At 44.7% G+C, this 144,179-nt stretch overlaps 1 protein-coding gene across 1 annotated transcript; it reads left to right on the top strand.

Annotated features, from left to right (window-relative positions):
- The first annotated feature begins 39,550 nt into the window (after window positions 1-39,550).
- Window positions 39,551-132,257, top strand: LOC126092545 (tubulin beta chain-like). The gene is made up of 9 exons (XM_049908203.1): window positions 39,551-39,707; window positions 103,274-103,382; window positions 111,114-111,366; window positions 115,606-115,732; window positions 122,977-123,176; window positions 124,886-125,138; window positions 127,120-127,269; window positions 130,129-130,281; window positions 131,918-132,257. The coding sequence occupies exons 1-9, from the start codon at window positions 39,651-39,653 to the stop codon at window positions 132,032-132,034; spliced, it is 1,419 nt and encodes a 472-aa protein (XP_049764160.1). The 5' UTR covers window positions 39,551-39,650; the 3' UTR covers window positions 132,035-132,257.
- The last annotated feature ends 11,922 nt before the right edge of the window (window positions 132,258-144,179 follow it).

Here is a 144,179-nt window from a genome sequence, read left to right as displayed (position 1 = left end):
CTCTTATAACTGCCATCTGGTTTCTGTACAAATTGTAAATAGCCTTTCGCTCCCGGTATTTTACCCCTGCCACCTTTAGAATTTGAAAGAGAGTATTCCAGTCAACATTGTCAAAAGCTTTCTCTAAGTCTACAAATGCTAGAAATGTAGGTTTGCCTTTCCTTAATCTATTTTCTAAGATAAGTCATAGGGTCAGTATTGCCTCTCATGTTCCAACATTTTTGCGGAATCCAAACTGATCTTCGCCGAGGTCGGCTTCTACCAGTTTTTCCATTCGTCTGTAAAGAATTCGCGTTAGTATTTTGCAGCCGTGACTTATTAAACTGATAGTTCGATAATTTTCACATCTGTCAACACCTGCTTTCTTTGGAATTGGAATTATTATATTCTTCTTGAAGTCTGAGGGAATTTCGCCTGTCTCATACATCTTGATCACCAGATGGTAGAGTTTTGTCAGGACTGGCTCTCCCAAGGCCGTCAGTAGTTCCAATGGAATGTTGTCTACTCCGGGGGCCTTGTTTCGACTCAGGTCTTTCAGTGCTCTGTCAAACTCTTCACGCAGTATCGTATCTCCCATTTCATCTTCTTCTACATCCTCTTCCATTTCCATAATATTGTCCTCAAGTACATCGCCCTTGTATAGACCCTCTATATACTCCTTCCATCTTTCTGCTTTCCCTTCTTTGCTTAGATCTGGGTTTCCATCTGAGCTCTTGATATTCATGCAAGTGGCTCTATTTTCTCCAAAGGTCTCTTTAATTTTCCTGTAGGCAGTATCTATCTTACCCCTAGTGAGATAAGCCTCTACATCCTTACATTTGTCCTCTAATCATCCCTGCTTAGCCATTTTGCACTTCCTGTCGATCTCATTTTTGAGACGTTTGTATTCCTTTTTGCCTGCTTCATTTACTGCGTTTTTATATTTTCTCCTTTCATCAATTAAATTCAATATTTCTTCTGTTACCCAAGGATTTCTACTAGCCCTCGTCTTTTTACCTACTTGATCCTCTGCTGCCTTCACTACTACATCCCTCAGAGCTACCCATTCTTCTTCTACTGTATTTCTTTCCCCCATTCCTGTCAATTGTTCCCTTATGCTCTCCCTGAAACTCTGTACAACCTCTGGTTCTTTCAGTTTATCCAGTTCCCATCTCCTTAAATTCACACCTTTTTTGCAGTTTCTTCAGTTTTAATCTACAGTTCATAGCCAATACATTGTGGTCAGAGTCCACACCTACCCCTGCAAATGTCTTACAATTTAAAACCTGGTTCCTAAATCTCTGTCTTACCATTATATAATCTATCTGATACCTTCTAGTGTCTCCAGGATTCTTCCATGTATACAACCTTCTTTTATGATTCTTGAACCAAGTGTTAGCTATGATTAAGTTATGCTCTGTGCAAAATTCTACCAGACGACTTCCTTTTTCATTTCTCTCCCCCAATCCATATTCATCCACTATGTTTCCTTCTCTCCCTTTTCCTGCACTCGAATTCCAGTCGCCCATGACTATTAAATTTTCCTCTCCCTTCACTACATGAATAATTTCTTTTATCTCATCATACATTTCATCAATTTCTTCATCATCCTCAGAGCTGGTTGGTATATAAACTTGTACTACTGTAGTAGGCATGGGCTTCGTGTCTATCTTGGCCACAATAATGCGATCACTGTGCTGTTGGTAGTAGCTTACATGCACTGCTATTTTTTTATTCATTATTAGACCTACTCCTGCATTACCCCTATTTGATTTTGTATTTATAACCCTGTATTCACCTGACCAGAAGTCTTGTTCCTCCTGCCAGCGAACTTCACTAATTCCCACTATATCTATTTTCAACCTATCCATTTCCCTTTTTAAATTTTCTAACCTACCTGCCCGATTAAGTGATCTGACATTCCACGCTCCGATCCGTGGAATGCCAGTTTTCTTTCTCCTGATAACGACGTCCTCTTGAGCAGTCCCCGCCCGGAGATCCGAATGGGGGACTATTTTGCCTCCGGAATATTTTACCCAAGAGGATGCCATCATCATTTAACCATACAGTAAAGCTGCATGCCCTCGGGAAAAATTACGGCTGTAGTTTCCCCTTGCTTTCAGCCGTTCGCAGTACCAGCACAGCAAGGCCGTTTTGGTTAGTGTTGCAAGGCCATATCAGTCAATCATCCAGACTGTTGCCCCTGCAACTACTGAAAAGGCTGCTGCCCCTCTTCAGGAACCACACGTTTGTCTGGCCTCTCAACAGATACCCCTCCGTTGTGGTTGCACCTACAGTACGGCCAGTATCGCTGAGGCACGCAATCCTTCCCACATACAATCAACCAATGAGCCACGCCTTTGCTCGTGACCACGACGCTATATGCTGCACTGTGGCAGCATTTAGGCCACATTCCGCAACATTGCAGTTTGCATCAGGCCTTTTAGCTACAAGTTTTACAACCTGTTTGCTGTTTCTGAAGTAAAGCGTTTTCAGGTGCATATGAACTTTTAAAGGTATACGACCGGTTTCGTGATCTCAAATCACAGCTTCAGAAGTACATCTACAAGATAGGAATATTTACAATCGACATTATGATTAAAAAAAATAAAAACAAATACCTATCCAAGTAATCTGTGCCCCATGACAACCAATATGAAATATGTCAGTAAAACATTTAAGTCCTGAAACGCAACAAGCAGGGCGTCATAGTTCAAACTAACCACTTGAAAAACTAACATGGTAAAAGCACGTTTATCTACAATGAAAAGAGCAAAATAAGAAAACAAGAAAAGGTGAAAAGCCCCACCTACCAACACTGATAACCCATGGTTAAGAACAATTACTTCACACGAGAATGCGACGGACAGCAAACCTCCACCCGCCTCGCCGTGCAGGGCTACACTGTTAGTCAAGGTGCTCATGTGTGTCACGGAGGACACTAGCGCCATCATAGACATAGCGGAGAAAGCTATAAACATTTTCGGGCGTATCTAAATATCGTATGAATGGCTGAGGCCCCCGTTGCACAGCTCAACTTGATAAAGTATAAAATACTTTAGCTTAGAAATGGTTAAAACCAAATGGACCAGACGCAAGCCCAGCATCATTAACCAAGTAGTCGAACAATGATGACACTGTGTCATTGAAAGGCAATCAGAGTTCGACAGAATGTTGTAATGTCTTAATTCCACCTAATTGTTAAGGGTGTGTCGCAGGTATGCGGAGTGTAAAGCTGTTCCCTCACCACACCCTTTACCGAGCGGGGTGGCGCAGTGGTTAGACACTGGACTCGCATTCGGGAGGGCGACGGTTCAATCCCGCGTCCGGCCATCCTGATTTAGGTTTTCCGTGATTTCCCTAAATCACTCCAGGCAAATGCTGGGATGGTTCCTCTGACAGGGCACGGCCGACTTCCTTCCCAATCCCTCCCTAATCCGATGAGACCGATGACCACGCTGTCTGGTCTCCTTCCCCAAACCAACCAACCAACCACACCCTTAACAATGAGGTGGAGTTAAGACATACAATATCCTGTCGAACTTTGATTGCCTTTCAAACACACAGTGTCGCAGTTGTTCGACTACTTGGCTACTGATCCTGGTCTCGTTATACGCTCTGTATTTCGGGATTGTGTCATCCCTGTTCTTTGGTACAGTCACTTACCCACTTAACGTGAGACTAAAATTTCTTAGGATTTTTTTGTTAGTGGTTAGATCTGTTTCAGTTATCATAGAGTGAGCTCCAAATCAAAAACGTAGCTGCAAAATGCATTTCAGCGTTTGTTATGAAGAAGGAAGTTAATGTTTAACATCCCGCCGATAATCAGGTCGATAGAGATGGACAGAAAGCTCGCAATGGATAAGATGCGGAAGGAATTTTGGCGTGTCTTTTTCAGAATAACCACCCCGAAAATCTGGCTAGATTTGTTCGATAAGAGATACGAGTCATCGATCTTTCAAATGTGCGTCTATTTAGTATCATATGAATTACGAATCTATGTTTAGCAAAACCAACCAAAGAAGACTGACAAACGATGTTCTTTCCGAAAGTACGTTGCGGCAGTTTTTAAAAGAAAAATAGTACACCAGGTGGCACAAACAAACACCATATGAAACCAAACTAGTTTCTCATCAAATGAATTCGCAATTGCGAGCAAGGACAACAGCTGTGGATTGGAATGACGACAATGAAAATCTGTGCCGGACCGGGACTCCATTCCGATTTCCCGCTTATCACTTTTTTCCATTTTCTTCGGTACTGTTCGTTGCGTTTGGTCAGGACGGACGTCACATGGCATCCGTTCAAGTTGATGGTTGATTCCTTTATTTATTTATTCTCTGCAGATAGCAAGCCGCCTCTGACCGAACACGCTGAGCTACCGCGCCGGCTACCATTTGGCTATACGTGCACCACTCACGGCCGGACACAAACTTGCATATGTCGTCAACCATGCGTCTACGACCCGTTCTCGTACATTCATCATGTATTTCTGTACAGTTCAGGCGCTGTACTTGACAGTCGCTTGCACGGTATCGGCAGATAAATACGATATTGCAGTGCTTGTGTTATTCTGATTACGAGGCAAAGTGCCTTTGGAGATGCATGCATGGGGTTTTGCGATTTTGTACAGCCACGATCATGTGGTGTCGAATTCCTACAACTGCCGGTTGATGTTTATCTTTCTTACTCGAGGTATAACATGGTCTTTTACAAAAACGAAGATTCGAAATCGATTCGAATGAGAAACTCTGTGTAACTTTTCTTACATACAGAATGCAGATGGTTTCATCGCTCTCTAATTTATGTGATTGCACTGAAATGCTAATCATTTGCATATCGAAGCAGTGGTCCAATTCATGCCAATGAGAGGTTTTCCTCCTTTTTTTGCATGTGGCCTTCATAGTGTTGTAGATGTAGATAGGCATTAGAAAAAAACTGAGAAGGTGCGTGTAGTGTTCCATAAAAACTTAATTACATATACAGACAGTTCATCCATACCGGGAATCGAGAATTGCCACCACTTTTGCCTTTTATCGACATTGATACTGGCAAGATATCGGTCCTAGGGAAATGAAGATTTTTGAGAATGTTTTAATTTCAACTATATAAATCTGACGTAAAGTCATGCAGGAGGCAGGCGACCATTATTATAATATTCTACAGTTCTCCATTCAGGCTGACAGGGTCACAATGGTGAACGTCAAACGTCAGGCAGGAAATGACTTTGTTGCTTAATTTATCCATCGACATACACTGAAGATCCAAAGAATCTGGTACACCTGCCTAACATCGTGTAGGTCCCCGGTGAGCACACAAAAGTGCCACAACACGACGTGGCATGGACTCGACAAATGTCTGAGGGAAATGGCACCATTAATCCTGCAGAGCTGAACAGTACGTTGCAAGCCATCCCAGATATGCTCAAATATGTTCATGTTTGGGGAGTTTGGTGACCAGCGGAATTGTTTAAACTCAGACGAGTATTCTTGGAACCACTCTGTAGCAATCCTGGACGTGCGGGATGTCGCATTGTCCTGCTGGAACTGCACAAGTCGGTTGGAATGTAGTAATCAGGCAGGATGCTTACGTACGTGTCACCTGTCAGAGCCGTATCTAGATGTATTAGGGGTCCCATATCACTCCAACTGCACACGACCCACATCATTATAAAGCCTCCACCAGCTTTAACAGTCCGCTGCTGACATTCAGGGTCGATGAATTCATGAGGCTGTCTCCGTACCCGTACACGTCCATCCGCTCGATATAATTTGAAAGCAGACTTGTCCGACCAGTCAACATGTTTCCAGTCATCAATAGTCCAATGTCGGCGTTGACGGGCCCAGGCGAAGCGTAAAGTTTTATGTCGTGCAGTCATAAAGGATACACGAGTGGGCCTTCGGCTCCCAAAGCACATATCGATGATGTTTCGTTGAATGGTTCGCACACTGACACTTGTTGATGGCCGAGCACTGAAATATGCAGCAATTTACGCAAGGGTTGCACTTCTGTCGCGTTCAACGATTCTCTTCAGTCGCCTTTGGTCCCATTCTTGCAGGATCTTTTTCCGGCCCCAGTGATGTCGGAGATTTGATGTTTTGCCGGATTCCTGAAATTCACGGTATATTCACGAAATGTGGGTGTGGGAAAATCCTTACGTCATCGCTACCTCGTAGATGCTGTGTTCCATCGCTCGTGCGCCGACTGTAACACTACGTTCAAACTCACATGATTCTTGATAACCTGCTATTGTAGCAGAAGTTCTCGATCTAACAACTGTGCCAGACACTTGTTGTCTTATGTAGGCGTTGCCGACAGCAGCGACGTATTCTGCCTGTTTATATATCTCTCTGTATTTGAATACGCAATTGTCGCTTTGGTGTATTTGTAGGAGCGATAACTGCACGTAAATATGGCGTTTCAAGCTGCATGTCAAACAAATATTCCGAAACGCGTCATATCAAGAATAAAGTCATGTTTGACTTATAGGATTGCGACTCAGTAAGCCTGAATGCAGAACTACCGATAAAGCAATTTCGACGTCGGATAACAACATCATCATCATTTAAGACTGATTATGCCATTCAGCGTTCAGTCTGGAGCATAGCCCCCCTTATACAGTTCCCCTATGATCCCCTATTCAGTGCCAACAATGGTGCCTCTTCTGATGTTAAACCTATTACTTCAAAATCATTCTTAATCGAATCCAGGTACCTTCTCCTCGATCTGCCACGACTCCTCCTACCCTCTACTGCTGAATCCATGAGTCTCTTGGGTAACCTTGCTTCTCCCATGCGCGTAACATGACCCCACCATCTAAGCCTGTTCGCCCTGACTGCTACATCTATAGAGTTCATTCCCAGTTTTTCTTTGATTTCCTCATTGTGGGCACCCTCCTGCCATTGTTCCCATCTACTAGTACCTGCAATCATCCTAGCTACTTTCATATCCGTAACCTCAACCTTGTTGATAAGGTAACCTGAATCCACCCAGCTTTCGCTCCCATACAACAAATGAAAAAAATATATTTTTTCGTGCGATGCAATTAAAAATTAACAATTTTCCGATTATTTACTTTACTTTTAATGTGAAACATTGTTTCTTGCCAATTTTTATAATTATAGATTAACGGGAAGTGTTGTATGAGTTTTGGTGAGTGAGTTTGCGAGCTTTAAAATAGGTGACATAAATGGCCGTATCTGTTGATTGTACTGACATAGAAGCTTCAATGCTTTACACCGCCAAGGGATCATGGTCCTCAGCATGTGACATTGGTCTGCAGTTCGTGGTCTAGTGGCTAGCGTTGCTGCCTCTGGATCACGGGGTCCCAGGTTCGATTCCCGGCTGGGTTGGGGATTTTCTCTGCCTAGGGACTGGGTGTTTGTGTTGTCCTCATTATTTCATCATCACCATCATCATTCGTGACAGTGGTTAGTGTACAAAAATTGGGCTGCGTAAAAAATTGCGACTTCGTATGGGATCTGATGACCCAGCAGTTGAGCACCCCACAAACCATGTGACATTGGTGGTTCCTACGGGACCAAACTGCTGAGGTCATCGGTCCCTAGGCTTACACTACTTAATCTAACTTAAACTAACTTGCGCTAAGGACAGCACACTCACCCATGCCCGAGGGACGACTTGAACCTCCGACGGGAGAAGCCGCGAGAACCGTGGCAAAGTGCCTGAGTGCTACACCGCGCGGCTGATTTGACATTAATTTCAACTTGACTCACCCACCTGTTCTTGAGAAAAAGGGTTTTGGACAGTCGCATTGACAGACAGACGGACAACATAGTAATCCAGTAAGGGTTCCGTTTTCACAGACTGGTGCACGGAGCTCTAAAAATAATATCTTCTGGGGGAAGTATTTGTAAGTTCTAAGCCATGTCGCCTAGTTCGAAGGCGACTGGCGAAAAATGAGCGTAGTGTTTTTGAGGGGAAGCACCGTGACCGGTGCAGACATCAGACATCCTTTCCATTATTCGTAACTGAAGGCGAACGCCGTCGGCTGCTACGGCTCTGGCGGCACTTTTGCCTATAAACTGGTTCACCGACTAATGGGCCGTTCCGGCCGGTAGCCGACTGCGCTAATGTCTATTTATATGCTGCTGCGAGCGATCGGCGTGAAAGCGCACCTCCTATCCAGCGCACTTGCAATAATATTCCCGCGTTACGCTTGGCGACGCAACTTTCCTACCAAACGTAGTGAAACTGGTGTCAGCTCTAATGCTGCACTGACGGCCCTAAGCGACAGAGTGCAGTGAAAGTTGTGATAAGTTGGGCACTGCTTTCTCTCGCAAAAAAGCAGTTGAATTCAATCTTGTGCCGTTATTTTAAGAGTGTGACGTCTAGGCCAGTTCTGACACGATTTTAAAATCCTACACGTCCTCTTTATCAGGACCGGCCATGGTGTGCCAGACCGCACACTAGCCCCATGCCGGCCGGAGTGACCGAGCGGATCTAGGCGCTACAGTCTGGAACCGCGCGACAGCTACGGTCGCAGGTTCGAATCCTGCCTCGGGCATGGATGTGTGTGATGTCCTTAGGTTAGTTAGGTTTAAGTAGTTCTAAGTTCTAGGGGACTGATGACCTCAGACGTTAAGTCCCATAGTGCTCAGAGCCATTTGAACCATGGAGCACGTAAAGAAATTGGTGGTACAAATCGTAAAATTTCTGGAGTCGCACGCATTATACACTGTGTGTTGCAACAGTTTTCGATGCAAGTGAACGAAAAGTATGGAGACCTTATATACGACTGCAAAATACGGTGGTTAAGTTAAGGGGCATGCGCGGAACGATTTTTCAGTTTAAAGCCCGCTATTGTTGAATTTAAGAAGAAAAAAGTAGAGCAGTAACAAAATTCTAACATCCAGAATGGATTGCAGAAGTCGCATTTTAAGTGGACATGGCTGCCCACTGTCAACAGTCAGACACTGCAAGGTGAAAACAACTTGATGACGATGCTTTTGCAAAGAAAATCGCATTGCAGACTGGATAAATTCCGATGAACACAGTCCGGGTCCTTTACCTCATTGACTGTAAAGAAAACGCGAAGCTTGAAGAATTCACTGTGGCATTAAATGAATTAAAAGAACAGTTTCCTATACGTTATGAGCACACTGCCAATCAGTATGTGAAATTAATGTCAGAAAAGCTAACAAAAATAAAATTTACATGCATCCTATGTAAATGACAAGCTTCTAAGTTATATTAGCATAATCAACAATATAACACAGGAATTAGTTTCTTTAAAAAAAAAAGTTCGCTGAGAGAATAGAAGAAGTAGACCATGGGGCTGTTCTTTAGTTTATGGTACAACTGTGAGGATTATCGCTACGAATTTTCTCTTTCTTGTTGTAGCTTATAAGAAGCAATTGCTTTAGTCCCTCTGCTGTTTCTAATCTAGATAAATGATTTAGGGTGTAATTTGAGCCCTCATCTTAGATGTTTACAGATGATGCTCTCATCTATCGTCTAGTAAACTCAAAAAAAATGGTTTAAATGGCTCTGAGCACTATGGGACTTAACATCTGTGGTCATCAGTCCCCTAGAACTTAGAACTATTGAAACCTAACTAACCTAAGGACAGCACATACATCCATGCCCGAGGCAGGATTCGAACCTACGACCGTAGCGGTCACGCGGTTCCAGACTGAAGCGCCTAGAACCGCACGGCCACAACGGCCGGCCAGTAAAGTCATCCGAAAATCCAAATCAATTATAAAGTGGCATAGATAAAATAGTTGTATTGTGGGAAAAGTGGCAGTTGAATCTAAATAATGGCAAGTGTGAGGTCATCCATACGAGTACCGGTACTAAAAGGAATCCACTCAATTTCGGTTACACGATAAATCGCACAAATATAAGGGCTGTCAATTCAAGTAAATGCTTAGGAATGGAACTATGATTACGAACAGCTAAAATAGAAACGATCACCTGTATAATGTTGTGGGGGGGGGGGGGGGGGAGAAACACTGCTTGTTACTGGCAGAAAACTAGAAGATTCAAGAAATCTACCGCTAAAGAGACTGTCTACACTACGCTTGTCGCTTGTCCGTCCTCCTCTAGAGCACTGCTGTGCGATATGGGATCCTTACCAGATAGGACTGGCGGAGGAAATCGAAAAAGTTCAAAGAAGAGAGCTAGTTTTTTACTATCGGGAAATAGAGGAAGAGTGACACGGTTATGATAGAAAGTTTGGGGTGGATATCATGAAAACAAATGCACATTTCATTGCGGCTAGATATTTTTCACAGAGTTTTAATCTCAAAATTCCTCCTTCGAATGCGAAAATATTTTTTGGCGCCAATCTACATAGGGAGAAATGATCATCGTTATAAAATAAGAGAAATCGGAGCTCGTACGGAGAGATTTAAGGAGTAGCGCTCTTTGAAAGCATGAAAAATAGGTGATTTTCGTGATTTACATAAGTAAAATAAAAAATTAATCCAGAATGAGATTTCCACTCTGCTGCGGAGTGTGCGCTGATATGAAACTTCCTGGCAGATTAAAACTGTGCGCCCGACCGAGACTCGAACTCGGGACCTTTGCCTTTCACGGGCAAGTGCTCTACCATCTGAGCTACCGAAGCACGACTCACGCGCGGTCCTCACATCTTTTACTTCTGCCAGTGCCTCGTCTCCTACCTTCCAAACTTTACAGAAGCTCTCCTGCGAACCTGATATCTAAATCTAGATCTGTACTCCGCAAGTCACTGTGGTATGTGGCAGATGGTACATCGTGTACCAATAACATTTGTCCTCCCTCCAGTATCTGTTTTAATCACTGATGGTACCCGAGACGAAAGATTCGGCACACTTCTGTATCGACACGAGCGGTACAGGAGTGCTAGTTCTGCAAGGTCGCAGGAGAGCTTCTGTAAAGTTTGGAAGGTAGGAGACGAGGCACTGGCAGAAGTAAAAGCTGTGAGGACCGGGCGTGAGTCGTGCTTCGGTAGCTCAATGTCAGCCGGCACGGTAGCTCAGCGGGTTCGGTCAGAGGGTTAGCAGCCCTCTGTAACAAAAAACTGAGTTAATCGATCAACAACGAACTTAAACGGATGTCTTACGACGTCCGCCCCGAGCAGATTAAGCGAACAAAACGAGATTTAAAAAAAAAAAAAAAAAAAAAAAGATGGTAGAGCACTTGCCCGCGAAAGGCAAAGGTCCCGAGTTCGAGTCTCGGTCGGGCACACAGTTTTAATCTGCCAGGAAGTTTTTAAAAAATTAATGTTAAATTTGGTGATATAGCTTTATTTCTTATACTTTTATCTTTAAGACATCATTTTGTGTCCACATCGGAGGCCCCTGAAATAGTTGTGTCATGTGGAAGGGCCCATTGCTGCCGGATCGCTTGTCATCGGCGGGAATTCCCGAAGCCCTTCTGTTGAACCTGTAACGAAATAGGATATGAAATCACCTTTCAGCCATCTAATTTCCAAACTTATTTTATTTGGCTACTAGTTTCGTCGAATTACGGACGACTTCTTCAGGCCCTGTGTACAGACAGCAATGGTATCAGTGTGAAATAGATAACTAAAAATGGGGGTGGTGCAAGTTACATACAGTGGTAATATGTAAAAACATAACAATACCAAGCAGTACAGGACGTTACATAAAGTAATTTCATGTAACTTCCTGTACGTAAATAAACTTTATGTAACTTCCTGTCCTGCTTGGTATTGTTATTTTATTACATATAACCACTGTTTAAAGTCGCGAGCTCTATATCTTCTTATCTCGTGTTTTCTACTGGAAATCTCGTGCTTGTACTCTTGTTAACTTTACTGTTACAGAGATTGCCTAAACTTTATTTTTTTTATTGGTCCTGTGCGCAACAAATAACTTACTTGGTCTTTCTGCTGCCACTGCTTGATCTGCTGCGTTCCATTATTTAAAAAAAAAACTTAAAAAACCTATTATTCATGCTGAGTGCAATGCATGTTCTGTATGGCGTCTCCTGCTGTTGCTGCTGCTGCTGCTTACTACAATTACATATAATTCAAGAGGAAGGGTTTGGTCAAATCTAAACTCGATAAATGATAACCCAAAAACTACATTCTGAAAGCGATTCTTTCTCATTCAATTAACTAAACGCTAGAAGTTCTTTGAACAATCGCTTCGTATGTAAATCTGCCTCCAGTGGCATTACAAATTAATCAAACTCTTGAGACAGACTGAAATACTTCTCAATTAAATACATAGTGAAACGATTCCCTGACAATTACAAAAGAAATCAGTGAGAAAAATCAGTACTTAATCTATTCGCCTAACAATGGTTTCCCTTAAGAATTCAACTCCTATCATTATCAAAATTACCGTCTGCTGCTACGCACATACACAAACCCTTATCTTTAAATTAATAAGCGCGCTGCAAATTACAAAAAATATCAACTCAATACCAAATCCTGTGTCGCTGCTGGCGGACACGACCCCTCGCCCAACACACGTGCGCACCACAGCAGGCGGGCTCCTACATTGGCTTCAAAACTGCCACAAGTTAATCCACGCGCTGCGAAGCGCGACAACAATATCTTAGATTCCAGAGCTTGTGTATGCGCGCTGTGATGATGATGATGTTTGGTTTGTGGGGCGCTCAACTGCGTGGTTATCAGCGCCCGTACAATTACGCAATCTTTGCTCAGTCCAATTTCGCCACTTTCCTGGATGATGATGAAATGATGAGGACAACACAAACACCCAGTCATCTCGAGGCAGGTGAAAATCCCTGACCCCGCCGGGAATCGAACCCGGGACCCCGTGCTCGGGAAGCGAGAACGCTACCGCGAGACCACGAGCGGCGGACTATGCGCGCTGTAGCCAACCTTTAAATCCTAAGAGAGTATTGCCAACTTTCACTGTATATAAGACTTGCGCCACATCCCTTTTGTTGTAATCTATTTCATACTAGTACCACTGTTGTCTGTTCGCAGGGCCTGAAGATGGCGTAGTAAATCGCCGAAATTGGTAGCCAAGAAAAAGTAAGTTTGGAAATTAGACAGCTGTAAGGTGTATGATTTGACATCCTGTCGCGAACAGCTGAGACCCGCAACCATCTATGTCAACATACGTAGGATAACAAAAAAATATTAAGTTCTAGCAAAATGGTGACGTACCCAAACAAATGTCAGTTTCTTCGCCCACGGAATGGAGACAAAAGCGTGCACCGAACAACACACTTTTGAGAACATCGCAAAACGACCGCTTGCGCGGATAGAGAACGAAATTAAGAATGTCGCAATCCAATTCCGATCAAAATAGCATGTACCGTTCTCGGGTTATGTTCCACCCCCTAGCCCTAATTTGAAACATGAAGTTTAAAGAAAAGCACCTTTAAAGTTTTGGATTACATTTTTTGTAGTTACGTTACACATACCCCTGGTCAAAGACTCTGGACCATTCAGCTATCCTTCCAGACCCAAAAGGAGGTCCTCCTCCATTTCCTTCGTGGCCATGGTGGTCCTGCGGCCGTTTGTGGCAGCTTCTGTCATCCGCTGCTCTGCTCACTCGATACGCTCTTGTGCAGAAGCTGTAACAGGCTGGTCCGATCTCAAGTTCGAGCTCGTGATTAATTTCCATAATGACTGCGATGGCGTCGTTGAAATTACATGTTGTCAATTTTTTCCTTGCTGTGACTGGTTTACGGATACACATTTCCACAAATCGGCTTTTAACTCAATAACTGTGTTCCCGGTGAAGTTAGGATGACCACTACAATGAAGTAGGCATCCCAGACAAGAATTTTATCTAAAAATAATAATAGAGTTTTGGAAATTATCAAAGAGGACTACTGAGCCGTGGTAAAAAAATTTGCTGTTTTGAAGAGCGCGCCACAGCGCGTACTGTGAAGCAGTCGCCCTCCGTTTCTGGCGGTGGCGCCACTGTGGTAATCGCAGCTTTGGTGTCTCCCTCTGGTGGGAAAACGGAAAGGTTGCCTATTCACGTGCATTTAAGTGAAGAGCAGCGCATATGCTGCTGCCAGCCCGCCTCGATGGGGAATTGAAATCCAATAAAGAAAAAAAAAAACTCTTTTAGTGGAGAGTCGGTCAATCGAGGTGAGTCTAGTCAGTTGGTCAGCCGGCTCAGTGTCAGACAGTCAGTGTCTGTCTGTCGTCCGGAGTGCTAGTATGTGTTAGGCCGCCAAGCTCCTCGAGTTTCCTCAGGCAATGGGCATTGGCGGTTCGATTGGTCGATTGGTTGGTCGCGCACTGAGACACGAGATGACTTGTCCGCCTTGAGCGTCGGCGCATGTGAGGTCCCCACGTGAGTCCAGTGGGCAGCGCCGTATAGAAAGGGGTAGTGGCTTCGCGGTTCACAAGAGAGCTACAGGAGCGGAACCACGACATCGGGCTGGCCGGGGCGAGCTGCGACGCCGTGAGACGGGAGATCGGCGCGCCTTCCTGCGTCCGTTGAAGCGGCTTTCAGCAGACGGTTCGGGAGAGCGTGGGGGGGTGCTGCGCCAGGTCTTCGCCAGCAATCGCAGTTTTTTAGAAGTTAAGTGACTGGAGATATGTTGTTTCTTTTATTTGTTAAATTCTTCTTGTTTTCTTGGTGAGGTCACCAGCCGCTTTGTTTTGAGGTCGTCCCACCATTCTTCTCCGTTTGCCTACCCGCGGGAAGGTGGTAATTGTGAATTGGGTGGCCCGTTTTTCCAAGGTGGAATTGGGGAGGTTTAGAGCAATCTGCGGTTCGGGTTGTTTAGTAAACCCCTCCCCCCCCCCCTTGTCAATCTGCCATAGCGCTTCAGTCTGGAACCGCGTGACCGCTACGGTCGCAGGTTCGAATCCTGCCTCGGGCATGGATGTGTGTGATGTCCTTAGGTTAGTTAGGTTGAATTAGTTCTAAGTTCTAGGCGACTGATGACCTTAGAAGTTAAGTCGCATAGTGCTCAGAGCCATTTGAACCAATCTGCCATACGGTAATAGCTGCCTCTGTCATGTTTGTAGGATTCGGTGTTAACGAATTTATAGAATTAAGTGAAGGGCCGAATTCTTGAAATATGTTTTTATCTTGCCTATCATCTTGTGAGGCGGTATATGTGTAATGTAGAGCCTGTTGTACACTTTAAGTCTGACTTTCATGGGTTTTATTTAAATAGTCATTTTTATAAAGTTGACACCCTTCCACCGCAAGAGACCTTTTAAAAACAACTTGCACTTTTGGTGGAAAATAAGTTCTTGGTGTGAGTGTTTGTACCATTTCTGTCCCTCTTACGGGGTGCATAGTTAATGTGTTTGTGCGAGTTGTAAAAAGAAAAAAAATTAAGTTTAAAGTAATCTGGTGTGTTGCAGATTTGCACCAGTGTAGTTTTGCAGAGGTCGTTGTGAGCGGTCGTGACTACGGCTGTCTTGAAGGGGAGCGGAAGCTTCTCAGCCCGAAGGCTCCTACTGTAACAAAAAAAAATTTTTTTTTTATTCTACCTCTCAATAATTGTAACTTGATATTTTGAGGGTGCTTTTCTGCTTATAAATTTTTAATCTATTTTTGACTTTTATATATAAAATTTCCATTGGTTGAAATTTAATTTGTTTCCATCAGTTACTCCTTGGCAACTACTTCCACGCTCACATAGTGTATTAATGTTCTTGATGAATCGCCAGTAAATAAAGTAAATTCTTTAAGAAAAGATTTTGAAAGTATATTTTCACGGTTCAACTACCCCCTTAAGATCTCGTTATTCGCAAGCGTCGGACGGTAGAAAAATAGAGTGGAAACGGTTCGATGAACCCCCTGTCAGGTCCGTATGTGTGAATTGTAGAGAAGTCATGTAGGTGTAGAACAGTTACGAACACCAATGGTAAAGAAACAGACCTGAAATTCTGAAGTAGCACCTTCTCCTCTTTTTATCCGTTTCCACTCGAACCCACACGATCGTGCGGGTTCGGTTTTTATTATTTTACGACAAACTGAATCTCTTGCCTTGCTTCCAACCGACCTGCTACTGTCGTGCAGATTGTGCACTACGCGTTTCTCGTGTTCGTGTTGCCAGTCGGCGCCAACAGATTGCAGCACATGTTGTTTAAGTTGATCGAGAAGTGAGCATTATGCCGGCGCCTGGTTAGTAGCTCATAATTAAGTTAAATTAGTTTCGGCGATTTGCTGGATCTGGTTATTTGTAATAGTGGGTACAACGTTGTGATATTGATAATTATTAGTAACTTCATATCTTTGCACAGTAATTGTCCGTTAAATTTGTACTAGCACGATTGTGCGGGTTAGGTGTTGACTGTGTAACTTCATCCTCGAGTGGGTGTTGTTGATTGTGTTATTGGCCTCCCTATATTACTGCTTTTCATACAGTTTTGAATGGGAAAGTTTTTATGCACATTCCCGTTATTTTATGCAGGTTTAACAGGCAAGCAAATCCGTACTCTATTTGAGGATTCGGATCTGAGCGGCATTTCGTCAGATGAAGACGACGAGTTTGTTCCTTCTCCTTCAAATATTCAGCAGGCAGACTACTCGTCTGATAATGATTTGAGTGCCGAAGAGGTTCCTGAAGAGCGCAGTTCACACAGTGTCACAGAAGGTGTCACACGACTGCTTTTTCGGAGATCAGATTTTGTTCAGAAGTTTCATCCTCCAAACATTAATTACAGCGCTGTTGGGGTCAGTGACAAAGAGGTGCGATCTGAGTTACGTATTTCGTGCATCATTCCTATTTTCTTACTAAAATATTTTCTTTTTAATTCTAGAGTCCTTCACCAATTGCAACTCCTTCTGAATATTTCTGTGAATATTTCAGTGAAAAGTTTTTTGAAGAGGCAACGAAATATACAAACATGAATAGTGTTGCAAAAACAAAGAAATCACTAGCGACTACAGCTCATGAACTGAAGGTGTGTTTTGGGATAAATTTAATGATAGGGTGCATAAGGTATCCTAGGCTACCCATGTACTGGAAGAAATCTATTTCTTTATCAGCTATTAGTGACACTATGTCTAGAGACCGGTTCCTTGCACTCAGGAATAATGTGCACTTTGTTGATACTATAAAACAACCTGAAGAGGCTAAAACTAATAGACTGTGGAAAATTCAGCCAGTGATACACAGTAATAAGAAGTCAGTTTGCCTCGTACCTTTAACTACTACGGTATTGATGAGCAAATGGTCCCTTTTACTGGGCGTTGCAAACTGGAGCAATATGTTACAGGAAAACCAAGGCCTGCAGGTCTTAAAAACTTTATCATGATCTCAGCATCAGGTATAGTGTTGGACTTTGAAATTTATCAGGGGGCTACTACACCTCTGGGTGATAAGTCATTAGGATTAGGTCCTTCTGTTATTTTACGACTAACACAGACTGTCCCACAAGGAAGTTTTGTTTATTTTGATAGGTACTTTACCACAATTCCTCTCGTAGCAAAGCGCAAGGAGAAAGGAATTGAGGCTACTGGCACAATAATGGTAAACAGAATTAAGAATGTTAATTTGAAAGAGGGAAGAATGAAATGAGGAGAGTGTCATTCATATGTTAGAGCAGATGAAGCTGTAGTAATTACTGAGCGGCAGGACAGTCAGAGGGTCGTGACAGCATCCACTTGTGCTGGCATTGAGCCATAATGTAAAGTTCAAAGGTGGTGTAAGTAGGAGGGTCACTATCTTGATGTAGATTGCCCTTTTGTAATTCAGCAGTACAATGCCAATATGGGTGGCGTAGACATTCATGACCAGCAGGTTGAGTGTTACCGAACGTGGTTCAGAACCAGAAAATGGACACTCAAGTGCTAGCTGCATTTCACAGACCTTTCAGTGGTGAGCTGCTGGTTTCTCTACAGAGAGCACCGTCGTGAAAACCAGACTGCTAAAAAGAACGTTATGGATATGTTGAAATTTAGAATGTCTCTAGCTCAGGCTCTTCTGTCATGTCCAGACAGAAAGAGGAGAGCTGAAGAGTTTGAAACACCGTTAGATGATACGTTAAGTACCTACACAAAGGCAAAAGTTTACAAACCCCGTCCGAAACCACGTTTGGGCAAGCGATATGGTGGGTATGATCACTGGCCGACAGTGGATGATATTTTATCACATCGAACATGTCAGTATGAGCGCTGCAGTTCCAGAGCAAAGACAAAGTGCATAAAATGCAATCAGTACTTATGTCTTGGAAAAGGAAAGGATTGTTTCAAATTATTTCACGAAAAGTGAAGCTGTCTGAAGCACGACTTTGTGTTACAAAATAAACAAAATTTTATCATTAATTTTTTTGCCACAAAATATGATTTGCACCTGTTACATTTTTTATAATAACTAAAAATAGAAGTAATGAAAGAATAATTTTTTATTCGTAACTGTTCCTCAGGTAACTTATAATATCAAACAAATATCAGGAAGTCAGAGAATAATTTTGGTGAAATAAAACCTGACCCTCACGATTGTGCTAATTGTTTTCCTGCTACATTTTTATGGAAGAGTTTTTTATTGTTTTCCCAGTGTCTACTATGCCCAATTATACAGAGAATTCAACTTTATTCACCATTTTCAAAAAAAAGTTGTTCGGGGTGGAAACGGTTGTAAAGAGGTTTCCCTACTGCATACTTTAATCGTAAGTTACCAGATCATCTAGTGGCTGGTTGTGGTTGCCCCTGGTGCAACTATAGCGCGTTAACTCGCTCGTTCATTACCGAATGTACTTCGAATCGAGATTGTGAGCACACAGCATCAAAATGTTTTGCGTTCTCCATTCCAAAAGGTGCAATTCAGGTAAACTGCCATGTATGTTTTGCTTCGAGTGTGCGACACTGCACCTTCTACAGTTTAGAGCATTCGATGGTTCTGCCAGCAGTTTGAGAACATTCTTTGTGTAAAAGATAAACTGTAGATCGTTCCTTACGCTATTTCAAGGCGTATAGCGCACTCAATAGAATTCGGAACGTACTATACGGCCATGAGTTATTCAATCGTCATGTGTCTGTTTAATGTCTTTGGGGGAGGGGGGGGGCGACATTCATGTGTTTAACCATACAGGATTCATCGCATACAAGCCCTTCGTGAATGCATTATACGACAATGTGTGAGGTTTCGTGAATTCATTTCGGCCGTGGAGATGTAAATAACAATTTCCATTCACCAATGATTTTCAGAAATGTGGCCGTGCTCCACTTAAGTGGAAAAGTGGACCGCCACAACGTAAGAATACGGGGAACATGCAGCCAAAGACCAAAGAAGAACACGGGAGACTCTTTGCAAAGTTTCATGTGTTGTACACCATTGTCAGAGAAGCGATTTGTGGCCCGTCGTTTTTTTGCACAAAAGACCTTCACAGGACTCAAGTATGTGAATATGTTCTGGCGTTGTATAAGATTATGCAGAACATTCAATTTTTCAACACGGCGGAGCACCACCACACCGACGCCCGGAAAAGCATTTTTAGGGATTTACATCTCAGTCGGCAGAAACGGAACCCCTACAGCATCGTTTTCTTGTCCGTCTATCTATGTGCCTGTCCGACAGTTCAGAACTCTTTTCCTTAGAAAGGGCAGACGTATCAAATTTATATCACATACGAGGTCTGTTCAAAAAAATCCAGAACTTTGTCCACAAAATTCTTATACGCTTACCCTTTACTTATTGCGCATGGTCTCCTTCGAAATACTCTCCTCCACAATTGATACACAGCTTCCAACGCCGTTTCCAATTCCGGAAGCAGTCTTGATATGCCTCTTGCGATGCGCAGACTGCGAATTTTCTGTTATCTCGTGTATCGTTGCGAATGTTCGTCCTTTCAACGAGGTTTTCAGCTCTGAAAATGAAAAAAAAGAATGTCCGCAGGGCCCAGGTCAGGAGAGTACGGAGGATGAGTCAGCACAGTGATTTCTTTTTTTTACAATATTCACGTAGCAATAGAGATGAATGTGCTGGTGCGTTATCGTAATGCAAGAGCCATGACTTAATTGTCTCGCCACATTTGACGCCCTTTCCTTCTCACATTTTCTTTTTTTTTTTTTTTTTTGTCGCAGGCTTCGAAATACGTCTCAACAGTACCATCGATTAACAGTTTGCCCCTGTGGCACGAATTCATGGAGACTTAATCGTTCGAAGTCAAGGAAAGCTAACAGCATGACTTCCACATTTTTTTTTCTGAGATCCTTTCCCGACCCATTGTGAAGATTGAACTTTGGTGTCAACATCATAACTGTAGACTCACTTCTCATCTCCAGTTACGATTCTCTTAAGGAACATGTCGTTCTCATTTGCGAGATGCGAAAGCTCTTGACAGACTTCGAGACCAAGGTCCTTCTGGTCTTGACTCACGAACCATGGGACGAATTTGGCGGAAACACAATGCACTCGAAAATGCTGTGTCAGGACTTCATAACATTATCCAACTGAATACAATCTTCTGCAATCTCTCGGAGAGTCAGTCTTCGATTGGCACGCACAATTTCGTTGACGTTTCTGACTTGAGCGTCGTCGGTAGACGTCAAAGGGCGTCCTGAACGAAGGTCACCTTTAACTTGCGTCCGGACATTTTTAAACCGTGTGAACTATTCGTAACACAGAGTACGGCTTAACCACTCATCACCGTAGGTTTTCTGCATCATTTGGCGTGTCTGTTTAAAGGTGTTCTTGAGTTTCACGCAAAACTTAATGCAGACATACTGTTCCTCTAACTCTGCCATCTCGAAATTCCCAAACTGTACAACATACCGTTCTGCTCAATACAGCACTAAACAATAACTAACAGACATATAATAATGAAAGTTTCGGCAGTTACACATGAAACGTAGGTGTGTCCAGGGATGCCACCGCATTCCGCTCCAACACACCACTGGCGCGAAATTACAAGTGTTCCGGAATTTTTTGAACAGACGTCGTACAAAGGTCCACGGTGCCTTGTTGGTGTAAAACATGAAAGCTTCTACGTCAACGCAATCAGAAGATACAGCCACTTATTTCGTATTCTGATACTCTCAAACTTACTCATCGAAATGTATAGCGTACTTTCCGCTGACTTGAAATTTGACGAGAAGCAAAATTTCACGGTACAAATCAAGAGAAAAAATCTTAAAATTATAAATTTTCTAATTTTATATCACAAAAAACATTTTTTGGTCATTTGTTATCCGAGTCGAAACTAAAAATTGAAACATTCTCGAAAGTCTTGGAATTCCACGGACCGATATCTTGCCAGTATCGATAACAGACAAAAATCTTCGAAATTATCGATTTCCGGGCTGGTCGATCTGTATATGTCTGTGTTTTTACGGAACACTCAGAGCACGAGCCCTATTCGCTCCTGGCCAGTTCTGTTTAACAATGAGCTATGCCAACGATGCAGCGGTCGTAAGCTATTGTATAATATCGTGAAATCTCCCCCTGCGGGTCCGGGATTAGAATAGGCCCGAGGTATTCCTGCCTGTCGTAAGAGGCGACTAAAAGGAGTCCATCCCCCTCACGGGAGTTGTTAGCGCCTGCGTCCGGAGACGGACGGTTCCTCGACCTATTATTGTGGTCTTTTTGGTTTTTCACTTCTCGTTTCTTCCTTCCTTTTGTTGGTTCCTTTCTTTGCTCTTCTCCACATCACTGTCTTCCTTACTCTTTCCCTTGACTTCTCCTTGCCTTCTCATTGCCTTCTTCTCCTTGCCTTCTCATTGCCTTCTTCTCCTTGCCTTCTCATTGCCTTCTTCTCCTTGCCTTCTCTGGTCTCCGCCTCGGCGTTTGAGACACTCTGTCCTCTTTCTCCCTCTCTCTTCTTTTTCCTCTTCTTCCTTCCTCCCTGTGCGTGCCTGAAGGCCGACCCACGCGTTCGCACGCGTAGCCGGTGACGGGGTAACGCGTAAGTCCCCGCCCTGGGTAGACATGTAAGGCACGTGCGTACCCCCTGGTAAAGGCCAGGCCCGGGGAGGGGTGAATGCCTGAGCTGATACCTTCTGACCATGCCGATTGGTCCCTCCGTCTGTTTCTCGGGAGGTGTGACCTGAGGTGTAAACATTCACCTAAGGCGGGAGTGCCCTCTGAGAGGGTCCCCACAAGGAAGGAGCGCGCCATCGGAGACGCTGGCAATCATGGGGGATTCCTCCGCAATGAATTCTACTCCATCTCTCTCGACTTCGACCCAAAAACGGAAACGTGACCAGCCAACAGTGACAAAAGTACTACCGCCTGCCCCACAGTTCCTCGTAGTTTCTCGATCTGAGGACGGAAAGGATTTTTCCTCTGTCAACCCTTTCGTTATTCAGAAGGGCGTAGATGCCATAGCCGGATCTGTCAAATCTTGTACCAAGTTGCGTAACGGTACCTTATTACTAGAAACTGAGAGTGCCTTTCAGGCACAAAAACTGCTTCGGGCCACACTCCTGTACACGTTCCCTGTCCGGGTGGAGGCCCACCGAACTTTGAATTCGTCTCGTGGTGTAGTCTATACTAGCTCCCTCGACGGATTGACTGACGAGGAGCTTCAATCTTTCCTCGCTGAGCAGGGCGTGACGGCTGTCCATAGGGTCATGAAAAAGGTCAACAATGACCTTGTACCGACCCGGACACTTTTCTTGACCTTCGATAGTGTTAAGCTGCCATCGCGCATCAAGGCGGGCTACGAGGTTATTTCTGTTCGCCCCTATGTCCCGACACCTACGCGCTGCTACCAGTGTCAGCGTTTCAATCACACTCGACAGTCTTGTTCCAATGCGGCTAAATGTGTCACTTGTGGCAGGGATGCCCATGAGGGTGACTGTCCACCTCCGTCTCCTCGTTGTGTGAACTGTCAGGGTGACCATGCCGCATCCTCCCGCGACTGTCCTGTCTATAAGGAAGAACGCTGTATCCAAGAAATTTGGGTCAAAGAGAAAGTGTCCACCTCGGCTGCTCGCAAGCTGTTGGCTAGTAGGAAGCCCACGCTGCTCCCAGCGGGGAAATACAGTACTGTCCTCGCCTCTCCTCGGACTACCCGGGAGGTAGCAGCCCAGACATGCGATCTGACCTTCAGCACCACGGTCGTCCGTTGGGCCAGTGCTAAGATCGCGCGGTCGACGTCTCCTCTTCCTCTCATCACCCCACAGACACCAGCCCCTTCCTCAGCTTCTGCTAAGACGAAGACCCCGAAGTCAGATGCACGGGCCTTCAAGAAGGAACCATCCCGTGCAGACTTCCTCCGTACCTCGACCTCCCAGCCTTCGACCGCTACTTCCACCAAACGTCCTTCCAAAAAGGCGCATAGGAAGCACAGTTCTCCTTCTCCGCCACGGCGCATTTCTTCTCCTGCGCCACCCAGCGGTTGCCGCCCCAGGCCGTCATCCGTTTCGCCTGGCCGCACCGCTGGTAGCCGTACATCTGGCCATTCACCGGCGGAGGAAGCTCCCCCTCCCGGCCATCCTCCCGAGATGGCCGATGACCCTATAGACCCAATGGACGATGACTGTCCGCCTACTGATAGCGGCGGCAGTGCTCGCTCGAAGCCAGGCCCTAAGCGGCCTTCGAGGTGACCCCTTCTATCATCTTCCTTTTCTTACGATGGCACTTATTCACTGGAATATTCGCAGCATTCGCTCCAACCGAGAGGACTTGAAGTTGCTGCTCCGCTTGCACCGTCCGCTCGTCGTAGCCCTCCAGGAAACGAAGCTACGCCCATGCGATCAAATTGCCTTGGCACACTACACCTCTGTGCGTTTTGACCTACCCCCTGTGGTAGGTATCCCAGCTCATGGAGGGGTTATGTTGCTGGTCCGGGATGATATTTACTACGATCCCATCACGTTGCACACCGGCCTGCAGGCAGTTGCCATCCGCATTACTCTCCCCACTTTTACGTTTTCCTTTTGTACCGTTTACACTCCATCGTCATCTGCCGTTACCAGGGCAGACATGATGCAACTTATTGCTCAGCTACCTGCACCATTTTTGTTAACTGGAGACTTCAATGCCCACCATTCCCTTTGGGGCTCTCCAGCATCCTGCCCGAGGGGCTCCTTGTTAGCAGACCTTTTCAACCAGCTCAATCTTGTCTGCCTCAATACTGGCGCCCCTACTTTTCTTTCGGACACATCTCACACCTATTCCCATTTAGACCTCTCTATATGCACTCCCCAACTTGCACGCCGGTTTGAGTGGTATGCACTTCCCGTGTGTTATCCATCTCCTGCAGCATACCCCCTCTCCGTGCTTCTCTAATTGGACCATCTCCAAGGCAGACTGGGGGCTCTTCTCTTCCAGGGCGACCTTTCAGGATCAAACCTTCACAAGCTGCGATCGTCAGGTCGCACACCTCACGGAAGTCATTCTCGCTGCTGCTGAATATTCCATCCCTCACCCTCCTTCTTCTCCACGTCGCGTACCGGTCCCCTGGTGGGGACGCTTTACGTGCTCGTCGCCGTGCTTTACGCACATTTAAACGCCACCCTACAGTGGCGAATTGTATCAATTATAAACGATTACGTGCTCAGTGTCGTCGTATTATCAAAGAAAGCAAGAAAGCCAGCTGGGCTGCTTTCACAAGCACCTTCAACAGTTTTACTCCTGCTTCTGTTGTCTGGGGTAGCCTGCGCCGGCTATCTGGCACTAAGGTCCACTCACCAGTTTCTGGCTTGAAGGTCGCGAATGACGTCCTTGTGGCCCCTGAGGCTGTCTCCAATGCCTTCGGCCGCTTTTTCGCAGAGGTTTCGAGCTCCGCTCATTACCACCCTGCCTTCCTCCCCCGCAAACAGGTAGAGGAGGCTAGGCCACCTAACTTCCGCTCCTCGAATTGTGAAAGTTATAATGCCCCATTCACCATGCGGGAACTCGAAAACGCACTTGGCCGATCACGGTCCTCCGCTCCAGGGCCAGATTCTATTCATATTCAGATGCTGAAGAACCTTTCTCCTGCGGGTAAAGGTTTTCTTCTTCGTACATACAATAGCATCTGGATTGAGGGACATGTTCCCGCATGCTGGCGCGAGTCTATTGTTGTCCCGATTCCTAAGCCGGGGAAGGACAAGCACTTGCCTTCCAGTTATCGACCTATCTCGCTTACCAGCTGTGTCTGTAAAGTGATGGAGCGAATGGTTAACTCTCGATTGGTTTGGCTGCTCGAGTCTCGACGCCTACTTACCAATGTACAATGTGGATTTCGTAGGCGCCGCTCTGCTGTTGACCATCTGGTTACCTTGTCGACCTTCATTATGAATAACTTCTTGCAGAAGCGCCCGACCGCGGCTGTGTTCTTTGATTTGGAGAAGGCTTACGACACCTGTTGGAGGGCGGGCATTCTCCGCACCATGCATACATGGGGCCTTCGCGGTCGCCTCCCTCTTTTTATTCGTTCCTTTTTAATGGATCGACAGTTCAGGGTACGTGTGGGTTCTGTCCTGTCCGACACCTTTCGCCAGGAGAATGGGGTGCCACAGGGCTCAGTTTTGAGCGTCGCTCTCTTCGCCATCGCGATCAATCCAATAATGGATTGCCTCCCAGCTGATGTATCAGGCTCCCTTTTCGTGGACGATTTTACCATCTATTGCAGCGCGCAGTGTACACATGTCCTGGAGCGCTGTCTTCAGCGTTCTCTTGACCGTCTTTACTCCTGGAGTGTCGCCAATGGCTTCCGTTTTTCTGCCGAGAAGACGGTCTGTATTAACTTCTGGCGCTACAAAGAGTTTCTCCCACCGTCCTTACGACTCGGTCCCGTTGCTCTCCCAATCGTGGAGACAACCAAATTTTTAGGCCTTACATTTGACAGGAAACTTAGCTGGTCTCCACATGTCATATTTGGCCGCCCGTTGTACCCGTTCTTTAAATGTCCTCCGTGTTCTCAGTGGTATGTCGTGGGGAGCGGATCGAACCGTCCTACTTCGTCTATATCGGTCGATCGTCCGCTCCAAGCTGGATTATGGGAGCTTCGTATACTCCTCTGCACGGCCATCCATCTTACGCCGCCTCAACTCCATACAACATCGGGGTTTACGACTTGCGATCGGAGCATTTTATACCAGTCCCGTAGAGAGTCTTCATGCTCACGCTGGCGAATTGCCACTCACCTACCGGCGCGATATACTGCTTTGTCGGTATGCCTGTCGGCTACTGTCAATGCCCGACCATCCGTCTTATCGTTCCTTTTTTGACGACTCTCTTGACCGTCAATACGGGTTGTATGTCTCTGCCCTGCTACCCCCTGGAGTTCGCTTTCGTTGCCTCCTTCAACACCTTAATTTTTCACTCCCTGCAACCTTTCGAGTGGGCGAGAGCCGCACGCCACCTTGGCTCCAGGCTCAGGTCCGCGTACACCTTGACCTCAGCTCGCTCCCAAAAGAGGTCACCCCCGGTTCGGTCTACCACTCCCGTTTTTTGGAACTTCGTTCGAAGTTCATCAACATGACTTTCATTTATACAGATGGCTCTAAGACCAATGACGGGGTCGGGTGTTCCTTTATTGTCGGGGTACACAGTTTCAAATACCGGCTCCATGGCCATTGTTCGGTCTTCACAGCTGAGCTCTTTGCCCTCTACCAGGCTGTTCTTTACATCTGCCGCCACCGACATTCTGCTTATGTCATCTGCTCAGATTCCCTGAGCGCCATCCAGAGCCTCAGTGATCCGTACCCGGTTCACCCTTTCGTACACCGGATCCAACGCTCTCTTCAGCAGCTGGTGGACGTCGGTTCTCCGGTTAGCTTTATGTGGGTTCCTGGCCATGTCGGTATCCCTGGGAACGAAGCTGCAGATGCCGCGGCCAAGGCTGCGGTCCTCCAGCCTCGGACAGCTTCTTGTTGTGTCCCTTCGTCCGATTTTAGCAGGGTCATTTGTCGGCGCATTTTATCGCTGTGGCATGCCGATTGGGTTGCACTTACCGACAACAAGCTTCGGGCCTTAAAACCTCTTCCCGTGGCTTGGACGTCCTCCTCACGCCCTTCTCGGCGGGAGGAGGTCGTTTTAGCCCGGATAAGAATTGGACACTGCCGGTTCAGCCATCGCCATCTGCTGACGGCTGCGCCGGCGCCGTTCTGCCCATGTGGGCACTTGCTGACGGTTCGACACATTTTAATGTCCTGTCCAGATCTTAACAAACTGCGCCTCGATCTTAACCTGCCAAATACTTTCGATGCCATTTTAGCGGATGACCCACGAGCAGCTGCTCGTGTTCTTCGTTTTATCAATTTGACAAACCTCGCTAAGGACATTTGATGATGCTGTTTTTTAATCCTATGCCTGTCAGTCTGTCTTTTATCGTGTTTTCCCTTTTAGTTGTTGTTGTCCACTTGTGCCTCGCGGTGCATTCTTAGAGTAGTCAGGGCGCTAATGACCATTGAAGTTGTGCGCCCTAAAACCACAAAAAAAAACAAAAAAAAAATATCGTGAAATCGGCTGAGTCTTCTTGAAATTGTAGGTCACCCAAATCCCCACAAGTTCAGGACTTGCCTTACAATCTCTCATCCATCTCACTCCTACCCATTTAAACGTTTCCTGGATCTCCTCTTCTCCAAAATTTTACAAATCCCTTGCAATCTTCGGGGGACACGTACGACACTACGCATTTCGTATCCTACGGCTTTGCCCAACTACCATCCTATACCATCTAGCAGTCGTGACTTTTTCTCTTACTGAAGCGCCTTCCAACTCCAAAACGTCAGTCGGAAAATCAGTACCCAATATACTACCCTATTACCGCAAATGAAAGTATACTGCTCCGCCATTAAGCAGCACTATACCTTCTACACACCTATACGTCTTATCCGTTTTCTCCCATCGACACGCCAACCGTCTCCCACCCCAAAACTACGCAATCTGTCGTGAAGTACACCCTCCAAACTACTAATACTCAACAATGCCGCCTCTTGCCACTATTCCAGCGCATTTCCTCGTTTCTTGCCACCATTCGAGCCCATTTCCTCGTTTTTTGCCACCACAGTTCCGCTCCCGTTCGCAAATAACTATTAGATACATCTTAAGGATTCTTTAAGGTCCTATTACAGCAGCTTGTCGTCTCCATCGGAAGCTTTTAACAATTGCAGAAAGAAGAAGCAGAAGTGAAAAATGGTTCAAATGGCTCTGAGCACTATGGGACTTAACATCTGAGGTCATCAGTCCCCTAGAACTTAGAAATACTTAAACCTAACTAACCAAAGGACATCACACACATCCATGCCCGAGGCAGGATTCGAACCTGCGACCGTAGCGGTCACGCGGTTCCAGACTGAAGGGCCTAGAACCGCTCGGACACGCTGGCCGGCAGAGGTTAGAATACATCGAGCAAAAATTGAGGGCGTAGTTTGCAATTGCTACTCTGAGATGAAAAGGTTGGCAGTGGCGAGCCGCATCAAACTAGTCAGAAGACTGTTGTTGTTGTGGTCTTCAGTCCTGAGACTGGTTTGATGCAGCTCTCCATGCTACTCTATCCTGTGCAAGCTTCTTCATCTCCCAGTACCTACTGCATCCTACATCCTTCAGAATCTGCTTAGTGTATTCATCTCTTGGTCTCCCCCTACGATTTTTACCCTCCACGCTGCCCTCCAATACTAAATTGGTGATCCCTTGATGCCTCAGAACATGTCCTACCAACCGATCCCTTCTTCTGGTCAAGTTGTGCCACAAACTTCTCTTCTCCCCAATCCTATTCCATACTTCCTCATTAGTTACGTGATCTACCCATCTAATCTTCAGCATTCTTCTGTAGCACCACATTTCGAAAGCTTCTATTCTCTTCTTGTCCAAACTATTTATCGTCCATGTTTCGCTTCCATACATGGCTACACTCCATACAAATACTTTCAGAAATGACTTCCTGATACTTAAATCTATACTCGATGTTAACAAATTTCTCTTCTTCACAAACGCTTCCCTTGCCATTGCCAGTCTACATTTAATATCCTCTCTACTTCGACCATCATCAGTTATTTTGCTCCCCAAATAGCAAAACTCCTTTACTACTTTAAGTGTCTCATTTCCTAATCTAATACCCTCAACATCACCCGACTTAATTCGACTACATTCCATTATCCTCGTTTTGCTTTTGTTGATGTTCATCTTATATCCTCCTTTCAAGACACTGTCCATTCCGTTCAACTGCTCTTCCAAGTCCTTTGCTGTCTCTGACAGAATTACAATGTCATCGGCGAACCTCAAGGTTTTTATGTCTTCTCCATGGATTTTAATACCTACTCCGAATTTTTCTTTTGTTTCCTTTACTGCTTGCTCAATATACAGATTGAATAACATCGGGGAGAGGCTACAACCCTGTCTTACTCCCTTCCCAACCACTGCTTCCCTTTCATGTCCCTCGACTCTTATAACTGCCATCTGGTTTCTGTACAAATTGTATATAGCCTTTCGCTCCCTGTATTTTACCCCTGCCACCTTTAGAATTTTAAAGAGTATTCCAGTCAACATTGTCAAAAGCTTTCTCTAAGTCTACAAATGCTAGAAACGTAGGTTTGCCTTACCTTAATCTTTCTTCTAAGATAAGTCGTAAGGTCAGTATTGCCTCACGTGTTCCAGTATTTCTGCGGAATCCAAACTGATCTTCCCCGATGTCGGCTTCTACTAGTTTTTCCATTCGTCTGTAAAGAATTCGTGTTAGTATTTTGCAGCTGTGACTTATTAAACTGATTGTTCGGTAATTTTCACATCTGTCAGCACCGGCTTTCTTTGGGATTGGAATTATTATATTCTTCTTGAAGTCTGAGGGTATTTCGCCTGTTTCATACATCTTGCTCACCAGATGGTAGAGTTCTGTCAGGACTGGCTCTCCCAAGGCCGTCAGTAGTTCCAATGGAATGTTCTCTACTCCAGGGGCCTTGTTTCGACTCAGGTCTTTCAGTGCTCTGTCAAACTCTTCACGCAGTATCGTATCTCCCATTTCATCTTCATCTACATCCTCTTCCATTTTCATAATATTGTCCTCAAGTACATCGCCCTTGTATAGACCCTCTATATACTCCTTCCACCTTTCTGCCTTCCCTTCTTTGCTTAGAACTGGGTTTCCATCTGAGCTCTTGATGTTCATACAAGTGGTTCTCTTATCTCCAAAGGTCTCTTTAATTTTCCTGTTGGCAGTATCTATCTTACCCCTATTGAGATAAGCCTCTACATCCTTACATTTGTCCTCTAGCCATCCCTGCTTAGCCATTTTGCACTTCCTGTCGATCTCATCTTTGAGACGTTTGTAATCCTTTTTGCCTGCTTCATTTACTGCATTTTTATATTTTCTCCTTTCATCAATTAAATTCAATATTTCTTCTATTACCCAACGATTTCTACTAGCCCTCGTCTTTTTACCTACTTGATCCTCTGCTGCCTTCACTACTTCATCCCTCAAAGCTACCCATTCTTCTTCTACTGTATTTCTTTCCCCCATTCCTGTCAATTGTTCCCTTATGCTCTTCCTGAAACTCTGTACAACCTCTGGTTCTTTCAGTTTATCCAGGTCCCATCTCCTTAAATTCCCACCTTTTTGCAGTTTCTTCAGTTTTAATCTACAGGTCATAACCAATAGATTGTGGTCAGAGTCCACATCTGCCCCTGGAAATGTCTTACAATTTAAGACCTGGTTCCTAAATCTCTGTCTTACCATTATATAATCTATCTGATACCTTTTAGTATCTCCAGGGTTCTTCCATGTATACAACCTTCTATCATGATTCTTAAACCAAGTGTTAGCTATGATTAAGTTGTGCTCTGTGCAAAATTCTACCAGGCGGCTTCCTCTTTCATTTCTTAGCCCCAATCCATATTCACCTACTACGTTTCCTTCTCTCCCTTTTCCTACACTCGAATTCCAGTCACCCATGACTATTAAATTTTCGTCTCCCTTCACTATCTGAATAATTCCTTTTATTTCATCATACATTTCTTCAATTTCTTCGTCATCTGCAGAGCTAGTTGGCATATAAACTTGTACTACTGTAGTAGGTGTGGGCTGCGTATCTATCTTGGCCACAATAATGCGTTCACTATGCTGTTTGTAGTAGCTTACCCGCATTCCTATTTTCCTATTCATTATTAAACCTACTCCTGCATTACCCCTATTTGACTTTGTGTTTATAACCCTGTAGTCACCTGACCAGAAGTCTTGTTCCTCCTGCCACCGAACTTCACTAATTCCCACTATATCTAACTTTAACCTATCCATTTCCCTTTTTAAATTTTCTAACCTGCCGGCCCGATTAAGTGTTCCGACATTCCACGCTCCGATCCGTAGAACGCCAGTTCTCTTTCTCCTGATAACGACGTCCTCTTGAGTAGTCCCCGCCCGGAGATCCGAATGGGTGACTATTTTACCTCCGGAATATTTTACCCAAGAGGACGCCATCATCATTTAATCATACAGTAAAACTGCATGCCCTCGGGAAAAATTACGGCCGTAGTTTCCCCGTGCTTTCAGCCGTTCGCAGTACCAGCACAGCAAGGCCGTTTTGGTTATTGTTACAAGGCCAGATCAGTCTATCATCCAGACTGTTGCCCTTGCAACTACTGAAAAGGCTGCTGCCCCTCTTCAGGAACCACACGTTTGTCTGGCCTCTCAACAGATACCCCTCCGTTGTGGTTGTACCTACGGTACGGCTATCTGTATCGCTGAGGCACGCAAGCCTCCCCACCAACGGCATGGTCCGTGGTTCATGGGGGGGCAGAAGACTGATGATTCGAAAAAATATATATTTTTTCGTGATCAGATTCTGATGAACTAAAGCCTGTACGGCGCCCCAAAAAATGTTCGAGTTAGGAGCGAAAATCTCGTGAAAGTTCGTCTAAGCAGCTTCGGAGACTAGCGGGTTCAGAGATAAACAGACAGATACGGCGGTTTTACAAACTATATTATTATATAGATGTTCAATAATGCTCCAAATATAGTTTATGCCGGTGCCGGTGTCCAGCCCGCCCACATGAAGTAGAACCGTAAAAAACAATAAGGGAAAAAAGCGCAGCAAGGTTCATCTGCACAATTTTTGAGAATGCTTACTTTTGAAATGTAATATTGTACTCCCTCAGGCAGGAAAGACAGCTCTACTTGGTATTACTACAAGGTGTGGTGGTGGTTGTTGGGATGTTTAAGGGGGACTAAACAGCGAAGGTCATCAGTCCCCCCTACAAGGTGTACCAGCTCATCCATCGTGCCTATAATAAGTGCGTTTTCAGATGCCGAGGAAACGTGCAACTTGTGTCGCTGTCCTGATTCATCCCGAGCAGCGATGGTGTGTTGACTCACCGCCTTGACACACAGCTTATCTCTCTGTCAAGTGTCGTCTGAGCCACAGTGGATATACACCGCATCGTGTTCCACAGAAATCACACGTAGCAGTCGAATCAGGCTTTCCACGGTTCCTTATGCCCTTACACTTCATTGAAGGGCGGGATAGCTTTACAACAGCCACAGCTGACGTCTTCTACGCCTTTATGTTATCTACGCTGATAACAGGGTCTTGAAAGCACATCTACAGAATTTCGTGTGAATAAAAGCTGCTTCCTTGAAGGCTTACCATCTGTGGTATTAGTAGGAGCAGTAATGGGAGGAGACGAGGGGGGGTGGAGGGGGAGGGTGGTTCTAGTAACCTTAGTCATTCGTGGATCACTTTTACAAGGACACTGGACATGTCTGGGTATTAAAATTTAAAAATAGCTAAATAAAAATGTAATTCGTATGTACAGTCATCCACATACAGGTTTATTTTGCCAAGGACGGCACAGGAAGTCTGTTGTGGCTTCGTAACTTCATCGGAAAAAAATAGTCATTCCAGTGCGCCACACTGATGAATCATTAAGCCCTTACACGTAACGCAACGATTGAGACACGTGCTCAACCGTGCGCGTATTTCCTCTACGAGAGCGTAAGGCAGTAGCGATCAGAGACATTTATGTTTTAATTGGACACTGCACGTAAACATGTGTAAATGTAAGGACGTTACAGAGTAGGAGAAAGGGGCGATCATCTTTGGCTGTACCCATGACCATGTGGTGAGTGACGTTGCTGGATTTATTGGTGGTTCGCGGCGGAGTGTTCAACGACTCTACAAGCAGTGGTGTAACAGATGTGCTCACGAAACACGACGTCGTAATTGTGGTCGGAGAAGGTCCTGACTGAAATGGACCGGAGACGCATTTCACAGCTTGTAAATCAAAATCCTTTGGAAACTTGGCAGGATTACTGCAGGCATAGAACGGAGATCCATCCCAAATTGTTAGCGAGAGAACATTGCGACGGAAATTGCATGCAATGAACGTTCGTAGTCAGTCGCCTCGGAAGAGTCCATTTCCGACACAGGCACACAGAACACGACAACAGCGAAGTTCATCGGGCTGGAAGAATATTTGGCTGGTTTTCTCAACATTGTATTGTATGGAACTGGGGACCTAGAAGCGACGGAGGGGCTTCGTTCCCGCCATAGCTCTCAGTGGTTCACAACCCCACAACAGGCTACAGCGGACCAGTCACCCCACCGCCACCCCACACCGAACCCAGGGTTGCTGCGGTTCGACCCTCAGTGGAACACCAGACGAATGTAACCCCAATGATTGCGTGGTAGATTAATTATGGTGTACGCTTACATGGAGAAAGTATTTGCGCAGCTATCTCCGACATAGTGTAACTGAGGTGGAATGAGGGGAACCAGCCCGCATTCGCCGAGGCAGATGGAAAACGGCCTTAAAAACCATCCACCGATTGGCCGGCACACCAGACCTCGACACTAATCCGCCGAGTGGTTTCCTGCCGGGGACCGGTACGTCTTCCCGCCAGGAACGCAGTACGTTAGACCGCACGGCTAACCGGGTGGGCTTTTCTCAACATTCTCCCACCCTATTACATTTCGACTGGCCTGCAAAATCACCTTCATAGAAAATTTTTGGGTCGTATTGGAATAGCGGGAAAACACCTACACCTGCACATGCATCCGTGCAGTTTGGTGCAAATGCGCGATCAAATCCTCAGCGAATTGCTTAACTTGGATGCGACGTACCTGCACAACCTTGTGAACTCATTCAAATCCAGGCGGTTATCAAGTCCATGAGCTGCATTACGCGGTCTTAAATGATCCTTGTGATGATTTCTTTAGCTAGGGGTGACTAATTTTTTGACCAGTAGGAACGGAGCGATGTGGAGCAGTCGTTAGCACGCTGGACTCGCATTCGGAGACTCGATTCAAATCCGCGTCTGGCCATTAAGATATAGATTTTCCCCTAAATCGCCCAAGACATATTGCCGGGATGGTTTCTTCGAAAGAGCACGGCCGATTTCCTCCCTCGTCCTCGAAACATTCCGAGCGTGTGCCCCGTCTCTACTGACTTCGATGTAGATGGAACGTTAAACCCTAATCTTCCTTCCTGATTCACCCAAAGGGCCGACACATTTCCATTGATCGACGCGCAAATCCCGATGGTCACGTGCCCACTGCAACCGTAACTGACGACGTTGTTGGGTCAACACGCAAACACGCTCCAGGTTCAACAATGTACGATAAACGCTGTGCTCCGAAACATATGCGTGTGCATTGTACTCTTCCGGCAGAGATGCTACAGATCACCATCTCTCCTACAAGCCTCTGAACCGCACGTTCTGTGAAGAATCGTGGACGTCCAACCATTTATCGCCTAGTGATAGCTTCATTGTCCTCCTACCTCTTTCCGTAGATGCTCATCACATCAGCACGTGAACATTCGACCAGCTTCGCCGTTTTCGAGATACTCGTTCACGGGCTCTGCGTAATAATGATCTTCCCTTCGTCGAAGTCTTTTATCTCAATGGATTTCCCCATTTGCAGTCCATATCTTCTCTAGGGTGATTCCCCGTCCGTGTCTGCTCCGCTTACATACTTTCGTTACCGCGTCACGTACCCGCAGCGTCGCCAGGCGGCATCCAGTGTCGTAATGTTTTGGCTCATCAGTCTATTTTCACATTAAGCTGCTCTGTGAGTTGCAGTACAGCCGCGTGTTTGATATATTTATTTCAGCGTCAGCGGAGAAACACATCTGAATCTCTCATCACTCGCAACACCTTTAATTAGAGAGCACTATGCTGTGAAGAGGGAAGCTATAACAAATGCAATCCCAGCAGACGCCAGACTTATCGTCGACCTCCGAAATGTTAAACTAATACTTTGGCTATATCGATCTTAAAACAGACTCCCGACCTCATTAAACGACAGATGGTGTTGTGATATAATTCTATTGAATTATCCGCACTTTTCACAGATCAATGAACGACTAAGAATACTATGTGTGTAATTAATCCATAGTTTCAGAAGAAAGGCCCTTTGTTAATCGTACTCTACACGTTCCAGTCAATGTGAGCACCCCCTATGTTCAACGTCAACATGTTCGGTGAAACTTGCCAATGCAGCGCTAAATTACGGATATTGCAGTACAGGTAAGGGCGTTTCTCCACCAGCTGGTTTTAGTGGCGTCACACAGGACATGACTTGAAGCCGTATACTGGCATGACAGATGATCTGCTACCTCGTACAATTAGCTTTAAATTTTGTAGCAGCTTGCTTCGCAGCCCAGCAGTTCTAGTTGGACACAGGGGCTACGTCACTCACGGAAACCATATGGAGCTGCCAGCAGCAGCAGTCATTAGTTTGCGTGTCCACTCCCCTAGCTGTCACTCACAGATGGCAGCACTAGTAGTGGAGGGGAGGCGCAGCAAAACAGTGCAGTAGTCGTCATAAAGTGGAAACGGAGCAATCTGTCCAAAGGGTATCTTTGGGTTTCGACCCAAGGGTGGATGCATTTCCAAAATGGATGAGTCTGCAAACTGTTCGCGTGCAGCTCTGGTTAAAGCATACCATGCATGGCAAAAGAGCTCTATCCAAAACCGGCGCCAAGGCAACAGTGGTGTACCATGGGCCATAGATGACAGGCGTGAACGGCGGATATGGAGATGTGTACAGCCAAGTAGAAGTGCAACTTTGAATGACTGACCGCCAAAATGAACCAAGGGTTTCCAACAACGCGCGTTCAGCGATCGTTGATGCGTATGGCCCTCCACAGCAGATGGCTGGTTCATGCGCCCATGCTGTCTGCTGTTCATCACCGACGAAGTCTCGAATTTCGAGGCCAGTAAAGTGACTGGACGTACACTATGTGGCGACAGCTGGGCTTTTCAGACTACTCACGTTTTACGCTCCATCGGAGAGATGACCATTGGATCGTTGGAAGGGTTAAGGCCGGACCTAGGAGTGTTATGGTCTGGGCAATATTTTCGTAGCATTCCATGAGTATTCTCGTCATTCTGGAAGGCACAGTGGATCAAACCAATTATGCATCTATCCTTGGAGATCATGTCCAGCCACAGATGCAAATTATTTTTCCTCTCCACCGTGGCATCTACCAGTAGGAAAATGCAACGTGTCACAGCTCGCATTGGTTCGAAGAGCGCCAGTGAGCCGTGGTAAAAAAATTGCTGCTTTTGAAGAGAGCGCCACAGCGCGTTGTGTGAAGCAGTCGCCCTCCGTTTCTGGCGGTGGCGGCGCTGTGGTAATAGCACCTTTGGTGTATCCCTCTGGTGGGGAAACAGAAAGGTTGCCTGTTCACGTGCATTTAAGGGGCGCTATGAGCTCTGTAGAGGTGAGTCAGTCGAGGCGAGTCTAGTCAGTCGGTCAGCCGGCTCAGTGTAGGGCAGTCAGTGTCTGTCTGTCGTCGGAGTGCGACTATGTCTGTCGTTTGGATCAAACTTTAAGCCAGAAAATGAGTCTTGCCACTCCGCCAGTAACAGAACTCAGCTAGTGGTCGCCCGGTCGGGGCTGAGTTCCTGCATCTGAATCAGCGCGTTAGGTCGCCAGTCTGCTCGAGTTGCTCGGGCAACGGTCATTGGCGGTTGGATTGGTCGGTTGGTTGGTCGCGCACTGAGACACGAGATGACTTGTCCGCCTTGAGCGTCGGCGCATGTGAGGTCTCCACGTGAGTCCAGTGGGCAGCGCCGTATAGAAAGGGGTAGTGGCTTCGCGGTTAACACGAGAGCTACAGGAGCGAAACCACGACATCGGGCTGGACGTGGCGAGCTGCAACGCCGTGCGACGGGAGATCGGCGCGCCTTCCTGCGTCCGCTGAAGCGGCTGGCAGCGGACGGTTCGGGAGAGCGTTGGAGGTGCTGCGCCAGGTCTTCGCCAGCAGTCGCAGTTTATTAGAAGTGACTGGAGATATGTTGTTTCTTTTATTTGTTAAATTCTTCTTGTTTTCTTGGTGTGGTCACCAGCCGCTTTGTTTTGGGGTCGTCCCACCATTCTTTTCCGTTTGCCCACCCGCGGGAAGGTGGTTATTGTGAATTGGGTGGTCCGTTTTTTCCCTTCTGGAATTAGGAAGGTTTAGAGAAAGCTACGGTTCGGGTTGTTCGGTAACCCCCCTGTCAATATGCCATACGTTATTAGCTGCCTCTGTTATATTTGTCGAATTCGGTGTTAACGAATTTATAGAATTAAAGTAAGGGCCGAATTCCTGAAATATGTGTTTATCTTATATATCATCTTGCGAGGCGGTATATGTGTAATGTAGAGCATGTTGTACACTTTATGAAAGTCTGAATTTCATGGGTTTTATTTAAACAGTCATTTTTATAAAGTTGCCACCCTTCCACCGTAAGAGCCTTTTAAAAACAAATTGCACTTTTGGTGGAAAATAATTTCTTGGTGTGAGTGTTTGTACCATTTCCATCCCTCTTACAGGGTGCATAGTTAATGTGTTTGTGTGAATTGTTAAATATTTTAGTTTAAAGTAATCTGGTGTGTTGCAGATTTGCACCAGTGTAGTTCTTCAGAGGTCGTTGTGAGCGGTCGTGACTACTGCCGTGTTGAAAGGGAGCGGAAACTTCTCAGTCCGAAGGCTCCTACTGTAACAAAAATCTTTTTTTCATTGAAATAAAACCCATGAAATTCAGGCCTACATAAAGTGTACAACATGCTCTACATTACACGTATACCGCCTCGCAAGATGATAGGCAAGATAAAAACATATTTCAGGAATTCAGCCTTTACCTTAATTCTATGCCGGCCGGAGTGGCCGTGCGGTTCTAGGCGCTACAGTCTGGAACCGCGTGACCGCTATGGTCGCAGGTTCGAATCCTGCCTCGCGCATAGATGTGTGTGTTGTCCTTAGATTAGTTAATTTTAAGTAGTTCTAAGTTCTAGGGGACTTATGACCTCAGCAGTTGAGCCCCATAGTGCTCAGAGCCATTTGAACCATTTTGAACCTTAATTCTATAAATTCGTTAACACCGAATCCGACAAACACGACAGAGGAAGCTATTAACGTATGGCAGACCGACAGACAGGCAGACAGACCGACACTAACTGCCTTTCAGATGCGGACGAGAGACAAACGAGCAAGCTGCGGACGAGAGACTGACCAACAACACAAGTAGAACTTAACAAGTAACTGAAACATATCACTAATCACTCAGCTTCTAATAACTGCGTTTTCTGTCGAAGACCTGGCGCAGCACCCCCAGAACGCTTTCCCGAACCGTCCGCTGCCAGCCGCGTCAACGGACGCAGGAAGACGCTCCGATCTGCCGTCTCACGGCGGTGCAGCGCGCCCCCGCCAGCCCGATGTTGTTCTCGTGTCGGCCGCGAAGCCACTACCCCTTGCTGTACGGCGCGGACACTGGACTCACGTGGGGACCTCACATGCGCCGACGCTCCAGGCGGACAAGTCATCTTGTGTCTCAGTGTGCGACCAACCAACCGACCAATCCAACCGCCAATGACCGTTGCCCGAGCAACTCGAGCAGACTGGCGGCCTAACGCGCAGACACTCAGCCCCGACCGGGCGACCACTAGCTGAGTTCTGTTACTGGCGGAGTGGCAAAACTCTCATTTTCTGGCTTTAAGGTTTGATCCAAACGACAGACATACTAGCACTCAGACGACAGACAGACACTAACTGCCGTACAAATGCAAACGAGAGCCAGACCAGCAACTGGTGACGCGAGACTGACCTAGCCTGACCCCGACTGACAGACGGCCCTGGCTGACCAACTGCCTCCGACTGACTGACTGACTCACCACTACAGAGCTCATAGCACCCCTTAAATGCACGTGAACAGGCAACCTTTCCCCTTTTCCACCAGAGTGTGACATCAAAGCTACGACTACCACAGCGGCGCCACCGTCAGAAACGGAGGGCGACTGGGCGGCTGCTTCACACAACGCGCTGCGGCGCGCTCTTCAAAACAACAAATTTTACTACGGCTCAGTGACCGTCTTGTCTCACAGTGGGATAAATGTATTAAGAGTTATGGCGATTACTTTTGAACAAATAAACAGTTTACTTACTTTTTCCATCTGTCTCGTTTTCATTTGGCTGCCCTGTATATGAAGCCATGGACCAGCAAGATAAGAATATATCTATGAAAGTTGAATGTTAGAATCTGATTGGGATTCTCCTCTGCCAAAACAAGGAAACGGGTAAGTCTCATTAAGTCACTTGTTCTTTCAGGGGTGATCACAGTGGCGAGCTGCTGTCGGCGGAGCTAAAAATATTCGGAACAGGATCCACAATGACGCGCAGGCCCTTCGGCAGCAGCCGCAGCAGGAAGTAGGTGGAAGAGCGGTGAGATGGTTTGAGTGCGTGCGCATCACAGTCGCCAGCCTACCCCAAGCAGTAGCCGAGCCGGAGGGCGTGGCGCGCAGGTTGCGGCCACCCGCCGCTAGAGGCGCCGCTGCCGACCTGCCCTCAGCTGCTTCGGCGGCGCGTCTGCTACTGTCAGTTGGTCTCCGGCAGTCGCCCGCAGAGGACTTGGATCTTGAACAGCGTCTCGTCTGCGCAACTGAATCATCATGCGGGAGATCGTGCACTTGCAAGCTGGCCAGTGCGGTAACCAGGTTGGAAGCAAGGTAAGCCGGCTGACAAATTGCTCGCTTCGCGATACGTACTGAGATTGTAGTATTTCCTCGATTCCTCACTAAATATTGGTTCGTGGACACTTGGTTTGAAGGGTTTAGCGGGGGAGTTATCGTTAAAGCGTAACCCAGTCAGCGCTTGCGGCATCTCAATGACGCTCTCCATGCGTCAAACAAACCTGTGACCGCCCGTGTTGCACTTCAGGTCACTGAACTCCCAGTTCGTGCCCATACTATTTGCCATAGTAGACTACTAGACGACAGTGCATGCTTTAGCAGAAGAGCTGCTCTCTATTGCACAGGGAACGGACATTGCTGCATTTGTTCATTCTGCGCTCGAGATAATTCATCTCTTGATGGATGTAAATTTTGATGCTACCATATTAAGACGGTATTATTTTTTCGATGATTACAGTGTACAAATAATGTTACAAGTTGCACTTTGGCCCTGAGGTTCTAAGACAGCTTATTTGCGATCGACCTGTGTAATTTAATGAAATAAACTATGCCTGCAGTCTTCACATTTCGTGGATTAAGCTAACGGCGAAACGCTGCATACCTTGTGTTGTAAAGATGCTAATAGTTTTTACAAATGAAAAGTTTGCAAGACAGTAAAGAGAAACCTAAGAGTATTCCCCGGTGATGAAACCGAGTGAGGTGGCGCAGTGGTTAGCACACTAGACTCCCATTCGGGAGGACGACGATTGAAACCCGCGTCCGGCTATCCTGAGTTAGGTTTTCTGTAATTTCACTAAATGGCTTCAGGTAAATTCCGGAATGGTTCCTTTGAGAAAGGCACGGCAGACTTCCTTCCCCATCCCTCCCTGATCCGATGGGACCGATGACGTCTTTGTTTGGTCCCCTTCCGCACATCAACCAACCAACCGGTGTTGATTTGACAGACTGCTGTGTTATGTCGGGTTATGTGAGAAGGTGAGTCAATTCTATGTTAGGCATTCAACATTTTCAAACTACAAAATAAATAGTATGCTATCGGGCAATTATTATAACGTGTGCAGTTATCTTGCTGAAGATACAGTATTCGAACTATTAGATACTACACTTAAGGTAAAATTTACAGAATTACAAGTTTGCGCTAACAGAGCAATCGTGCAATGTCATGATTTTGTGGGATTTGGCGCAGTGTTTCCTTGTATTTGGATGGAGGGATTGGGATAGGCGATATAGGATTATAAATGGTTTCCTGGCCTGCCTTACCTTGCTTAGGCTGTGATAGGATGATGTGGAAGGACAACTGTGCGTTTAGATCGGCTTAATGAACCGTAAAATGAAATGTAAATCTAACCCTTGAATATTAATTAAAAGTACTGGATTACAATTTGAGTAATTTGATGCCAAATATTAGCTTTATATCGACCAAATAGACTTCTCCTGAAGTTGAAAACTAAAGAGCGCAGATCGTAAGGAAATCTGTATTAGCTGTATTTAACAGAACGGATTACCGACTTAGTATGCTGTGACCAACCATCTGAAGATATTCAAATGGTTCAAATGGCTCTGAGCACTATGGGACTTAACATCTTAGGTCATCAGTCCTCTAGAACTTAGAACTACTTAAACCTAACTAACCTAAGGACATCACACAACAGCCAGCCATCACGAGGCAGAGAGAATCCCTGACCCCGCCGGGAATCGAACCCGGGCGTGGGAAGTGAGAACGCTACCGCACGACCACGAGATGCGGGCGAAGATATTCATCAAACCAAACCACGAAAAAATAACTTCAAAATATTCGGGCGGTGAACTGCCATGAATTCTATTCAAATCTTGCGATTTTAATGCAAAAATCCAGTTAATTTAATAAATAAAAACTTGAAAAAAGCATTTCTCTTGTAATATCTGTGCAAGGAATGTTGGTGAACGACTGCAGAACCAAGAACAATGTTTGCTGAACACACTTTTAAGTCTTTCGAATATGCGCAGTATACAGTAAAATTAACTTCACAAGCGGAAATTAACGTGTACATACAGAGTATCTTGACTGGTATTCAAATTCCGTACCATGTCGAACGGGAAAAAGTGATCCAGTGTAACTGGCACCTGGGAAACCTTTTCTCAGGCCGATGAAACTTCGGTTATTGGGCGTCCTACAATGCATGAAAATGTTGATGTGAATGAAACAGAAGTAACCTTTCGGTTATTCTCTTTAGTAAGTTCTAGAATCTCTACAAGGTTTTCAGACATTATAAGTAAATCTGTGGTACTAGACAGATACCTTGAGTCTGCATGATAATTATCCCTATCCGTGAGAGCAGTTTCTCGTTCGGAATAAGTTGCGCTTCTCAAGACCTTGGAAGATGGCTCCGCTGCCGATGTTACGGGTGGGTACCTTGTCTTTGTTCTGGTGCAAAGTGCACAATTTTTCATATCGAGTTTCTAACTCTATATTCGTCCACGCAGATGTACTTCTTCGCTGTAGTGTTTCACAAAGAACTGTACATGAAGTACACATTTCTGACAATGATGTTTGTAAGTCGGAAGACGATGGCTACAAGCATGACGCATTACATGTTTCATGTGATTGGTTTTTATGCATAGTGTCAAACACTTGTTAGATATTTCATATAAACTGACGTGTACAAAGTAAGAATTGCCGATGCTCATGGGTCATGTGATGCTGTTAGATTTTATTAGTACACAGCCTCGACACTGAGAAACGCCATGGCATTGTGAAACCTGTCTGTACAGCAAGCTTGGGAGAGTAGAAGTTGTAGCGGAGAATGTGGTACAGATTTTCTCTTGGCAAAGGCAAAGCAGTATGATGTTCGTAAGGATACTGTTATTTGTGCAAATGATACTCTGAAAGACTTATTTCCGTCCACATATTCGCTTTTTCTTGCGGGATATCTCCGGGAAAAAGTCAGGTCTTTCTCCCCTCTCTAAGCTTTCGGTTTTTTGCCGATTCCATGAAAATCGGCAATAGCTTCGTTGCCTGTGGTGGCTGAAGTGTGCAGATACCGCGGGCATGCTGAAAAGTAACATGAAAACTCTTGAAGCTTTTTAAATAAGACAAACGTCATTAACATTCAAAATCTTTTATTTTCTTATATCTGCAGGCCTCCGCCGCTACAGGGCTCCGAATTGTAGCGTGTAACATGGCGGTGTGTGAGGACAGCGTGCGAGTTTCTAACTCGATATTCGTCCACGCAGATGAAGCACTTTTCTCCTTCAGCGTGACACCGCCAGAGCATATACGAGCGCTAGACATCTGCTGCAATGCGACGCCTTGGGTTCAATGTCATCGGTCATCCTCCGTACAGCCCGGCTTGGCCCCATCCGAGTTTCATCTGTTTCCAAATCTTAAAGAACGCCTTAAAGGGTTTCACTTCCAGATAGTGTTGTGTGCAGAGGTGAGGTTGTTGCTCCGTCTAAAAAGTGAAACATTTTGCAGATACAGTATCAAAAAGCAGGTTTCTCTTAGAGAGAAATGTGTTCGTCGCTAGGATGACTGTTGAGAAATAAGTATGTAGACATGAAGAATAAAGATGGAGAATGTTCATAACATTTGTTTCATGTAAGAAGCTTTAAGAATTTTCACTTTAAAGTTCGGAGGCACTTCGTTTCAGCACGGCATCGTGTATAAAATGGTCCACTTACTACTTTCCTTTAATTTTCGCTATTTCTCTGCTCCACTTCAGATTGTCAAAATCACACGAAGCGGAGCGATTACGTGATAGTAGTAGTTTATCTCAAGTGTGACCGAACAAAAGTAACTGGTTGTTGTTGCATTTACGACCGACTTTGTTAATACGTCGAGGCTTTAATTAATTCAGTCGTGATCAGACTAGGTTGATGATACTTATGTGCAACGCAGCGTTGAGCTGTGTGGAGGCGGTACGGTCTTCCTCAGGGCCAAGGGCAGGAGATTCAGCTGCTTTGTGTACAGGCGGGCCCGATAAGCAGAGAGCAGCTGACGTAACCACGAGTCAACATTTGGTGCCGAGTGCCTGGACCCTCATACTACAATTCATTGTTTCTTTCACTAGAAAGACTCTATAGCAAATCGTGTTCTGTAGACTTCCACCCCATCTGTCACCTGAAGGACGTAAGTCTTTGCCTGAGACACACACCTTGCTCATGTGAAAGGCTTTTTGGGCTTTCCCAATAATGGATTGCACTTTTCAGGATGCTTCCAGACTATGACATTTGAATGATTTGAGAAAGTCAGCCAATCAGTTGCAGGTATAAACGTTCATTAACAACCCTTGGCCATGGTTTCAAGAATTGTAAAATTGTGTTCTTCAGGAGAATATGGACCTATTGAGGGAATTTTATGCACCATCGTAAAGAATTATCAAGGTGTGAAGGATGTACAAAACCACTGGATAGACCGAGCGAGGTGGTGGTTCGTAAGTTGCAGCTGGACTCTCATTCGGGAGGACGACGGTTCAATCCCGCGTCCGGCCATCCTGATTTAGGTTTTCCGCGATTTCTTTAAATCGCTCCAGGCAAATCCCGGGATGGTTCCTTTGAAAGGGCACGGCCGACTTCCTTCCCCGTCTTTCTCTAATCCGATGAGACCGATGACCTCGCTGTCTAGTCTCCTCCCTCAAAACAACCCAGACTGGATAAAAGTGTAATAAACATAAATTACTTAGACGTAAAATGTCACATAGACGACGACAAATTAGAGAAAAGCTGCTCATGTTAAGAGACGTGGTCCATGTGATCATCAGTAAAACCAAATAAAATCCATTATAAACATTCCCATTAAAGCTGGCTAAGCGTAAGTCTTCACATTAAAGTGTGTGCGCGAAATAGGAAACATCGGTAGATGGCGTTCCTGCTCGAAAACATACGTTCAAAGCAAACAGATAAATTGTAGATTATCAATGCCATGTTATATCGGAAAGGAACAGAAAAATTTTAGGTAGAAAAATGGGGGAAGGTGAGATATAGGAACAAGGGGAATCGTTAAAAATGAATTCACTGTAGAAAGGTGGATAAATAGAAGAGAGAAAATATTTAATAAGAAAAATAGAAATCAGACGAGAACTATTGACAAGTGGAGGCCACCAACGGACTATAACTACGGTAACAGGTCAGAAGTACCGGCTTAAAACCTTAAAGAAACTGTAGATTAGCATGATGCAGCTGGTCATTTAACATCTTACCATGGCAATTGAGTGTGTCTAAAAATATCCAGTTCTTTACATGTTTCATTTCCGCTCTTTAACCTCCTTACGCAAAATTACAGTTTCTCCTAGATCTTTTACAAAATTTAACACGTATAAAATTTCATCAGTATTTCCATATACTTCGGAAGGAGATAATTTTCAACTGTGGAAACCCTGATCAAGGGTTGTTAATAAACCTTTACATCTGCATCTGGTTCGCTGATTTTCTCAAATCATCTATTTATAATCACCGTTGCTGAACAGTACTATGTTCAGAATTTTATGACATTTGTAATATATTCTGTGCTTCGACTGGTAATTGTAAAATATAACGAAGTTCACAACGTTTGGATTCAGAGAGAAAAAAGTAAAACGCTGGTATAAAGTTTTTCGTCCTAACAGTGAAATATTGTATTAATGCCCCCACAAAATTTGCTGTCGCATCTACTTCTACTTGAAAGTTTATGTAAATCACAATATTAGCTGGGTTTGAAAAAGTGTTACTTACATTAAATGGAATACTTTAGACGATATCATACAGAAAAGCCAACTAAAAGTTCTCTGCTATGTGCTGACACAGCATTTAAATACATGGAGCTGTTGGGTCGCTTGCGAAATTAAGATGAGCAGCCGACTCACTTCGGTTTCTCTTCCCGTTCGTTAATGATGTGTTTATGCTAGACGGAATTCAAACACATGCTCGTGTAACGCAGCTACTAACCAAAATTGGAGCATTTGCAAACTGCAGTTGAAGTGATCCACATACACCTTAATATTTTGGTTCTATCTTTTTGACAGGCTGAATTGTTAAGTTTGAGCAGCTGTGGAAAGATATTTCGTTCGGGAAAAATATTAGGTGCAAGGCGTGGTGTCCACAAAACACGATTCATTTCCCTTGCAAATTTCTTCAATTTGAGATTGCCGTTTTTTTTTTCAGTAGTATTCTACGAATTATGATTGGCAACATCAGTGCCGGCCGTAGTGGCAGAGCGGTTCTAGGCGCTGCAGTCTGGAACCGCGCGACCGCTACGGTCGCAGGTTCGAATCCTGCCTCGGGCATGGATGTGTTGATGTCCTTAGGTTAGTTAGGTTTAAGTAGTTCTAAGTTCTATGGGACTGATGACCTCAGAAGTTAAGTCCCATAGTGCTCAGAGCCATATGAATCACCTGAAATATCAGTTCGAGAGTTTAATAGCGACCGCCGGATAGCTCAGCGATACAGTCTCCACGAAAGGTTTCAAAATAGCCATTTCAAAGTATGCGGTCTGAATGCCATGGATCGTTGTTACTGCTTTCCTGGCTCACTTCAGACGTCTGCTAACGGTGCTGTTGCTGTTTGCTACAGGGGAAATTCTAGGCCGTTAAGCCGTTTACAGAAAGATTGGAGGGCAGTGTTGCTTTCACACTCTGCGCGCAGACACTGTAGGATTTGTGTGAAGTTTGTGAGCAAGTACCTGGATTTTCTGCGCGTTGTTAAAAGTTCGTCAGGTTACAATGACGCTTTACATTCAGTAAAGGAAAACAACTCTTTCCGAAGGCGAAACTTCGCATCAGTAATATCACTAATTACTGTGCTGACCGTTCTTCCCGTTGCGTTCAGGTAGATACAGCAGCGGAATCAGCGGCTTAATATTGCCACAGTTTTTCAGTTCACATGCTCACCGCATTCGTCATTCTTGGTATCAGTTCCACATTTTCCTGCTTTTGTGAAACATGAAAGATATGATCTTGATACGCTGAATTACTTCACCTTCCCGTTTCCAGTAATTCGAAAGTAGATAAGAAAATAGATAAAAGTAGGGGAAACCAGTATGAGGAAGTCTGTAGTACATCAGTGCGCTAGGTTAATGTGCAGAAAAATATTCAGTGATAACCAGAATTGTGATTAGCGGTCTGTTGACACACATGGCGCAAACAGCTGCAGTTATTTGTTCGTTAGATTAAGCAAGCAGCTGGTAGGCTGCACACTACCAACGGCGCCAGATGTACAACTGTAATGACGATGAACTGGCCATGGCTCTCTGAAACAGGGCATCAGATATGCACGACAGGTTTGATTCGTGACAAGTATGATCGCCATACACAACTTGCATTTTATTATTGGTCTCTTCAGACCACTTGAGAAAGTTTGTCTCGTGGAATGGACTACATTGCAATGGCTATGAAGTCTTCTTGGGGAATCTTTGGGTAAAAAGTTCTTCGGAAACTTGGCGCATAAAATGTGGATAAAACTCAAATGTTTCAACGATAATCTCTATCGCCGTCTGGGGGTTTCCTCTAAAGCACGAAATTAAATTCGAAAAGGTGCTGTTAAGTGCAGACAACATCAGTCATGAATGGCTGCAGGTCGCTGGCAACTATACCGCGGTAATCGAGAGTGCGTGGTCTCCTCTGTGACAGCAAGTGCCCATAACATAAATAAACTACCTGCATTTGCTCTGTTGGATTCAACCGTGGCAGGTGATGAGCTGTCGGACTACGAGAATTATAGGATTCATCAATATTCAATTGCTCAATATTCAGGGATACAACAGAAACCACCATTGGAAGGCGAAAACTTCATATGGACATACGCCAAACTCTGAATGGCTTGGCCGGCCGGGGAGGCCGAGCGGTTCTAGGCGCTACAGTTTGGAACCGTACTTCCGCTACCATCGCAGGTTCGAATCTTGCCTCGGGCAAGGATGTGTGTGATGTCTTCAGATTAGTTAGGTTTAAGTAGTTCTAAATTCTAGGGGACTGATGACCTCAGAAGGTAAGTTTCATAGTGCTCAGAGCCATTTGAACCGAATGACTTGGAACACATTTAATATACATTGTTAATTTTCGTTTCCTCCACGTATTACCAGGTTTGCACATGAGAGAAGAGGTTGAAGCCAACTAGTTGGGTTGGGCCAGAATAAAACGTCAGAGGTTGGCTGAGTAAGACACATACATGCATGCCACTAGCCCAATAATATATACACATGTGTTCTATTACGAAATCATATCGGAATATTACTGATAGATAAATATCTAAACAATTTTATTCAAAACTTTGCATAATTAACTTTTCTATAAAAACATTTTTCTTCGTGGCATATTCCTATATTTTCTGAGTAACAAATCGTACGATTAATCGTTTTTAACTTTACTGTTTTTGTGCTGATCTCACCTAACATCCTACAACGCCAACACCCAGCAGTGACTTACCTATTTCGATGCAGTCTAATAACGCTCTTTAGTCTTGCTCTGAACTCGTTTTCCCACGACAACAAACCTAAAAGTTACTTCCGTGGTCTGTGTATCAGGCGAGAGACAGTCGAGGATATTGTCAATGTCCACAGACGCACAATATTTCCAGGCACCGCAGTATACGTGGTGTAATGTGTATAAGCGTAGATATTTCTATCGACGACTGAGGACTGTGTACTGAAAAACATTGCGTGGGTATTTGCCTTTTGCAGACTAATAATTACAGCTATTACAAGTCTACATTTTTAGGTTAGTGAGTACCTCCTAGTATGTGGCATGAATTAGCTATTAATGCTTACTTTTACCTTTGCAGGAGGTTAGGTGTTGAAATGTGGACGCAGGAATATTAGTCTACACTGACAGTCGTTCTCCTCTTAATAGTCCAATTACGAACGTGTGGAAACATCGGATCGCAAAGCCGAGCGAGGCGGCGATGTGGTTAGCACACTGGACTTGTATTCGGGAGGACGATGGTTCAAACCCGTGTGCGGCCATCCTCATTTAGATTTTCCGTGATTTCACTAAAACTCTTCAGACAAATGCCGGGCTGGGACCGATGACTTCGCTGTTTGGTCCCCCTCCCTCAAATCAACCAATCAGGCCGTAAAGTTTGTGACGTGTCGGTGGGAAGACTGTTCGGCGCAGGTAGAAAATATCAAACACACTGTCTGAACGACTTAAGCTACGACATGTAAAAATGTAGCTGCAAACATATTCCTCAAAGAAGACGGGGCCCGATGCCATACCTCGCGGCATTCCATTAACATCTCTAAGAACGGGGATATTTCCTGGCTTCCCAGATTCCCAGCCTTTCAGCGTGTGATTCCTTCATCTATGGTTATTTGAAATCTCATACCCTCCAGTGTGACCCACCTCACACTATCCAGGAACCGAAGGACCAAATTAGGAAGAAAATTAATCGAATCCCAGTTTCAGTCCTGCAAGATGTGATATCTTAACTTCCATAAAAGAGCTGAAGTGTATGTGAAAGGAGCTGGCGGTCACCTACGTGATTCCAGTTTAAAGAGAGTCAGAGTAATCCAGTAAATTACAGACCCACATCATTAACGTCGATATGAATCAGAATTTTGGAACAAATATTGTGTTCGAACATCACGAATTACCTCGAAGACAAAAAGTCTATTGACACACAGCCAACACGGGTTTAGAAAACATCGTTCTTGTGCAACACAACTAACTCTTTACTTATACGAAGTGTTGGTTGGTATCGACAAGAGATTCAAATTGATTCCATATTCTTAGATTTCCAGAAGGCTTTTGACACCGTACCTCACAAGCAGCTTGCAGTCAAGTTTGCTGCTTACGGAATATCGCCTCAGTTACGCGACTGGATTCGTGATTTCCTGCCAGAGTTTACAGTTTGTAGTAACTGACGGAACAATCATCGAATAAAATGGACAGGGTTTCTGTCGTTCCTCAAGGTAGCGCTGTAGACCTACAGTTGTTCGGTACCTACGTAAGTGGCTTAGGAGACAATCTGAGGAGCCATCAATGTTATTTGAAGATGATGCTGTCGTTTATCGTCTGGTAAAGTCATTAGAAGATCAAAAACGACTGCAAAAAAATTTAGGCAAGATATCTGTATTGCGCAAAAATGGGCAATTGAATCTAAATAATGAAAAGTGAGATCATCCACACGAGTGCCAAAAAATATAAATTAAACTTCGGTTACTCGATAATTCTATAAAGTCTGAGAGCCGCAAGTTCAGTTAAGTACCTAGGAATTACAATTTCGAGCAGTTTAAGTTTGAAAGAACACATAGGAAACGTTGTGGGGAAGACGAAGCAAAGAGTGCGATTTTTGACGGAACACTTAGAAGATGCAACACACCTACTAAAGAGACTGCCTTCTCTACGCTTATGTCATCTTTTTGGGGTACTGCTGCACGGTGCGGGATTCTTACCAGATAAGATTAACGGAGTACATCGAGAAAGTTCAAAGAAGGGCAACACATTTTGCATTATCGAGAAATAGGGGAAAGTCGTGGACATGATACTGGATTTGGGGTGGACATCATTAAAGAAAAGGCGTTGCTCGTTGCGGCGGGATCTTCTCACGAAATTTTAGTCGCCAACTTTCTCCTCCGAATGCGAAAATATCTCGTTGACGCCGGCCTACTTAGGGAGAATGATCATCATAACATACAGGAAATCAGAGCTCGCGCGGAAAGTATAGGTGTTCGCTTTTTCCCGCGCTCTGTTCGAGAGTGGAATAACAGAATCACTGTGAAGGTGGTTCAATAAAACCTGTGCCAGGCACCTAAGCGTGATTCGTAGAATACCCGTGTAGATGTAGATTTTAAATTGCAAGCGTTGTGAACCCATGCTGTATATCTTACATGTCTCTGCGAAAAAAATTCTATCGCTGGTGGAGATTTCCAACTCGCCACTTTCATTGCCGCACCTATTGTTACCCGAAAAACTAAGTTTCGACACAGATGTAACTTCGGTGCATTTAAATAAAACTATTTTGCTTAAAAGCTCGAGGCGACCTGACATCCCACATCATGGAACGCAGGCGCGCTAGATATCCGAGAAATGTGAGTATAGCGCGGACTGAAATTATATATATATATATATATATATATATATATATATATACCAAATGTCAGAAAGAAAGCGTGTAAACCGTCTGATGATGAATCGCAACGATTCGAAACCGGTAACGGTTTCCTTTGAATAAAGAAACTCAAAGTAAATTTTTGGCTGGTTGCTGTCATTACACCATCAACATTTGTCTTCAAAAACAGCCACGGTCTCCAACATGTCATCATATGACAAAATTGCATATATATTTCTGTTCCTTGAAGTTCTCAGTTATGTCCTCCTCCTCTTCCACCACCACCGTAAGCACTTGATGGCCTCCACTTGTAACTAAAGTGCCACGCAGTGTAAATGAATTGAGACAAAAGTGGTGCAATGAACTCTGTGGGAGTTGGGGAGCGGGCTATCGATTCGGCGGCCAGACGGTGTCTGGCAAGTTTGCAGGGAGACAGAATGGTGCAGCAGTCTGGACCCGCCAGCGGAGGTCAGGCAGATAAAAAAGTCTGTTAGGCAGCAGGTCAGCACGTCCCGCCACCGCAGAACCCGTTCCGCAGTACCCTAGGCGGAGCAGAGCTGACTGGTCTGGGTTCGTGTTGCAGGCGGGGGAAGCTGCGAGTACAGTACTGCTCACTGGAACAGGAGCACACGGAGTAGTCCGCCGAATTACAGGCCCATATCGCTAAAGTCGATTTGTAGTAGGATTCTGGAACATAAGCTGTGTTCGCACATTATGAATTACCTTGAAGAAACGATTTATTGACAAAGAGCCAACACGGATTCAGAAAGTATCGTTCTCGCGAAACACAGGCAGCTTTTTATTCTCACGACGTAATGAGTGCTATCGGCAGGAGATAAAAAACAGTCAATATTTTTAGATTTACGGAAGTATTTTGACAACGTTCCTCTCAAGCGACTTCTAATGAAATTGCGTTCCTGCGATGTGTAGTCTCACTTGCGCTATTGGATTCGTGATTTCCTGTCAGAAAGGCTGCAGTTCCTAGTAATTGACAAAGTTACGAGCAAATCAAATTATATCTGCCGCTTCCCGAGTATTGTAGAATACCTGGTGTTCCTGATATACATAAACAGATTTGGGAGGTAATCTGAACAGCCCTCTTACTAGGAACCCCTCGAGTGCGAGGTCGCAAAACGCCAATGGTTTTAACGGTATCCGTCACCCTACACGTTGTCTGCGATGCAACCACAGTATTGACTGCTAGCGGCAGCAACGGGCGGGATGGAGATATCCAATGATGAGTACACAATGAGGCTAAGGAGGCTAGTTGAATTCTTAGTAGACAAGTATCTCAAAACAGTGCTACAATGCTATTGGTGTTTATAGAAAGCAGAGCAAACCTTGCATTATATCTAAAACAGCTCGCGAAGTTGACCATTCGTAGGAAAGGAATCTAAGTAATTTCGCAGTGAGAATGAAGTGGCAGATCAAATATTAGCGTTTCTGTGGAAGATGAGCCAGTGGAATGTGTGGTGTCCTATACGCTCGACTGTGCGGACAACGTGCTTAACAAGTGATAATGAAACAGGTGTCGAGCCATGCAGTTCCTCAGACAGGAAGCCACATTCTCATGGTCAGGCAGCCGTGGTAATTGCTGTCCTGTTTCGATCTGTTCTACATGTTTCTTGCGTCCCTGTGTGGTTTTGTTCTCCCATTTTGTCCATTTTTGTGTTCGTTGCCCTTCTGTCGTTCTTGTGGTTATCTCCTTTCTTCCAGCTGTTTTTTGTATGTCTCGATTATTTTACTCCCACTTGTGTGGAATTATTTTAATCGGAACGAGGGACAGATGACCTAGCCGTTTGGTCTTTCCCCTCTTTTAAACCAACCAGGAAGCCACAAATTCTGTTTCCAGTGAAACGTAATAAAGAACAATCGTTCAAGAAGCGGGTACCGTACATAATTACGTACATCGAAGATCATCGGCAACATAGTAAAAAAAAAGTTACAGATTCCCAATAAGTCCGCAGCAATATAATCGTGTATTGCATAGGAAGAACTACGGATATTAAAGAGCTGACAAGACCCACTTGGTACAAAAACTGGTGTTCGCGCGTTCCAAGGATGCTCGATGCAATTCACAGTATGTGCATTTTAATGACCTACTTCGTTATGCACACCAAATTGCGCGCGAAATAGATTAGTTGGTTCAAATGGCTCTGAGCACTATGGGACTTAACTGCTGAGGTCATCAATCCCCTAGAACTTAGAACTACTTAAACCTAACTAGCCTAAGGACATCACACACATCCATGACCGAGGCAGGATTTGAACCTGCGACCGTAACGGTCGCGCGGTTCCAGACTGTAGCGCCTAGAACCGCTCGGCCACCCCAGCCGGCAATAGATTAGTGATTTCAGGGGAAGCAGTGGATGGTTGCATAACTTCAAACAGCGTTACAGAGTTGGAAGACATAACAAAATTTCTAAAGAAGCGTCAAACTTAAGTAGATTGTTTTAAAAAGTAATTCAAAAAAGGTTACAAAATGAATCTTTTTGCTACGCGGCAATACACGTCCAATTACACCAGAAATAACCCCAGATTGTTGAAGAGGTTCAGCTACTGAGAAATCTTAGTCTGAACTCCCATGGATTCTTTCACAAAGGGCACCCTCTAGCAGGAGAATAAAGTGCACACGCAACACTTGGTTTCCAAGCAGAGCAACGCAGTGAGGCGTTCTTTCACAGCTACGATTTCTATCTATTTGGCCTTTTCTAAAACTTTATTATGTCGCTTTCGTGGCTGTTTATTCAGTAAAAATTTTGCTATTGCTGTTGAACTAACTCTCCGATGAGCTAGACCTGAAACTTCCAACATAGCGCAGAACTTGATGATAATGCAAAATTAGTCCACTTTCGTGTCGGTTGTGTGGCGTAGGGTACTTCGTGTACGACTGCTATTTCCCCTTTTTTTCTGTTTCACTTGCGAATGTTTGTGGTAAGAACGGTTGCTGGTAAGTACCCGTGCAAGGTCGAATCTCTAGAATTTTTGTCTTCACTGTCGTTTCGCGGGATTATCGTAGGTGGAAGCAACGTATTGGTTGAGTGACATGAAGAGAAACAGAAGTAACCTGAAATTTACAACATGTCTGTTGTAATCTTATCAAAATGTTGGAAATCAATTGAAAAATATCACATACACACACACGAGACTAAGAATCAGAAAATAATTATTTGAGTAAAATTTCTCATATAAAGTTTTGAAACGGACTAAAAAGTATAAAATTTCTGCTAGTCCATGCAGATTACTAACCCCCTTACAGACAGTCCTCAAAATTTGTGCTTCTAAATTTGAAATAGCCATGGAAATACTTCGAGAACTTGGAACGAAAAACGTGGAACACACTCAGTACATAATTGATGTATAAATAGTTCACCACTTTACTATTGTCTAACTCATGTGCCCCACGTTACCCGTTTAAAATTGCTATTAATTCACAAGAAAAAATTTTCAGGATTATCTGTACAGGGTTAGGAATCTGTATGGGGCTGAGATAAATTATTTTAAACTTTTTAGACTGCTTTACAAGGTTATATTAAAGTTATATATATATATATATATACCGACAGCTACTCTTCCCCTCAGAAATTCTTGTTGCCATGTGCTGGGAGACTTGTGAATGCCTATTTACCCTCCAGAAGTTTGGGAACATAATCGCTAAAATGTGCAACATAAACTTATGCAGTCACTCGTGCTGCATCTGAAACATCTGTTTGACTGTGTCATTGCTTCATACGCCCAGTTAGGATGGTCAGAAAAATTGATGACCAAGCACTGTGTCTATTTTGTTGGGTCCTCAGTGTACATGCACTCCAGTACCTCATACCGCATACCTAGGATCGTAGCTGTGCCTGTGCACAAAACAAAACCATTAGCAAACTCCCCAGTTGTTGCTACCCGTCTCTAGAAAAGCTATCCTACACTGGACACACAATTTAATGTCCTGCGTTTAAGAAGAGCTGAAACAGTTCTGTCTCTCAACGTTTTCTCAGAAATTCTGTATTTAGCTGGTTCTCTCTGTATGGCACAAAAGCAAATGGTTCCATCTTTTAATAAGTGTTTTCTCTTTTCTATTCTGTCACACACTTTCTCCCCTCATTAATAGTATTGTACGGTGTATCCTTCCTCCCCACTACATTATTAACATTTCTGCTAGTTACTTGAATTCGTTTAGCTGCCAGCAATTTATCTTCGTTTTACTTTTCACAAACATAAATTAGTTGCTTTCTGTCAACATTTCCACTGTTCGTTATTTCTGAGTGTCAGAATTCATATTCTATATAAGCCATCTTGTAACAAGTTTATCAGTACAAAGTAAAACACACAGAATTCTTGTTTAAAGAGATGTGCTGATGAACCTAACATTAACAGTATCTGTTACATTTATAAAATCTGTATTACATGTGGAGGTGTGTGTGTGTGTGTGTGTGTGTGTGTGTGTGTGTGTGTGTGTGTGTGTGTGTCAGATATACTCCCAAACATCTGTATCAAATGGCTCTGAGCACTATGGGACTCAACATCTGAGGTCATCAGTCCCCTAGAACTTAGAACTACTTAAACCTAACTAACCTAAGGACATCACACGCATCCATGTCCGAGGCAGGATTCGAACCTCTGTATCAATTGCAAATAAAATTGACTCGAAAACAGCAGGCTTCAAGAATATCACAAATGTGGAATTTATAGCCTCCTGGCTCCAATAGGAGTGGAAATATGGGCAAAAATGTGTTTTTCCAGGTCCTACACTACAGGCCTGTTGTGTGGCAACAGTATTGGCCATGTATCAGAGGCAAGAAAAGTTTTCTCGTCCTTGACATGTAGGCTGCCCTGCATAACAGGTGTCTCTTGAGAGTAGTATTGGTATATGGAACTGTGCTGCAGAGGCGGCATGTGCTGATGATCATGGCTGCAGACAGGTTGAGATGGATAGAGGAGGAGACTGGCAGAATGAATGGGAGAAGGAATTGGACAGAGAGAGAGAGGGGGGAGGAGAGGGAGATCCATGAGGCAGGTGGAAGGTGTTGAGGGGTGGTGAATGCGTAGAAAAGGAAGAAGGGAGGTGGAAAGAGAGGGGAGAAGAATATGGTCAGAGGGAGGGGGAAGACATGGTGAGAGAGGAGGGTGGAAGAAATGGATAGAAAGAGGGAGGATTTCTATGTATTTTCATTTGAAGCACCTCAGGGCTTTGCCCGTCTGACTTCTAGTGTGGCTAATGAGTGATTTAGGTTGGCTTTTATTGATTTGTCGAGGTGATTGTATGTATGACTGTATGTCCGTATCTGTTATTCCCTAAATTGTCTGGTTATTGTTGATATTGGCCTTTTACTCGAAGCGTTGGGGTACTCTGTGCCTAGCTGATGAATTAGTTGGTGGGTTGAAGACCTTTCATAGAAAGTTGCCGACTTTCTTTCAATGTGTGTGAGGATGGATGTTTCATCTAATAATTCTTTGATATGTGTATTGGGCGTATATCTATCGGCTTCTGCTATGGTACGGAGGATGCGGTTTTGGAGATTTGAAGTTTGTGCAGATGGGTGTGTAACCTCCCCCTCACTTATCGACCTTAATGACTGTGAAAAATTAAACCGCGCGTACCTAATGGAAATTTGGGAAAAGCAATCGTCACCGAAGTTAATCTGTCGGTAAAGAGGGAGGAAAGGGTTACATCTAAATGAAAGGAAAAATGCTGATGAAACTGATGGAAATTAATTTTGAAAAGGGGTAAAGTTAATAAAGGAAGTAAATTTGCGGCCGTTACGTTAACAATCAACTAGCGGTAATTAGATATTTGAGATTTGGGGGAAATTACGGTCGCCAGTCCTAAGGACAATTAGTATAGTAACTGAAAAAGAAAGGTTATTACACATATAATTAGCACTAGAAGCGTGGCAACTGAAGGTTGACACGTTTAGTGTGAAAACTGAAAGTTTGTCAGAAGTAATAAATTTCGCTACACTCTGACATAATTTAGCAAAAGAATTAATAAAACCGGAAAATTGAAAGTTAATTTAGTGACTGAAGTTAATAGTGAGCTTTCTTTCTGAAGCACATCGAAATTCAGTAAAATACAGTTAGTCTTGGACTACCTCAACAATCGTTTCAAAAGCTACTTGAATCTACGCAATTTAGAATCAAGGATTTAACTTTGAACTTGAATTAAATGATTCTCAACAATTAACAATAGTAAAATTTAGTACGTACCAAGCTGAGCTGCAGTCACAGGTAAGCTAAAACACGGTAACAAAACTCGCACTCTTAATTTGTGCTTGTGTAATCTGAATATTGTAGCCAGCTATGAATACCTTAACTGAACTTTGAATTTAAAGCGGTGAAATAAAATGATGCTGGCGTTTGAATTTCAACGACACTCTGGTTCATTCCGGAAAAGGAAGGGACCCTGCTTGGTAATGCAACTGGGACAATGAGCAACAAAGGTTCATGCTAAGTTGCTGTAATTTTGCGAGGCAAATGGAACAATTTTAAAAGCTGAGGTCTGCCATACAGTTCTAAAACTTTACGTGCTTCCAGTCTTCCTTGTTGGTTGATTGAAGGTTGGAAGCCGTCGATCGAGGAGGTGGCGACAGTCACTCATTGTCGGCCGTCGCTGTTGCAGAAGCTGGATGTTGGCGCGCCTTCTTCTCGACACGGTCACCAGACGAAACGGGCTCTTGATGTGCGCCAGCTAATGTTTCCCGTCCGCGACACCATGTCAGAAACTATCATCGCAAGTCGAGAGCAATTACATGCTGCCAAACCCCGAAAGCGCGGCAACTCGCGGGAGCTTCACACGACACACCTGATCTACTCGCTACTCCAGCCAGACTCCCTCTCTGTCCGCGCTCCACGCGACAGAGTTAACACTACCAAAGATCCTACACACTTTGATTCTTCACACGACCTATCGATGTAATCGTTCGATAGCAGTTTTCCCTAAACAAGACCCAGCGTAAAAATACAAATAATATTTACGAAACAAACCAATTATACATCGACATAAATGCAGTAAAACAATTACAATATACGAAGACACAGAAATGTTATATATTCAGGTAACAAAAATAAGGAAAACAAATTTATGGTACAATAGATGGAAGTAGGAGGATATGCATTTCCGGCGTTACAGGTGTCTGCCGTCATTGACCAAACTTATGAACCGTATAATATTGTGGGGGGAGGATAACAGCTCGCGGGCGAAACTGCGGGGAAAAGGCTAGTAAATAGTCAGCTGAGAAAGGCAATACAGCCATGATTTAATAACGAACGTGAATATCTTCAACGTCTCGACATCGCGATTAGTGCGTCCCCTTCGTTAGCGCCTCGAATTAGGCGATAAAAGGGGTTTTAGCTACAGCTGTAGGATGCAGGAGAAAGCGGTAATGACTGTTCTGAGAGCGATCGCAGCGGCGATCAGATTTGCATATCACGACGCTGCAGCCAAATCTCGTCCGGTCCGTCCTGCTTACTTTTTCTTTCCTTTTATGTCGAAGTTTCTCTGTGAGCAGTGCTCCAGAACCAGCGAAATTATTCAGACTGAACGCTGCGATATCGCTCCGTCGCTGCGCCTCTAGTTGGCCACGTTCTGAGCTGCCTCGTCAGTCAGGTTTATCTTGCCGTGACTTCAGGACTGTACGATAGATTCATTCATACCGTTTCCTCTATCGCGGCCAAATACACCATTAAAGCAATGGAGAATTTTTCTGTTTCCTTTTGTGCTTTTAATTTGCAGCAGGGGACCACGACTGTTACAGCTTTTCGATTCCGCGACTGAAGAAATCAAGTTGTTTTGAGGCGAAGAACTCGAGCCATCCTCGGAACACATTTTCATACGGAAAGGAAGTTCCTTGAAAATTGTTAGATACTGAGTGGAAAAGGCTGCAAGATCAGATGAACAAGGTGGGTGCGGAATGACTTCCCAACCCAACTCTTGTACAGTGCTTTTGTCAAAGTGGCACATTGCGTTACCGTGGAGTAGCATCACATCACGCAGTCTTCCGGGTCGTTGTTCTAGGTTTGCGTCTGCGATGTCTCAGTTGTTGACAACAAATGTCAGCAGTGATGGCTGTACTTCGGAGAAGCAGTTCATTGTGCACCGCACCATCACTGTTCACCAGATGCATGACATTTTTAGTGGATGTTCGCAGATCCTTGTACAGGTAGCGGCTGCTTCGTTTTGGCTCAATCACACCTTTCTTTCCCTTATGTTAGCATAAAAACACCATTTCTCGTCATCAATCACGTTACAGGTAAATTGATAAGGATCAAACAGAAAGGCACAGTGTGATTTTGTTTACAGCATGCTGTGCCCAAATACCGAATTTTTCAGCTTCCCCATTGTATGCAAATGTCCCACGAAGGTGAAATGACAATCACTGTTGCCTGTTATCGGGAACACCGACGTGGATCATTGTGGATTAAAACTCCGAAACTCTTCCTGAACGTGGGGAGTCACTAATGTCAAAAAGCTTGTCCTTAAAACGAGAAAACCATATTTTTGCCTTGATCTGTCCAATGGTGTTACCTCCAGACACGACGCAAGCGTTTCTGGCTGGCTCTGCTGCTTTCTTCCCTCTACTGAACTCAAACAGAAGTGAACCGTGAATTTACTTTCAAAATCTTTTCTTAAAGAATTTACTTGATTTGCTAGCGATTCACCAAGAACATTAACACACTATGTGAGCGTGGAAGTAGTTGCCAAGGAGTAACTGAGGGAAGCAAATTAAATTTCTACCAATGGAAATTTTATTCATAAAAGCCTTCTCAAAAACAGATTTAAAATTTATAAGCAGAAAGCACCCTCGAAATATCAAGTTACAATTATTCAGAGGCAGAATATATATATAATTTTTTTTTTACAGTAGGAGCCTTCGGGCTGAGAAGCTTGCCACTCCCTTTCAACACGGCCGTAGTCACGACCGCTCACAACGACCTCTCAAAAACTACACTGGTGCAAATCTGCAACACACCAGATTACTTAAAACTAAAAATTTTAACAACTCACACAAACACATTAACTATGCACCCCGTAAGAGGGATGGAAATGTTGCACACACTCGCACTCAGAATTTATTTTCCACCAAAAGTGCAATTCGTTTTTACTGGGCTCTTGCGGTGGAATGGTGGCAACTTTATAAAAATTACTTTAAATAAAACCCATTAAATTCAGACTTACATAAAGTGTAAAACATGCTCTACATTACACATATACCGCCTCGCAAGATGATAGTCAAGATAAAAACATATTTCAGGAATTCGGCCTTCATCTTAATTCTATAAATTCGTTAACTCCGAATCCGACAAACATGACAGAGGCAGCGATTAACGTATGGCAGACCGACAGACACACTGACTGCCCGACACTGAGCCGGCTGACCAACTGACTAGACTCAGACTCACAAACTGACCCCTGCCGAGCTGATAGCGCCCCTTAAACGCACGTGAACCGGCAACTTTCTCCCTTTCTCACCAGAGGGAGACACCAAAGCAGCGATTGCCACTACGGCGCCACCGCCAGAAACGGAGGGCGACTTCTTCACACTAAGCGCTGCGGCGAGCTCTTCAAAACAGCAAATTTTTTACCACGGCTCAAGAATATGTCGGAAATGTTCCAAAGTCTCGACTTCGCACTTCATTTTCTAGCGTCCACACCTCCGCTCACTGTCTCCAAAGGGCAACATAATATGTAAACTCAGAAAGTAACGGCGAACTACGAATAAGAAATGACAATCGATAAATAAACCAGTAGTAACCGAAATACCAACATACAGAACAAAATCCTATGAACCGTAGCACCAATCTAATACGTATGTATATGAAGAAATGAACTTCAGGTTCGTCATCAATCTTTGTTTAATCGAGCTGATACAAACAAATTTAGATCATTTACAGTCGATTGGCATAGACATACGACGTAGTGCGATGAAACTTTATCTCATTCGATGAATGATGAAAAGGTACACGTAAGAAGGTGGTAACCGGGGTCAAAGTTACCTCTCTTTTTATCGCTGTAGGCGATACCGTGTTGAGTGCACCTGGAGCAGAAGCTTGTGAAAAACTGTATCGTGGAAGATCTCTTTGTAGTGTAGCCTCCCGGAAACAGTGCCCAACCGCATTCTGCGAAGCGGCGACGATTGAATTGCAGTCGCTGAGTTGCGCAAGTTCCCTCGCTATCGAGTTTCTCGCGAACCAAGAGAATTAGCACTCGGCTGCTTTGCGGCTTTTGCACAGAGGGGGGGATGTCGAGCAGAAGTGGTAAGTTCAAGTGTTCCGTTATCTCGTATCTCACGGACGAAGCAGTTAAGCTGATGTAACTATCGAACTGACATTTAGCACTGACAGTCATAACATTAACGAGCTTTTCGTTCCGCGTTTAACGTTGGTCACGCTGCAGAATACAGCAGGGAATTCATTACCTGCAGAAGTGATTATTCCGTTAAGAGATACTTGTCGCACTACTTCAGTTTCCCCCATCAGTGTTCAGAAAGGCTGTAACAAGTCCGCCGGGGCGGCATCTGTAATTGGCTGGCACCGAGCGGTTGAGATCATTCCCCTGTGTCAGCACGGATGGCTTTATTACAGCGAGTTATTGCGCCACTCCTTCTTTCTACGGTTTTTCTTGAGGCGATGAAAGCGGAGAATTTCGTTTGTGGAGGGGCTGAACAAACTTCAACGTTCAGCAATATGGTTACATTAAATAAGACTGAATACAAGATTAAGAATTACCAGGAGTGATAGTGAATATTCAGCGTCCAGCCACATTGTGACTACCGCCTATGTGCAATAACGACTAACAGACAGCAGGTGGCAGCACTAGCAGTGGAGGGTACATAGAGCGTGTCAGGCGGACGCGGAAAACGGTGCAGCCGTTTTAGTAATGCGTTTATCTGATATTCTAGAGGTCACAATCATTGCCCCCCCCCCTCCCGCCCTTCCCACAGCTGGCTCGCCACGTTGTGGCGGGTTCGTGCTTGCAATCACGGGGCCCCAGCCTTTGCAGCACTTTTCCCCTTCCGTGCTGCATGTCTGTCCTATTCTTTTTCCCCTCCCTTGGGGAACATGTCTGGGGTATTATTCGGAATGTTCTGCTTTCTGTCGCTGACATGCAAACAGTCTCAACTTTGTTTTGGGTTACCTTTTCCTTTTTGTGTCCCTTCTCCTCTCGTTCCTCCGCTTCGGCCTTTGAGGATCCTCTTTTTCTTCTTCCTCCCTTTGCGCTCCTGAAGGCCGTCCCATGCATCTGACACGTAACAGGTGATTGGGTAACGCGTAATTCCTAGCCCTGGGTCAACAGGTAGGATTCGCACGTACCCCCTGGTACAGGCCAGACCCAGGGAGGGGTGACTGCCTGAGCTGTAACCTTCCCAAATTGCCGATTCGTCCCACCGTCAGGTGTTCGAGAGATGTGACCAGAGGTGTGAACAATCACCTGTCAGGTGTGCCCTCCTATGAAGTGGGCCCCCCGTTGGAAGGAGCGCACCATCGGAGACGCTGGCAATCATGGGGATTTCCTCATGACGAGTCAGTCATCCTCTCCATCGACGTCTACGGAACGTAAATGTAATGAGGCTACTGATTCGAAGAACCTTTCCGCTGCACGGCGGTTGTCTCTCATACTCGCGACGGCCAGTCCTTCGCCACGGTCAGTCCGTTTATTATCCAGAAAAGTGTTGATGCAATTGCTGCACTTTGCTTTTGGAGACGGCTTCTGATTCTCAAACACAAAAGCTACTTGCTGCCTATGTTCTCCACGGCTACTCTGTTCCTGTCGACGCACGTAGAATGAATTCTTCGCGTGGTATAATTTACACCTGGCTGCTTGACGGTCTGAAGCTGCAATAAAATCTTACCTCTCTGATCAGGGTGTCATTGCTGTCCATTATGTAATGAAAAAGGTCTATTCCTCCTTGGTGCCCACCCGCACTCTTTTCCTCACGATAGGGTGGTGCTGCTGTCCAAGATCAAAGTAAGCTATGAAACTATCACACTCCGGCCGTATATTCCGAATCCGATGCGCTGCTACCAGTGTCATTGTTTCAACCACACTCGAACATGTTGTCGACACCCAGCCAAGTGGATAACCAGTGACAGGAATACACACGACGGCGGATGTCCACCTCTTCCTCTTAGCTGCATCAACTGCAATAGCGGCCATGCCGCCTCCTCTCGGGATTGTCCCGTATGTCTAGACGAGCGGGCTGCTCAAGAGATTCGGGTAAAGGAAAAACTGCCCTACCCAGTAGCTCTAAAGTTACTGGCTAGTCGCAAACCATGTGTTCTCCCGTCTGGCACCTATAGTTCTGTTCTTGTTCCCTCGCTCCATGAAGGACATGGCCATGCAGACATGCGACCTCAAATTCGGCTCGGAGTTTGCGAAATCGCCCAATGTAGCATTGCCGTCACCCCCCCCCCCCCCCCCCCGTCGCGCACTGCAACAGTCACTCTCGCCTCAAGGGGCGAAGCCACCCAATACACAACCAGCAGGCAGGAAAGGACAGAGTAGTACTCCTGTGAGGACTTCCTACGTCCTTCCAGCCAAACACCCAAGTCTTCCTCTAACCAGAAGGGCTCCAAGAAGTCCGCTAAAGACAAACTGTCTTCTTCGCCATCTCGAAGATCCTGCTCGACGATGTCGCTACGTGGTGCCTTAGCCCAGCCGGCCTATATCTCGCCGGTGCGCACCACCAGCTGTTTTTCACCTTTAGACTCCACAGACCGACCGCACGAGCACGCCGATGCTCCTGTGGACCCCATGGAGCAGGATCCTCCTGCTTGTGTGCCCTGTAGTAGCGACTATACACCGGCTGTCACTCGGTGACCGCAGAGTTGACACCCCTACTTCCCTTCCTCTTCATGACTGTCCTCCAGTGGACCGTTCTTGCCCTTTGGTTCCAGAAACAGGATTCACAGCTGCTTTTTAGCATCGCAGCATCCCCTTGTACTCTGTCATCAGGAAACGAAATCGCAGTCACGACCGCTTTGAGCTTTCACGTTACTGATTAGTTTTGACCTTCACCTTGAGGTTGGCATTCCATGTCATTGGGGCCATGATGCTCGTACGGGATGATCTTCTTAGTCAACCCATCTGCCTGACTACCTGTCTTCAAGCTGTTGCAGTTCGCCTTTTCCTCCCCTGCCTGACTTTTTTCCTCTGTACCATTTATGTCCGTCTGTCTTTCGCTGTCACCAGGGCAGACATCCTTCCGCTTCCATTTATTGTGCAGCTAGCCCCCCCCCCCCCCTCTCCCCGCCGTTTTTGCTACCCAGTGACTTTAATGCGCATCATCCCCTTTGGGGTTCTCCCGGGACCTGTCAGAGGTTGGCTGACCTTCTTAACCAATTTAACCTCTTCTGCCTTAACACTATAGCACCCACTTCCCTTTCCGACTCATCGCACACCTATTCCCATTTGGACCTATCATTTTGCACTGCCCAACTTCCCCATCGTCTTAAGTGGTCTATTCTTTCTGACACCTACTTGAGTGACAATTTCCCGTGTGATCTGTCTGCTGATTCCTACCCCATCCACATGCACACCCAAATCGTAACTAAGGCTGACTGGCAGATTTACTCCTCTGTGGCGACCTTCGAGGAACAAGATTACCCCAGGTGGACTATCTCACTAACGTTATCTTTACTGCTGCAGGACGTTCAATTCATCGCACTTCTTCTTTACCACGTCGTCCCTTGGTGGACTGAGGCATGCTGTGACGCAATTCATGCACGGACACGCGCTCTCCGCGCTTTTAACCGCCATCCTATGCTGGAAAACTGCATTCATTATAAACAGATGTGTGCAAATTTCGTAGAGTTCTTCGGGATAGCAAAAGAGCTACCTGGATTTCATTCACTAGTTCTTTTAAAAGTTCCACACCTGTCGTGTGGACCAACCTCCGATGGCTCTCTGGAACCAAGATCCATTCCCCAATTTCCGGCCTGACAGTAGCAGATGTAGTCGTCGTGGACTCTATTGCTATCTCCAACATCTTGGGCCGCCATTTTGAGGAAGTTTCGAGCTCTTCCCACTATCACCCCGCCTTCCTCCATCGGAAACGAGCGGAGTAGTCTCGGGCGATATCCTTCTGTTCTCCGAATAGTGCTACAATGACGCCATTACTATGATGGAGCTAGATCATGCTCTCAGTTCATCCAGATTCTCCGCCCCAGGGCCAGACGCCATCCACATTCAGCTGTTGCAGCACCTCTCTTGCAAGCAAGCACTTCCTGCTTAACACGTACAACCACATCTGGGCTGAGGGCACATTTCCTGGACGCTGGCGTGAAGCCACTGTCATACCCATACCTTAGCCCGGTAAGGCTTAGGTATGGGTATGCGTTTGCAAGGTGGTGGAACGCATGTTTCATGCCTGGCGGGTGCGGTGGCTCGAGTCTCGCCATTTACTAACCAATGCACAGTGTGGATTTCGAGCTCGGCGTTCTGCAGTTGACCCTCTCGTTACTTTGTCCACACATGTCACGAATGGTTTTCTGCGGAAATCCCAGACTGTCGCCGTATTTTTCGATTTGGAGGAGGCCTAAGACACCTGCTTGAGAACTGGTATTCTCCATACATACGTGGGGGTTTCCGAGGGAGCCTGCCCTGTTTTCTTCGGGCATTTTTATAAGACAGAGTTTCCAAGGTGCATGTGGGTTTGTCGATAATTTTGCCATCTATTGTAGTTATCCACGGACCTGTTTCACTGAGTGGCATCTCGAGCTCTCTTGATAGTCTTAACTCCTGGAGCCTTCGCTTTTCCCCTGACAAAACAGTTTGTATGAATTTCTGGCGGTGCAAATGGTTTCTTCCACCATCTCTCCATCTTGGGCCCGTTGCCCTTCCGTTCGTTGACACTACGAACTTCTTGGGACTTCTGCTAGATACAAAACACTCTTCGTCCTCCCATGTATATTACCTGGCAGCCCACTGTACGCGGTCCCTCAATGTACTACGTGTCCTCAATGGTACTTCCTGGGGTGCCGATCGGACCACCCTCCTCCGTTTGTACCGGTTCCTTGTCCGTTCGAAACTAGACTATAGGTGCTTTGTTTACGCATCTGCACGTCCATCCCTCTTACGCCATCTCAACACTATCCACCATCATGACATCTGATTGGCCAGAGGCCTTTTACACTAGCCCGGTTGAGAGTCTGTATGCTGAAACTGCCGAACTACCACTATCCCACCACCGTGACTTTCTCCTCAGCAGGTATGTATGCCCTTTGCCGGCCATGTGTGGCCAGCCGTCCTATGCCTCCTTTGATGATTCCTTTGTCAGTATGGGGCTCAGACCCCTTCTGTTACCTCCTGGAGTCCGCTTTCGCCACTTGCTACAGATGCTTAATTTCATGCTACCTGTAACCTTCCCAGTGGGTGTGAACTCTTCACCACCTTGGCTTCATGAAGCGGCGCATGTTAACCTTGGCCTTCATTCGCTTCCTAAGGACACTAATCCAGCCTCGGTCTATCGCCTTCAGTTTCACTACCTTCTACATCTACATCCATACTCCGCAAGCCACCTGACGGTGTGTGGCGGACCTTCGCATGGAACTTCGCGATAGTAGCTTTCTATACACTGGTGGCTCTCGGACTGACCGTGAGGTGAGGTGTGCCTTCGTCATTGGCACCCGTATCTTTCGATATCGGCTTCCGGCACAATCCTCAGTACTTACACCCGAGCTTTTCGCCTTGTATCAGGCCACGGAGTACACCCGGTGACACAGCCTTCCCAATAGTGTCCTCTGCTCATTCAGCGTCCTCCAAAGTCTCTGTGCACTGCTCATCCCTTGGTGCAGCGGGTCCAGGAAAACTGTCACTTGCTCACTCTTGGTGGAGCCAATGTCATGTTTCTGTGGGTCCCTGGTAATGTCGATCAGCCAGGAAACGAGGCTGCTCACGCTGTTCCCTCCGACGGTCTTTGCGTTGCCGTCTGTCAGCAGATGGTCTCCCTTTGGCAAAGCCAATGGTCCTCCCTTCACAGGAATAAGCTCCGGCTTATGAAGCCTCTCTCGGCGACTTGGACGACCTCCTCTCGACCCTCTCGCCGGGAGGAGATCATTTTAACTCAGCTGCGTATTTGGCACTGCCTTTTTTTAGCCATTGACGTTTGCTCAGTGGCGCTACCCCGCAAACTTGTATGCACTGCGCCCAAATTTTGTCCACCACAATTTACATTCCAGCTTGAGTTTGCCGTCCGATTTATCAGCTGTTTTAGCGAATGACGAGCGGGCTGTCGTACGCGTTTTCCTTCTTATCCACCGAAGCAATACGGCGAAGGCCATTAATTTTTAGTTTTGGACCTCCATTTTTGTATGGTGTCTTTAGCCCTTTTTCCACGCGCCTATTTTCAGCTCTCTCCTGTTCTGTCCATTGGGACTGACATATAGTCGTTTCCCTCCTATCCGTGTTCGTATCCTATAGCTTTGACTTGGGCTTGATCCCAGTTGTTCCTTGCGCCCTAAATCAATATCAATCAATCATCGGCTTTTAGGCCAAGGGTGGAAGCCTTTCCAAAACAGGGGCCATCCATGACAAGCGTGAACGACGGCTGCAGAGATGTGAACCGGCGAATAGATGTGCAACTGTCCAGCAGCTGAACGCACATACGAACCAAGGGGCTGCCAACAGTGTTTCCGTTCAGTGAACGTCTTTCCCTATTGGTCTCCGCAGCGGACGCCTGTTTCATGCAACAATGCTGACTATTGAGTAGCGATAGGGGCCTTTTCAGATGATCCAGGTTTTATGGTTGGTTGGTTGCTTTAAAAAAAAATGACTCTCAGCACTATGGGACTCATCTTCTCAGGTCATTAGTCCCCTAGAACTTAGAATTAGTTCAACCTAACTAACCTAAGGACATCACACACATCCATGCCCGAGGCAGGATTCGAACCTGCGACCGTAGCGGTCTCGCGGTTCGAGACTGCAGCGCCTAGAACCGCGCGGCCACTTCGGCCGGCGGTTGCTTTAAAAAGGGGGGGGGGGGGGGAGGACCAAACTGCTTGGTCACCGGTCCCTATTCACGTTTTATACTCAATCGGAAACACGGCCATTGGCGTCTACGGAGTGAAACGTCTGAAACCAAATACCATGCAATGAGCAGGGAGCGTTACAATGATGGGAATGTTTTCCTGGAATTCCCGGTAACGATAGTTTCAGTATTCCTCCCAACAAATTTTCCATACGGCTAATCTCATTAAATAATTCCTCCAGGGATACTAGGATGACTGTTTAATGTGAGAACATAGATTAAGGGGTCACGGATTATAATTTATTCAAACACTCTGTAAACACACTTTCGATAAAATTTACCATTTCAATCTACTTGCCGTAATTTATTACCGATCACTTTCACACTGAAACTTAAGCAACGCCTGATCGCGGCACAGACACGCTATCAGAGCATTAAAATGATTATCGAGCATTGCCGACGAATGCACTATCTATGTTCGGATCATTCCCTCCTGGCACAGAGCCGAACTAACTCGAACCACAACAATAATTGGTTTCCAGCGTATTGTCAACAATCAAAGAAAAACACGCTCAATGAAGAACTTCATCGATCACTATATGTATATCTAAAGTATTAGCATACGGAAAATACTGCCACATGCGGGCACTGTACCCTCACACCGATGTGATCTCGTCTTTCTGGAAGGCAAGGTGGATCAACACAAGTATGCATCTACCCTAGTGGACCATGCCCACCCCTACATGCAGTTCGTTTATCCTCACCATGATGGTGTCTACCAGCAGGAGAACAGAAAGTGTCACAAAGCTCACAGGAAAGGAGACAGAACCATGGCCGGCCGATGTGGCCGAGCGGTTCTAGGCGCTTGTCTGGAACCGCGCGACCGTTACGGTCGCAGGTTCGAATCCTGCCTCGGGCATGGATGTGTGTGATGTCCTTAGGTTAGTTAGGTTTAAGTAGTTCTAAGTTCTAGGGGACTGATGACCTCAGTAGTTAAGTCCCACAGTGCACAGAGCCATTTGAACAGAACCATGAAGTTACTTCACATGATCCATGACGGCGCGTGGCTCAAAGAGAATAATTTAACCGTACTCCCCTGGCCAACACTCTCCGTTTTTTAACCTAATCGAGAATCTGTGGTTGCACCTCGATCGGGCTGTTCGCGTCTTTGATCGCTAACCGAGAAACCTGGCGTATCTGCCCACGGCACTGGAGGCGGCATGGCGCCACATCCCTGTCGGTACCTTCCAGAACATCACTGACATTCTTTCTGCATGTGTCGCAGCGGTCCGCACTGCAGATGGTTCTTAATCAGGCCGTTGATAGGTGGTCACGTCAACGTGACTAGACAGTGTGTAAAACAGGATACTTATCTTGTTTGTGTGAGTATCCGCCAACTTTTGTGGGTCCACCGATTAAACAGGTAAGAAGCTAGTCAGGTTCAGGCTTGCAAGCTGACGGCATCTGCAGCCAGAAACTACAAACGACATAAATTTTGAGGTCCAAGTAGGCTGTAATCTGTTGGCCACATTAATACATGTGAAATGAAGCATGAAGCTTAAAACATGATTTTTGAAAATCACCTGAAAGTGAAATTGGCCAATGTTATGTATAATAAAGAGTACATCTTACTTGGAGCATGTTTTTAATCTCAAAACACGTTGAGGCTGTGGAATCCCATAATAATAAAATTAAAAAAAATACGATTGAATAACGGTAGACGTAAAGGGGAAGACTGTCTACCAAGAAAAATCACTGTCTTCCCGAAAAATAGGTGGAAAAGACTCATTTGAGGTTCGCACAACCACACTTTACAGACCTGTATTCAGTCGTAGTGTTAAGTGAAATATTGATAGTAAGTGCACGCTTAGATTTTATATTGAATAAACTATGAGAATTTATTACTTCCATAGTTACTAAAAGTGATGACAATATTTCTTGGTTGTTGTGCTGAAACGATGTACCAACAAGCAATATTATAAACAAATTTTTCGTCTTTCTTCGACGTCAGCTGTCCATGGATCATGTGAAGTAACATCCACATGGTTTCGTCTTCTTTCCTGATTTTTCTTCTTCACACTATTTCTTCATTCGTTCACTGCGTTATTATTTCAAGGGCCATACAGTGATGCACGTTGACCTTTTCCTGAAAATCCTTCAACTTCCTAATCCTTTGTTTGGAAACTTTGGTTTATCTAAAATTTCTGCTTTCGTGACACTAAATTCTGCTGAGTTCTTTTTCTCTTACCTGAACCAACAAATCGGCATTTTCGAATTTTTGGCAAAATGTTCATCTTTGTTGAGGACTAAAGAGTCTCTGAAGGCATCCGATTATATGGCAATGTATAGTGTAGGATTTATCATAATATTAAAGCATTTCATATACTTTTCAGTGCTATTCTTAAAATCGAAGTCGCCTGTGTCATTTGGATGACAGCAAGCAGTAATTGCAGGGAGAGGGGGGGGGGGAGAGAGAGAGCGCAACAAAATTGACACCCCTGTCTCCCCCGACCCCACAGATCTTGAAGCCTGCATCCACCCCTAGGTATATCTGCGTACTAAAAATAGCAGAATAAAATGGACTATGTTTACGCATCCTCCTTTCTGAAAGGTCTAATTCAATAAATTATTAAAAAAAAAAGAAAGGCCTGATAGACATTGCCAGAATAGTGGATAATGTAGAGGCTTTACACAGGACGAATAGTGGTACACCGTGTCTCGACGAAGTAATGTCATGACTGTAAAGGCATAGTAACTTTATAAGTCAGGTATGATCCGTAACAGCTGCATCGATTTATTCATCGCGTCAAGGCTTTCAACGGATGGGAATATTATGGGGTTCCCGCTAGAGGAGCTGACAAACTACATCGAAACATGAACGAGCGATAGAAAAATTAATGGCGGTCTGAACAGTCAATAAAGTACAGTTACAGCTGCCGGACTGGATACCGGCCGCGCTTAAGCGCAACGTACTAAATAAATTTCTGAAGTGCATTTCGCATGCTTACCTGAGTGGTTACGTGTTTGTCTACCAAGCAGCGGACCCGGGTTCGATTCCCGGCCGTGTTGATTTTCTCACCTAGTGGACTGGGTGCTGCGCTGCCCTCAGCATCATTTAATCATTGAAGCGCACATCGCCGAATGTGGCGTCACTTGAAATTATACTTGCAACCGGGTGCCGAATTTCCCCGGACGGATCCTCCAGGCCATCAATGCTGTCGTGTCCCGAGAGGGAGTGAGACTGACACGAACTGGATTCAGGGGACTTACCTCAATCGATCTTCTCGAAGAGTAAAAGTAGGCGCGGGCAGCTTCTGCAACTCAGACAGCTAGACGGAGCAAGCTAATGCTAAGGTGCGGGATACGGAACTCTGTGATGAGTGATCACTGCTGCAGGGTAGAATTCATAAGAGCCCTTATAGTATGATGACTGACAATCCCTACTGGCACTATCTTGCACTACTTTCAGTTGAATCTCTTACTCTGGAATCTATCTCCCTGGTTGTTGCGGAGCCGAGGCTAGCGAGTCGTACTAAGTTCCCACTTCTGCCGTAGAACGACACGGAGCTTGCGTCGTTATACTGAGCAGATCTCGACTGCCTATAGGGTCCTCTTAATCCCATATTTATACTACCTTCGTGCGTCGCGGGAAGCTTCCAGAGTGTCCTGTACCTTCTCCCTGGAGGCTGACCACGTACTTGGTATATTTCCATCATCATGTGATGTGAGAAAGCTACTTTGATCCCTGTTACACATTCGGCTATAGCGTCCAGCTAGTCACGTAACGTTATTTGTCGCCTGGCGCCACTTCGTTGCCGCTGGCCCTATCATCGACAAATACTGCCGCAATGCTTCCGTTCCGGAGTGTACGCCTAGCTGCCTCTCCCGCTGAATAAGTCCTAATACATTTAATTTGTACTCGTCGCTGATAGAGATTGGCAACAGTGCCACACGATCATTTCATTTTTTTAATGAAGTGCGGACCAGCATAGACTTGCCAAGACTTGCCAATACTTGCTGTGATAACACGCGAGCCAAGTTAGCCCTACCTAGTTATGTTTGGTTCAGACGAAATGGGCCGATTGGAAAGGAGAAGACGGGCTACAAATATGTACGTAATAATACACGGCCATTTCCCGAGATCGCATACAGATAAGCTGTTAAACACTCTGTCAGCAGTATAAAATTCATACAGATGAGCAAAGCTACCTGACAAGTTCTCGAGTTAATTTTGTCGAGGTTACTAACCTTTTCTGAAAGTTCTACTGAAAGTAGAACATTACAATAAATTTCAGACAATATCCAGTGCTATGAGAGCCCTGTATAACTACTGTGGGAAACTCATAATGGAGTAACACGTCAGGCATTCAGCTCAAGGTAGTTGCTAGTTAACATAAGTGATACTGCGATGCGTGCACTCCTATCGCTTCGACAGAGCTGAATATTGTATCTGCAGTGCAACAAGCTAACCATGGTCGTCTGCGTATCGGAAATTAGTGAATGGCAATAAGTGGTGGCGTAACTCTACTGCTGCTTGATACAATTCCGCAACACGTACTGTGGTTACCTTTCAATTAAAAGGTATAAACAAAGCTGCGTTGGTATCAATAATGGACATCTTGTTTACATTGGCATGTTGACACAGGACTGCTTAGCCTGAAAAGTTTGTAAGGGTGTGGTAGGGTAGGCTGTGCTGAGAAAGAATTATAAAATTCGGCACGTCATTTTCATCGGCCACAAAATCGAGACAAAAGCGTGTACTGAAGATGTCGCGAAACGGCTACGTGCACTGGTAGGGAATTCAGTGTAAAATGCCTTTAGCAAGTTCCAATCAAAATCGTATGCACCGTTCTTACGTATCCCGACAGTTTGAAAAGTACGGTTTCGTGAAAAACGCGTTTAAAGTTTTGGGTTACATTTTTGTGGTTATGTTAAACATACCTCCAGTCAGCGATCCCTGGACCATACAGCAGTCCTTCAAATTCCAGTAAGAGATCAGTCTCCATCTTCTTTGTGGCCAAGGCGATCTTGCAGGTCCTTGTGGCAGTTTAATCTGCTCTCTGCTCGATCGATACACTTTTCGTCCGCTTTTCTGCAGACGTCGTAACACGCTGATCTGGTCTAAACTTCGAACACTTTCACAATTTCCATAATGTTTGCCAGGTTGTCGTTGAAATTACATGGTGCCACATTGGCCACGATGTCGGCTTTTGAATCCCGCTGTGAGTGGTTTTCGGAAACACTTTTTCACAAATCACCTGGTTACTCGATAACGGAGTTCCTGGCGAACTTGGGATGATCACTGGATAAAGTACACATCTCAGAGATCATTTCAAGCGTAGAAATAGTTCTTTTTAATTTTCAAATACACTGTAAGAGATGCACCACAAAGGAATTATCAGGAGGGCATGAAAATCTGTACATGTGATGTTAATGTAAAGAAAAACAAATGATCACAATTTCAGAAAAAGTGGATGGTTTATTAAAGAGAAAGCTTCAGAAATTGAGCAAGTCAGTAACGGGTTGGTCCACCTCTGGCTCTTATACTAGAGTGATATCGTGCCAAATTCTGTCAAATTAGCGCCTTAGACTATCAAAATCCCGAGCTCCGGCAATAATGGTCCAAATGTTTTCATTGGAGAGAGAGAGATATGGCGGCTTTGCTGGTCAAGTTAGGATTTGGCGAGCACGGAGACAAGCATAAAACCCTCGCAGTTTGTGGAAAGGTGTTATCTTGCTGAACGGTAAATCCGGGACAACTTGTCACGAAGGGCAACAAAATGGGGCGTGGGATATTGTCAACGTACCACTGTGCTGCAACGGTGCCGCAAATGGCAAAGGGGTCCTGGTAAATGAAATGGCAGTCCTGGTTGTCTGGCCGTATGGCGGGAGACTATCAGGTTGGCAGCCCATTTCTGTCCGGAATGTCTCCAGACACATCTTCGCTGGTCATTGGGACCTGGAATGCTATTGGAGGAGAGCTGTCTCCAGTGATGAGTCCCGCGTCGAATTGACACCGGGTGATGGGCGAAGACGTGTCTGGAGACGCCCTGGACAGTGGTGGGATACCAACATGATAGTCGCCCGTCATACGGCCCAACAACCAGGAATGATTGCCTGACGAGCCATTTATTTCATAAAAGGACTCCTTTGGTTGTCATCCGCGGCCCCCTCACAGTACAGCGGCACGTCGATGGCGCTCTACGCTACGTTTCGCTGTCCTTCGTTGGAAAGCAATTCTGGGCTTACATTTTATGTCCTCCCGCAAACGGCGAGAGATTCTATTGCTCGTGTGCGTTCTTGTATTGGCCATAAAGGTCACTAGATCTCTCGTCAACTGAGAACGTTTGCGGCGTTACGGGCCGGCCTCTCCTGTCAGCTCGGGATTTGGACCATCTACGACGCCAGTTGGACAGAATTTGCACGATATAGCTCTGGAGGACATCCAACAAATGTCAGTGACAAACCGCATAACTGCTTACACAAGGGCCAGTGGTGGACTAAAAGGTCATTGATTTGCTCAATTTGTGAAGCTCCTTCTCTTGAATAAACCATTCAATTTTTTCTGAAATTGTAATGACTTGTTTGTCTGCACATGTAAGTCACACTTACCGATTTCCGTCCCATTCGGAAAATGTTTCATCATGAGTTGTCTATTCTAAAAAAAAAATGTGTATATGCAGCCATGCACATTTCCTTACAAGCTTCCAATGACGATACGTCCCTGTAGAGAACAAGCAGCATCATAAGGGGATAATCTGATAGTGCTGCTGACAGATAAATCTTGTCACACTAATCTCCCTCATTCACAGGTGCAGTTCGACAGGACGAGACCGAAATGGCACAAGTTGTGGACACGGTAACGACAAAAAGAATTGTCATCGAATGAGGCAAAGTGCAGTAGGAAGTCGCTGAACCCGTACGGGCGAAAAGAAGCTGGTCCTAACCGGGAACTAAAACACGCGAGACGGAAATAAGTCGTGGAGCTGGAGAGGCTAAACATAGGCCACCAGTGACGGCGGCGGCGGCTGAGGTTCCGGGAGCTCCAAAAACAGATAGCTGGAACTGGAGAAGGCGGTTCAGCGCCCTCACTCAGACACCCGGAAGCGTCGCAGATAAGTCATGCCCTCCCGTGGAGATGGGCGCCTGGTGGCTTCTGAAACACACCAGCCGCTCGCCGTCCACTGCTTTTATTTAGACCAAAGGCTTCAAAAACTTCCGGCCATGGTACTCTGTACAAACGTCCCGTCGACGGCTCCAGAGGTTTACGGAACTTACGGAGGGGCGATGCGCCTGAAAGAAGTCTCACACACTATTGATCTACGCCGGAGTTGAGGGAAACACAATGCAGATGCTTCACATATGCTAAAACAGCCTCTCCACTGGTAGGCTTAAGAAACCAGCAGCTGTCCCATTCTCTGCCAAACGTATTATTGACAGAGGGAGACAAGGTCAGAAACGCCATCTTTAAGAATATGAACTACTGTTAGTGTGACCCTTGACTTTAAAAAGTTGAAGAGACTATTCTTTTCACGAATTAAAAATTATCACAAGTGGTTGTCCGCATGGCAGTAACCCAACTGGTCAGCTACGAAGGTAGACGCACAGTACGGAGGACAAGAGACTTGTTTGGGAAGTTGAAAGTCACACTACTTCAGAAACGGAAAACCACTAGAGCAGAACAGAAATTTTTAAATAGTTAGCTCAGTTATTTCAAGAATCAGAGCTAGGTCTTTCAGTTACAAGCTTTTCAAGTATGGAACACTCGAAAAGCCTTGAGAGCAGAGTATTTGTATTATACAGCACTACAAACCTTGGCAATCCTCTTTGCCTACTAAGGACTAATCAAGGCTGTTTACGAAGTAGGCCACGTTGTACCGGAAATTTGGTAATTACACAGTCCAATCGCATTAATTTGACCGTCTGTGTTACACATCAACGTGCAATAACCATTCACAGGTAGGCAGCACTAACAATGAATAGTGTGTGCAGTGTGTCGAGGGACACGGATAACATTAAAGTTATTGTCTGAACGATTTATCGAATGTACCGAAGGAATGATCATTGGCTATCGGGCAAATGGTGAAAGCATTCCCGTAATGGCAAAGTCTGTAAACTGTTCGCGTGCCGCCGTGTCAGAGTATACTGTGCATGCCATAACAGGCGCCGAGGTAACTGCAGTGCACCATGGGCGATAGATGACAAGGGTGAACGATGGCTGCGGAAATATGTATGAGCGAATAGAACTGTTGAGCAACTGAATGCCCTGATGGACCAAGGGGCTACGAACAATGTTTCCTCAACAACCGTTAAGCGAACGTTGCTGTATGTGTCTCCGCAACAAGCGCCTGGTTTATGCACCCATGTTGACTGCTGTCCATCGGCGGCGAAGGCTGGATTTTGCACGCCAATACAGCAGTTGGATGTCCACTGTGAGGCGACAGGTGGCCTTTGCAGATGACTCACGCTTTATATTCCATCGAAAAGATGATCATAAGCGTGTAAGGTTTGAAACGCCTGAAAGCAAACACCTTGTAACAATCGTCGGAAGACTCCAGGCCGGACAAAGGAGCGTTATGATCTGTGTATACGTTTTCGTGGCATACCCTGGGTGATCTCGTCATGCTGGAATTGACAGTGGATCAACAGAAGTATGCATTCATTCTTGGGAAACATGTCTACTCCCATTAGTACTTGCAGCTTGTTCCTTCTCTTCACGGTAGCACTTAAGAGTACGATAATGCGCGGTGTCACACAGTCGCAGTTGTGTGCCTGGTTCGAAGAGTACCAGGACGAGTTTACTCCCCTGGTGTAAGTACAGAGAAGCATATCGCAGCTGGCCGACATGGCTCCACATCCCTGTACGTTCCAGAACCCCCCCCCCCTCTCTCTCTCTCTCTCTCTCTCTCTCTCTCTCTCTTCAAAAAAACTGACGATGGTGTCGGCTGTGGCTTTGTCGTCGGGGCCGTCACCTTTAAATACCGGCTCCTCGACCAGTGTTCCAGCTTTACGGCCGAGCTTCTTGCTCTCCATCAGGCCGTTCAGAATGCCCGCCGCCACCGCCATTCATCGTATGTACTCTGCTCTGATTCACTCAGTGCTCTTCATAGCCTTGGAGCTCCATATCCGGTCCATCCTTTGGTTCAACGGATCCAGCAGTCCCTCCATTCTTTTGCTGAGGGTGGCTCTCCTGTCAGCTTTCTGTGGGTTCCCGGTCATGTAGGAGTGCCTGGGAATGAGGCTGCTGATGCTGCAGCCAAGGCTGCAGTCCTCCTGCCTCGGCCAGCCTCCCATTGTGTCCCGTCATCTGACGTTAGTGGGGTTGTTTGTAAGAGGCTTGTGTCCTTGTGGTGGGATACTTGGTCCTCACTTCAAGGAAACAAGCTCCGGGCAGTAAAACCGTTCCCAACTGCTTGGACAACCTCCTCCCGACCATTTCGGCGAGAAGAGGTCCTTCTGACCAGATTGCGGATTGGGCATTGCCGGTTTAGCCACCGCTACCTGCTTTCCGGTGACCCAGCCCCGCAGTGCCCTTGTGGTCATGCATTAACAGTGCGCCATGTTTTATTGTCGTATCCCCGTTTTAGTCAATCTCGTGTTGTCCTGTCTCTGCCATCTACTTTACAGGATATTCTAGCGGATGACGCTCGAGCAGCTGCTCGCGTTCTTCGTTTCATTACTTTGACTGGATTGTCCAAAGACATCTAACTCTTTCACTTATTTTATCTGCATCTTTGTAAGAACTTTCTGGTGTGTGTCCCCGCCCCCCCCCCCCCTTGAGTTTTACTAGATTCTATGTGCTCTAACAATTGTGACTGGGCGCTAATGACCTCAGTAGTTGAGCGCCCTTAAACCCCAAACAAAAAATCTCTCTCTTCCTGCACGCGTCACAGACGTCCTTGCTGCACAATGTGGTTATTCAGGCTTTGGACAAGTGGCCACATTAATGTGACTGGACAGTGAATTGCACTCAGTTAACGAACTTATTACTTCTGTTAATAGCTAATGGATTTGCTCAGCCGTTCGAGGTACAGTGGATCAGGAACTGAATTTAGATGAATACATAATCTGTGTGAGTTGGTTTCGTAAACTACGTCCCACCTCTCAACAAGGTTGTTATGTATAGAATGGCTAGTTCAAATGGTTCTGAGCACTATGCGACTTAACTTCTGAGGTCATCAGTCGCCTATAACTTAGAACTACTTAAACCTAACTAACCTAAGGACATCACACACATCCATGCCCGAGGCAGGATTCGAACCTGCGACCGTAGCGGTCGCCCGGTTCCAAGCTGTAGCGCCTAGAACCCCTCGGCCACCCCGGCCGGCCTTCGTATAAAGCAAGGATGTACGTGTCCGTGCTATTACCTCTGTGTGTGTGTGTGTGTGTGTGTGTGTGTGTGTGTGTGTGTGTGTTTGAGGAACATCAAGAAAACTAATTAGTCATTGTAACATTGCTTACTATTGGTAGAACCGTTAGATATTTGTGGCGGAAGCGGACTATTTCTTAGCGTGAGGTTGTCATGAAATGAAGTCACTTGGTAAAATTGGTGATCCTTCTAGGGTGTATTTGCTTGTTGTGTGCTATATGTATTTGTGGGTCAAATTAAACCATTGAACCTATCGTGCTTGCTGTAATTGGTTGGGTGAGTGGACTTCTAGGTTCATGCCTATTAAAGAACGGTGCTTTCTGTGGCCTATAGCGACAGAACGACAAATTAAAATCTTAATCACACTGACCTGTCCCCTCGGCAGTTTCTGGTGCAGTCTTATAGAGGGTGAGGCCGTTAGGAAAACAGAACCAAATTACGTGAAATTAATACTTCGCAAGTGAATTTATATGAAATGTACGCGGGACAGCGTTCCAAACTGTGACGGAGACATGTTCTCGACCGTTGCAATAGCAAAATTAACTGTAGAATCAAGGGGATAGTGCTTTGCCCCAAATACATAACTATTTTTGGTATTGTTATCAACTCTTTCAAAATGATCGATGTATGGTATTTAGAAGTGTTTAGAGAAGCACTTCGTCTAACAAAATCGGCAATTCAGGTCTCGCCAATTTATCGAAACATGCTGGTCACGTGAAGTGATACTTTCCCATTCTCTCCGAGCCTAATACCAGAGGCCTTCGTACGTTGATAGCTGTAAAAAGATCATGGTAGAAAGTTAAGAAACGTAGTTATGTGAAAGCTATTACCTGCTAGTTGCAAATGAATAAAATTCCAGTTCTGAAGGATTGAATAGTTTAGTAAAATACTGTATTTACTTCTGGTGGAAAACCAAATTCAGTATTGCATGAAGCTGATTGCCGATCTTGACCAGTAAAGAATGCACTAAAATCAGAAGACCGAAAAAATGTCGTGATAACAAATAAACCGTAATTAACGCATCCTAAAGGAAAAATACGCAAGCTGATGCCTATTTAGTCACTTCAAAGTAAAGTGAAAATTCTGCAGTGTCATTATTTCAGATTGGAGAACTTCATGGACCAAAGTTAGGCATTAAGTTTTGTTACATTCTAAAGATTGTGTAATCTTTTCAGATCCAACACACAAACTTGATTGCAGTGTTTGTATTCTCCCTCCCTCCCTCCCTCCCTCCCTCCCCCCCCCCCCCTGTTGCGCAAGGATGTTTTGAGCCTTCGTCTGGAATCCCTAGAACTGCAGACGCAACTCAGCAGGTTTGTGAGCGCATTTCGATGCCCTTGTTGTTACCCGGTTAATTCTTGCTTAACCTGTCTGGTAGGAGCTGCCCCGTAACACCGCAGGCGTACCCGAAGGGCATGACATTCGTGATGTACTTTTAATTGCTTCTGTTTCATTCCTGTATCTTTCAAAAAGTATTGATTTATAATGTAATTTGCTCTCAGGTAATGCAGGAGAGCGCCTGTTATGATGGAAAAAATAGGACAGAGATACTGGCGGAAGTAAGCTGTGAGGTAAGAGGATTGTCGGCGAAAGGCAGAGTTTTGCTTCGGTCACGGTCCGGCACAAAGCTTTAACCTGCCGAGAAGTTTAAATGACAGCATTACAATGCAGAGCGAAACATTTATTCTTTTGTGTTCCATTCTTTTGTAAAAAAAAATCTTAGACTAAAAGAAAATGACGCACCACGAAGGAATAATCGGAATGGGACGGAAATATAGATGTGCAGTGCATGGTGGCACTAAATCGATTGAGGAAAAACGAATTATATGGCACAACTCTTTCAAACCAAGGTATCTGGTAATACTACACATTCCGACGTGTCAAGTGTGACGGTATCTTCAGTATGATGATGAAGGGAAGTGTTGGGGTAAAAGTTACACAGGGAGAGCTAGTCATGCAGTAAGTTGGTTCAAGTGGACACATGTTGCCTTAATTATGCAGATATGGAGACGAGCTTATTCAGACCAGTCTTCGAACTGAAGAAGAAGAAGAAGAAGAAGAAGAAGAAGAAATGGAAGGCCATTGCATCAGTTTTCCCAACCGTTGCCAGCTTTCCAAACCTTGATCCGTTTCTTCTCGGTGAAGTCTCTCTTCAATTGCCATGACGATACTGAGTCGACCCCGCTCGTCCTTCCACCAAGGGAAAATCCATAGCAGTATTGAGAACAAATCCAGATAATCTCCATGTCAGACAGGCTAAACGCTCAGCTACTTTCGCGGACGTGTTGTTAAAATGTTAAATCATTTTAAGTGAAACTCGTAATACATTACATTTTGTTGTTTAATTAAATAGCATGCAAAGAAGTATGTGTGTGCTTGAACTCTGTTTTAGTCGATGGAATAATTTCGTTATTCTTTTAACGGAACAAAGCAAGTTCCTTAGTCCTACTTGCCTCCCTCTTCTGGCTAGATGCATGAGAGATTGCCATCTTTGTAGCTTGAAGTTGTATATTAAGAATCTTGCTATTGAGTGAAAATGACGTACTATTTATTGAATATGTATCTTAAACACCACTAATCGTCTGTACATGCTTGTTACATGTTTCAGAAATTTAATTTCGGTGGGAACCTAAGGTCCGGCGATGGGACGATTACACGCCATGAGCGTGCTATCATGTGCATATTTACATCATTCCTCGTAGAACTGCAGGCTTAATTGTTTGTGATACGAAGCACGATTATTCTTCATGGGTACTGCGACGTATTTTATCGCATTGTATTGCCTATTTTAACACGGTCAACCGTCACCAAACTTATCGCTCTCTGCGCCTAGTTTGATCATAACCATAAAAATAAGAGAACAGCACGCAGAATTGGCTGCAGCGAAGGGTTCGTTCAAATCCCGTCTCAACTGCAAACTAATTATGATCATTTCCACTGCCGCTGCTGCCTTCGTCATGCTATCCACCTCAGAACAATTAGTATTTTGATGTATCATGCAGTCCAGCACTCCGTCTTTATTTTGGTGAGATTTGTGGGATAAAAAGCCACAGAGTGCAAATGTTTCTTCACCAATGCAATAGCTAAAAGCTATGTGGGCAAATGAAGCAGACCTAAAGTCCAAAAAAAGATAAATGCCCTACAAACTAGCATTGTCCCCCCTGCGGGTCCGGGGATTAGAATAGGCCCGAGGTATTCCTGCCTGTCGTAAGAGGCGACTAAAAGGAGTCCATCCCCCTCACGGGGGTAGTTAGCGCCTGCGTCCGGAGACGGACGGTTTCACGACCTATAATCGTGGTCTCTTTGGTTTTTCACTTCTCGTTTCTTCCTTCCTTTTGTTTGTCCCTTTCTTTGCTCTTCTCCACCTCACTGTCTTCCTTACTCTTTCCCTTGACTTCTCCTTGCCTTCTCATTGCCTTTTTCTCCTTGCCTTCTCATTGCCTTTTTCTCCTTGCCTTCTCATTGCCTTTTTCTCCTTGCCTTCTCATTGCCTTTTTCTCCTTGCCTTCTCATTGCCTTTTTCTCCTTGCCTTCTCATTGCCTTTTTCTCCTTGCCTTCTCATTGCCTTTTTCTCCTTGCCTTCTCATTGCCTTCTTCTCCTTGCCTTCTCATTGCCTTCTTCTCCTTGCCTTCTCTGGTCTCCGCCTCGGCGTTTGAGACAGTCTGTCCTCTTTCTCCCTCTCTCTCTTCTTTTTCCTCTTCTTCCTTCCTCCCTGTGCGTGTCTGAAGGCCGACCCACGCGTTCGCACGCGTAGCCGGTGACGGGGTAACGCGTAAGTCCCCGCCCTGGGTAGACATGTAAGGCACGCGCGTACCCCCTGGTAAAGGCCAGGCCCGGGGAGGGGTGATTGCCTGAGCTGATACCTTCTGACCATGCCGATTGGTCCCTCCGTCTGTTTCTCGGGAGGTGTGACCTGAGGTGTAAACATTCACCTAAGGCGGGAGTGCCCTCTGAGAGGGTCCCCACAAGGAAGGAGCGCGCCATCGGAGACGCTGGCAATCATGGGGGATTCCTCCGCAATGGATTCTACTCCATCGCTTTCGACTTCGACCCAAAAACGGAAACGTGACCAGCCAACAGTGACAAAAGTACTACCGCCTGCCCCACAGTTCCTCGTAGTTTCTCGCACTGAGGACGGAAAGGATTTTTCCTCTGTCAACCCTTTTGTTATTCAGAAGGGCGTTGATGCCATAGCCGGATCTGTCAAATCTTGTACCAGGTTGCGTAACGGCACCTTATTACTCGAAACTGAGAGTGCCTTTCAGGCACAAAAACTGCTTCGGGCCACCCTCCTGTACACGTTCCCTGTCCGGGTGGAGGCCCACCGAACTTTGAATTCGTCTCGTGGTGTAGTGTATACTAGCTCCCTCGACGGATTGACTGACGAGGAGCTTCAATCTTTCCTCGCTGAGCAGGGCGTGACGGCTGTCCATCGGGTCATGAAAAAGGTCAACAACGACCTTGTACCGACCCGGACACTCTTCTTGACCTTCGATAGTGTTAAGCTGCCATCGCGCATCAAGGCGGGCTACGAGGTTATTTCTGTTCGCCCCTATGTCCCGACACCTACGCGCTGCTACCAGTGTCAGCGTTTCAATCACACTCGACAGTCTTGTTCCAATGCGGCTAAATGTGTCACTTGTGGCAGGGATGCCCATGAGGGTGACTGTCCACCTCCGTCTCCTCATTGTGTGAACTGTCAGGGTGACCATGCCGCATCCTCCCGCGACTGTCCTGTCTATAAGGACGAACGTTGCATCCAAGAAATTCGTGTCAAAGAGAAAGTGTCCACCTCGGCTGCTCGCAAGCTATTGGCTAGTAGGAAGCCCACGCTGCTCCCAGCGGGGAAATATAGTACTGTCCTCGCCTCTCCTCGGACTACCCGGGAGGTCGCAACCCAGACATGCGATCTGACCTTCAGCACCACGGTCGTCCGTTCGGCCAGTGCTAAGATCGCGCGGTCGACGTCTCCTCTGCCTCCCATCACACCACAGACACCAGCCACTTCCTCAGCTTCTGCTAAGTTGAAGACCCCGAAGTCAGATGCACGGTCCTTCAAGAAGGAACCATCCCGTGCAGACTTCCTCCGTCCCTCGACCTCCCAGCCTTCGACCGGTACTTCCGCCAAACGTCCTTCCAAAAAGGCGCATAGGAAGCACTGTTCTCCTTCTCCGCCACGGCGCATTTCTTCTCCTGCGCCACCCAGCGGTTGCCGCCCCAGGCCGTCATCCGTTTCGCCTGGCCGCACCGCCGGTAGCCGTACATCTGGCCGTTCACCGGCGGAGGAAGCTCCCCCTCCCGGCCATCCTCCCGAGATGGCCGATGACCCTATAGACCCCATGGACGATGACTGTCCGCCTGCTGATAGCGGCGGCAGTGCTCGCTCGAAGCCAGGCCCTAAGCGGCCTTCGAGGTGACCCCTTCTCTCATCTTCCTTTTCTTACGATGGCACTTATTCACTGGAATATTCGCAGCATTCGCTCCAACCGAGAGGACTTGAAGTTGCTGCTCCGCTTGCATCGTCCGCTCGTCGTAGCCCTCCAGGAAACGAAGCTACGCCCATGCGATCACATTGCCTTGGCACACTACACCTATGTGCGTTTTGACCTACCCCCTATGGTAGGAATCCCAGCTCATGGAGGGGTTATGTTGCTGGTCAGGGATGATATTTACTACGATCCCATCACGTTGCACACCGGCCTGCAGGCAGTCGCCATCCGCATTACTCTCCCCTCTTTTACGTTTTCCTTTTGTACCGTTTACACTCCCTCGTCATCTGCCGTTACCAGGGCAGACATGATGCAACTTATTGCTCAGCTACCTGCACCGTTTTTGTTAACTGGAGACTTCAATGCCCACCATCCCCTTTGGGGTTCTCCAGCCTCCTGCCCGAGGGGCTCCTTGTTAGCAGACCTTTTCAACCAGCTCAATCTTGTCTGCCTTAATACTGGCGCCCCTACTTTTCTTTCGGACACATCTCATACCTATTCCCATTTAGACCTCTCTATATGTACTCCCCAACTTGCACGCCGGTTTGAGTGGTATGCACTTGCTGATACTTATTCGAGCGACCACTTCCCGTGTGTTATCCATCTCCTGCAGCATACTCCCTCTCCGTGCTCCTCTAGTTGGACCATCTCCAAGGCAGACTGGGGGCTCTTTTCTTCCAGGGCGACCTTTCAGGATCAAACCTTCACAAGCTGCGATCGTCAGGTCGCACACCTCACGGAAGTCATTCTCGCTGCTGCTGAATATTCCATCCCTCACCCTACTTCTTCTCCACGTCGCGTACCGGTCCCCTGGTGGACCGCAGCATGTAGAGACGCTTTACGTGCTCGTCGACGTGCTTTACGCACCTTTAAACGCCACCCTACAGTGGCGAATTGTATTAATTATAAACGATTACGTGCTCAGTGTCGTCGTATTATTAACGAAAGCAAGAAAGCCAGCTGGGCTGCTTTCACAAGCACCTTCAACAGTTTTACTCCTTCTGTTGTCTGGGGTAGCCTGCGCCGGCTATCTGGCACTAAGGTCCACTCCCCAGTTTCTGGCTTGAAGGTCGCGAATGAAGTCCTTGTGGCCCCTGAGGCTGTCTCCAATGCCTTCGGCCGCTTTTTCGCCGAGGTTTCGAGCTCCGCTCATTACCACCCTGCCTTCCTCCCCCGCAAACAGGCAGAGGAGGCTAGGCCACCTGACTTTTGCTCCTCGAATTGTGAAAGTTATAATGCCCCATTCACCATGCGGGAACTCGAAACCACACTTGGCCGATCACGGTCCTCCGCTCCAGGGCCTGATTCTATTCATATTCAGATGCTGAAGAACCTTTCTCCTGCGGGTAAAGGTTTTCTTCTTCGTACATACAATCGCATCTGGATTGAGGGACATGTTCCCGCATGCTGGCGCGAGTCTATTGTTGTCCCGATTCCTAAGCCGGGGAAGGACAAGCACTTGCCTTCCAGTTACCGACCTATCTCACTTACCAGCTGTGTCTGTAAAGTGATGGAGCGAATGGTTAACTCTCGATTGGTTTGGCTGCTTGAGTCTCGACGCCTACTTACCAATGTCCAATGTGGATTTCGTAGGCGCCGCTCTGCTGTTGACCATCTGGTTACCTTGTCGACCTTCATTATGAATAACTTCTTGCGGAAGCGCCCGACCGCGGCTGTGTTCTTTGATTTAGAGAAGGCTTACGACACCTGTTGGAGGGCGGGCATTCTCCGCACCATGCATACATGGGGCCTTCGCGGTCGCCTCCCTCTTTTTATTCGTTCCTTTTTAATGGATCGACAGTTCAGGGTACGTGTGGGTTCTGTCCTGTCCGACACCTTTCGCCAGGAGAATGGGGTGCCACAGGGCTCAGTTTTGAGCGTCGCTCTGTTCGCCATCGCGATCAATCCAATAATGGGTTGCCTCCCAGCTGATGTATCAGGCTCTCTTTTTGTGGACGATTTTACCATCTATTGCAGCGCGCAGCGTACACGTGTCCTGGAGCGCTGTCTTCAGCGTTCTCTTGACCGTCTTTACTCCTGGAGTGTCGCCAATGGCTTCCGTTTTTCTGCCGAGAAGACGGTCTGTATTAACTTCTGGCGCTACAAAGAGTTTCTCCCACCGTCCTTACGACTTGGTCCCGTTGCTCTCCCAATCGTGGAGACAACCAAATTTTTAGGCCTTACCTTTGACAGGAAACTTAGCTGGTCTCCACATGTCATATTTGGCCGCCCGTTGTACCCGTTCTTTAAATGTCCTCCGTGTTCTCAGTGGTATGTCGTGGGGAGCGGATCGAACCGTCCTACTTCGTCTATATCGGTCGATCGTCCGCTCCAAGCTGGATTATGGGAGCTTCGTATACTCCTCTGCACGGCCATCCATCTTACGCCGCCTCAACTCCATACAACATCGGGGTTTACGACTTGCGATCGGAGCATTTTATACCAGTCCCGTAGAGAGTCTTCATGCTGACGCTGGCGAATTGCCACTCACTTACCGGCGCGATATACTGCTTTGTCGGTATGCCTGTCGGCTACTGTCAATGCCCGACCATCCGTCTTATCGTTCCTTTTTTGACGACTCTCTTGACCGTCAATATAGGTTGTATGTCTCTGCCCTGCTACCCCCTGGAGTTCGCTTTCGTCGCCTCCTTCAACACCTTAATTTTTCACTCCCTGCAACCTTTCGAGTGGGCGAGAGCCACACGCCACCTTGGCTCCAGGCTCAGGTCCGCGTTCACCTTGACCTCAGCTCGCTCCCAAAAGAGGTCACCCCCAGTTCGGTCTACCACTCCCGTTTTTTGGAACTTCGTTCGAAGTTCATCACCATGACTTTCATTTATACAGATGGCTCTAAGACCAATGACGGGGTCGGGTGTTCCTTTATAGTCGGGGCACAAAGTTTCCAATACCGGCTCCATGACCATTGTTCGGTCTTCACAGCTGAGCTCTTTGCCCTCTACCAGGCTGTTCTTTACATCTGCCGCCACCGACATTCTGCTTCTGTCATCTGCTCAGATTCCCTGAGCGCCATCCAGAGCCTCAGTGATCCGTACCCGGTTCACCCTTTCGTACACCGGATCCAACGCTCTCTTCAGCGGCTGGTGGACGTCGGTCCGCCGGTTAGCTTTATGTGGGTTCCTGGCCATGTCGGTATCCCTGGGAACGAAGCTGCAGATGCCGCGGCCAAGGCTGCGGTCCTCCAGCCTCGGACAGCTTCTTGTTGTGTCCCTTCGTCCGATTTTAGCAGGGTCATTTGTCGGCGCGTTGTGTCGCTGTGGCATGCCGATTGGGCTGCACTTACCGACAACAAGCTTCGGGCCTTAAAACCTCTTCCCGTGGCTTGGACGTCCTCCTCACGCCCTTCTCGGCGGGAGGAGGTCGTTTTAGCAAGGTTAAGGATTGGACACTGCCGGTTCAGCCATCGCCATCTGCTGACGGCTGCGCCGGCGCCGTTCTGCCCATGTGGGCACTTGCTGACGGTTAGACACATTTTAATGTCCTGTCCCGATCTTAACCAACTGCGCCTCGATCTTAACCTGCCTAATACTTTCGATGACATTTTAGCGGATGACCCACGAGCAGCTGCTCGTGTTCTTTGTTTTATCAATTTGACACACCTCGCTAAGGACATTTGATGAAGTTTTTTAATCCTATGCCTGTCAGTCTGTCTTTTATTGTGTTTTTCCTTTTAGTTGTTGTTGTCAACTTGTGGCTCGCGGTGCATTTTTAGAGTAGTCAGGGCGCTAATGACCATTGAAGTTGTGCGCCCTAAAACAGCAAAAAAAAAAAAAAAAAAAACTAGCATTGTAGCTCTGAAACGTGTTGGACTTAAAAAAATAATCAAAAAGAAAAAACCTGGAAAGACTGTGTTAGAAGGAAAGATATCCGGGCGTAGAAGTTACGGTCGCAGAGATCCATTGACGAAACGTCTGTTGGTAGCTAGCACTGTTTGACAACCGCGTAAAACGGTCGTACCCTCGCGGCTGTAACGAACGGCAGCTGCAGCTTGTTGACTCACGATGAGGTGAGGTAGGTATGGGTACCAGCAGCGCAGAGCCGGAAGCCGCTATCTTATCTGCAGCTCTTCGCTGTGTACGGACGTGTGCATTTCGAGTGGAGAAGTGGAAACGTCTGACCGCGGGTATAATAATTGCTGGAAAGTACAGAGCTGATTCTTGGATATCGAGAACCGTTACCTTGATACCAATGTATTTACGGCAAAGGCGACCTTCAAACGACGGAGGAAGTGGAGCTGGTAGCGTTGAAGCGTGTTTTGCTTCATACTGATTCAGTCATCTTGACTCGGGACATTGTCTTACATGATCTTCCGACTAGCAGTACTGTTCGTAAATGTGTTTGGTGGTAGTATCCTTAACTAATTTTTAAGTTGCAACGTTTCGTGTTTAGTTACAGCTGTTCTGGAATTATGGCACTGCTGAAAAGTAATTCACCATAGCATTAAATATCGAACTGTGACTGTGAAATTTCTTAGGCAATACAAATTTCGCATTCGTGACCAGTAGTGATGTGACGTTTAGCTACATGTCTTGGCATTACAGATATTTGTCGTGTTATAGGAAAGAGAATTTTTTGAGAGACGCTGCTCCCAGGACTACCATTCAGTTTAGCTCGTAACCCCGCATAGGAAATCTCGCTAACAGCGATTTATGCGTTATGGTTATCTAAATAATCGTATTCTTAATAAATAAATTTCTTCTCAAAGAATCAATACATTCAAGAAAATAAGAACGACAGGAAAAACATTACTTTATTCACACACGATATCTTGCAAATGCTACAGGCAGATTAGTGAGAGTAATTAGTCTTCCTGTATTTTCCAAATGTGTTACGCCCTGTATCACATCGCCAACATGAAAAGCACATTCATATATGCAATTCAAAAAATGGCTCTGAGCACTATGGGACTTAACATCTGAGGTCATCAGTCCCCTAGAACTTAGAACTACTTAAACCTAACTAACCTAAGGGCATCAGTCACATCCATGCCCGAGGCAGGATTCGAACCATCGACCGTAGCGGTCGCGCGGTTCCAGACTGAAGTGCCTAGAATCGCTCGGCCACCCCTGCCGGCGGATATGCAATTGGCTCGAACTTTTCGCTGTAGGAACTCAGTTATAATGCATGGCTAATATTGTACAGAAGCGAAGAGTAATGGGACGAACACCTGCTCATAAATAAGCAGAAAAACCCGTTATTTTGTGATTACACGATTTCAGAATAATTACTGAAAGTAGTCTCGCACAAAATATCGAGATATACATTCACGGCGGTATAATGTGAACGACCGGGTACCACCAATTGTAGGTATGGCAAATTCCAGACTAAGCTTAATCGGTAGAATTTTCAGTAAGTGTAGCTAGCTTACTAAACCCTGGTTCTGCCAATACTTCAATATTTATAGTCAGTCTCTGATACGTATGTGACAGGATTGGTAGAGAAAATAGGTTAAACCGAAAGAACGGGAGCACGTTTCGTTAGAGGTTCGATTAAGGGCGAAATCGTCACGGAGATAGTCAGCTAACTTCAGTGGCAGACGCTGCAAGAGAGGCGACATGCATCACGGTATGATCTACTAGTGAAACTGAGACCGTGCGTTCCTAGAATGGACAACCAATATTTTGCTTGCTCCTACATATAAACCGTGGAAAAACTATGGATGTAAAGTTGGAGCTCACACGGAGGCTTGCCAACAATTGTTCTTTCCCCGAACCATTCGCAACTGGAACTGGAACAGGGAAAGGGGAACGACAGTCGTACACGAAGTATCCTCCGCCACACACCATATGGTGGCTTAGTGCAGTATAGCCATAGATGTAGATAAGTAGTCAGTGACGTTCTTATCTGAAATTGAAGCTACACAAAATCACATGACACGATATAGATTCTGATGCTGAAGATGACTGTACTAGAACCCAGTGATTCAGCACAACCCATAATTGTTAAATTATAGTGCGGGTTTCCCGTAAGCACATGCGTGCATCTTTATCTTTACGTGCGACATCAGTATTCAGATTTATGCCATTGCACATACAAGAATGTGTACTCTCACCGATAATACCTTAGTAAATAGGTATAGCTCCCATCTGCACACTGTCACATTCCCGTAAGTCAGTGCAGTTAGTGGCAAATATTGCATTAACTGAAGATGAACTGCCACTTTCTCGAAATTGACAATGCTACTATCTACAGGGTGATCCAAAAGTCCGGAAACACCCTGATAAAATCCAAATGGAGTAGCAAATAAGGAAACAGTCCCTACACACGAGGAACGGGAAGGGGGAAACTTTATAATCTATGACAACAACATGGTGGCCATTTTGAAAGCCCCCATTTTGGATTCAACTCCAAAATTTCAAATGGGAATGTGCTCATGTGATATATCAAACAGATAGAGAATTTCACCAGAAAAACAATGCCGTTGTTATTTTAAACATAGCTTTATTCATTCTCGGGTTATAGCCAATTACTTGCGGCAGCAGTGGGACGCTCGGCAGCGTGAGTATTACGTACTGAGAAGTCATAAAATGGAGTCTGAAACGGTGCAAAGTGACTTTACCATGCCTGATATGGTACATGTGTTTCACTGTTAGGTATCATTTACTCATGCTAACGTTTTAATCAATGCTTATCTGAGGTTATTGGATGAAGAAGTGTTTCCCTCGTTGTTAAGGAAGGATGGAACATTTCCGGAATTCTTCCATCATGATGGAGCCCCACCACATTATGGGCACAATGTGCGAGCATACCTGGATGTGCAGTTCCCTCAAAAGTGGATTGGTCGCAGGGAGTGGCCTCCACGTTCACCAGATTTGACTCCTTTGGATTTTTATCTTTGGGGTCATGTCAAAGCAGTGGTATATCCTGTGAAAATACGGGATTTGCATCATCTAAAGCAGCGCATTGTTGATGCGTGTGGTCAAATTCCGCCAGATGTGTTGGTCAAAGTTCATCAGGACTGGGTTCGGAGGATATAATTAACAATCCAACATAATGGACAACATATCGAGCCATTCCTATGACTGTTGGTGATCTCTCGGGACTGTGTAACATCGGCGTAATTTCTCTTCGGTACATAACACACATGCTGCCGAGCGTCCCACCGCTGCCACATGTAACTGGCTATAACCGGAAAATGAATAACGCTACGTCTAAAATAACAACGGCATTGTTTTTCTGGTGAAATTCTCTATCTGTTTGATATGTCACATGACCATATTCGCAATTGAAATTTTGGAGTTGAATCCAAGATGGCGGCTTTCAAGATGGCCGCCATGTTAGTGGCATAGCCTATAAAGTTTCCCCCTTCCCGTTCCTCGTGTGTAGGGAGTCTGTTTCCTTGTTAGCTACTCCATTTGAATTTTATGAGGGTGTTTCCGGACTTTTGGACCACCCTGTATATTTGGCTGCACTTGAATGTCCTGTTTTGAGAGAGAGAGAGATAGATAGATAGAGAGAGAGAGAGAGAGAGAGAGAGAGAGAGAGGGGGGGGGGAAGAGGAAAACGCGATGTCAGGCAGTTTTTTAACGGACGGTAATTTTCTGTGCCCTTGGGCCTGGCTACCGAGCTGATGAGCTTCAGATGGCAGCTTTTAAAGTGAAGGACGTGCTGCTGAAAATTTTCGGAATAAAACTATTAAGGTTAGAAGTCGTTCTCACGAACTGGAACAATGCAGTTGTGCGCGCCACACACACACACACACACACACACACACACACACACACACACACTCTGTCAGGGCAACAGAGGACTTGGAAGAGTAGTTGAACGGAATGGACAAGATCTTGAAAGTATGTAAGATGAATATCAGTAATACCAAAATAAGGACAATGGAATGCAGTTGAATTAATTCAGGTGATGCTGAGGGAATCAGATTAAAGTTCATGATAAAGAATTCCAACCTTAAGTTTTAATTCGAAAATTTTCATCAGCATGTAGATGAGTTTTGTTATTTGGGCGGCAAAATAAATGATGGCCGAAGTAGAGAGAACATAAAATGCAAACTGACAGATGCAAGAAAATCGTTTCTGAAGAGAAATTCAACAGCGAATATAGATTAAAGCGTCAGGAAATATTTTCTGAAAGTATTTGTATGGAGCGTAACCACGTATGGAAGTGCAACATGCACGATAAACAGTTTACGCAAGAAAATAGCTTATGAAATGTGGTGCTACAGAAGAATGCTGAAGATTAGATGGGTACATCACATAAATAACTAGGAGGTACTGAATAGAATTGGGGAGAAAAGAAATTTGTAGCACAACGTGACTAGAAGAAATCGGTTTACAGGACACATTCTGGGACATGAAGAGAGCGCCAGTCTATAGGAGGGAAGTGGGGTGGTGGTTAACTTTTGTAGGATGAGACCAAGAAATGAAGACAGTAAATAGATGTAGGGTACAGTAGTTTTTTGGAGACGAAGAGGCTTGCACAGGATAGAGTAGTATATATACTGGAGTAAATAATCATTGGACACACAACCAGACAGTATATTGATACTGCATTTCCGAAATTTGTGAAGTCTTTAGGAATTGGGATAAAGAAGACACTGTCTAGTTCAGACTGACGGCAGTGTCACATTTACTGCTACGTAAGGATAAATAGCGCAATATACAGGAAGGAGACGCAGTTGTTCAGAATTACGATAAATCAAAGAAGAAACAATGGTGGCATGTACTGAAAACGAAAAACTGTAACAAAAATGTGGTAAATTTAAGCTTCATTGGATTTATATTTAAGCACACATCGGTAACATTACCTTGTCTTCTTGAACAAAATAACATTACTGTACAATATGGTATCACTTTTCTCCTGATCTGTCCGTAAGTGCTTTTGTACGCGAAACAGGTAAGGCAAAATGTACGCAGCTGCAAATGATACGTTGTGTTACACGAGACAGCACTTCCGCAGTCGTCAGCGATCATGGAATTAATGACGGCTTTAGACGCCCTTCATCTACTACTTTTTGTAGGCTGTCGTTCTTGCGCTGAGGCAATAGCCACGTCACGGACATCAAATGTGACTTGTAATTACTGTTGCGTGAAGGTAATTGCATCGGACTTACATCCCGAGGTGATGTTGGGGCTGCACATGCTTTTAGAAACCGTTTGTTGTAGATCTCTTGAAGGGAGATGCCAGCTGTCCTAGAATTTTGCCGCTTGCTGATAATAGCTTAAACCAACATCAAAGTCAGGATTCACTAAAATATCAAGCCGTGTGGACTATTTTAGGTTCCCAAACTTTTATCTCTGGCCATCATTTACCCATGCTCTTACTAATTTTCACTTCAATTAAAATTTTATTCATGTATGATACTGACGTACTGCAGTACTGTTGTTCCATACGTCAAAATTAATATAGCAGCTTCAGAATGGAGGAATTCTATTTATTTTGTTTCTTTACAATTCAATGTACAGTGTGTTCACAGACATGAATCTGATTTCACAAGAGTATTTCATCAGTGAAGGCAAAAATAGCTAATTTTAATCACGAATCGAAACTAAGGGTACGCCTTAGCACCAATTAAGTTGCCGGTTCATGTTGTTACGGACAGGGTCTCCCTGGCTAGCTCGTTCGTTAGTTGCCTCATGTTTTGTAGCACAGGATCAAAAGGCGTTTTATATTCTGCGTTTCACTAGGTTGCAACTAAGATGTAAATGTGAGGCGCGATTGTTGTTGAGAATATAGCATCAGCAATGGATCGGTCGTAAGAGGCGTGTGGCTCTCGCATTGCATCATTCACTCGATTTCACTCAATGTGCCATTTTTTTTACAGGTTTGCGAAAGACTATATCTCTCTCTCTCTCTCTCTCTCTCTCTGTGTGTGTGTGTGTGTGTGTGTGTGTGTGTGTGTGTGTGTGTGTGTGTGTGTGTGTGTGTGTGCCACCCCCCACCCCCCGCCCCTCCGCGTAATAACTTTGGATGAATTGTGACGCACCATATCTACAGTATTAAATGGATATAACATTGGAGATGCTTGCAAAAATATGGAATGAGTTTGACTACCGTCATGACATTTATCGTGAGCCTGGTGCATTTGCCCATTAAATATTTGCATGTGATCGGCACACCGCTCTTCCGGTCGTTGTCGGATTTCTTGGCCAAGAAACCGGTGCTGCTCGGTCGAGACCCTTCTCTCTTGGCTGCAGCTCGCTTACTTTGTCACATCTCGATGAAATGATACAATATGCCGTAATTCAAATTTCGTCGCAGGCACCTAGGAGACCTGTTGACTTCGCCACACGTAAAAACGGGGGGCATCCATGTTAAACAGATTATCAATAAACACATCAGCTGTCGGGAGTTCTCACATGTCGCTATTGCGTGGGTTCCTGCGTTTTGTGATTATAGCTGCAAAACTTTTAACACGATGGGAAAGTATCTGACCATTTGAGTATTCATTATTGTGACCAGATGGAACTACTTTAGTCCATCTGTAACTGTGCATTCTATTTTTAATTTGGGAGAAGGCTCAACAGATTAGAACACATCTAATATTGGTTCGCTTTATTACATAAATGAGTTAGATTTACGTAACTTTGACACAGCTTTTTGTCACAACATTGCTTGATAATTTAAAACTGAAAGCATTACTTGATGAACAGATCAACAAATTGGGCCCTTGAGGTACAATGTTCCGTCTTCAGTGAAGTACAAGTGGATTAGAAATTTTAACAACGCTTTGGTCCTACATTTTAATGACACCTTCTGAAGACGTCGTGAACTGGCTTGAGTTCTTGCATGCACGACTCTGACCTCAGCGGGAGGGCACTGGAGTGCCTCCCATTGGTTGCTGCGGATTGCAACGAATCCTCGATAATGTCTTTGGTTTCGATTCGCGTTGCCGACTTTGGAGTGGTACCGCGATCTCTGAATGATAGACCGTTCGGAATAAGGCATACTACACCCCCACAGAGTGACCAGACTGACGTTTCGATGAAATTATTCAAGTCCTTATCATTAAAAAGAAACGAAGTGTTGTGGTGCGTGAGTATAAAAATGCTACAGCCGTAGTTATCTTAGGATTATTAGTTCACTCTATATTCCTTGGTAAGAAAACAATCGACTGAATTCCTAGGTGAGCCAAAAGTCTAAACTGGTTACAAATACGTTCTTATAGTGATACTATGGTTCAATACGGGTAGTGACAAAGGAAGGTGACTTTATTAGCGCATATGGAAAATACAATTGTGCACTGTCTTTCGTGCTCCAATAGAACACTAGTAGTGTGACTAACAGAGGCATTAAACATTACCGATGCTGAAAGCGAGGACTATGACATGTGAAGTGATAAACGTTTATTAAGTTCGACTTACTCTTGCATAGACTGTGGGTATGGTTCACGTTCGTTTAGTGGGTGCCAAACTAGAACTTCAAAGATCACGAGTTCACTCACTAGTCTTCCCAAAAAATTTTGTCGCCTTTCACTACTGGCAATTATCATCAATGAAAAATGCCAAGAAGCACAGTGGATCATTGCCCGCTTTACACTGTAGGTCCAGCTATAACTGGCTGGATGGAACAGTTCAGACGTCAGAGGCAGGCAAGGATATAACATCCGCAATAGAAATACGCTTAGTAATGCACTGTGGTGTTCAAATCAACTTAGGGTTGGTAGAATTAGTTCAGTTTCTGCGTGGACGCTGTAAACAGTGCTGCCGGCTCACAAGATCGTACCGCTGCGCTGTGGAATAGGGTCTGCGTGCTGCCCGTGTCTGCTGGTGGCGTGGACGGCCTTGGCCGCTTCTGAGAACTGGAAGGGCGGTCTGGTGGCTGCATCGCAACCTCTCCTGTCGTTTTTTTGAACCACCACACGTATCTCAGCCAAGAACGAGTTAATATTACAATCTAAAGACTAAATAGTAAAATACACTTCTGACGAAATGTACCTTCAAATTTCCTCAAACTTAACAACCAAAATTAGCAAAGAAATACCAGTTGGCAACAACGAGGACGAACACGACACGGGATGGTGTCTGCTGCAATTCCATTATTGTGTAATCGTGATATCTCAAACAAAAACTTTTCCTCGTACTTTAACTGTTCCCATTTCGCTACTGTGTAATATTTTGCTTCGAAACCAATCTCACCGAATGTTCTTTGAAGTCTCATGGGTCCAGTGACAGATCAATTGAACTGCAGTTCGCTGCTATCTACATCTACATTTATACTCTGCAACCCACCCAACGGTGTGTGGTGGAGGGCACTCTACGTGCCACTGTCATTACCTCCCTTTTCCTGTTCCCGTCGCGTATGGTTCGCGGGAAGGACGACTGCCGGAAAGCCTCCGTGCGCGCTCGAATTTCTCTAATTTTACATTCGCGATCAGGTATAAGTAGGGGGAAGCAATATATGCGATACCTCATCCAGAAACGCACCCTCACGAAACCTGGCGAGCAAGCTACACCGCGATGCAGAGCGCTTCTCTTGCAGAGTCTGCCACTTGAGTTTGCTAAACATCTCCAACACCATCACGGTTACCAAAAAACCCTGTGACGAAACGCGCCGCTCTTCTTTGGATCTTCTCTATCTTCTCTATCTCCTCTGTCAACCCGACCTGGTGCGGATCCCACACTGATGAGCAATACTCACGTACAGGCCGAACGAGTCTTTTGTAAGCCACCTCCTTTGTCGATGGACTAAATTTTCTAAGGACTCTCCCAATGAATCTCAACCTGGTACCCGTCTTACCAACAATTAATTTTATATGATCATTCCACTTCAAATCGTTCCGCACGCATACTCCCAGATATTTTACAGAAGTAACTGCTACCAGTGTTTGTTCCGCTATCATATAATCATACAATAAAGGATCCTTCTTTCTATGTATTCGCAATACATTACGTTTGTCTATGTTAAAGGTCAGTTGCCACTCCCTGCACCAAGTGCCTATCCTCTGCAGATCTTCCTGCATTTCGCTACAATTTTCGAATGCTGCAACTTCTCTGTATACTACAGCATCATCCGCGAAAAGCCTCATGGAACTTCCGACACTATCTACTAGGTCATTTATATATATTGTGAAAAGCAATGGTCCCATAACACTCCCCTGTGGCACGCCAGAGGTTACTTTAACGTCTGTAGACGTCTCTCCATAGAGAACAACATGCTGTGTTCTGTTTGCTAAAAACTCTTCAATCTAGTCACGCAACTGGTCTGATATTCCGTAGGCTCTTACTTTATCAGGCGACAGTGCGGAACTGTATCGAACGCCTTCCGGAAGTCAAGGAAAATAGCATCTACCTGGGAGCCTGTATCTAATATTTTCTGGGTCTCATGAACAAATAAAGCGAGTTGGGTCTCACACGATCGCTGTTTCCGGAATCCATGTTGATACCTACAGATTAGATTCTGGGTTTCCAGAAACGACATGATACGCGAGCAAAAAACATGTTCTAAAATTCTACAACAGATCGACGTCAGAGATATAGGTCTATAGTTTTGCGCATCTGCTCGACGACCCCTCTTGAAGACTGGGACTACCTGTGCTCTTTTCCAATCATTTGGAACCTTCCGTTCCTCTGGAGACTTGCGGTACACGGCTGTTAGAAGGGGGGCAAGTTCTTTCGATGGCTGTTGCTATACTCTGTGAAATGCACTGCTGAAAATTGTCGTCCTTTACGATACAGACACGGTAGTTGACTGCATGAGTACACCCACAAATCAAGAGAATGGTAGCAAATATACAGAAGAAACAAGTATTGCTCATAAACCGAAGAACGAAAGAAACTGGTACACCTGCCTAATGTCGTGTAGGGCCCCCGCGAGCATGCAGAAGTGCCGCAAGACGACGTGGCATCGACTCTACTAATATCTGTGGTACTGCTGGAAGGAACGGACACCATGAATCCTGCAGGGCTGTCCATAAATCCATAAGAGTACGAGAGGGTGGAGATTCCTTCTCAACAGCACGTTGCAAGGCATCCCAGATATGCTCAATAATGTTAATGTCTGGGGAGCTCGGCGACCACTGGAAGAGTTTAAACTCGGAAGACTTTCCCTGGAACCGCTCCGTAGCAATTCTGGACAAGTGGGGTGTCGCATTGTACTGCTGGAATTACCCAAGTACGTCGGAATGCACACTGGACATGAATGGATGCAGGTGGTCAGACACGATGCTTTACATACGCGTCACCTGTTCGTCGTATCCAGAAGTATCAAGGATCCCATATCACTCAAACTGCACACGCCCCACTCCACTGAAGAGCCTCCACTAGCTAGAACAGTCCCTTGCTGACATGCAGGTTCCATGGATTCATGAGGTTGTCTCCGTACCCGTACGCCTCCATCCGATCGATAAAATTTGAAAACACTCGTCTGACCAGGCAACATGTTACCAGTTACCAACAATCCAGTGTCAGTGTTGCCGGCCCAAGCGAGGCGTAAAGCTTTGTCGTGCAGTCATCAAGGGTACACGAATGGGCTTAGGCTCCGAAAGCCTATATCGATGATGCTTCGTTGAATGGTTCGCACGCTGACACTTGTTGATGCTCAGGCAAAATCTGCAGCAATTTGAGGAAGAGTTGCACTTTTGTCACGTTGAACAATTCATTAAGTTGGTCCTTGCAGAATCGTACTCCTGCCGCATCAATGTCGGAGGTGGCGTGTTTTACCGGATTCTTGATATTCACGATACACTTGTGAAATTGTCGTACTGTAAAATCACACCTTCATCGCTGTCTCGGAAATGGTGTGTCCATCACTCGTGCGCCAACTATAGCAACAGGTTCAAACTCAAATTTTAATAACCTGTCACTGTAGCAGCGGTAACCAATCAACTGCTCCAGACACTTGTCTTACATAGGCGTTGCCGACCGCAGCGTCGTATTATGGCTGTTTACATATCTCTGTTTTTGAATATGCACGTCTATACCAGTTACTTTAGCGCTTTTGTGTAGCATACAGAACAAGAAACGCACACAGTAATAAAGAAACCAGACGAAATTAAAAGAACATCCGGCCGGAGTGGCCGAGCGGTTCTAGGCGCTACAGTCTGGAGCCGCGCGACCGCTACGGTCGTAGGTTCCAATCCTGCCTCGGGAATGGATGTTTGTGATGTCCTTAGGTTAGTTAGGTTTTAATAGATCTAAGTTCTAGGGGACTGATGACATCAGAAGTCTCATAGTGCTCAGAGCAATTTTTTTGTAAAAGAACAGGCATATACCACTCAGAATATCAAGAATGCAAATCATTGTATTTAGAGAAATTTCAATATTAGTCAGAAAGAACACACAAGCTGGAAGCATGAAGATCGCTAGTCTACCTTTGCTGAAAGCATGATAAAACACGGGAGTCGACCTTCTAGTATACGAAAATTATTATACTGAAATAGTAATTTATTAATATGCCTGGAAACATTTATATAACACACATTTTAGCCCACTGAGAATGCTTCGAAAATGAAAGGACTCTAGAAGCTTAAGGCGCAAAAGGCATTTTGCAGTAAGTTCACATTGTAGGAGGTGTTTTCAAAACAATACACACAAAGGGTCAGAAAAAGCTTGAAAAGCGATTTGAATGACAGCAGTCTCAAGGCAGTCAGTATTTGGGCCATATTCCTTATGAAATGCACTACAAACATCGTTAACTCGATGTAATTAGTTGGATAATATGGACATTAAAAAAAGGACTCCTGACAATTCACCATGGACTTCGCCCTCAGTGATATCAATAGGCTGCTCTTACCCGGAAAATCAGGCAATAAGAGACTCTTTGAAAGTGAGGCAGGTAGAGCATGCATTGGAAGACTTTGTGAAAGGTAGCCAAGAATAAGCCTTGACTGAAGTAACAACACAGTTCCTAGAAGTACAGCAAACCAAGAATCAATGTTGGAAAGCTGTACTTCAGAGCCTGCGCGGTAAAGCATTACACGGGCAGTTTTTGGGCAAGGTCAGAGGGGAAAATAAAAGATCTGGTCTTAAGCTGACCAACGGAATTTTAAAGAAGAAAACTGAAATCCTGATTCTTTTCTGTACACTCAAAGCTACAATAGAGAAATCCGAAATGCAGACTCTGCAAAGAAACTGTTGCAAAAAGTCACTCAGACCGTTTACAAGCAGTCCGTGAAGTGACACGAACGATCCACTGTAAGCTCTGGCAAAATCACCATCTGACGGCGGCAAAGTAACCAGTGGGACTCGAAGCCAGGAAACTTAGTCTAAAACTAATATACCAAATTACTGTGGGACTTCAGTCACATCGAATGGTGGAACGCAATACATCAGACATCGCAATTACAAAGCAGGCATCGGACATTGTCATCCCAAGTGACTGAATAATCGCAAAGAAACAACGGAAAAATGGCTTGAAAATAAGACAGCGACTCCGGCATAAACTAGTGAAAGTGATCTCAGTGGTTCTCGTCAGTGTATTTTAGAGAGCACCTGGAAAGCATCTGCCAACTGCAAAAAGCCACTTGACTTGGATCTAAACGAATTTTCCGCCTATACATGGATCACGGGATCCCGAGTTCGATTCCCGGCCGGACTGGGGATTTTCTTTGAGTGTTTGTGTTCTCATCATTTCCTCATCATTCGTGACAGTGGCTAGGTTGGACTGTGTAAAAAGAATTAGACTGTATAGAAATTGCGACTTTGTACGGGCGCTGATGACTGCGCAGCTGAGCGCTCCCACAAACCCGTAATCATAACCACTTATACATCTGGTAGTCCTAAACGTTTGAGAAGTGTTAGGCATGTGCCGAAATACGATATCCGTCCTAGTGATTTCAATTGTTCATAGCTGTAATAAAATAATAGCAATAATAAGCACTTCATTGACTAACAGCGAATACTGTTAGCCTGTGAGAGAAGAGATGTGTGCGTTGACTTGGGAGAAGTTTGATCATCACAAAGTTGTAAAATGAATAACCTGTAGTCTACCATTGTCACCGAAGGCAACACGATCCGCTGGTGGTGTAAGATTACAACGCGCAAACGGATGAAGGCAGTCAAGCACACAGGAAGCAAGCGGCGTTAGCAGGCATTCCGCTACTTGGCGTGACGTCACGTACGCAGTATCTATGTGATCGAAGCCCTGTCTGGCTGGCCTGCTGATCATGAATGATGGAGCCGATTGTAGTCTGACAAGGCTATTCTATTGGCATTTTATACATGGCGGTCGGAAATAGTCTGAAGAGTTTGTAAAGGGTGGGTTGCGGTGAAAGATAGTGGTTGAGAAAAAATTCGATACGTTGCGCCTTTTCTGGGTTAATTAGCCAATTAAGCTACTGAATGTGCAAATTCAAGCGGCACACCAGTTACAGTGAGTGTCGTGTTCTCATATCGTAGGCTAACGATAGCGCACGAGACATCTCATTGGCTCGGGTTCGATCGTCATTACCGTCCTATCTCCATTGTCTGTACCGCTAGTGTCCATACAGAAGAGTGCCGAATCTTTCGTCTCGGGTACCATCAGCGATTAAAACAGATAAGGGAGGGAGGACAAATGTTATTGGTACACGACGTACCATCCGCCACATACCATAGTGACTTGGTGAATACAGATATAGATTGATATGCTGGGAACAGTACGTCGTGATAAACATAAACCTTGGTGGATGTGGCTTACGGTGTGGAGAAGCTAGAGGACTACCTGGCGCTACAAGGGATTCGCGAATGGAAAATCAGATAGCAATTTCAAGCACGTATGCGACATTAATCATGGTATCACAGATATTATGGCCTGAGCTGCGCTCCTTATATTCATTGACAAAAAAGGAAAGCGTATATTATTCGGTCTGAGTTAGTCACAACGTTTTAATTATCAACTCGAAAAAAAAAACCATGACACCTGGTTATGTTAGTCCTCCGCATATTTGCCTTTCAGTGCGGCGGCGCTTGATTGACGACTTCGGAGACCTCGGTTGTAGAAGTTTACATTTCGGCTGTTCAGGAAACGTGCCACCTCGCAGTCATGCTGGAAATGTCGGACACCGTTCCTCATGTAAGGAAAAGGAAGTTACTCGGTGCCATGTGCGGAGAGTACGGTTGTGAGGCAAAACTTGAAAATTAGAAGCATCAGTATATTTGACTAGCCTATACGGAATGAGTCCACCGCTCGTGGTCTCGCGGTAGCGTTCTCACTTCCCGAGCACGGTAACAAATGGCTCCTAAAAATCAACCCCTTCAAAACCCAGGCAGTAATTGTAGGACGAACTACTCGCACCTTCTGCCTACATGATTTCTGTCTCACCATTTACGGCTGTCCTGACCAGTTAAATAACAGACTGCAATACTTTGGACTAACCCTCAACTGGCCAATAACGTGGAATTCTACACACACACACACACACACACACACACACACACACACACACACACACACACACACACCTGGTCCGACCCATCATCTGCTATGCAAATGCTGCATGGATCTCCGCCCCCACCAAAATTCTAGAAGTCCTCCCAGACCCTTGAACACCATGCACTCTGTCTCGCTTTCCGCATGTTACCTTCCCCCACATGGAACCTCTACAATATCATCAGATTCCCACACCTTCTCACCCATATCGAACACCTCTGCATCCCTATACCATCTGCAAGCTAGAGTCCAATTACCCCATGTTCTCTCCTCAGATCGCCAACTCTGGTATCTAACCACCCTATTTTCTACCCGCACCCCTAACCTGATGGAACATATTCTCTTCTCCCACAATACTTCTATCCAGTGTAGGTCCTTCAGATTTTACGTGAAAGTGCCCTGCTTCAGTGCTTCTTTTTGTAGAAGATGCAGTTTTTAATTGTATATAATTATCGTCCTTTTTGCCGACCGCCTTTAATATTTCTAATTTAAAGGACGAAAAACACTCAGTGTGTGTCCTCACCGTTTTTATGTTTTCAAGAGTGCTTTTGGCTGAAGGGCAGGGTGTTTTACCGTTGAACCCCCGCCCATACCGCTAATATGGGGCCCAGGCGAGAAAATAACAACGAATAATAAACCTATAAAACGCACCAGTAGACAAAGAAGAAAACTGTTGTGGCCGTGGCCGAAACGTTGGTTTCTCCAGTATCGTTTTCCACATTATGACGCGGTTCCGTACACAGAATAGTACTTGTTAACTTTTGAACTTTGTCAGAGGGTGATGCTGATACAGCGAGCACTCGCCCATCGCAACCAGGCGCCTAAAGAAACCGTCAGAATCTGGCAAGTTACCGCCACCACCTACGTTCGGCATACTTTCTGAATCGGAACCCAGCGGGCGACGTTCTCTGCCGTGTTCAAAATGTCCTGCAAGGTATTGAAACCTGGTTCATGACTGAATTTTCACTTTCGCCCGTTATCGCTTCGATTGTGAAATACTGGTTTTCGAGCACCACTTATCTTGTGATACCCGTTGCTTGATGTGCATTGATGTCGCACACTTCCATCACCTCAGCATGGGTTGCAGCAGCGTTGATCCCCAACAAATGCAACATACAAATTACCACGCGATATTCCAGTTTCTCGGTGGGCGGCGCTGGTTTGCTCCTGTTGTGGCATCCTACGGTACTGTCTCGCGGGAATTTGTGTTTACCATGATTTGGATGTACTAGCAAACAATATATTTACATGTAATTGTTCATGCTTTCCCGGCGATCTGTTGACATCTTGCATCGGCTGGATTCCCGAATATCCAAGATGTCAATATAGTTACATTTTTTTTTCTTTTTACTTTCAAAGTGTTAATTGAACCTGACTTCCCCTCATAGAGGTAAGGAAGGTATTAATTACGCGTTGAATCGTACCCTTGCTTATACCAAGTACTACAGTTTGTTGCGTGTTGCTGTTGTTTCAGTTCTGGGAGGTAATCTCGGAGGAGCATGGCATCGACCCCAGCGGCGTCTACCGTGGCAACTCCGACCTGCAGCTGGAACGCATCAGCGTCTACTACAACGAGGCCTCGGGTGAGTTGTCTGTTATCTTACTAGTCGACATCAGAACTATCACCATGTAAATAATAAACATTCCCTGACTGTGTAACACAGCAACATGTACAATCATGTTCAGAAAAAACACCTTGAATAACAGGATAGGACGTTATATTCACAGAACGTGCAGCAGTATGTTCTGCAAAAATGATTAGATTTGAACTATGGCGGCCCGCGGATTCAAGGTCAACATAGATATCGCGACGCAGCACCACCTACCGGTAAAATGTGCTTGCGGCTTTTGTCGCTGCAGACCGAAGGTAATGGATTCATGACTGAATTTTCACTTTCGCCCGTTATCGCTTCGATTGTGAAATGGTTTTCGAGCACAGGGGTCTCCACTTATCTTGTGATATCCGTTGCTTGCAAACAGTACCGTCAGATCAGTGAGATTGAAACAGAGCGCATTATTGACATGAGAGAATGTAGTGCGTACATCCGGGAAAGTGTTTTTCGGCAGTGCAACTGGTGTGTGCAGAATGGTTCAATGAAGGCACTAGAACACGAGGAGATGGATCAATTCGCCTCACTCATACCACCCGCCGAGAAAATCTACACCTTACCCGAATGGCTTTGCAGGGCAAATCTGCGTTATCCTCGGCTCTGGCGTGACAGTGGAATAGCGTAACACTTGGTACATTATCAGGGGGTGACACTCCGTAGCCGTTCCTTACGGCATGGGTTACGTGCAAGTAGTTCACTTTCCCGCCTGCCTTTGACAAATTTGCAGAAACATGCTAGAGGCAATGATACGCGGAACGACGTCACTGGGAACAGGAATTGTATCAGATAGTGTTTTTGGACGAATCCAGATTCTGTTTATTTGAAAATGACTGCTGCACTTTAGATCGCCGCAGACAGGGGGAGCCGTATCACCTGAAGGCCTTATTTTGTGAGGTGCTGTTGGTTGGTTGGTTGGTTGGTTGGTTGGTTTGAGGAAGGAGACCAGACAGCGTGGTCATCGGTCTCATCGGATTAGGGAAGGATTGGGAAGAAAGTCGGCCGCGCCCTTTCAGAGGAACCATCCCGGCATTTGCCTGGAGTGATTAAGGGAAATCACGGAAAACCTAAATCAGGATGGCCGGACGCAGGTGCTATTGGGTACAACCGCAAATGTTGGTACGTATCCAGGGCACTGTGGCCAATGTGACCTACGTGAATCACATACTGCGACCCGTAGCCATACCCTTCTGCACAACCCAGACGCCATTTTTCAGCAAGCCAATGCACGACCACACGTTGCTGCATGAACACGTGCCTTCTTGGTGTCGCAAGATGTCGGCCTTTTTCCCTGGGCCACCACTTCACCAGATCTGACGCCAATCGAAATGTGTGGGATATGGTGGAAAAGACGATGTCTCCACGCATGGAAAAAATTCATCAGGACCCAAGGTGGACCCCATGCCTACTAGGCAACAGGACACATGCTGAACCCAAGTGACTGAAATGCTAATTATATCTGCAAAACATACTAATGTACATTTCCTGTGAATATGAACATACTATCTCTAGTCGTTCAAGGTGTCTTTTTTTACACTGAACTTGAGTGTATTTGGTGACAAGTTATCTGATAATCAGCAGAAACAGCACACGTTAAGCTACACTTCTTTTAGAGAGCAAATTTTTCAGAAGAGCGAACATGTTTAGCAAGGTAATTTGAGTTTAAAGTATGCTTCATCAGTGCTGAAATACCAAGTAGTTTGTGAGTAAATGGGTGGAAATTTTTCATTAGGCTTATCTGACTGACATCACAAATACACTGGCTCGTGGAAAGATTTGACAAATAATTGATCTGATCATGTGGAGAGCCAAAATATTTATGAACAGTATTTTTTTTAAATATACATATCAACATACAATCTTAGCGCCTGCTGCTTCGCTCGTGTTTGCGTAGTAATTACATTGTAAATAATTCTATAAAAATACATTAGTTCTACTGAAAAATTAATATAATAAAAGCCATTCCTTTTTAATTGGTGCCGTAGAAGCATGGTCTTTTTCGAATGTATTTCTGACCAGAAAGCGATTTTTGCAGGTGGAGTGGGAGGTTTATGTAAATCCTGCCTTCTGATTTCTTGAGGTGACACTTCCGTAGAAACTTTCATCCACTAACAAGACAACAAACACAATCTTATGCAAACCAAAGGACCTACTCCCTGTATAAGAAAGTAACCCTTCGCCGGCCGCTGTGACCGAGCGGTTCTGGGCGCTTCAGTCTGGAACCGCGCTGCTGCTACGGCCGCAGGTTCGAATACTGCCTCGGTCGTGGATGTGTGATGTCCTTAGGTTAGTTAGGTTTCAGTAGATCTAAGTCTAGGGGACTGATGACCTCAGATGTTAAGTCCCATATTGTTTAGAGCCCTTTGAACCATTTTCAGTAACCCTTCACATAGCCGCCAATTTGTGGTATAATGTGTTTAATTTAGTTTCATATAGCGAACTGAAGAAGACAACTCTGATAAGTGCTTATGTAGCTATCAGCGCCAGTCTTACATCCGGTACCGAATTCTCACCTTGGGAACTGAATGCCTATAAATATTGAAATACATAATTAGTTCTAACCGAGATGTCAAATATCAATTTTCGTATATTTAGCTTTCAAAATGCTTTAGTAGATATTTAATAATTTATTTTCAAAATAAATTTTCACCCGCAATTGAATTACCTAGGGTTGTATTTCCGAAAATGCTGAAGCACGTATCTTTTTATTTATGGCCGACAAAGCAAATACCAGTTATCATAGTTCTAGCTTCAAAACTTAGTTAAAAGGGGCAGTTTTAAAAAGACATTCATTATCTATTTCACCCCCTTAGTGGCGGAATTTCGATAGATCTTTCATTACACGATGCCTAAAATATAAGGCATCCAAATTTAAAGTTTCTGTCCTTAACGGTTTGCGCTGGCAGTCAGTCAGTACGTTTCCTGTTATATATCGAGATTAAAGCCAAACGGTCATTACTTCTGCGGCTATTACGGACCTTTAAGTGCTGTCGCTGTGACAGATTCGAGTAGCGTTTCCTCAACGTCTTGCGTAACTGCAGTTTTGAACGTCCTGTTTGCGGGGCGGGGGTCAACATACTGCATATCAGGAAAGTTGCCCAGAGATAAGGTGTCACTAAGTCCTATACGATGTGACGTCTAAACAGAGTAGCAGTAACGACCTCGAAGGAAGGTTAGCTTTTGGAACTTCACGATTTGAGTTAGTCGTTTCATCTAGCAGAGTACATTCCCTGATACTTATAAAGGGAAATGGAATATATGCAAAATTATGCGGTCTGCAGCGCTGTGGCCTGGTTGTATAGATCGGTACGGCAAATGGGATTCAGCGGCGGCTGCCACGAGGAAGCCCTTAATCTGATACACAGCTTCCGCTGCTCGCTTTCTGGCCTTACTGTTGGTAGGCTTCTGCAGACGGTGCACCACCAGCACCGTTCAATAAGACTGCTATCAAATACGGTGTTCAAACATACTTCTCAACGAGAACTGAACAGCAATCGCTGTCGTCTCTAGCTTTATAACCTGTCTTCCAGCATTATGCCTGTGTAGAATTCATAGCTTCAGATGGCAAGTGTCTATTCCAGTTCTTTCCTGTTCACAGTATTCGGACCTACAACCTTCTAAGAAGTTAATCATACATACGTTAGCACATGCACGATGTTATCACCTGCCGGCCAGAGTGGCCGAGCGGTTCTAGGCGCTACAGTCTGGAACTGCGCGACCTCTACGGTCGCAGGTTCGAATCCTGCCTCGGGCATGGGTGTGTGTGATGTCCTTAGTTAGGTTTAAGTAGTCTAAGTTCTAGGGGACTGATGACCTCAGAAGTTTAGTCCCATAGTGCTCAGAGCCATTTGAACCATTTATCACTTACAGGTGAGTTTCATGTTTTATTGGCTTTAGTGACTTGTTTAGCCACCTACATGACAAGACATGAAGGAAATACCTGAAATGAAATGAGGGATAGCTAAAGTAGCTTAGTGTACAAATATAACAAATGTCTTAAAATTTCAGCATCAAAATCATTACAAAAAAGTCCTATGGGACCAAACTGCTGACTATTAAAAAAAGACACAGCAAGCACGATTCGAATCTCCGAGGGGCGGGTAGACCGCGCGAACTGTGACAGAACACCTCATACCGCGCGGCTGCCCCGTGTGGCTTCATAATCATTACTTCATTTTCATAAACGTCTTACATAGTTTCTTAATACTTTGTGCGTTAAAATATCTTCGTGGTAATAGTGCAAGGACAGGGGTAGGAAACTGAAGTTTAACAAGACTGGTGTTAGTAATGCTGTTGACAGAGCTTTGAAACACAGAGCGGTTTAGGTGTCCTTAACCACAGTCACGCTGGGACAGTTTGATAAGGAAATGGTACTTACATATTGATGATGTGGGTTATAATGATAAATAATGCCCAGATGAAACAACTGGCCACAACTGTCAGCTCTTTGAGTACTCTGAGATAGATTTCATTTTTAACTCCAACAGACTAAGTATTAGTTCACTTTACTACATGAATGAAAAAAATATTTACGTAACTTGACAGTTTTTTGTCTATGAAAGTATCACTTGATGCATACCATAAAAACTTACCCACTTGCAGTACAACATTCAACTTTAGTTAAAGTACATGTTCATCTCAAACATTATGATTACTGTTCCTTAACGACGTTGTGGACTGCTGAAGGTGAGGTACAAACTGGACGGTCTGTTATTGACCTCAGTGCGAGGATGCTGCAGTGCTGGTTCAAATGACTCTAAGCACTATGGGACTTAACGGACTTAACATCTGAGGTCAGCAGTCCCCTAGACTTAGAACTACTTAAACCCAACTAACCCAAGGACATCACACAAATCCATGCCCGAGGCAGGATTCGAACCTGCGGCCGTAGCAGCAGCACCTAGAAACGCTCGGCCACAGTGGCCGGCTGATGTTGCTCAGACCGTCGGATGGGGACGTTAAGCCTGGCAGTCCCTTTGGTGCTGCTTGAGATGTTGGACGCGCTGGGAAGTTAAGATACTGAACGTGTTGAATGACAAGCGTACTTCCAACACGTGAACAATACAGCAAGCCTGAAATTCTCTTGGCAGATGCGTTTTTCAACGAACCCCCTCCCGCCCTCCCCGAATCGTGCAAGAACTGAAAACCGCCTTGAGAGAGGAGTGGGACAACATGCCCCACGGACCTCCTAAGTTACAGACTCAGTATGAATAAGAGGTGAAAAATGTGCATGAATGCCCGATGAAGGCCTATTCCTCTCTGAGAATCAGATATAGACCTTCATGCGGTGAACCTTACCCGTGTCAAACATGAACGCTATTTATGTCTGTTATCTTGTTTTCCTGCATGGTGAAACCCGTACCCTTTTTCACTAGAAATAAAAAATTTCATCTGTTACGTAGCTACTGTTTCATTCCTCCATCATTGTACAGAACTGTTTGTGTGGCAGTTGGCTATACTGTTATGAAGAGTGCTTCACGCGCTGTGTTTAAATATGCGCACGCGCGCTGAGGCGCTCAGTCTTGGCTTGGCAGTCGTTGAGAAAGGAGCTCCCGTTGGATGTTACCGCCAAGTGCGAATTACGCACAGTTATTCGGTTTTTGAACGCAAAGGACACTGCGCCAAGTGAAATATATCACCAATTGTCGGAAGTGTATAGTGAGTCGTGTATGGATGTCAAAAATGTTCGTAATTGGTATAGAGTTTGCAGTCGGTCGGACCGAAATTCACGACGAAGAAAGGAGCGGGAGACTACGAATTTGTGAGAAGACAGTGTTTAAGGTTGAGCAAACCATGCGTGAAGATCGGCGAATCACCCTGGATGATTTTTGCACGTTGGTTGCTGAGGTTTCGCCGAAGCACCGCTCACAGAATTTTAACGGAAACTTGGAACTACCGGAAGGTGTGCGCAAGGTAGGTGCTACGCATGCTAAGGACCACACACGGCAACGAGTTGATGCTTCCCACGCATTTCTTCACCGCTTTGCAGCCGAACAGGACAACTTTCTGGACTCAATTGTCACGGTTGAAGAAACCGGGGAATACCACTTTACATCTGAGACCAAGCAACAATCACGCCAGTTCATAACTTTCTCAACAGCATGGCGGCGAGCTGGTATGACATGGGCACACACAACCGGCACAGCGTCAACAAAAATGCACCGACAGAAATGGTGATTATGTCGAAAAATAGCTAAATGTTCAAGCTGTAAACTGATGTAAACCATTGTAGAAATAAACAGTTCTATGTACTTACAAAAAATAGACCTTAGTTTGGGAATACCCTCGTATACAGGGTGTTACAAAAAGGTACGGCCAAACTTTCAGGAAACATTCCTCACACACAAAGAAAAAAAATGTTATGTGGACATGTGTCCGGAAATGCTTACTTTCCATGTTAGAGCCCATTTTATTACTTCTCTTCAAATCACATTAATCATGGAATGGAAACACACAGCAATAGAACTTACCAGCGTGACTTCAAACAGTTTGTTACAGGAAATGTTCAAAATGTCCTCCGTTAGCGAGGATACATGCATCCACCCTCCGTCGCATGGAATCCCTGATGCGCTGATGCAGCCCTGGAGAATGGCGTATTGTATCACAGCCGTCCGCAATACGAGCACGAAGAGTCCCTACATTTGGTACCGGGGTTGCTTTCAAATGCCCCCACAAATGAAAGCCAAGAGGGTTGAGGTCAGGAGAGCGTGGAGGCCATGGAATTGGTCCGCCTCTACCAATCCATCGGTCACCGAATTTGTTGTTGAGAAGAGTACGAACACTTCGACTGAAATGTGCAGGAGCTCCATCGTGCATGAACCACATGTTGTGTCATACTTGTAAAGGCACATGTTCTAGCAGCACAGGTAGAGTATCCAGTACGAAATCATGACAACGTGCTCAATTGAGCGTAGGTGGAAGAACACGGGGCCCAATCAAGACATCACCAACAATGCCTGCCCAAACGTTGACAGAAAATCTATGTAGATGACGTGATTGCACAATTGCGTGCGGATTCTCGTCAGCCCACACATGTTGATTGTGAAAATTTACAATTTGATCACGTTGGAATGTAGCCGCTTCCGTAAAGAGAACATTTGCACTGAAATGAGGATTGACACATTGTTGTGCTTGATGCTAGTACTGTAGAGCAATGAGTCCCATGTCAGCACAAGCACCGAAGTCACCATTACCTTCCTTAAATTGAGCCAACTGGTGGTGAATCGAGGAAGTACAGTACATACTGACGAAACTAAAATGAGCTCTAACATGGAAATGAAGCGTTTCCGGACACATGTCCACATAACATCTTTTCTTTGTGTGTGAGGAATGTTTCCTGAAAGTTTCGCTGTACCTTTTTTGTAACACTCTGTATAAATGTGAATATGCTCTGGAATGGCATCAGAACATGTTAAAATTATCGCTGCGCCTTAGTAATAACATTTTAGTACATTTAAAAAAAAAACAGCAAAATTAAACTCCTCGCGAACAGGCCATGAAGGCCCAACGGTACCGACCGGCCGCCGTTTCATCCTCAACCCACAGGCGTCACTGGATGCGGATATGGAGGGGCATGTGGTCAACACACGCTCTCCCGCCGTGTGTCAGTTTTCGAGACCGGTTTAGTACATTTAAGTCTTCATAATAAGTGTGGGTGTGGGGGTGTGTGGGTGTTTTCCCATGTTGGTAACGAGTTTGTCTGCACAGTGGCGAGCCCATCGTGCGATGGCGGCGGCAAGTACGTGCCGAGGGCCATCCTGCTAGATCTGGAACCCGGCACAATGGACGCGGTGCGTTGTGGACCCTACGGACAGCTCTTCCGGCCAGACAACTTCGTGTTCGGCCAGAGCGGCGCCGGCAACAACTGGGCCAAGGGACACTACACGGAGGGCGCCGAGCTCGTCGACTCTGTGCTAGACGTGGTGCGCAAGGAGGCCGAGAACTGCGACTGTCTCCAGGGGTGAGTACACGCCCACACGCCTCCACCGCAGCTGCTGAAGTCCCTCTCATCAGTCTCCTGTCTTGTCTGACGTGACCCGCCACGACTCCTTTCCTTGCACCAATCTCTCCATCTCACAGATGCACTTCTAGCCAACGTCCCATTGTGTTCCAGCATATGTCTTCCCACTAGCTTTGAAGGTGTGGCCTGTGTGGTGCAATCGGCACATCGACGAACTGGGCTGAGATCTGCTAATTAACGGAGTAAGAAAGATACGGCCTCCTAGGACCGTTAGCAGGAGTATTTTGAAACAGTTTGATACCAGCGCACACTCCGCTGCAGAGTGAAAATCTCATTCTGGAAACATCCCCCTGGCTGTGGCTAAGCCATGTCTCCGCAATATCCTTTCTTTCAGGAGTGCTAGTTCTGCAAGGTTCGCAGGAGAGCTTCTGTAAAGTTCGGAAGGTAGGAGACGAGGTACTGGCAGAAGTAAAGCTGTGAGGACGGGACGTGAGTCGTGCTTGGGTAGCTCAGATGGTAGAGCACTTGCCCGAGAAAGGCAAAGGTCCCGAGTTCGAGTCGCGGCCCGGCACACAGTTTTAATCTGCCAGGAAGTTTCATATCAGCGCACACTCCGGTGTACAGTGAAAATCTCATTCTAGAGAGTAGTAGTTAGTTGGCTTCAAAGAAAGTGAACACACTTCCATATACAATTTAAGAACACTTTATTTTTCAATAATTAAATCCTACTTGGAGAGAAGTCTTACAGCGCTTTTCGCATATCAAAGATTACTCTGCCCTTCTGTACGTTATTCCTTTGCAGTAACTCAATGTCTGTGCTTTCTGCTTGTTCCAACGATACACAGTCGAATATTCGCATGGCGATGAGAGAGGAATGTGAGACAGCACTCATTCCTTCCTGTATTGACACAGACAAAAAAATGTTAACTGTCCCTCGTTGCGACTCGAGCAACTAGACACCTTATTCTCCTTCGGACAAGAATGTAAGACGGAACTTGTTCCTCTGCATATACTGACACACAGAAATATTATTCGTTGCTACTACTAGAAACAAATTCTACAGACTGTTTACTAGTATCGGACTCTATCGAGATTGTTCTTTACAGACAGACATACAGCTCAAGGTAATAAATGTGGCTTGATACGTGTCGGAAAATCAGCTGCCTCAGTCGTTTGTGTAGATTCCTCGTTTACTGCATCGTTACCGAACGGTCACTGTACAGTGACGACTCCCGACGACTCGGCTGCTCCCTGGTAATGACAGTGACTGAAACTTAAATTGCAACTGCCAAGACTGACGTTTATATACAGCTTTTTCAAAGTCTTGGAGGAGTCTGTCTAGCATTGTTGTCTCCCTTGCTGTTACTGGTGGTCCTTTTAATGGCCAGTAGTTATTCAAACCTCAAATAATGTGGAAACAGCCAACCGCAGCTAGCACTACCTCGTTCTGCCCTCTTTTACATAAAGCTGTATCCCTATGTGTGGTGTTTAACAGTACTACTTAATCAAGTTTCCTTTATTTTCATAGATTCCAATGCACTTCTTAGATTAGATTAATGAACCTTGACAGCCACATCAGTTCTCACTTATTTGTTAGATATATACCAATCTTTCTTCTCTACAGTTTCTGCCCTCTATCGCTTATACAATCACATTAAATATAAAGGCAAAATGTTCGTATTTTTGGTCGGATGCCTCTATACACAGTGTAGGCTGCCAATATCTTCTGCACTACGACGATGGATTCCCTCCGAAGTGTGGTATCGCTCCTATCGTTGCCTAGGCGACGGACAGCAGAGTGGCAAAGGGGCCAGCCATATTGCGCCGCTGCCATGTCAGCAGCGTCCATAGGGCCTGGACTAAGCAACAGATAACATCGTAGCAGAGAGGACAGCCATGTTGGGCCGCTACCATGGCAACGGCGTCCATAGTACCTGGACTGCAGGGCTTTGTATATACGATTACAGATAGGCACACTTAAACTTGTTACATTATTAAATGATAAAAATCGGATATATAGGAACACAAAGTAAACAGAATACAGATAGGAAATTGTTTCCTTCCCCTATAGTGTATTACGAATGAAGATATGGTAACTTACTAACGTTCTTTTATAAGTTTGACGTTGAAAAGTTTATCCACATACTTTTTATGTTTATTTATATAACAGTGATTTTTACGATGGTCATGGTTTCTTTAAATTGCAAACTTAACACATTGTATTTATACTTCAATTTTTAAGCCTAGACGTCTACCATTGGTCACCGCTGGAGACGTTGCTTACGCTAACGTGCTCATAGCTTGCTATATAAACCCAGGCAGAAGGTAAATTCTTTAGTTTCCTGCCACACCTTGGCAGACCTGACTCCACCAGGAGTCGACCAGTAGGTAAAACATATTTACCTAATCCACTCTTATAAGATAGTTTTGTCTAAGATATATATTGTAATTTCACAGTATCTTCGCCCTGCGCTGGGCTGAAACCGATCGGCACTAAATAAGTAAAAAACGCGATTAAGACGGTTTTCTTAATACTAAACCGTCAAATCTTGTTTCCTCCTTTTTGAGTTCTGTCCATTATTACGATCGTTTACCCATCACGCGTTGTTAGGCTGTTTCTACGTTTTTCTCCATGTATTACTATAGCATGTTTTCCAAAATTCACTAGCTACAATTTAGCTTCGTCTTACTTAATATTTTGTTTCGAATATTGAACTGAATTGGGCAAATTAATTTATAGCCCTTCCAAGTTCCCTATTTAATTTCTTAGATAACGAACCTTTTGTCGTTCACTGTTGTATAAAACTATCTGTCTTCTTGCCGCGTCAGTTGAGGTTAAAACCTCGAGCTTTCGACGTTCGTCTCCATTGTCTTCGTCAGGAGTAACTGACTGCCAAAACTGCTACCATGGTGGCCTCATATAGCTCAAAGACGACTGCTGATAGGCCGCTAATTACGTCAAGAAAGGCGAGAGATATTGTCGCAATATTTACGTTAAGGTGGGTTCTATGGCACCACCAGCACAGACGTTGACACCACCTGCGACAACATGACGTAATTACCGACCAATCAGAAGCAGTCTTTGCGCTGTATAAGGCAACCACAGCAGCAGTTTTGATAGTCAGTTGCTCCTGACGAAGACAATGGAGATAATCTAAAGCTCCAGGTTTTACCCTGAGTTGAGGCAGCAAGAAGTCGGGGAATGTTTTATATAATGTTGTTCGTGATATTCAGTTTTTCCTTTCAACACATGTATACTGCATAAATTTAATTCTGCTTCAGTTCCTCGGCCCATCTCTTGCGCGTGGTGTCTCGCTGGACCTGTTGCGTTGGGCACCATTTAGGCGAATTTAACACGCCAAATTGCTCGAAGCAAATTGACTATCCTTTTTGATAAGTATTAAAGTTATTGTAAAATTACAGCTAGTCGAAAGATGCTAACATACGAGAGCCCGTATGGAAGCTGATAGTCAATCGTTTCTCACACTCACCATTCCTGAATGGGACAGAAAGTAATAGTACCCTCTGGCACACGCTTGACCTGCAAAGTGTGGTCGGAGGTACGTATCACGGGCACCGCGCAATGTTAGGATTGAAAAATAGTGAGATATAAGCAGGGCCCTTGCGCAGTGGTGCCTTCCTTTCAGCGAAAAAGTGGTAACTATGCGGTCAGGTCCAGATGATTATGCAACGTCAACCGCCCCATAGGCGTCATTTGGATGTGGTACGAAGAGAATTTGGTCAGCACACCGCTCCAAGTCGCTATCAGCTTTCCAGAGTTTGGAGCAGCTACTTCTCATTCAAACAGCTTCTCAACCGACATCAAGAGGAGATGTACAACCCATTCTAGTTCTCCCGCAAAGGAAAAGCCAGTGGCAGTAACGGGAACCGAAGCCGATTCCTCCCGATGAGTCATTGTGCTACCTGCTCTGCTTCAGCCGGCCGGAGTGGCCGAGCGGTTAAAGGCGCTACAGCCTGGAACCGCACGACCGCTACGGTCGCAAGTTCGAATCCTGCCTCGTGCATGGATGTGTGTGATGTCCTTAGGTTAGTTAGGTTTAAGTAGTTCTAAGTTCTAGGGGACTTATGGCCACAGCAGTTGAGTCCCATAGTGCTCAGAGCCATTTGAACCATTTTTTGCTCTGCTTCGAATGCGGACGGTCTATTCTACGTGAACACAAAAAGCTTGTTGTATCCTGAGTACCGGCATATACCGAATGGGTCGTGTTTGTGTTGCAGATTCCAGCTGACACATTCCCTGGGCGGTGGGACAGGTTCCGGCATGGGCACACTCCTCATCTCGAAGATCAGGGAAGAGTACCCAGATCGCATCATGAACACGTACTCCGTGATGCCGTCGCCGAAGGTGAGTAATCAAACCTTCTACTTTGCTGGTCAGAAATGAGCTTACTCTTCGTCCTCCGAACTTAAAGATCTTGTGAATAAAAATCTCTCGGTGTACATGTCGCGTCAATTCAGGATAAAACTCCAAGGTTTCCACCACTACCTCCATGGTCGTCGTCAGGGCTAAAACTATCGTAAACTAGCGAGGCTCCCACTTTTATATGCAAAGGACGGCTTCTGGTTGGCTGGAATACGTCATAGCAACGGTGATATGGCGCGTAGTGAAGTGGTGCCCTCTACTTTCATAGATGTAGTTTCTATCTCGCGTTGCTTGCAGCGCGATTCCTTGAATCAGGAGGTAAAGCGCGGGAAGTTTTCCTCTGCGATTTTTCTTCATCCAGTGCACTCTTTCAGGTGTTACTAAGTGCATAGCCGCTGTCTCTGTTAAACTTATTATCGCTAAGTCTAATTTCGACTGCTTCCCGGATCACAGAGTCCCAGTAACACCTGGAAGAGTGCACTAGATAAAGGAAAATCGCAGAGGAAAACTTCCTGCACTTTACGTCCTGATTCAAGGAATGGCGCTGCAAGCAACGCGGGATAGAAACTACATATATGGAAGTAGAGGGCACCACTTCACTAAGCGCCATATCGCTGTTGCTATGACGTATTCCAGCCAATCAGAAGCCGTCCTTTGTATATAGAAGTGGGAGCCTCGCTAGTTCACGATAGTCAGTTTTAGCCCTGACGACCACCATGGAGGTAGTGGTCGAAAGCTTGGAGTTTTATCCTGAATTGACGCGGCATGTACAAAGAGATTTTTATTCAAGAAATACGTCGCGAAAGACTTCGTAGCCATATTAAAGATCTTGTGAACGTTCTGTAGCTTACATAATCAGTTTTGCTATCGGTTTACATTTTAATCACGTAATTTTGAAAGACGAACTTCAGTGTTCGTGCTACAATAAGCACTGCACAATGAAATAACATTCTAAACGATTACTGTCGTAAATGATCCCAATTTTTCCAACAAGATGATGCAGTGAGATAGGTTACAAAATATTCGTTGGAATGGCCTTGAACACTGCTCGTCAGTGTGGTATCTGTATGGGATAATTTTGACACAGAAAATTGAGAAGATCCAAAGAAGAGCAGCACATTTCGTTACGTTACAGGTTCATTTAGTAAGCGCGATAGCGTCACGGACATCGCCAACTCCCGTGGCAGGCGTTACAACAGATGCTTTCTGCATTGCAGTGTAGCTTAGTGTTAAATTTCCGAGAGCGTAAGTTCCTAGAAGAGTCAACCATCATATTGCTTCCTGCTACGTATGTCGTAGTTACCACTTTCACTACTTCAGACAGTGTAGGGGGAGAGAGATTCACCGTATTGGTTCTCAACTTAATGGGAATGATGATCAGACAGTACGCTCCAGGATTTGCATTGTTAGTGTTATCAGTGTCATGACTTGCCGTTAGACGCCGGCGCTGGTACAGCGACATAGGGCTGAAACACATGCATCAATGTGCATCGCGGTTGTCGACAACCAACTTGGCTCCGGACAGTATGAACAGGGCTTACTCGTAAAGCTGTTTCTATCCAAACAAGAGCTATAGTGCTGCTACTCTTCGCGAGTATCTAAGCATTAAAGGAATATGGAGGAGGACCTTTCTCTGCACAGGGGTTGAAGAATTGGCGATTTCGGAATTGCGCCTTTAAGCTGTTACCATGGTTGAGAATGGTGGACACAATGTGTAACCTTCAGCAGTGCAAGAGCTGTGTCGCGGCAGCTGAGCACACCACGGTCCACCGTTGTTTCCAGCAGCAGAAGAGCTATCTCTAGTGCCGTTCCAGCCTGTCGTGTGTGATGTTGGTGAAAGTGGCTACCGTTTTTGTCTGGAACTTAAACATGGTACGCAATCAACAAATCGCACCCCGGCAAGGACAGTGACACGACTCAAAAATGCACTATTTGAGATAAATCGACTTAAATAATTCCATGAAACTTAAACTGAAATAGTATAAGCGTCCTTTAAATTTGAAGTAAATAATTTTGGCAGTACACTTTGTTAGTCTTTATCACAGTAATGAGAACATGCATTTCGTTATCATCAGATGTGATGTGATATGGGATAATTATTTAATTCTTTGAGTTGTGACTTTTCTTGATTTTCGAAAACTATTTTGTTTTTGTTAAGACAGTTCTTGTATACTTCTGTGACTTTTCCATCCCAAATAATACAATATATTCTCTTACGTACTGTAATATAACACGATATTCGAAGTTCCATCTGACAAAATTAGTACTTAAGTTAAACAATTAAAAAGTAGTTGAAGTTGTTGTATTAGAAACATACAAAATAAAAAATTATAATTTATGAAAATTAATACATCTTAATAAGCACGTATTGTGTAAGGAACACAATTTACTACAACACAGACCTGTAAATGGGCTTCCATAATGTAGGGATACTTTTCGCCGAGAAAAGTGTTTCAGTATGAACTTTCTCTGTAGCAGAATCTTTTTTTTTTGGACGATGCAACGCACGAAATTTCGTAATATTTACAACAGCTGTAGTCAGTAGTGCCTGTTCCTTCAGACATGTGTGCATGGGCGAAGGACATAGCAATGTAAGATAGTCACTGTATAAACACTGACATTGTAATAATGGATTATGTTAATAATTAAATTCAACTTATATGAAAAGTTCGACAACTCGGAATGTACCACTCTGCTTGAATGACCCAAGCACTCCTGGCAGTAGCAAGCTTAAGTGATACTGCTGTTGCCGTGGTGCATCATGAAGTAGCCTACAACAAAGCTGGCAACTGCCCTGAAATGGACAAATTGCGAGATAGATATGTGACATTTTTCGTGCACGCTGGAGCACTTCACACGTATTTTTCCGTGCCAAAAACTAAAAATTCTTTTTTTTTACGTGTATCACTTTCCTTGCCGGAGTGCGAAATATTACCCTGTTATGTGGAAATTAAAATGTTCCTTTCAGTGGTTTATTCGTTATTTTTCTTCAGCGTGTCCTTATAAATGGTTCAAATGACTCTGAGTACTATGGGACTTAACTTCTGTGGTCATCAGTCCCCTAGAACTTAGAACTACGTAAACCTAACTAACCTAAGGACATCACACACATCCATGTCCGAGGCAGGATTCGAACTTGCCACTGTAGCGGTCGGGCGGTTCCATACTGTAGCGCTTAGAACAGCTCGGCCACCCAGGCCGGCACTTACAAATGTTTCTACGAATTTTTGTCTTAACAGCACTCCTTTTTCATGGGACCTCCTCAAGTAGCAAAAGGATAATAACTACCCTGTATAAAGACGATGAAAGTATAATTAGAGAGATCAGAGCTACCATTACGGCGTACCAAGTCGTTCTTGCATCGCACTATTAGCGGCCAGCGACCAGCACTATTAGCGAAGGGAGGGAGTGATACCCACACGTCATGCTTGAGAAATATAGATGGAGATGTTGAATGACATTGGTGCTGGATGCACATGCCAGGAGCTTCAGCTTACGTAAAATATGTCCAGCTCTGACTTCATCACCTCTACAAAAGCTGATGAGTGGAAATTGCACACAGTCCACAGGTGACACCTCGCGTTACTAGTCGATATTCCTTTCATTTGTCGTGCAACCTTGCCCTCCTCGAAATATTCTAACGTACCTTCACTTCATATCATTTTCACTTGTTCGTTGCTAGTTCAACAAAAGTAAACTTTGGTTACGCAAATCGGAGAAACCACAACAGGAACTGCTAACCTGTAATAACGGAGATCAGCATAGCGGTATGCGTAGGTCTGCTTCCGCATTTGTCGTTGCACCATCGGATTCTCCTTCCCACGGAAGTTAAACCACATCCCGTCGTGTACGGTAGTGTGCGCCAAGTGGTCATTTGCCGCAGCGTCACGGATCGCACGTTGGCGCGCTGGCACATCTAATTTAACAGCTGAGCCGTCCTCTCAGGTCGGCGGGAACTTACTCTGACAGCTACACAAAACAAAAAGTCAAATTACATTTATACTAGGTATTCGAAATTTCAAGTACAAACTTCTAGAACTTCAGAAATGAGTACATAACATTCTGAATAGGACCCAAAGCCTTAAACGGTAAAACATGTTTGCTAGGTAGGTATGCAACAGCGCAGTCATGGTGCGGGGTGGTTACGTCGTATCGGCTGAAATCTATCATACCTTTCTGACTTGGTTAGAGCCTCGTTCATGTGTCTGTGAATGTTAGAACAAAATGAATTAGTACACATTTGTACAATACTCCTGCATGATCCTTCTGAATGGCAACGCTCACATTAATTGAACTGCTCGTCGCCTTTATCATGATCTTTCTCCACAATGTCCGATTCCATCGCATAACCTTTTCACCACAATTATGCAACAGCTAGGAAAAGGAAGAAAGTACAGAAAATATTTCAAAAATTCCCAGCACAGAAATCGACCGTCCAAAATAGACGAAGATTTGTTCAACTCTGCGGCATATTGAGCCTTAAAATAATGCGAACACAGTTCACAAAGAAACCACCAACACTGATTAACTCCCACATCAGTTAATTCCAAATAGACCATGTAATCTGTCATTCAAACCACAGAGAACCTATGAACGTCCAAATCAGAAAGATGGAATCTCATCATTTCATGATGAAGATGAACAAGAGTCCTGTTAAGGAAGAAAAAGAGAACGACTCAAGTAATTTGCAAAAACTTGAAAGCAAATTCATCTAAACAGCTCAGCCACTAATTCTTGCGCAGAACGGAAAACAGTACCCGTGGTGGAATGACGAATATGAATATTCCACTCAATCTCAAAAGAAACAGATATTACTGTGATAACTTCAAAACTAATCTCATAGAATATAAACTAGAAAGTTTCTTCAGGAAAGAAATTGGACAATTGACTCCAAACAATAAAGGAAACTGCAAGGAACTACTTCACTGCCCAAAAACAACACGAAGCAAAAGAACCTGAAGACACTAATCCCAATTAATTACTGTCAAATGGAGAACAAAACAGCCAGCGAGATCAAAACGGCAAAAACAAATCATCGAGTGAAGACTGAATCTTAGCATAAATCATCAAACCAGTAGGCTCAAACATCTTATAAAAAAATCATGCAAGACATTTGGCAAACATAACTTTTCAAAAAAAACTGGAAAAAGGCATTAACTCGTACAGTACACATGGAGATTCACAGAAAAGATATAAATAATTACAGGGAGGTACACAGAACAGACAAATAATTAGTGAAATCTCACCAGTATCAGTTGCATGCAAAGTTATGCTCTTAACAATAGAGCACAGAAACAACTACAACCAAACACTGTGTTTGTAGCAAAAAATTAGATCTGTTGATTCTGAAAAAAGCCTATGACTCAGTTGACCGAGAATCACTCTTCCAGATATTAAAAGAACAAGATACAGATTTGAAACAGCTAGTCATCATAATGCACGGATACAAAGTCAAAGATAAAATTTATCGGAGAACTCTCAGTAAGATGCGAATAAGACAAGGAGATGGGCTGTCCCCATTCCTTTAAACTATGTTCTTGAGAAAGTTGTACAAAAATGCCGCAAACAGAAATCAATCCTCAAAATTGACCAGTCACTTTAGGGAGAGGCAAGTTATCTATATGTTGTCTAGCATTTGCAAACGATTTAGCGGTATTAACTCGGGACATTACATTATCCCAGAGACAGATCTGACTTCTGAAGTAAAAAATTGCAGAATGTCTGTCCCTAGCTACTTTTGAAAAGACTGAGTATATGACCCGCAACAAAAAAGCATAAATATTCGTGGAGACAAAAAATGGCAAAATTAAGAGTTTCACAATCTATCTCGGTGCAAGGGTTCAGGAAAATGGATCTATCCAAAACCATACGAAAAATATTTAGAACGAAATATATCTCCAAGAACACAAAATTAAGACGCTGCAAATCAGTAATTAAACCTGAAGCACTTTTTTTGATCTGGAAAAAATACATTGAGACCATTGAGAAACAGGAACCCAGATCGTAAGAAAAATTCCAAGCCCAAAAACTTATAGACGAATAATACAGACTCAGAAGCAATTAGGAAATCAAAAAATACACACGTTGATAGTGATATGAAAAAAATTCAAGTTAGTTCTATGGACACATTAAAAGAATCAACTCATAGATTTACAAAACAAGTAGATTTTCTGACAATAGGAGCAGAGCCGAAAAGGACCGATTAAATTGTTGGCGAGATCGAATCTGACCCGAAATCGGCAAGAATTACTCCAGAAGATATCAAGAACCGTGAAATTTTCAGATCCAAAATTCACAAATGGTAAGCTGACCAAGAGGAAAATCCGAAGAAGACTGGGACAACAAGATCTGAAGGGAAGAAAAGACCATAGGAAGAGAATGTGGGAAATAGGGGCACAAAGGCAGGCAAATGCCAGTCTGCGAGTACTTCGCGTAGTCCTAATGGGTTTATAGTAAATAATAGCAATAGTGATAAATAATAATAGTAGCAGTAATAGAAATAGTGAAAGTGTAATAATAATGGAGTGAATGGAAAGTCATTTGAGAAGACTAAAGGTACTATAGATAAAGAAAAGGCCGGATCTTCGATGACTAATGGAACCCTAACGGAGGAAACTGAAAGACTGATGTTTAGCTGTGCTGGAACAAGCTATGAGAACTAACTCAAAAGCCCAGAATAATGAAATCGGCAGAGGTCACAAAAGGCAGACTTCATAAAGAAGTCAAGGAAACAACTGATCATATCTAGAGCTGTTGTAAAACGATTGGTGAGAGTGATTAAGCAGAGGCACAACGACGTGGTACGAATGATCCAGTGAAACTTACGCCAAAATTACCAAATACTGGTGGTCGGTCGCAAACCAAAGGAAATTATCGAAAACGATCATACCAAATTACTGGGGGACTTGATGTCACTCAACGAATCCTGGAATATAACATCCAGCTATTGAGAAAAAGAAAGTGTGGACACTTGACATCGCCATCACCAGTCATAGCAGAATCGATGAGAGACAATTTAAAAAATTTTCACAAGCCTTTTTCCAGCAGCGGGCAACTGAGCAACAATCGGGATTTACACAGTGGGACCACTGAATATCGGGTGCTCGGACGAGCGTTAAGTCAAATGCAGCTGCTTCCAGTTTCATTGATACCGGCTTCAATATGTATGTCATAAAGTGTGTAACGTATTCAGCTGGTAATGTAGCTACGTGCTGTTCCTGTTGCAGGTGTCAGATACTGTGGTGGAACCATACAACGCGACCCTGTCGGTGCATCAGCTGGTGGAGAACACAGACGAAACTTACTGCATAGACAACGAGGCGCTCTACGACATCTGCTTCCGGACGCTCAAGCTGCCCAATCCCAGCTACAGCGATCTCAACCATCTCGTTTCGCTCACCATGTCTGGAGTCACAACGTGTCTTAGGTACGTCTCTTAACAGAGAGGGGGAAATGTTGATGGTTAATTGTCAATATTGATAGCGTTTTGTCGATGCATGAATACTGGGTTGTTAAGGTAATTATTGTATTTAAATTTATAGAGGAATATGTTCCTCACATTCGACACGAGCACCATTTACGTCCCAACACAGTTCCCACCTGCTGGGTGTGGGAGAAAGATATTGCGGAGCGTTTGTGGTGTTAAGACTTGGAGCAGCTTGTCCAATTTGGTCTCGGCGTTGCGAATGAGTTGATACGGTGTCTGCGAAAGAAATATCGCTTGATAAATCCCCCGTCCTTAAAGTTTTGGGCATGAGGCAGGGAAGACGCAGCACCCAGATCTTGGATCCTTCACGCCTAGTCCATCTTCCAGGAAAACCGCGCGTCTTTGGTATAACGCCATGGTAGTCTGTCATGTTGCAACGTTATACACACATTCATCCAGCACAATTTGTGATAAAAGAAACTGTTACAGCGAATCCGAATACATGCGCCTTTGCTGAAATTTTCGACGAAGAAGAACGGCCCATAGACTTCTCAGTGAAAATTTCCATCCAAATATTAACGTTTGGGGACTTTCGTTCGAATCCAGGTGCACCAGTGTTGGTACGTGAACCCAGATGATGCAGTTATGTCGACTAACCGTTCCATAAATTGAGAATGTTGCCTCGCCAGTGAAGGGCATTTGGTTGAGGACGTTGAGATTTTCATCTACTTGAAGCTAATCCTCACACATGTTCATAGGATCTGTCAAATCCCCGTCATGTAACTAGTGGAGAACCTGCAGATGGCCCAACGATCATGGAATGTTCTGAAGTTTTCAATTGAGATAATGGGTGGACTTCACTGGGCTCGTTCTTAACAGTTGCAGTGCACTCAGGTTTGCTTACTAATTGTTGAATTGCCTTATCACTAGGTTCAGATGTGATATCGATGATGTAACTTCGTTCGAATTTCATCATACGAAAACCAGTGCGACCTGCACATCACAATGGCTGTCCTCCACTGTACAGCTAACATCAGATTATTCAGATACCTATAATGGCAGAACAAATGTTAGCGGTGCCATGAAGCTAATTCATGATTTTCAACAACTACTTTCACATCTGCAATGCACTAGCGCGTACCAGGTGGTCAAACTTAAAGTGCAGTTACTACATATCTCCAGTGTTGGCTGTAATTATCGTATGGAGAGAAACTTGCACACATTATAATGCGTTAATGCGGAACCGATCTACATTGGAAAAAAATTAATTCTAATTTTGGCCACCAGGTGCAAATTTGGCGCTACGAATGCGAGAAAGATGTATAGAAATGTTTCCTATGTGATTGATTACGAATGGCATGTTGGCCCGAAAGGTCAAACAGGTGAGAAAGGTGTAATATTGAATTTAATATTCGCTGCCACTTCTCTACAGCGCCACATTTGCACCTGGCGGCCAAAATTGGAACTAATTTTTTCTCAGCTTAAATCGGTTCCCCACTAACGTATTAGCATACCTACCAAATTTTGCTACTGTAAAATTACAGCCCACGCTGGACCTCTGTGAGTGGTTTCACTTTAATGAAACCACCCACATCTTACCGCTGCACCACCCTTTTCTGCAAAATCGATACATTTCTAGACACCCTGTATAGATGCTGTTTCTCGCAAGAGTTGTTTCTCGCAAGATTACATCGCTGCCACTTGTACAGGTTCCCCGGGCAGCTGAACGCTGACCTGCGTAAGCTGGCGGTGAACATGGTGCCATTCCCGCGCCTTCACTTCTTCATGCCGGGCTTCGCGCCACTGACATCGCGCGGTTCACAGCAGTACCGCGCGCTCACAGTGCCAGAACTCACGCAGCAGATGTTCGACGCGAAGAACATGATGGCCGCCTGCGATCCCAGGCACGGCCGATACCTCACCGTCGCCGCCGTCTTCCGTGGGCGCATGTCCATGAAGGAGGTAGGTTACGTCCCATCACCCGTATGTATGTGTGTATGTAAACCAGGTACCTAGAAACGACGGAGAGCTCCATCCCCGCCGCAGCCGCAGTGGTCCACAACCCTACGACTCCACTTCACCCCTCCACCGCCACACACCGAACTCAGGGTTATTGTGCGGTTCGGTCCCCAGTCGACCCCCAGGGAATGTCTCACACCAGACGAGTGTAACCCCTATGTTTGCGTGGTAGAGTAATGGTGGTGTACGCTTACATGGAGAAGTTGTTTGCGCAGCAGTTGCTGACATAGTGTAACTGAGGCGGAATAAGGTGAACCAGCCCGCATTCACCGAGGCAGATGGAAAACCACCCAAAAACCATCCACAGACTAGCTGGTTCACCGGACCTCGACACAAATCCGCCGGGCGGATTCGTGCTGGGGACCAGGCGCTCCTTTCCCAGAAAGCCGTGCGTTAGACCGCACCTATATGTCAACGAATGATAACGTTAACAGATCTGACGCCTTTTGAAGTAGCAGGCCAGTATAGTGAAGAAAAAGACGCCAAACAAAATGCCTCCAATTTGCGCGTAACACAGTGCAGTGCTACCCTGCGTTCCAGCTTAACTCTGGTCCACAGGTAATGGTGTCCCAGCTGTGCATGTGTCTTCTAAGCTTTCATTCCCACTGTCTAATATTTCATGGACATTAAGTGTCGAAACATTTAACTGCAGGTATTGGAAATTTTAGTTGGAGGGCAGATCTCACATACACAAGAACAGGGGCAACATTAAGAGTTGCGAGCGTCTGCTTGTAACCCTTTCAATGTCCCTGTTCAGATTTGTGTTGCTGTGGTCGTCAGTCCAAAGACTGGTTTGATGCAGCTCTCCATGCTATTCTATCCTGTGCAAGCTTAATCATCTCCCAGTACCTACTGCAACTTACGTCCTTCAGACTCTGTTTAGTGTATTCATCCCTTGGTCTCCCTCTGCGATTTTTACCCTCCACGCTTGTTGCCTCAAAACGTATCCTACCAGCCGATCTCTTCTTCTAGTCAAGTTGTGCCACAAATTCCACTTCTCCCCAGTTCCATTCCGTAACTCAATAGTTACTTGATCTACCCATCTAATCCTCAGGCATTCTTCTGTAGCATCACATTTCGAAAGCTTCTATTCTCTTCTTGTCTGAACTATTTATCGTCCATGTTTCACTTTCAGACAAGGCTACACTCCATACAATTTCTTTCAGAAAAGACTTCCTGACACTTAAAAATCTCTATTCGATGTTAACAAATATTTCTTCTTCAAAAATGTTTTTATTGCCACTGCAGTCTACATTTTACATCATCTCTACTTCGACCTTTTTTTGCTTCCCAAACAGCAAAACTCATCTATTACTTTAAGTTGACTTAATTCTACTACATTCCATTATCCTCGTTTTGATTTTGTTGTTCATCTTCTAGCCTCCTTTAAAGACACTGTCCATACCGTTCAGTTGCCCCCCCCCCCCCCCCCCCCCGGGGGCTCACGGTTCTTTCGTGAGTTCTTATGTGACTCACATGGGGGCCTGAGCTATTGCAGCTCATTCTTCATTTCCTTCTCCCTGCCCCCTCTCTCCCTATCCTCGCTACTTCCCCGTTGCCACCTCCTTCCCCTTTCTCGGTGTTCTGACTTAGGCTGACCTATTCCCCTGGTTTCCTGTACCGGTTGCAATAATGTGGCCCAGCAATGCAGCTGCAAAAGTGCAGCTTACTCAAGAAATAGTTGCTGAATCTGAAGGCAGAACTTCGATAAATTACTTAATGGGATCAAGTAGACAGTTGACATAGGACAGAGAGAACTTGAGTAGTATTAGCCCACGTTACGGAAGGTAGATTTTACATTCCTGTTTCTTTCATCTCTCAGAGGGTTTCATGTTCTTAAACGTTAAATTAAAACATTACTCGCAAAAATTTCAGTAAAGTATTAGTGTTGTCACAGGAAAATAACATGGAATTCTGTTCGCAGGTGGACGAGCAGATGCTGAGCGTTCAGAACAAGAACAGCAGCTACTTCGTGGAGTGGATTCCCAACAACGTGAAGACGGCCGTGTGCGACATTCCGCCCAAGGGCCTCAGCATGTCCTCCACGTTTATCGGCAACACAACAGCCATACAGGTAAGCAATAAACTGCTGGAAAGACGAGTCCAATAGAATGCTGTGAACTGTTAAATCACAATGAGGTTTAAATTAAACCAAAAAGGTAGTGGAAATGTCGTTGACAGTGAAGATTATTGAGCGCTACAGCAATGCTTTGCGATATTCCTTTATGCTTGGTCATAATTGCCAATCTTAATTCATAATCACTTGGGTACTTCGATCAGGAAGCTGGTGTTTACCTGCAGTGCTTACTTGTAATTAACCCCGAACTGGCGTCGGTGTCGGCGACGTAAGTATGTTCAGTTCGTCACTAGCCTTTGCAGGCGGAGCGCTTATTGACGAAAAGAACTTATGTCCTTCTAGGGTAATTATTAATGGACTGTGATACAGCTATTTTGAATGAAAAAGTCTGCCTTAATGGATATTAATTCTTTGAACTGAATATGTATCTCGAGACTTCACTTACATCTACCATGAGTTACAGTAGATACATTACATTAAATTACTTTCGATGTGCATTTACTTTTAACATGATTAAGAACACAATTAATGCCAGAAATTTACGTTTATTTCCTGGCCGATATGTGGTGGTTGTCTTTTGTTCAGTATTTATCAAACTCTTCTACTCGGGCGCTCAAACTGCAAGCGAGTTCCAAGTTACTAGCTTCAACCGATCTTCCCACGAGGACCATCGTCACAGACGTAACATCTGTTGCAACAGATGTCTGTCCGTGACTGTGTGGGAACGGCCACTTACTGATACCCAGCTGTAGGGCTGCTCGCGTTCTGGACTTCTTAAGAAGTCATTACTAACATCTACATGTAAAATTATTTGCAGTGAATTAAGAATCGCGCAATATCGGGAACAGTAATAACTCGTGCTTAAGTTTTTCATAATAATGCCTATCTTTCGTTATGGCGATACTGAAGCTAACGATTTTCAAATTACAGTCTGGCGAAGTTACAAGTATAGACTACTTTCAAACACGCCAAGATGTTTGTAGGGGCGGGGTTCACTTGACCATTTTGTTTGGTTTATTCCCAGGGTTAGAATGCTAAACATAGGGCGCTTGAAACACACACTGCAGACAGTCGAGCTCCTACAATAACTGTTGGAGCTACAAAGCTCTTCTTGAAGTTGGGCAGGTCCAAAAGGAATTCTTCAATAACTCTACAGAATCCATGCCTTGCAGGTGTGAAGCAGTGCTGGCGATTCGCGGTAACCATAGACTGTACTAGGAGAAAGTGATTTTGACTATTTACTTTTTGAGATATTCCACTATGGCGGAAAAGTACATCTATTACCGTAAACTAAAATTATAAATCGACCACTAAAATATCATATTTCTTTAAATTTTACGCCAACTAAAGTCCACCCAACCACACCAGAAACCAAAAAAAGGAGAAACACGATAGAATAAAAGCTTACTCTTACATATACAATTCCAAACGTAATTCTGTAACTGTTTCTGATGTCGGTCTATTTCACAACAAAGCTGTGCGCTGTAAATACATTAGACAGCAAATTTAGTTCAAGGGTAACCACTGCTAACTTGGAGGTGGCTTTCAAACGTTGGATTCCTTTTGGTCACTGTTCGTCCACAAAAGTATTATGCACCTGGTGCCAGGAATCTTGTCAGGGAAGAGTTTTTATTCTTAAATGAGTACCAATTCTACATTGTCACTAAACGTTTTCGTTAGGCTATGTTACGCAAAATAGGTCTGTAGAGAGATTTTCTCATAAATTTTTTTCTTCCTCAAAACAAACTTACTTGTTTTCAGTCCTACCACGATAAAACTGAAATACGCTGTAAATGGCTATCAGACTATTCGTGGCTAGGACTTGACATTACTCTGTGGAAACGCAGTAAATAAAATTAATCCTGTCCTAAAAATAATGTCGACAAACTTCGAAAATAGAATGAAACACTGCATAGACAAATGCTTATAGCACTGTTAATTTACGGAACGCAGATTACAACGCCATTTATTCATAAAACACTGCACAATCACTTGAATGCAAACACTGCCCTGTGAAAAAGAATTGACTGAAAGTGAAATATATTCACTCACACAACTGTCGGCAAGATAACTCAAAATTCTCTCATGTACACCTATAAATCACAAAAATCATGAAGTTAATCACGACTTTTAAATATTGAGTGAGCTGTGGAAATAAAACGCTGCTGTTTAATTTCGTGCGAGTTAATTTCTCGGTATTAAGGTGCATAAAATATTTTATATTTGGAAAATTTCTATATGTTGACAAATTGGTTATTATTCAATATGAAGCTGGTTGCTGACTTAATTACTCAAAACATAAATCAAATGTCACATTGGAGAAAACGTTTTACATAGCCAGTTATAATGATGACACAAATAAATCATCTGCAGGTAACAACTTAATTACAACTCACAAATTTTATTGATTAAAACGAAGTATAACAAACACCACACACCTCAAGTATGAGTAGATTTGAACATTCTACCATGTACAATATTGCCAAGAAAAGAAAATTAAATTAAAATAATCTAAAGCAGTAATGCCGGAAAACGTTGTGGATTGTGCGCTATTTGATAAAGAAATGATGCCGTGGCAGAGAAACAGGGTTCTAAGTCTAAATGAAGCAATAATTATGCACACTACCAGCTGGAAGTTGAACAGACTGCTGCTACCGTAAAAAAACTGCATTGCAGTGTGTTTGATACATCTCTCTCTCTCTCTCTCTCTCTCTCTCTCTCTCTCTCTCTCTCTCGTTCTCTCTGGGTACCGAGGCAGTTATTCCATTTGTGCATAAACTGGCTCTGTGACCTGTTCTGTCTGATGTTATCTCTCAGTTCTGTAGGAAGTTTGATGCAAGTATGAATTTGTTTCAGGAATTGTTCCGGCGAATCTCGGAGCAGTTCGCCGCCATGTTTCGGCGTAAGGCGTTCTTGCATTGGTACACTGGTGAAGGCATGGACGAAATGGAATTTACTGAGGCAGAGTCTAATATGAATGATTTGGTCAGCGAGTACCAGCAGTACCAGGTTAGTAGCGATTGTTCCATGAACCTGAAGAACTAGCTGCTAACAAACAGCGTTGGTGTCAACTGAATGAAAGACTTTTTTGAAAGCAAAAAAAAATTACTGTGTTTCAAATTCAGTAATCTATGGCGAATGATTGACTTCAGGATAAATATGTATTTGGAACAGACGTACCCTTCCTAAAACCAACTTGGTATTCACCAAAATGGCTGTCCAATATTGGTTCTACTTTGTTTAGTAAAATCTTTGAATGTATTTTATATGCACTGTGGTTGTTACCATCTTGTTTAGGGCCTTACATATAACATAGATTCACAATGGGTACCTTCCACTCGCCTGAGATTTTGTCCTGTTTTCCAGATTTCCTCAAAGGTGAATTTTACCCACTTCCTGTTTTTGGCATAGACCATTCCTAAAAGCCTGCTCGTAATAGTCTTCTCCACAAGATTTATTGGTTTTTAAGGATTTAATTACTTTGTGGTGACTACTGACAGCGAACCAAACAACTTCGACAAAAGGAAATGAAGATCATTGACTTTAGTTTACTTTGAATCATTTCTGTATATGCACATGTTTGGTTGTGTGTTTGAGGTATGAATGAATAACTGAGTTGCACAACTAATTGGGTTTTTGTGTCAGTGCCTGCTATGTTTATTAGCTGAAACTTCTTCAATGTCTTTGATTGTTGGAGGTAAATATTCTAAAGTTTCATGTGTCTTCTAGAATTCAACTTCTGGATTTGTTCTAGCCAGTTAAGGAGCTAATAAAAATATTTTGCACATCTTCCGCAATTTTATATCTAAGCTTGCCAGTTCCACACTCGTGGGTTCTCATATCCCTTCAGCATGCCATTCAATGATAAAAATCATGGTCATTCTTTTTTGAAAAGCCTTCCTAATTTTCTGCAAGTTTTCTCTTTTCAAAATCTCTTAGTTCTAATTATTCTTGCTGTTTTCTTTGGGTTTAAATTGATGACAGTGTTCAATTTTTCATAATCATGTCAAGTTTTCCAGTTTTTGATTTTCTGTTAAAGCTTCTGCACATATTTCATTTTTTTTTAACTGAGCCAAATGTTTTCTGTACAATATTATTGATTCCTATAGATACTTGTCCATTTGACATGTTCAGCTATTTTAATTTTGTCTTGATGCTTTTGAATTCATTCTTTTGTTATAAGTCTGTGTTATATTTTATTAGTTTTTGCAATTTTCATTTTATTTTAGTAGATAAGATCTTGATTTTAGAGGGAATCATGATCAGAATTGGTGGTGGTATACATAAAGTTCACTGAAGACCAAGCAGAATCAAGATTTCAAATTTAAAACTATAGTACTGTTCAACAACTGAGCTCTATTCTGTTCACTCTTGCCGAAACGACATGGTTGTCAGTAACTGGTTGAAAGTCTTATGAAGGTATCTTCAGCTGTTACAATGGTATTAAAGAAGTAACTGGTATGTGTCATTCAGTTTCTTGGTGAAAAGCAAATCGTACAAGTACTTACTCACTGTAATCATTGCTTTCACAAATATGACCAAAAAATTGTTATACAAAAATTTAGATACCTGTGATAAATAGATGTGAGTAATTATACTGATGTTACTGTTGCAATATATGCGAGGTGTACCATTTTTCATGCAGGAGGCCACAGCAGATGATGACTATGAGGACCAGGAGGAGTACGAGGAAGAGGCTGCTGAGGATGCTGGTGCAGGTGGCGATTCGTATGGCATGGAGGAGACACGGGTGATGGGCTAGCCACGCCATGGCGGTGTGCCTACATAAGACTGCTAAAGTAGACTGTCACTCTACTCCTCTACAACACACTGCTTCCTTCTCAGTTGGCTTCATACATTTCTCTGATACTGAGCTTAAAGCACCTGGAAAATGTATGGAGCACATAATGCAATTTTTGTAAGCTTTCAGTCAAATTTTTTTATACTGTGTACAGATTTATTTAAATAAAAATTTTTAAAGTAAATATTTGTCGTTTCTAAGCTATAGTAAGTCATCTAGAAAAATCTTTTATACAATGTACAGATTTATTTAAATAAATTTTATTAAACTGAAAATTTGTAGTGTCTTGTATTACAGATCATGTGTTTAGTTTATTAGTCAGAAGAATGGAAGGCTAGTGAATTTGGTAACCTGTGTTCTATAAACCAATTTGTTTGCTCTGATGTTTCAGTGACCAAAAAACTAATGATAGAGAGAATGAGATGCTGTAAACTCGAGTTATAAAGGCCATTGTTCAGCCTCATCTTTCATAGCTGTTCAAATAAATGAAAAACTTAATACTTACTGGCCAATATCATGTTGCCTAAATCAGTCTATTCCAAATTATCTAAGTAGCTAAGTGGGTCTAGAATGTTTCTTGCATAACTCTACTTTTGACAGAGGAAACAAGGTATTGGAGATGAATGGGACTCAGAAATACGTGAAACTGAATCCTCTATTTCATTTTCATGGCAGGTGTTATCTTAAAATTTGAGACACACTGATAGCAGAAATGCTAAACACATGCACTGGGAATTTGGTTTTTCCAAGAGGTTCAAGAAAAAATAAACAATTCCTTGATAATCTCACAAGACCTTTCAGTGTATTGAACTGTATTGGTCCCTGTTGATCAGCTGCACAAACTGAAGTATAATTGTAAACATTAGTCTCTAGGAACATGGTTTCAAAGTTAAGACCAAAAACCACATTTTCGGAGCTGTAGTTTAGTGCCGTATCTACTAATTGCTGGTATATTGAAGTAACAAATGTAATTGTTATGGGCACTAAACACCATCTTTCATGTAGCGATATGCACCTTCAAATGGCTGCAGTTTTGCTTTTCCCAGAACAATTAGTCCACAGGTAGTTTTCCACTGAATCAAGTTGTATTTGCTCTTCCACTTGTATTGAAAATGACAATGCTACACAGATATGAACAGAAGAGTTTTCACTGTATGTAAACTAAGAAATAATAGGAGAATAAAGGTTATTCACCTTTAAAGTAAAAGGTAGTATCCAGGTCAGTAGCTCTAATTTTAGCACATGTAAATCTGCTGTTTAAACAAATACAATAATTCATCCATGAAGTATGGAGGTGTCTTCATTTACTTTTGGGGGTGGATAAGAATTTGAGCTTGAACTGGAGGAATAATGGGTAACATGCCGTATCAATATACTGAAGGCAAATTTGCACGAGTATGATAAAAATTACGTTTGGTTTGAACACATGATATGATAAGTGGCCTCTGCCATGCACTGAATGAATGAATGAATGGTGGTGTGCTGGGTATATACTTGAAAACAATTTTTTCTTCCACCAGGACAGTAGTAACATAAACACTGCCACAAATTACCTGGTTATTGTACTACACTTCAGAACAACTGAAGACATTCCACTATCTAATTTGTACATTTTGACTATTTATTGAACATCTTAGTGTGCTGCACAAAAGCAATGTTACTGAGTATGTAAGTAATATGTAGAAGCTATTTCCAGAAACTTGCTGCAAAATTTCACGAGTAGACATATCAAAACTGAATGAGTTGATTAATAGATAATCCTAAAGAGAACTTCAGCAGAAGAAACAAGAAAACTATTTATGATGGTTCTTACTATTCCACAATGTACGCCAGTGTTTCCCATTGGTTCCCATTTTGGATTTTGTGCTTCATCTGAATGTTGATATTGTACCAGCGATTCATACTCCACGTAACATATTAAACTTATTTTGTGTCGGAACATTTAAGTTTTCAGATATATGTAGTGTGCTAGCTCAAGAATTAGCTACAGGAATGATTAAAACAAAAATTTAAGGCTATTTGCGCTTCTATTTTGATGCAATGTGTCATTTCCACGTATAAAATAAATGCATTATCTGCAATCTGTAGCTCATTGTTGTTAACATAGTGATTCATATTGTAAATAACATCCAAAACTGTCTAATAAAAATGTACGTGATGGAGCTGATGGATGTAAAGAAGGAAGCATTTACTTAAGTTTCATTCCTAACGCATATTTAACAAAACATCTATCCCCCCCCCCCCCCCCGCCCAAAAAAAAGTGTAGACCTACACTAGTAACCTAGGAAGATGATGTAAGGGTACAAATATCGATCCGTACCTGGCAGATCGTTTGCCTCCGTAGTGCAGCAGTAGCATTACGGCCTACCACACAAGCGGGGCCCGGGTTCGATTTCCGGTAGGGGACTGGCTGTTGAGTGTCAACTAAAAAGACTTGCAATGCGGCTGCCGAACCCTAAAGGGGATTCCCGACCATTAAATGCCATAAGATTATTTCTTTTTCACCTGGTAGATCAAATCTGCCCTTCCTCATCTCTGCTCCAGTGGAGGAGTATCAGTGACTTCGGGATGCCCAGTACTGCAAGCAGGGCGCCTGCCGATAGTTGCGACCGATCCAGTCCAAACCAGCAGACCAAATGGGTCACAGGTGCCGGAATGCGTATAAAATTTTGTAAATTGAAGATCGGGTTTACTTTCGTTATTGCGTAATTAACTGGCGATCAGAAAATACCTAAAAGTGGCAAACTCAAAAAGAACAAGGTTAAGCGAATGATGGGGATGATATAGTGCAGTGCGGTCAGCTGGGAACGTAATGTCTGTGCTTAAAGAAAATTTATTAGAGTAAAAAAATTGTTGAGGCATTCAAGGAGACTTGTTGACAAACTGCCTGTTGGCTTCTGTCTTGGGCTCTTCAGCAGACGTACGTTTGACATTTGTCTGAAGTTTCGCCAGCACGAGATGCTAACACGGTCAAAGCTTCACCCACTGGTGTCGAGCTTGCGGCTGCAGATTGTATGTACCTGGTGAGCAAACGTCCAAGGGCTTCCCCACCGTCATTGCGGTGCTGTTCTCTCCTTGTCACCTGCATCACAGAAATCCATGATCCGTTCACCTTCAGGCTTTCTTCTTTCTTGTTGAAGCTATTGTCGTGGTTGTATATTTCTATGATTTCCCTGAACAAGGGATCGCGGCTCGTGGTCTAGTGACTAGCCTTGCTGCCTCTGGATCACAGGGTCGCGGGTTCGATTCCCAGCCGGCTTGGGAATTTTCTTTGCCCGGGACTGGGTGTTTGTGTTGTCCTCATCATTTCATCAACATTCGTTACAGTGGCTAGATTGGACTGTGAAAAAAAATTACACTGTGTAATAATAATAATAGGGTTTCATAGCTCATCTCTTCAGCAATAACTTCTGTGTCAGCTATTTCTACAGTGTGGTCAGTCGCACAAAGCGCGTATTCTGCCGCTGCCAATTTTGCTACTTGCCGCAACCTGCAATGCCGCCTGTATTCAGTGATCCTGCTGTTGACTGATTGTCTGGACATTCCAACATGGACTTTTCACCATGTACACGGTATGCGGTACATTCCCGGCATTGCAAGTGAGTCCCTTTTCTCCTCTGCCGTTCTGCGACACTTTTTGATATTCTTTGTCTGTTTATAAATAGCCTATACGCCGCGCTTGCGCAATATAGGCAGGTTGTCTGTCACACTGGGAATGTATGGCAGAAAGGCTGACCCGGAATTTTTTCTGTCACTTCACTGACTTTGTGGCACTTATTATGGGAGTGGTGGAGTACCCATTGCTCCTCAGAAAGGTTTCCAGGTGTTGTATTTGGCGTCTGAAGTTCAAAATGGCTCTGAGTACTATGGGACTTAATTGCTGCGGTCATCAGTCCCCTAGAACTTAGAACTAATTAAACCTAACTAACCTAAGGACATCACACACATCCATGCCCGAGGCAGGATTCGAACCTGCGACCGTAACGGTCGCGCGGTTCCAGACTGTAGCGGCCTAGAACCGCTCGGCCACTCCGGCCGGCGCGTCTGAAGTGCCTGCCCCATTTATTCGTCTTGCACGCGTTACGAGCATGTTAATCATTCATCTTCTCTGTCTCGGGTGATAGTTTTACAGTTTGTGCAGGTATCGGTCCGTGTGTGTCTGTTTTCGATCCATGCTGTGACTCAGGTTTTTACTACACCTCGTGACCAGCACATCCAGAAAGGGTAGCTGTTTGCCCTTTCCTAACTCCATTATAAATTTTACGCTGGCATGGAGATTGTTCAAGTGTCTTAAGTCACCTAGCTGTTCTTTACCATGACTCCACACAGCGGAGGTATCAATCGATGTATCTGTACCACACCTTGGGTTTACGAAGTACCAAATCCAGTGCCTATGCTTCAAAATCTTGCATGAAGATGGCCACCATTGGGCTAAATGTATTACGCATGGTGACGCCTTCCAGATATTCGTAGAAGTTGCCATTCCACCTGAAATGGCTCGTGGTGAGCCATGCATGAAATGCCTCGGTGATGCCTTGCGGGAAAATTGAACTGATGTGTTCCAGAGTGTCACTGGGTGGCACTTTAGTAGACAAAGAAACAAAATCAAAGCTGAACAGGATATCCTTTAATCAAAGTTTGTTTTCCAGCTTCTCTGTGACATGTCCTGAGTCCTTTATGTACGTGTCAGTCTTCCATACGTGCGGCTAGAGCGGTGAGGCCACGTGCTTCGTCAGTTTATACGTCAGTGAGACAGGAACGCTGACAGTCGGTCGTAGTGGGACGTTATTCTTATGGATATTTGGTGACCCATACAGCCGAAATGGTAGCTTCTTGTTGCGTAGGTTCCTCTGTATATCTACCGAAAGAGATCAGCCGATGCTGACCCACCCACCCCTTCCTTCTCCTCCCCCCCTCCCCTCACCAATACCCCATCTCGCCGATAGCACCAACCCGTGGTGCACTGCAGCTTCACTATTCCATTGCTATTTCTGTAGGCGTCTAATAGAAATGATGAAAGTTCTACATCTACATCCATACTCCGCAAGCCACCTGACGGCGTGTGGCGGAGGGTACCTTCAGTACCTCTATCGGTTCTCCCTTCCATTCCAGTCTCGTATTGTTCGTGGAAAGAAGGGTTGTCGGTATGCCTCTGTGTGGGCTCTAATCTCTCTGATTTTATCCTCATGGTCTCTTCGCGAGATATACGTAGGAGGGAGCAATATACTGCTTGACTCTTCGGTGAAGGTATGTTCTCGAAACTTTGACAAAAGCCCGTACCGAGCTACTGAGCGTCTCTCCTGCAGAGTCTTCCACTGGAGTTTATCATCTCCGTAACGCTTTCGCGATTACTAAATGATCCTGTAACGAAGCGCGCTGCTCTCCGTTGGATCTTCTCTGTCTTGTATCAACCCTATCTGGTACGGATCCGACACTGCTGAGCAGTATTCAAGCAGTGGGCGAACAAGCGTACTGTACCCTACTTCCTTTGTTTTCGGATTGCATTTCCTTAGGATTCTTCCAATGAATCTCAATCTGGCATCTGCTTTACCCACGATCAACATTATATGATCATTCCATTTTAAATCACTCCTAATGCGTACTCCCAGATAATTTATGGAATTAACTTCTTCCAGTTGCTGACCTGCTATTTTGTAGCTAAATGATAAAGGATCTATCTTTCTGTGTATTCGCAGCACACTACACTTGTCTACATTGAGATTCAATTGCCATTCCCTGCACCATGCGTCAATTCGCTGCAGATCCTCCTGCATTTCAGTACAATTTTCCATTGTTACAACCTCTCGATACACCACAGGATCATCTGCAAAAAGCCTCAGTGAACTTCCGATGTCATCCACCACGTCATTTATGTATATTGTGAATAGCAACGGTCCTATGACACTCCCCTGCGGCACACCTGAAATCACTCTTACTTCGGAAGACTTTTCTCCATTGAGAATAACATGCTGCGTCCTGTTATCTAGGAACTCCTCAATCTAATCACACAATTGGTCTGATAGTCCATATGCTCTTACTTTGTTCATTAAACGACTGTGGGGAACTGTATCGAACGCATTGCGGAAGTCAAGAAACACGGCATCTACCTGTGAACCCGTGTCTATGGCCGAGTCTCGTGGACGAATAGCGCGAGCTGAGTTTCACGTGACCGTCTTTTTCGAAACCCATGCTGATTCCTTCAGAGTAGATTTCTTCTCTCCAGAAAAGTCATTATACTCGAACATAATACGTGTTCCAAAATTCTACAACTGATCGACGTTAGAGATATAGGTCTATAGTTCTGCACATCTGTTCGACGTCCCTTCTTGAAAACTGGGATGACCTGTGCCCTTTTCCAATCCTTTGGAACGCTACGCTCTTCTAGAGACCTACGGTACACCGCTGCAAGAAGGGGGGCAAGTTCCTTCGCGTACTCTGTGTAAAATTGAACTGGTATCCCATCAGGTCCAGAGGCCTTTCCTCTTTTGAGCGATTTTAATTGTTTCTCTATCCCTCTGTCGTCTATTTCGATATCTACCATTTTGTCATCTGTGCGACAATCTAGAGAAGGAACTACAGTGCAATCTTCCTCTGTGAAACAACTTTGGAAAAAGACATTTAGTATTTCGGCCTTTAGTCTGTCATCCTCTGTTTCAGTACCATTTTGGTCACAGAGTGTCTGAACATTTTGTTTTGATCCACCTACCGCTTTGACATAAGACCAAAATTTCTTAGGATTTTCTGCCAAGTCAGTACATAGAACTTTACTTTCGAATTCATTGAACGCCTCTTGCATAGCCCTCCTCACACTACATTTCGCTTCGCGTAATTTTTGTTTGTCTGCAAGGCTTTGGCTATGTTTATGTTTGCTGTGAAGTTCCCTTTGCTTCCGCAGCAGTTTTCTAATTCGGTTGTTGTACCACGGTGGCTCTTTTCCATCTCTTACGATCTTGCTTGGCACATACTCATCTAACGCATAACGTACGACGGTTTTGAACTTTGTCCACTGATCCTCAACGCTATCTGTACTTGAGACAAAACTTTTGTGTTGAGCCAACAGGTACTCTGAAATCTGCTTTTTGTCACTTTTTCTAAACAGAAAAATCTTCCTACCCTTTTTAATATTCCTATTTACGGCTAAATCGTCGATGCCGTAACCGCTTTATGATCGCAGATTCCCTGTTCTGCGTTAACTTTTTCAAATAGTTCGGGTCTGTTTGTCACCAGAAGGTCTTATATGTTATCGCCACGAGTCGGTTCTCTGTTTAACTGCTCAAGGTAGTTTTCAGATAAAGCACTTTAAAAAATTTCACTGGATTCTTTGTCCCTGCCACCCGTTATGAACGTTTGAGTCTTCCAGTCTATATCCGGCAAATTAAAATCTCCACCCAGAACTATAACATGGTGGGGAAATCTACTCGAAATATTTTCCAAATTATCCTTCAGGTGCTCAGCCACAACAGCTGCTGAGCCAGGGGGCCTATAGAGACATCCAATTACCATGTCTGAGCCTGCTTTAACCGTGACCTTCACCCAAATCATTTCACATTTCGGATCTCCGTCAATTTCCTTCGATACTATTGCACTTCTTATCGCTATAAACACGCCTCCGCCTTCACTGTTCAGCCTGTCTCTGCGGTATACATTCCAACTGGTTATTCAGTATGTTTCTGTTTTTCCCAGAAGAACAGGTAATCGTTTATTTTGTTTAGTGAGGAACTTTTAGTTGACTGGCGTATTATCTTAGGTTGAAAACAAAGCAATTAAGAAGACTGAATACTTAGTTGCTATCACAGTTCCGAAGCTCTAAGGCTATTTACTGGTAGTTTATCTTTTAGTTCAAACCCGTTTAAGGGTGGTATCGCAAAAAACTAATTATTAATATGCGACTGAATGCCCAATACACTACTAGTAGTTACAAAAAGCTGGCCGGCTTTTAGGGCAAAGTGTCTGGACAAACCTATTGTTGAATCAGGCTTTTGTATTTGTCCCGGCAACCCTAGACAGGTAGGGGCACGATTGGGAGTTTTGATAAACTGGTATGTGAACCTTGGACGTAATTCTGCTCTCCTATGCTGTCAAAATTTACAAGTCAGAAGCCAGTCGACAGCCAAACAACTCAAACATGACATTAATCTTAAGGAGAGCGAAGAGCTGCCAGTTAAGAAATTTTATGGTTTTTCAGTGAGCAAATCATGCTCACTGTACACTGTCCAGTCAAGTTATGTGACCACGTGTCAAAAGCCTGAATAACCAGCTTTTGCGAGACATGCAGGAAGAGTCAATGAGGTTCTGAAAGATACTGACAGGGATGTGAAGCTATAACGACTCCAGCGCTGTGTCCAGCTACGCAAGATTTCTCGTCTGAGAATACATGGTACAAACAGATCAGTAGAGGTGATAGTACAGGTTCTCGTTTGGGTTTAAATCCAGGGAGTTTAATGGGCAGGGGAGAACGGTGAATTTAACCTCGTGCTCTGCTAACCACGTACACACACTGCGAAGACACGTTGCATTGTCCTGCTGGTAGACGCCTTCCTGCCAACGAAAAATAAACTGCATGTAAGGGTGGATATGGCCGCCAAGGATGTATGCATCCTTTTGTTGATCCAATGCGCCTTCAGAATGACGAGATCGCCCAGGGAATGCAATGAAAATATCTCCCGGATCATAACTCTCCCTCCTCCAGCCTGGACCTTTCCGACGAATTCTGCGGAGTGTTTGCTTTCAGACGTTCCACATCGTACAAGCCATAGCTGTCTAACCAACGGGGTATAAGCTTGATTCATATAAGGCCCACTGTTGTCACACAGTGGACGCACAGTCCATGATGAACATCATGAACAAGGCGCCTGCTGCGGGCCCATGTGCAGCAACATTCGCCGAGAGACTGTTTGTACCCCCTTGGTTCACCTTTTCTCAGCACCGATTTCGGACTGTCATTTTGCTATGCTTGCAGACGAAGGATTTAAAACTTATCCGTTTAGAAAATGCTTCCACTCTTGGCCTGAAAGCCAATGAACATGTCCTTTAGCACATCAAATAAATCGCTTCATATCCGTATTACGACTATAGCTGAACTGCTCTCCCTTCTCCCCCCTCCCTCCCCCCTCCCACTGCCTTCTCCCCCCCCCCCCCTCTCTACACCCCCCTGATGTACTTCGTATGACCTCTGCTGCTAGTGCTGCCACCTACCGTCTGTGAATGAATGGTCAGTGCACGTTGAAAACAGGTGGTGACCACATTAATGTGACTGTACTCTTCGTTTTGGCTTCTTAAGCAAAGATACTACGAACAAGTAAGACTATGTTTATTTTCTTTGGTTTTTCTGTCATAACCGCGAAAAACGCCCGAAGCAACGATTTCATCTGCGCTGCCATCAATATTCACAAGAATTCGGCTTCGTACAGCGATGTTCTACTTGTCCTGCTGCTATCTGTTGCTAATACACTGAAGAGCCAAATAAATTGGAACACCTGCGTAATACCGTATAGGGCCCCGGTGAGCACGCAGAAGTGCCGCAACACGACGTGGCATGGACTCGACTGTCTGAATTAGTGCTGGATGGAATTGACACCATGAATCTTGCAGGGCTGTCCATAAATCAGTAAGAGTACGAGGTGGTGGAGATCTCTTATTAATAGCGCGTTGTAATATATCCCAAATATGCTAAATAATGCTCATGTCTGGGGAGTTAGGTGGCCAGTGGAAGCGTTTAAACTCAGAAGAGTGTTCCTGGAGCCGTTCTCTGTGCAATTCAGGACGCGTGGGATGTCGCATTGTCCTGCTGAAATTGCCCAAGTCCGTCGGAATGCACAATGGACATGAATGGATACAGGTGGTCAGACCGCATTCTTACGTACGAGTCACCTGTCAGATTCGTATCTAAAAGTATCAGGGATCCCATATCACTCCAACGGCACACGCACCACACCATTACAAAGCCTCCACCAGCTTGATCAGTCCCCTGCTGAAATGCAAGATGAGGTTGTCTCCATACCCGTACTCGTCCATCCGCTCGATACAATTTGAAACGAGTCTCGTCCGATTGGGCGACATGTTTCCAGTCATCATCAGTCCCATGTCGGTGTTAACGGGCCAAGCGAGGTGCAAACCTTTGTGTTGTGCAATCAAGGATACACGAGTGGGTCTTCGGCTCCGAAAGTCATATCGTTTTCGTTGAATGGTTTGCATGCTGACACTTGTTGATGGCCCAACATCGAAATCTGCAGCAAGATTCTCTTCAGGCGTCGTTGGTTCCGTTCTTGCAGGATCTTTATACGGCCGCAGCGACGTCGAAAATTTGATGTTTTACCGGATTCATGATATTTACGATACACTCGTGAAATGGTCGTACAGGAAAATCCCCACTTCATCGCTACCTCGGAGATGCTGTGTCCCATCGCTCGTGCGCCGACTATAACACCACGTTCAAACGTGCCACTGTAGGATAACCGATCTAACAACTACGCCAGACGCTTGTTGTCTTATATAGGCTTTGCCGGCCGCAGCGCCGTTTTCTGCCGGTTTATGTATGTCTGTTGTTGAGTACACATGCCTATACTAGTTTCTTTGGCGCTTCAGTGTACAACCTGTCTTGACCATTACCCAGGGATTCACTTCCCCTCGTACATAGAGGTATAACAGACCTTAGCGTCTTGCTTAATCATTGTGGCTATGGTCAAGCTGCTAATGAAAATTAAGGATAGAGGGAGAGATTACGCAGTGGTGTTAAAAAGAATAAATTCCGTTATATTGTTACTTTGTAACCAAACTCAAGTTCAAAATCCAAAAACAGGTTGTTAATGAAACACAGCACTTAACATTGAAAGCACATTTATTACGAACACTAACATAAAGCCCGAACAGAACTGACCTCCTGGTCGCACATACACCCCAGCTCGCGGTATTTCCCGTTTTCCGAGAGCAACAGCGATGTGCTGTTTCAGAAGTTCTGATTGGACTCGACTACAGCACCTAGGATCTGGATCTCGTCAATGGTCCTCTGTGTGGTGGAACTAGTGGATCCCCGCAGTCTTGCGGAGATGTTACATCCTCTGCAGCATGATGAACATTGAAGGTAATCCTTGACGTCAGTGGTTCGCGATTGTTGAGTGGATCATAGGTTTCCTTGTACTTGTCACTATCAATCTGGGCCTCTGAACTGTAGTAGGGCTTCATATTCAGGCTTTTGGCTTTTGTCTTTCGCCTTTTTGCTGTAGGTTTGATCTTCGACATGGCCCGGAGTAGTTCTTTCTTAACTGTGCCGATAGTCTCACCTTTCGCACAGGTACAAAAATCCATTCCAAGTAATCTGGGCTGTATGTCAGTGACTGGTACTTGATGCTATAGTATTATGTCTTTCTCCTGGGCGTCCAGGATGCACATGAGGGTTTCGGTCCTGGTAATGAAGTGTTTTATGAGTCATCCCGAGTATAGTCCTGATGAAACGGGAACGGTTGATCCACTGTCGATTCGGCCTCGCGACCATGGGGCAGAAGACAGCAGTGTCTTGCTTCAGTGTTTTGTATGTGAATCTCGTGACGACCAGTGTTGGATCTCAATCTTTCTGACAACGCCATACATCGAGATGATGTCTGTCAAAGTCCTATTAAAGCGTTATGTGAGAACATTTGCCTTTAGGTGGTAGACAGTTGTCCAGCGGGTGATGTACTAAATTTAATCACCCTGACACAAAATTATGTCTTCTACAAGTAACTGTGCAGTCTATAGAGCTTCGCCACTGCGTAATGGGTGAGGCTGTTAGTGCAGAAATTATCGAGTGATTCCTGTTTATCGAGTCTGAGAGCCACTCTGATATTGATTCAAATTCGGTGGAACGGCGCTGCTGCAGACAGGATTGGTACCAGGTGTCTTGGAGGTAATTGTGGCATATGCTTTCATGACTGGCATTCCTTACCGTAGTTGGTGTCGAGTCTAGCGAATTGGTAGGAATTTTGGCCTATGGTAACTGCTTCTCATTCTGTCTAGGGTCTTCACGAATAGCTGGCTTGTGGTAACTGCTTCTCATTCTGTCTAGGGTCTTCACGAATAGCTGGCTTGTGGTAACTGCGTCTCATTCTGTCTAGGGTCTTCACGAAACCCA

The sequence above is a fragment of the Schistocerca cancellata genome, chromosome 7 (genome assembly GCF_023864275.1).
Source record: "Schistocerca cancellata isolate TAMUIC-IGC-003103 chromosome 7, iqSchCanc2.1, whole genome shotgun sequence".
NCBI lineage: Eukaryota > Metazoa > Arthropoda > Insecta > Orthoptera > Acrididae > Schistocerca > Schistocerca cancellata.
The sequence above is the reverse complement of the archived record's forward strand: the minus strand, read 5'-3'. Positions and strand labels throughout refer to the sequence as shown.

Coding starts and splice junctions, on each gene's coding strand:
- LOC126092545 (XM_049908203.1), top strand. CDS start 39,651: ATGCGGGAGATCGTGCACTTGCAAGCTGGCCAGTGCGGTAACCAGGTT. Junction 103,383..111,113: donor CTACTACAACGAGGCCTCGG/GTGAGTTGTCTG, acceptor TTGTCTGCACAG/TGGCGAGCCCATCGTGCGAT. Junction 127,270..130,128: donor GCAACACAACAGCCATACAG/GTAAGCAATAAA, acceptor AATTTGTTTCAG/GAATTGTTCCGGCGAATCTC.